We start from the raw sequence: 144,179 nt of genomic DNA, 5'->3' as shown, positions 1-144,179 counted from the left end.
TTAAGCTTATCTCTTTTTCAATTTACTGGAAGATACAGAAGAGATAGAAAAACTGTGATTTTGGAATCATGTTAGTCATGAGGATGTGTACTGAGGCTATTGATTTCAGAGTAATAAGAAAAAATAATTTTGAAATATGCATTCATCAACCACTGTAGTACTTCGCAATTTCTATGATCTACGCTGTGCTTTCCAATATGGTATGAACAAACATTGCTTTCCATGGAGACATATGTGAAAGCCGTTTAGGAAACAAATACCATCTTTACAAACTATCTGCTCAGTTTCTGTAATGAAGACTTTACAGACTTTCAACTTTGTTGAAATTACATTGTGTTTGCGTAGTGCATCATGCCTTCAAAAGTCTAATTACGCCAACTGCAAAGTTGTGCAACTATTCATATACACTAGGATCGCATAGTTATCATATGTTCATTTCATTGTTCAGTGCAGAGAAACAAGAGTATGTTCAATATTTTCTTTTCTTTTTATTATTCAAAGCATAGCCCTACACTTAGAATACATTTCTCACGTCCTTTATTGCATTAAAAAAGGTTAATTGCCTCATGAACATTTCTATGCCATTTACCAGCTTATTCAAAGAATGTAAATAAACTCCAACGTGAAGTGTTATATTTGCTCTAATTTCTTCAGTCTTTCTCACACTGTGTGCAGTCACTCAGTGGAAGAAAAGATTAAGGATACTGTATACAACTAATAGGAAGAATACGAGTCATTGGCACTTGGTTGTGCAGCAGAACAGATAAGAGACAGGATGGTTGGGGCTGAAAATAGTATATGTTTAGTTCTGGAAAGACAACTTGTGCTGTCCTTGTGAAGCAGTTGCACAGGGGAATGAAGTTGTCCAAGCAGCATAGAGCACCAGCTGGAGATCACATATCCAGATGTAACTTCAAATCTTCACTTCATGACTTGGGACTCCACTGAATCTGTGCTGTACTCAGAATAGGCTTGAGGAGCCTAAAAGTTACTGTATGTACTTCTCCTGCTAGTAAAATTTTAGTGGTGGAGAAGCTCATTTTCCTGCTTTTTTTTTTCTTGTGGCAACTAGTTCAGAGACCTTGTATTGTGGCATCCAGACTTATTCTGCAGATCTGAAAGACTCCATAATGCTCATCCAGTGGGTGGCCAGGCAAAAGCAGAGAGGGTAACTCAAAAGGATTTTACTTGCAGAGCAGTAAATAAATAAATAAACCATGACAATTTTTTTTGGTCAAATATTATCTTAACAGTCTGCTGATAGTATGGAAAAAGAAAAATTACTTGTATCTTAATGACTGAGCATCCTTTTCTTCAGTTCTAGCTGTGCATGCTAGAAGTTCAGCACAGTGCAGGCCATGTGTATAAACTTTAGTGCTACTGTAAATCATTATGTGCTATATCTGAATAAGATTAAGCGTCCTACTGGCAGCAACTGACCTGTCAGTTCAGTTTGGGATACAATATCTAACATAAGATGTTTAAGAAATTTGGGAGAGGCACAGGAAACTGCCTAGACCAGAGAAATAGACTCGATGCCATTGCTAGTGCTATCAGGGTCAGTATAGATTTCTTTTATCTAAATTTGTGTGGAAATTGGAAGAAAATAATAAAAATCAGTTGAAAATACAGTGGCCACCTAAAGACATTTAGAAGGAGCATCTAAGAATAGGTTCAGACATTAGCTAAAGTCTTTTGCAAATATGCCTATTGTGAGCATTCCATTTTTGAAGAAACAGATACCAAAGGGTGAACCTCTCTGGTTAGCCAGACGGCTTTTGTGAGAAGAGGTTTTCCAGATATGATTTCAGAATCAAAAAAACCAGAGCAGCCACAGGATTGTGATGCTAACTCCAAACCTGACTGGTTACCTCTTAAAGTGAGAATGAGCAAGTGCCTTTTTGTTCAGTGCTGCGTGCATGTTGGAAAGCATATAGAGAAGGAACAGTGCTGTACTGGCCAGTTTGCTGGCCCTGAGTTTGAGGATATACACGTGGAAGTTCAAAGCATTTGATTACTTGCGTATGCAGACAGCTCAATGGGCCTCCCTGAGTTGTCTGAAGAACAAAGAAAGCATGAGAATAAACTTGATGCACCTTTCTCTCAACTCCCTGGTTTAAAATATGCTTCTCCCTGCTGAGACCTCTTCTAAACTCTGTAACTTCTGATGAACAAAGGCAATTATTCAAGGAGATCCAGTATGGCAAAAGTGGTGGTGAGAAAGGAAGGTTTCAGCTTTTCTTCACTACTTTTATCACTTTTCTTTTTCAATGGAGACGGGCAATGGCAGAATCATCTCAAGGGAAGATTTTCTGTTGCTGACTGCTTGGGTTATGTTTGTAGAAGACAGAATAGTAAAAAGAGAGAAGATGTCTTGAAAAGGTATGCTTCCCTGCTCCAGAGGCACATACAACTTCGGAAGCAAACACAGAAATTATCTTTTGTGTGCAGCAAAAGGCACTCAGGATCTGAAAAAGGCTGGCCTTGAGTGAAAAATGTATTTCCTTGTGATCACAGAATGACAAAGTAGACAGAGAGTACAGCATAATTTTTTTAGAGGTCATATTTTTCAAACATATTTTATTGGACATAATATCTAAGGCAAATGGCTTTGGACTTGCACCATGAACAGAATCAGCCTGCAAAGGTGGCAGTGATATAAAACTGGCATTTTAAGATATGTTCTCATAAGTGATTCAATTCTGTTTACAAGATAAATCTTATTTTCATGCAAACAAATCTGCAGAGAACCCTATTTGTTCTAAGGCTAAAATGATGCAAGGGAAAAATATATGTCATATTGGTAACTCTGTGCTGTCTTAAAAGACTATAAAATATTCAACTAAATGCAGCTGGAAAGTGGCTTGAAAAATGTCACCCCAGATGCAATTCTTTGGTTTCTCTAGGAACTTGTAAAGTAGTTTGTTGTGGACAAAGAACATTGGGAAGGTATACTGACAGCATCAAATTCATCTGGAAATACTTGTGCTAGCATAAAGAATCCCCTGTCCTCCCCCCAGCAACATGTCTGCCTCCTCAACTTGGCCTCTTAAAAGATGGGTGCAATTGTATTTGGTGCATTGCACCTTTTGGAATTACACAAGTCTAAAGAAAACTACTCCAGCATCTGTCTTCTTTCAAGCAGATTGTCAACAAGAGGAGGGGGCAAGGGAAGAAGGGGAAACTTTGAAAGGATGTTTTAAAGCCTGCAGATAAACTGTCGCTTTGAGCCTTGACAGCTCAAGAACTTGACACATACGGCTGCTCCCTGGAGGCTGTGCCCTGCATGCTTGGCAAGCTGATCACGGCTGCTGAGCTGTGACGCCACAGCGCTCGCCTGACCTGACATAATGGGCAGCTATTTACTGCAAACAAGGTAGATGGAAAAACATAGACTTAAATGATGCTCTGGTGTAAGAAGGAATCCACTAGGGCCCCCAGTCAATCTTCAGGGCTTTTTTTTTTTTTTCTTCCCCTTCTTTTTCTGGGATTGTTTATTCTTTCCCCAAGGAACAGGTGACTGTGGCACAGTTCTAAGCTTCCCCTCCCTGGATCAATAGAAAGAGCTGAAGAATTTATTGCAGGACAATAAACAGAAAGACAAAATTAGCTTTGGATTGCCATACCAACAATTTGCTTTGTTAGTTTTTCATCTATTACTGCGTAAAGTAAAAACACAAGCCCCTGCAGGGCCTTCAAGAATGCTGTCAGATTCATCCCAATGTGGAAGCATGATCATACTTGACATGTGAAGAGCGGGTGTTGAAAGCTAGAGTGAACCTTTACAAATATTGTGTGTATTACATGAGTCCAAATGCATCTTGTGTCAAGTATTTTTTGCAAACCACACTTTCATTCAGCTATGAATGTGTTCAGGCAGATGTACCCTATATTTCTACTTGCCACTGTGGCAAGAAAGGTAGAGAGCTGAAGAAAACCCTAGCTCTTTCCTTTTAGCATGCCAGCTGCATAGTACAGGCAGCATTCTCCACTGATGTAAAACACTAATAGCATTGATCCAATATGCTGGTTTAAATCAGATGAAAAAGTCATCCTTCTTGGCAAATGCAAGTATACACATGAACATGGTGATTAAACAAAGTTTAGACTTGCATTACGTTGGCATAGCTTCAGCAAAAACTGAAAGGTAAGACAAGACACTGAAAGCCTCAAATTCATTGTATATGTCCTGACCTTTGTCTGGTTTTGTGATGTTGCTAAATTTCATTTTTCTGCACAAATGACTTTGTTTTTTAGAATAAGTTTAGCAAGAAAGTGTCAAGGTATCTATACAAAATCTGTTCTTTCATTTACTTACTAAAGAAGGTTCTGGTTTTACAGTGGATTTTGGCAACTGCCAGCATTCATATAAGCCACATTAACATATTTGCATATACGTCCAAGCACCTGCCTCATGTAGGAGTGAAAAAGCAGAAAGTAAATGTTTTGATGGATTTCAGTCTTTAAAATCTACAAAACACTGGATTTTATACTGCATATGTGGTTATTTCAGAATATTTCATCCAAGATTTTATGAAAAGTAATGCACTTCCATTATATTGTCCATGTGCACATAGTGTTTTATACATGCTTCTCTTTAAAATAATGATATACTTCCTTGATGCACTCTCCAGACCTAGATACTTTGAAGCCTTATCAAAATGTTGAGCTAATAGACACAACACAAATGCTAATTATGAAGTAGGGAAGGGCACTGCTTACTGACAAACTCTATTAAAAAAGCCTAATTACAGAGGCATTTCAGTAGTGGGTATATTTAAAAAGCCAGCTCCCATAACATTTACTGCAGGATTGTTGAGTCTAGGACCACATTCAGCTACCAATGGGAAACTGAAGAAGTGATGCAATGGTGGCTTCATACAAACACCTGGGTAAGCAACAAGGTGTTAATGGTCCAGTCTTCTCTATTTTGACATAAAGTGTTGGTTTGCATCCACAATTTCAGTGGACATTTGTCTGGATCACATGGTATCTGAAGACAAAATTTACCCATTGAAGACCTAAAAGAAGAAGTACAAAATTTTCATTTCACATGTGCATATAGATTAGGTTCACCTCAGCCCATTGAGGAGCCGCTCTCTGCATACATCACAGACAGTACAACACCAAATTTGTCTAAAAGAAAACTACAGCTTTCCCATTCCTGAAAGTGTGACTAGAGAGTAAATGGACAAAATTGGCTTGGCACAACCACCAAACACAGATTTGCACAGATTTGCACTTACTCACAGATAAAGTGACACTTAAATACAGTTGTAGAGAGATTTATAATTATCTGGCATGCATTATTACCCACCTGCACGTTGGTTTGGCATACTTATTATATGCATCCAAAAGATACTATCAAGGAATATGCAAATGATGATTTGGAGATTAAAAAAATGTTGTTGATCAGAAACTGTGACATATATGGTTAAGCATGGAGAGACTCACAGCAGCATGAGACTTCATTCCTCAGTACTTCCATGAAGAACCACATATTGGGTTTTTTATACTGGAATACATCCGCTGTAGCCTCTGTTTTTCCCACTATTACTGTGATACTGCTGAAGAACATACTGAAAAGCCCATGAATAAATAGCATATTTTTCCATGTCTTCTGTGAAGCAATCAGTATACATCAAGAAGAATAATAAATATAATAACAAGGCATAGATTTTTTCAATGTGTAGTGAATCGAATGATGATGGGTTGTGCTATGCATTAGTGGGCTTTCCTAATGGCATCACAGTTTCCACAAATGACCGCTTATGGAATACTTTAGGAAACATTTTGCTTTGAATTAATTCCATCTTCCTTACAATTTTTAGTATAATGATTTCTACTTATCATTTTTCTTATGGACTTAACTAATTACTCTGCAGACAAGCAAAGAATAACTGAAAAAATTGTCATAATGAAGTTAAGAAGTTCACTATCTCAAGAAGAAATACAACAAATTACCTTTTCTGTTTTCTTGCATTTTGACTGAAAGTAGAATCCATTCCACTATGAAGGTATAGCAAATTCTAGAGCCTCGGTTCCCAAGCTCTACTGAATTCTATCTTCCTAGTACAGAGGAGTATTCCAATGTCATAAGGAAACACAGAAAATATGTTGGCTACATGCTCACACATTGTTGCCAATGTTTTGCATGCTGCTATAATTACATTGGGAGAATAAATGAGAAAAGAACCTCTGCACATCTGCAGGGAGAAGCCTCTACACATTTGTTTCACACTGTTTATATGAAGTCTGTGGAGTTATTTCAATTTTGGAAATGTCTGAAAATAACTAACTCTCTGTTCCTATGAGGGCTGTATAGGCTAAAAATCTCCTCCTGAAATGGAATAAAACATTCACAGACAAATTTTTTCAGTGATTCCAAGCCATGCTTCTACTTCATATAATGATGCACAACATATGACTGAAACATAAATCAATACATACATGATCAAACTTCTGAAGGATTAAGATCATCTCCAGTGTGACATCTGTCCTTTCTGAAGTATCTGAAAGTGATGTAAAGGGGAAAAATTAGTGATAATAGAAATTTTTCTAAACCCTGTTTCACCTGTGTGTGATCAAATCATCCTTTCTGTGTAGGTCCTCGTCTTTGACAGACCTGTATTGATGGACCTGCATTGATAGACCTGCAGGGGGCTTCACAGCACAGATCACCAGTTTCATGGCATCTTGCAAAAAAACCACAGTTCCCCAGTTTCAGCTATGTGGTGCTTTCTCTGGTGCCAGAAAATGGCTGGTTCCATTTACACATTCTGGAAGATACCTGATAAATTACAAGCATAATAATAACTAAAATGCAAGGACTATTTCCCTGGTAGGATAAGTAACTTGAAATAACAGTACCTTTCAAAGAACACTTGTTTCAGAAGAACTGCATCCCATATGTGATTCAGCAGTTTGCTGCATATGTTGTCCCTGGGAAATCACCTCTATGTGTCATACTGCACATGAGTGTGGAGGATGTTTTACATTCCTAAGTATTATAGGGATGTGATTGAAAGTTTATTGAAATTAATGGAATTTGAATATTTTATATGAACTCGACATCAAAATTGAACGTATCCTCTTCTGTTTAATCAGAAGAATATTTTAATTTCATTCCTTCTTCCAAGATAGTGAGTTTTTGCTCGCTCATAATTTTACAAGTTCCTTGTATGAGCAGGAATCTTCTCATCTTCTCAAATGTGATTATGATAATGCAGTTTACATACTGAAACAACTCCAGAGCTGATGTCCTTCAGGAAACTGATTTTGATGTCTGTGTTAGCTCAGATCAAGCATCTGTCTTCAAAGGCAAGGCTATGCTTTTGTTACCACAATTTTGTTGTCTCTACACTCAGTCACATGCACATGGGGGCATCTCCTTCATACTGGAACTATAGTGTCCTCTGTGGAAAGCTGTGAGGTAGAATAATAAATGCGCATGTGATTTTGTCAGAACTCCCCAGCAAGGCACAGGATAGTTACTACATGGTACCTTGAATTCAGGGACCATCTGTACTTCTATTCTGTGCAGAGCTGGAAGGCAGAATCTAGCTGTAGTGACTAACTGTGGAAACCTGACCTCCTCTACCACCTCAGGCAGGCACTTAGGTTTCCAACCTGAGTTTGGAGATATTTAAGGAAGAGCCATATTAATTTTAATTAAATATATCCCTTGAACTGATGTAAGGAAAAGGTAAATCTTGAAGGTTCCAATGCAAGGAAAAAACATGGAACAGAAAAATCAGGGCAGGAACATGAGTGTCCAGCGTAAAAACCTGTCCCAAAGCAACATCCATTTCTCAGTCTGTAGTAATATCCAGCTGTGATTTTTGAGTTCTATAAACTTGGTCTGCAGGTGCTTAAACCTTTATCTTACATTCTTACTGGCTACATTCCTAGCGCTTACACAAAGGCAGAGTTTATGTTAATGTCCTGATACTTTAAAAAAAAAAAAAAAGTGTAGTGATCAGTATCCATCATCTTTCCAACTGCCTTGTCACTACATCAATTAATACAATTGAGCAAAAAATGTCACAAGCCCAGTGGAAAAACCTTTACACAGCCTTTCAGGGGGAAGTTTACTCCCAGCTTTTTTTCCCTTGCATTAGCTCCTGTCATCCACAAAACAACAGAACCCAGTGGTGTCAATTATATTTGATTGACTGAGTAAAGCACACACACAAATAAGCAAAAACAATGGACACAAAAATCTATATATGACTCCCCTTGTCAGTGAGAATGCCTGTCTTCTCCATTTTCATGCTGCACGGTGTCCTGCTGCTACACGCTTAAATGTTTCCTTCAGCCCCCAAACTATCACCAATTAAGTTAGCAGGGTCTTCAAAGGTGTCAAATGACTCCCTGGGCAATTGGCTGTAACTGCTGTTCAATAAATGAGGTCTAATTTATCAGTTTAACTTCACTTTTAAAAACCTAATGTCTCCTGGTACCATGTGCCATTTGCCCAGGGTGTGAAGAGATGCCTACCACGTCGCATTTTGAAAGTTGTATGAGCTCGTGTTAGCAATCACGTGTTTTGTCTCTCATACCTTTTCTCCCAGTTTGAAAGATGTACTTAAATAAAATATACTTGACCGGACTTGTGCAGTATGAAACCCCAATAAACTATGACTAGAAAAACAAATAAAAGGAATAGACACAGTTCATTTCTGGTTTTGGTATAGGAGGGGTTTGATTGCACCTTAAATAACAGCCTCTTCTTACTTTTCCTGCAATTCTTTTACAATGACCCTGCATGGAAACAATGGAAGCTGTGTTAGAAATGCAGGAATTCTGTGGCCAGCATAGGAGATGCTCTTTCAGAGGATACATTTATCAAGGCATAAGGTGCAGGGTATGATTACGGCCTACCACCAGCACTCTAAAAGTGTCAAGCGTTACAGAAAAGTAATGCTTTTCTGATATTAAAGAGTAAAATGTGTTTTCACTACAGACAAAGGATCACAGTACCGAGCCTGGCAGAGTTCAAGAGACACATGGACAATACTCTCTGGCACGTGGTGTGACTCTTGGGGATGGTGCTGTACAGGGCTAGGAGTTGGACTCAGTGATAGTCCAGCTTGGCATGTCCTGTGATTCTGTGATTCTGTGATTCTGCGAAAGCTTGTGCTAGGAACAAAACTATTGCTTTCGCATGTGTCAGCAATAATATACATCCGTAGTAATGGAAATTCTGACAACACAAGGCAGCTTTAATTACATATTTGAGTAATACTGAAGTGCAACTTTTATGTGTTTTGGATTTTTCTTTATTTAAATGCCAAAGTTGCTCAGTAAGGCAAACACATTATTATGTGAGTTACTGCTTCAATGCGACTTTTTAAAATCTATCTGACCTAATACAGGATTTGAAATCTATGGAAAAGATGTCTTGTACCTGAAATAAAAACCCCACCTACGCTGCATGCTAGTTACACCATGGGATGATTGTAATATGGTTTCTGTGCAACCTTCTTAACTTACCAGCTTCTGTTTTAATTCAAAGGTATTTGCAATACACCTACTCCTAACCTGTAGCCCTTCTCTCATATAACATAAGAACCTTAATTTAACATCGAGGCTCATTATACGATTGATATTAGTGTGACACATGAGAAACATTTTAGACTCTAAGCTTATAAACATGACAATAAGAACCAGTCTGGTAAAAGCAAGAAGGCACTTCATACCCACATTCAGAAAGAAGATACTAGTGGAACTGGGCTTTGAAAGACTTAATGATAATCACAAATTCACATAAAAAGAGTCATCTGCTATAACATTAGAATGAGTCAAAAGAGTATAGGATTTCCCTTCACCCTAAAGACACATTGAAGGGACACGAATAGAGCAGAATAACTTTGTAATCTACCCATTTTAGCTGAACATCTTTCTCAACACCTGCAGACTTCATTTATCTTTAAAAGACACTAAAATTTTCTGTACTACAGACATCCTCATGAGGTCTCAGCAAGTTTTTGTGCAACGTTGCTGTACAGTATTTCTCTTCTCTTATATCATCATTGCTTTTTTTTCTTGTTCATGACTGAGGACTACATTGCAAACCATGATTGTTACTGTTTCTCTCCCTCTCTCATTTCCAAACACAAAGCCTCTCACTCTGAAGCAGAGTTTTTTACCAATACCAGTGTTATTAACCTGGCTATTTTTATGATGAAGTTTCCTTTTTTTTTCTGTTACTGTAGTCCTCACTGTTATTTGATTGTTCCTATAAGACACTCAGATCCCCTTCTGCTGACAGTTCCTCTCCACTCTACACCTTGGAAAACTGCAAAGGCTACTAATATCCATAGTGACTTCTCAGAAACTTCACCTGTAACCTTAGAGCAGGTGTTTAATCACCTGTTCAAAACCAAACTGCTACCACCTCATTTTTAGCTGATTACCACCAGCTTTACAGTTGTTATGTTAATCTCAACCTTAACTGATAATTTTTCATGTTAGAAAGGATCTGATATCAGATCCTTTAATAAAGTCCAGCCAGCTTTGTTTCATCTTCTTCACAAAATCAATTACTGAATAATGATATTGAACTTTGGAAGAGTAAGTTGCTTGGATCTCAGCTATAAACTGCTAATTATGAACCTGTAAAGTTTTCTTATAAACCCTGCCTGACTTGTGAATTTATAAACCAGAACCTACAGAATAGTCAGACACAGATTATTTGCTCCCTCTAATTAAAATTCCCATTGAGCTCAAAGAATTAAATGCAAATTTAGTTTTATTCCATCTTGGACATGATCCCTTTTGTCAATGTCCCTTTGTATTGTGTCAGTAATTGTATCTTAAATTTTCTTCTTATCAATAAGAAAGAACTTGTGCTGCTGCTCCAGTTAATGGTTCAAGAAAGGAAACAGTAAAGTTGAGGTGTTTTAAAAAGAATGCAAAAATAAACCCAACTAGAGGAAGACAAAGTCCAAACCGAGATTTGTCTCAAATTTACCCGTAGTCAATCTGAACCAGACATCCTCAAAGTGTTCATTGAGCAGCTGTGACGGTGCTATTTACATTACAGGTAGGTAATAGGTCTTATACCCATGCTGCCCCTGTAAAACTATAACAAAATGCAGCCATACAGTATCCACTCTGAAAACTAGTGTGGGAAGGGAAACCCCAGAAAGCCCAAAAAAATAAAGCCAGGTAGCCAATTATTTTTACAACATAAACGAATAGCTACAGGAGCAGAAGCATTTGGCCATAATATCCATTTTGGGAAAAGATTATATTTAGAACTATCTGTGTGTAGTGATTTTTCATCTCTCACTTCTCTGAACACCAGGTAGGTGGCTGACTAATTTCCTGCTTCTTCCTACAAACTTTTCTTCCCCAGCAAAACCTTGGCAGGCAGTTGTAGCATTTCCTTGACCTCAGGGAGAGAAGCGGTACCAGCATGCAACATCAAACAGTGCATAGTCTTTATCCAAAAAAAAACTCATAGAGGTACAAAAGAATGACAGACAAATAGACAATTTCAGTTTCCTTTTTTTCCCCCCCAAATCTGCTTTCTGTCTATTCAAGTTTTGTTTGCAGCCCATTTCATTTGCTGATCCTGTGATTAAAATGATAATAGCGTCAGATGAAGTTACCTCTGCTCAGGGCTGGAGCAGGACTAGGAAACCTACTCTGCATGATGGCAGAAGAGGCACAGTGCCAGCAGTGACTGGGTAGGCAGCAAACGTCTTCGTGAGGGATTAAAACAACTCATGGGCTCCAGGTAGTAGTAAGATCCACTGCAGTAGTGACCTTCTGAGAGAAGCTTGGGAGTGCTTTCTGATATTACCAGTGACAGTCAGAGTGGGAGAAATTTACTTGAAAAACATAGGCCCTATCAAGTGCATCTTTCAAAAAACAATGATAACATTAAAGAATTGAATGATATTAAGATATTTTTGTTCCTAGTTTAGAGTCAAACAGTGTATTGCATTAACTAAGCTGTTCAAGGGTGTTTGCAGCTTGGATTATGTTTGCAAGAATTCCTGTGTTCCTAAAATGTGAAAAGTGTCATTTTTTTAAAAACTAAAATCAGAATGGTCATGTTTTTATACACTTGCCACATTTATCTTAAAGCTGTTAATAAACACCCATGAAGACTTATTCAAATTACACGACCCTTCTGACCTGCTTTCACAACCTACCTTTTCCTCACTTATATTCTATCCTGCTTGTCCTGTAGCCTGACACTGAATTCCCATTTGACTCTTTTCAGACTCTTTTCAGCACTTCTTTTTTTTCAGAATAGACCCATATTCTGTTACCAGGTGCTCTTCTGGCAGCCCTGGCTGTACATTCCTGCTGGAAGCATCAAGACAGCTATTGAAAATGGCCCTTTTTTTTTTTTTTTTTAAATGAATACCTACATACCCATCGTGCTGTGGACTATTGCCCTCTGGAGTTCAGAGCTAGGATGAGCGTTTTCTCAACATATCTTTCAGACAGAAGACTTTGCCCTATTTGCCTCTTTTCCCTTCGTTGAATAAGTTTACAGCTATGAAGGAATTTTTCTGGCTTTAGCTCAACCTGGTCTACATGCATAGAGAGATCTGAAATATTTGCTCCTTGCAATTATATATTTTTCTTTAGGGCTAAGCCAGCAGTGGTGCTAATCTTGGTTCATTACATAATTAATGCTTATCTTAGCTGTAGAAAAAATTCAAAGTTTAGAAGTCTTTGACGTTTTTGGGCATGAGTGGTTTCTTGTTCCCACACATTGGTACTGTTCCAGCCCTAATAGCCAATCTCAGCTATCACAACAAGTGTGTGTGCGTGTGTGTGTGTGTGTGTGTGTGTGTGTGTGTGTGTGTGTGTGTGTGTGTGTGTGTGTGAAGATAAGAAATTCACCCATCCTTTTGAAGTATGTTTTTTAAGAAATGGTATATGAAAATCAAATTGAAAAAAAAAAAGCAAGAACTCCTGTGGTGCTATTGTATTCTGTGGAAATTTGACTGTAAGGAGCCAGATGTTTTTGTTTGTGCTCAGAATTGGTCACACAACTTAATTAGCAAAAACTCTGGTTTAGAAACACAGATTCAAGAAAGAATGGAGGTTTAGTCACTTGGCTTTTCCTACATCTTATGGAATCATGCTCCATAAATATGTCAGGTTCATCTGTGTAGTCCCTCATAACAACATTTGAACCCTTGATTACACAGTTATGGGAGATGCAGGGCAAGTGGTCTGAAAGACAGTTAAACACCTTAGGGTTTCATGAATACAGGTGTCAAGATAGGTCATAAAGAGTATATATAATCTGACAAAGGTGATGGATATGCCAGACACTTTCCTTCTTGAACTACTAATTAAATCAACCAGGAGGTACATACCCATAGGAAATCAGACTCCTGAAGTTCTGGTCATCCTGAAATTAGCTATTTTTAAATTAGGATTTGGTAGCAAAGTGCCATCTCTAGCCCAGGTTTAGAAATGCTTTCAGAATATTTAGAATATGCTTAACCAGACTTAGCTGCAGACTGCCCTCTAAGACCTGGAGACATGTTTCCTCTCCTCAATTTCATTTTATCTTTCATTTGCTTTGGTTTTGGTAGGGTTGTCTGGTGGTGAAATTACGCAGTGCACAGCCTCTACCATCAGGGGTCTGTGGGAGTGTGGGCATGAGGCAGGCAAAATCTCTGATGGGATTTCCTTTGGGGCAACAATTGAGGCAGCGACCCTGCTGCCATCACCACATACAAGCAGCTCCACTGAGTCGGATGAGACCACTCACAAACAGGCAAGTAGGCAGGACATAAATATCTAAATGGCATTGGAATATCCATTCCTTAAAATCACTGATAAGGAATACTTCACTTGAGAAGAGCAACATAAAATAATCCTTGCTTTACTATGGCTTCTGAATAAAATTGCAGCTGGACAGTGTTGTTAGCATAGTTCCTAATGAAGATATACAGGGCTCTATTTTTGGAGAGTTTATAACAGGTCTTGTGACAGCCCACGGAGATTTATACTGCAGAATGTCTTCAGATATCTACTGGCTTCCCTCACACAAAGGTATTCCATGGTCCTACAGACTTCATTCTGATGCATCTCAGGAGAGAAGGCTGCTTATTAACTCGTCTAGTGTGAAGTATTAACTGATGGCCTTGCACTATGTTTTGTCATGCATTAAGCTTTATACAGTCACTTAAAAAATCAAATCCATGCCCATGTATTCTGAATTCTTAATAGATATTTTAGCAATAGTAACAGGAACATTTCTTGGCTTAACACCAAAAAAATCAGATTTTAAAGAAGCTGAAATACTAATCAATGTTTCTTTAGTCTGGCTTGGTTTTGTACTACATTAAAAAAGTTCTGAAAATGCTTGAATCCCCCAAAGTCTGTTAAAAAAAATGAAATCTTCTTCTCCCAGACCACAGTTTGGTGAAATAAATTAGTATAATGATTTATGTTTACGGTTTTAGTCAATTCTGATAGAGATTATAGAGACAAAATGACAAACTGCCTTAGAGGTAAACTTAAATCATGTCAGCCAATCTTTAGTTTTTCCTTACTCTAATTGCTCCTCTTGTTCATTTATCTTCCTAGGCAATCTTTAGAAGAAATACTAGTTTAATCAGTGCATGTGCAAACCACCAGAGATAAAAAGTTTAGCCTAATTTGTCTCACTAAATTGTAATACCTCTAGTAAACAAATGTTGGCTTGAAAGGAAACCAAGAAAATCTAAATAAACACCCTCCACAAAATGTTTCTCTAGTCTTTGTTACACATAGCATTGCTGATTTTTTAAAAAACTTTTCCTTTTGATGCAAGCAAAAAAAAAAACATATGCATTGTATGTTTTTGCTATTTCCTAGGTAGCTCTTAAGCATAAGTAATTTCATATTATTACAGAAAAGTACTGCAAATAATTAAATGCAGAATAAAATATTATAACAACTTTGCAGTATATGATCAAAAGAGATTAATTTTAATTTCTCTTTTTATGGTTTTGAGGCCAGTATAATTTTTCTACTCACAGCATGCAGTATTTGTTAACTTGGTATAGCTTTATTGCTGTTAATCTTATCTTCCTCTCACTCAAGTGAACAGTTTTGCCACTCACTTTGAGAGAAGTAGGTTCCGTCCATTAAGCTCTGCTTCCACAAATGCATATCCTTTTTCAGTGGAAGTGCTTGGCATGGAAAAGCATGTAAATGTGTGAATCTTTGCAGAGTAGAGACATAAGACAATAAACAATCACTGGATCGAAAGTGTCCCTGGTATAAATTAATTCAGACCACTCATTTCATTTCTGCAAAGTTAAGATCCCTTAATGCAGACTACACTTCCTTAAAAAATCCACAGCTTTAATTCCCCAACAATGTGCAGTGGCTCAATTTTAGAGGTTACATTTTGGTTGTTTTTCTGAAGCAAAAGTCCTATCAATGGGAGAAATCTCATTAAAGGGAATTTTGCCCTTATAAGGCTTCCAGGATCCAGACTTTCTGGGCATCTCAGATTAGAATCTGATCTCAATAGCTAGGTTTTTTCAAAATACATGTGTGTGTCATTACTCATAAAACTAATCCCAGCAACTGAGACCATATATGTGAGAAAATGAGCATGTATTTTCAAATGGTTGCTGGGACCCTAATAATTCTTTTATTTTTTCCTCCTAATCATCAGGATCCCATCAGATTTTATATCTAGAAATTTTTGTTATATATCACTGTATAAACCTTAATCCTGTTGCTCATGTTCTACAGGGAGGAGAGACACTTTTAAGCAAAAAAAGTACAACAGCATCTATAATAAGGTTACTGGCTGAGATACCTTTTTATTAGACAGCATCCTTGGCAAATATTTATGCACTGGGTGGAAAATATGCTTTCTTCCTAATTAAGAAATTAGAAAGTAAAGATAAAAGTAGAGCATCTCCATTTCTGGACAACAGAGACATAACTCATGTCAGTTGCTACAATTCTTATCACTTTCTCATTATGCACATTTATCATGGTCATTCATCTACTTATCAGGTCCACATGATGCTACAAACATCAAAAAAGCACAAACAGCCAAAAGACCTCTAAAGGAGCATGAGTTTGTGCCTGACCTTTGAAAATATATCAAAAACACTTAATGTTCTGTCTCACAGTCAGCAAATTATGTAAATTTTAAAGATGAAACACAAGCCTGCAGAATATATATGTGCATGTGTGAATATCTATATCTATATCTATATCTATATATATCTCAGACTGTATTATCAACATATTTTTAATGCTCCATGTCTCTTTTTTCATTGCTCTGTTTGGTGAGCCAGTGTCTGAAATGTTTTAAATTGCCATAGTTCCTTACTAAAGCAAGTTGCAGCTGTGCCAGTTTACACAAACTGAGGATCAAACCCACGCTCATTTCTGAGAAATAGTTGATCTGGTCTGGTCTGGATTCTGTTGTTCCAGGGCATGAAAAGGACCTAACTACACTCTGGGAACAGTACAACTACAACAGAGAGAAATTAGAAGCAGGTCCTCTCCACGTCGCCTCAATACTAGTGGAAGCACAACAGCCCTTTTTTGTGTGTCTCGCAGAGTCTTTACACAGAGGCTCATAGCCTGACTACATGGATGACCGGATAAAAGAAATGGTTCTCTCTGTTAACTTTGTCAAGTGATCAGCAGGTTCAATCAATCAGAACAATATTCTCTAAGAAAACCTAACTCCACTCCCAGAGCACATTGACAAGCTGATTTTTATAGCTCTTCTTTGTAAGGATGGCTGTCAGAAGAGCAATATATAGAGTATAATTAGGAAATACCAGTCTGAGACCTGTTGGTTGCTGTTACTGAAAGCTGGTGGAAAATGGAGAAAATGGCTCAGCTCCAGCAAGCTGGTGTCCTTGCATCCATCTCATACATCCTTTGATCAGCTCCTGGGGGAAAGAGAGGTGAGTAAGGGCATCCTGTCTCCTTAGCTCGTAAGGCACGGGAAAGTAACACAGCATGGAAGAAATTACTGTAGCAGACAGCTGTCCATCCTCTCTGGATTACTCTTCACATCTCCTCAGGATCTCATCTTGGTAGTTGTCTGCCAAGGGAATATGCTAGGTATGGGTAGTTCAGGTGGGCACCCAGAAACTTTATGACTGCTTCTGAGTACCTTTGTACAAGTTTATCTGAATGAGAAAGAAGAAACAAAATACTGTTCAAGCATTCCCCTTTCAATGAAATTTAACAAATATGAGCAAGACACTTGACATGCAGCTCATTTCTATTTTCAGGACAAAGTCAAACAGTGATTATGAGACCTCAGACATCGTTTTAGCTTTCTAGGTGTGAATTACAGAGAATTGAACTGTGTTGAAAACAATCTGGCAAATGTAGCCTTTTTGTGAGATACTTAAGAATAGATCACAACTTTACAAAATAGTAAATAATTTCAATTGTATGATGAATTATTATTTTAGTTGATTTTTAAAAAAATGTGTCTACCTGCTTACTGCTCTTGCTGTAAATGTCATATTACTTGACATGCTGTGTCACAGCCTTGATGAATGGTTTCAGCATCATACTCATAGGGAGTACCTGAAAAATCATAAGGAGTTGAAGGATGGTTAGACAAGAGCAGGTAAGATCTCTTTTCTTAAGCACTGCTTTAATTTCCAGGTAGCGTAGAAATACAGGTACTCTGGCAGCTTAATGGATGTTGTGCTACAAGTTGTGCCACCTAGCTAAATGGACAGTGGTGTTTGTGGTCCTAAAAATCATAATTCCAGATGGGAATAATGTCACTGGGAGCTCCAGCTCAGACCCCTTTGATGTGGTCTCTTGAAGATGTGACACCAAACATGCAGCTGTTCTCAGCAGTTCCCCAGTGAGGGTCATAAAATTATATGGGATGTCTGACCCACAACGGAGAGATGAGATTGAAACAATAAACATGAAGAAAGAAAGATGGTAAAGTGATGGTCTTGGAAATCACCAAAGAAGGGTAGAGAAATCCTTTCCCATTGGTCTGAGATTCACAGAATGTGACTTGTCAACCTCTTCAGTTTAACAATGCTGCCCTGCGGGAACTGCCTTTATGAGAAAGGCTGTATTAACAATTTGTAGTTATTAAAATGCAGACTTTATTTTCCTGAGAGTGACACCAAAAGTCTAAATAACAGTGGTCATACTTTTGTTATAGAGATGTTTTACTGTTGCAATCAGGATGCAATTATAATACCACGTAAAACAGGCCACCAAAGACCTACTCTAGCAAAAGACTGTCAGTGGCAAGAGAAAGCACACCACAAAAACTGTGTTTCTGTTACTGATCCCTTGAGATTGCACAGCCCATTGTTCCTGTTTTCAGTGAATTCTTGCTGGGGATCTGCAAGGATTTACAACTTTAGCACAGGATAATCAATTCAAATACTGAAGCACAGCTCTGAAACTATCCAATCAAAACCAAACTGACAGTGAAAAAGAGATAAAGCGTGTGTTTGGAAGCTGCACACCACATTACAAGAACTAGACAGAACAGTGACATTGCAGCACCAGGTAGAATCAAAATGTATGGGCAGAAGACAGACTACTAATATGCACAGCAGAAACCGATTAAAACTGAAAGATGACAGGCTAAACACCACTGTTTTACAGAATAAAGGCTGAGTAGATGGTTAACAATGCTGGTCCTCTTGCACTATTTCCCACATGTATATAATAATTCCTGAAGCCTAAGGAGGAAAAAGACACTCCTACTTTGCTGAGATTATAATATAACAATAAGTTTTCCTCTTTGCCCATGTTTGCTAGGTTTTGGTTATATTGCCAGAGCATATTACACACAACCTATTGCATTTTACAGGAAACACTGAACAGGTTAACCTAAAGGCCCAATAAATTATACACAGAATATTCTGAGGAGGTTTAATGAAGAAAAATATACTTTAAAGTTTAATTCACAGCAGCTTGTTGCTGTTGTGGTTTGTTGGTTTTTTTTTTTTTTGAGAGAGACTTGCAGTCTCAAATGCCTATAAACAGATTGTTCAAGCCCCGGTATGGAAAATACCACGCAGTATAATTGCATAATCTGACTTCAGTGATGATATTAAGATGACCTACTGGTATTAAATATGAAATCTTTTGTGAATCCCAAACCTAATTTTGGAGAACTCATTTACTGCTATTTTTGCACTGATGTAAGACATGGGCTGCATTTCTTAGTTTTCTGCTCCTGAAATGTTTACCTTTCTGGAAGGTTAGCTCTCAGGATAAGCTAACTTGCAATTAAGGAGGTAGTCTCAAAAGTAATAAATTTAAAAAGGAAGGGATTGAAAACTGTTGTGTAACAGACCTGCTTCAGAGATAAACAAAAAGGAACAATTTAAATAAACTAATAACTTCTGCAGCTTTGTACAACAATTAAACTATTAGAAGATGCACATACTGAGAGAACATTCAGAATACCTCTAGCAGATCATTGACAACATTTAATCAATCAGAGCAAGATCTGTTTGAGTATGAAATTTTAAACACACAAAATTAACACCTAGAGATCACTATAGGAATATATAAAACACAGAGTTTAAAAATAAATGCTATCTTGGTCAGTGACAGAAACCCTCAGTTGTATTGCGAGCCGCAAAATGGTATAAGCAATATAGACAAAGCATGATGGGGCAATAGATCACAGTAATAACATTTGCAATAAACAATAACAGAACAAAGCAGACATCTATAAAAATCCCATGAGGAATTTGCCTTATCCATAATTTTTTTTACATTTGAGAAACTGTGTCAGGAAAGGCCATTACAGCCAATGGCACCAATTAATTTCTGCAACTTTTAATGACATGTTTCTGGGTAAAAACCTCAGATAATACCCCAGGCTCATGATTGATAGAAGCCTGTGTTTGATTTGTACCAGACTGTTGATTTTTTAGCATTTTTAAAGAGTCCCAGTGCAGCCAATCAAGCAATCAACATGAAATACTCAGATCTTTGCTTGTAAAGTACAAGAAAACAGAAAGACAATGGGACTTTCTTCATGGTGTTGACAGAATATCGGTGATTTTATTTCAGTAGCTCTCCAACTGATGGATTACCTAAATTTTTATTCCAGAAGCAAATGGTAACCAAAAAGAAATGTCTGATTCTCACGTCATTCTGAATATTATTTTACCTTTAGAAGGGCTGTTGAAATGCAGAGGAGATAAAAATAATTGATTTTGAGAGGTGAAACACCAAAATAAACTGATTTCATATTTGGTTTTCTGGTCTTCAGCTAACCAGTAGGTTCAAGGATATAAAAAAAATCAAGCCTGGGGTTCTCTCATAATAAATACATGGAGAATTTAAAAAATGCAAACACAATTCCCTATTATTTTCCAGAAGTGTTTACCAACATTTCTTTTATAGTTTGAGATCAATTGCAGAATTAAACCTCCTGAGAACAGAGGTAGGTATATCTTTACTCTCTAGTGATCTTCTCACACCCATTGCAATAGATCCTGATGTCTCCATCTCTGTAACAGTAAGACAAAAGTAACCATTGTGATATTCAAATAGATAAATAAAAGCTCTCAGTGTAAACATGGAAAATCATGTGTTTGTGGATTCATTCTACAGGGCAGCTGAGCATGCAGGAAAAGTGTTCATACATGTAACTTTTTCTATGTGTGTGAGTGCTCGGGGGTGGTCCCTGGACACCAGAGCTTTTAGCACAAACAAAAACAGCAGCAGAGAAAGTGACAGGGGGCTGGTTTTCTCAGCTACCTGCTTAGCATATGAGTGCTATGATCACCTCATGCTGGTCTCATGGATAGCCAGGCAGGCCTACAAGCAGCAAAAAGATATCGTGGACAGTCCTGTGAACTCTGGTTTGTTGCACCGACGTAATCGTGTAAGCTGGCAAAGGGGCATGGGGAGAAGCAAGCCACATAGCTACAAAACTCTTAGGCTTGTGAGAGTGCCTGTGGAAATTAGACTACCAATGTCCAAGACTTCTGGTGGAGGCTTGGATGTGTGTCCTGCACAACTGCTCAGCCACTTTCCTGTTTCTCTGTGGTGACCTGTCTGTAACTGTTGGTGCCTGCCTCCACATGCCTTCTTAATTGCTGTAGATGGGATACGTGTCCTCATGGAGCATACACCACAGGATGATTTCTCTGAGGCTTAGCTCTCAGGATAGTCTAACAAGAACTTTCCTAGTTATGAACACAAATTAATTTCTGAGATCTGGGGCTTTGACATTTGACGACTGTTAACTGTATGTAAATATGCAGTGGGAGCAAGGATCTCATTCATTAAACAGCCTTGAAGGGTTCTAATAACTCATATTTAATTGATTTATTTAAAATATTTTCTGAATATTAGAAAGTTTTGAAATACTATGAGTGAGAAGACATGTAGCATGGGCAACAAATAACAGATCTCAGTGGCGCGTTGTACTTCTCACGGTAAGTACTGGTACTGGTACCTCACTACTGAGCTAATAGTTACTTTATTCCCTTCTTACTGCCGATTAAGAACTCAAACTGCAGGTACAAATGGTAATAAACAGTCTAGCTAAGCCCTCTCACCTGGACTGCCAGGAAAGATTGTACCAACTCATGGAAACGGGCTAATCTTACTCAATTTAGTACATTAGTGGGGAGTTCAGAACTGTAAATCCTATGAAACAAATAGACCTCATTCCTAACAAGATTTGTATGCACACTATTAGAATTACTCCTTTTTGAAAGACCCCTCTGTCACATTAAACTGATTTTATTCACTACTCCCAAGCTCTTGAAAATGAAAATACCTCTCCCTAAAATGCCTAATTTTCTTTTACTGTCCTGGTCATATGAAAAAAAAAATAAATTCTGGTCTTTCAGTCCCTCCCTGCCTTAAAAGCTACAGTCCGTCCACAAACAAGCAAAGACTTCCTTATTTCCTTTGGACAAAATCATTTTCCACTACAATTTTTTAGTTAATGCTTCTTTCATTACAGGAAATTCTTGTTATATTATCCATTATAGGGGTCAGATGTGCTATCATTGCCTATAATATAGCTGTCCTATAACTATGAGTGCACTAGAGGTTAAAATTTGACTCTTATCATAAGTATTCTGCAAGAATCTTCAAGTTCTTCTTGTCCCAAGCATTGCCCCTCTCAAGTCTTTTGAATTGATTAGTACTTTCTCTTTGAAGAATAATTATCTACCATAGAAAAATAGTGTTTGCTTTCATGTATATCAGGTATGACAAATTCGAAGGCTACAAATATTAACAATTGTTTACTTTTATTGGCAGAGTAACAGCAGTGCAGATATTAATTATTATGTAAAGATCAGGAAAGAGATTTTGGAAAAAATGCCACCAGATTTTGGAAACAAGTACTGTGTTTTTCTTTCGTGTTGTCTTTGTGACAACTACTGGAAATACTCAAACTAAAAAGTGAAATATGTCACAGATGACTCAAGTAAACATGCAGTTTGTTTTGTAAAAAGACGGGTGTTTCATCCCAGAGCCTAATTCAGTAGATTTATCTGCTACAATTACTGTGCTTTGATCACTCCAGAATAGGTGGTGTAGTGTGGGGTGTAGCTGTCCTTTTCCAATTCACTCTCCTTATCAGGATACATGTCTGTTGATTTGTGGGAAGCTGGCTGTTTTTCGTTCCTGACAAACTCCAGTGATTAAAATGTAGTGGCTTGCTCTTGTTCCCCTGATAAAGGTGACAGCTGCAGAGTTTCCAGTGTTAGTGGATATGGTCCATGCAGATTGCTTTTTAATGAAAGCAATATATTATCTTACCTAGAGACCCTGCAGCCTTACCTTGTTAATGTATTCTAGCTTGGCACCACATTCATCTATAAATTAGTTGTATTAAACATGCTTCTTACTATTTATCCAGTCTCTAAAGAGTTGTGGTTGTTTTGTTTGTTTGTTGGTTGGTTTTTGTTTGTTTGTTTGTTTTACTTTTTTTGTTTGTTTTGTCTGCAACTTTGCTTCATACCTCCTCCAGCAACACTATGATACACACAATGAACAGTGGTGTAGAGTTTTCAGAAAAATATCTAACATTAAATAATATAGTCACAGACACCTCTGTACTTGATGACTTGATAATCCTTTGCGTTTAGCCATTAAAATATGCAGTAAAGGATGTCAAATCAACTACACTTGATTATATATGTCATAGCTGCAAAGATTTTTCCCTTTAATTTTAAAATCAAGATGACTGAAGTAATTTAAAAAACAAAACAAAACCCAGGTTTCATCTAAACAAATTTGTCCTTCAGTTTTGTAGTCATATCTCTTTCAAATTATCTGAAACATATCAGACTGAAAATTCCAGTTGCATTGTATCCTTTAAGAAAATTTTGCAGGTCTCTGGAACACTCAAATGCCAAATTCATTATCACCAACAATAGTCTGTTCTTCAGATATAAGCACTGCATTCACTGTCAATAATTTATACTATTTCCAGCAACCTCCATCTTGAACTAAATTTCATAAAAGGACTGGAATATCGCTTAGGGACCAACTTCTTCTTCTATTAGAAGTATTTTTCTAACAAAAGAGAAATATTTAAAATTAATTTGTCTCATAAAATACACATAAAATATAACAGTTAAATTACATTCCTGTTATTTATTCCTAAGTTATAATGAGAATTTAGTACACTGGTATAATATAATTCAGATGTGATCTTTCCATTATCTTTACAAATCTCTTGTATCTATCATAATAAAAAAATAAGAAGTTGTTCAATAATTCAGAAATATGTGAGCTGCTAACTACTGTGAGAATGTTTTACAAATCTTACAATTTAACTATGCCACGGTCAGTACAAAGACTTTTTCAGTGGTGGGTGCATTTTGTACTTGAAATATTGGAATTTAACTTCTTTAGAGTGCCTGCGTGTTTTTGCTCTGTTTGTATCTTTGCTAAAAATGCATGTACAGTAAGAGAGATAAGTAAGGGATTAGTAAGGGCTTAAAGGAAAGCCTTTGGTTTATATACACTTTGAACACTGCCTCCACAGTTAATTTTTTGAATTTTTTCATTTTGTTGGAAAGATAACAAAATACTGTACCTGTTTATTTCCTCCATCTAAACCAGAACACTTATCTCCTGGTTTCCTTAAAATGCTCTTTGTCTTTCTAGATATTTTATAAAAATAAGGGTACTCTTGAATTTCTTTTAGCAGCAGCTTTGATGCTAAAGAATTATATTAATTCCTTTTCTGTCTCGCTTTTGTTTATGTTATAAATTTTAAAGTCAACCAGACCTGGTATGTTTTCTTGTTTCAAGTGAATAAATTGCCATCTTTTGGTTAAATACCTAGCATCCATTGAGCCTGTGAATGCAGAGATAAAGACAGAGAAAGAAAGCATGTAAACCTGTAATTCTGAGAAGGGCCATAAAGCCTTCTGGTCACTTAACCCGGAAATACCAGTTCGCAGCTGGGGTGGGAACTGCGCTTTCTCATGCTCCCTTTTCTCTGGCAAGGTTGCTTTCTAAAAATAGTTTCACTTTTTCTCCATGACAAATATGTGAGATGTATTAAAGGTACAAGTACACCTCATGCAATATTGCAATCCTTTACATTCCCTCCAAATCTCTTTAAAATCAACAAAAAGTCCCCAGATTCCTAAGTCACTTCAGACACGTGTTTGCTCCTTGTCAATACAGATAATTTATTTTTTTTCTTTATAAACATCTAAAGTCCTGATTATACTCTGCTGACATCTGAATCATGTGTATACTAAATAACTGAGGTCATAGTCAGAGATTTAATGCTTTAACTGGTAAATTAATGTCATGGGTGAATTTGAGTCTCTAGAGAAGACAGTTTGATTTTTGCTATCATGAATTCATAAAGATCCAAAACTGAACAGCACCAATTTAATGCTGTTTATTACCTCTGTAGCGATCTAAAGAGCTGCTTGCATGTACTGTACATCATCATTCAACTGCTTGGTACTCAAGTTGATTATCTGAAAGGGTGCCTGTCTTAGCAGAATTGGTTCTAATAAAATGGAAAACACTTTAGATAAAATTTTCTTTTAAGCACTGGGGATGCACTTGTAGATTGTTCTTTCTATTTTGTATGATAGTATTGGCACTGATGTTACTCCATTGCCATATTTTGAAGAGAGGCCATATTTTATTTCATTTCAGCAAATTCTTGCATTTTGCTTCTCATAAATAAAGAATTCAATAAACTATCCATGAAAGAGCTTGTAAAACTACGTATTATGAACTAAAAAATTTGATAATCATGTAGAAAGCAATTGAATGAACCACTGACATTCTCATCTCACTAGGAGATATTAAGGACCACAGTTAATGTATTTTTCTACATTTTGTCTTTGGCATGCATACATAGCCCCATGAACACACAGCCTTGCCTGCTTAGGATATATTCCACCCCCTTTTTGTTCATCAGTTGTGACTCAAGGGCACACAGCCACCAAATCAGACAACAACCTCTGTACCTCCCCATCCTTCAGCAGTAGCCTGTGTAGCTGGGAAAGGCAACAGCCAGGCCTTGTACCATTTCTGTGCCTGGTCCCAGAAAAGGCTAGGAAGGGGGAGAGCAGATGTGGTGCATCAAAGACAGAGATGACTCTACAATCAGGAAAGAAAAGGGAAAAGTACAAAGGCTCAAGAGTAAAAAAAGAGTTTTCATTTTGTCCCCATTAATCACTGAGACAACTGTACACGTCTACAAAACATACACAAGCAAACCCAGAGAGTGCTGATTGCAGCATTTGTTCTTTACATATAGCCAACCATTGCTTTGCAAATTGGTTCCTCTGATATATTTTCCCATAAATAATCTGTTTAGAGCAAGCATTAGATACACTGTATGGGTTGTTCTCCACTATCTTTTTTGTATATTGCTGTTGCGCAAAGAGATTTTGATTGACAAAATAACACACTGGTATAAAACAAGCAGAAATGTCATGTCATAAATCACAACAGAAAGAAAAGAGATTATCAAACAACTAAATAATGCAACCCACAGCAAAACATACCAGTAAATCATACAAAGCAGGGTAAATTAGATAACACCATCCATATACAATTACACTGGTTGGCTCCCACGACAGCCTTTAAATGTGACATGTTATTTGACATATATGCAATTAGGGCTTAAAATCAATTTTTTTATATTCCATTTAAAATAAAAAATGTACTATTTCGAAATCAAATACTACCTTTTTAGTCAAGATGGACAAGAAGTAGTATCAGGTAGCAGCAGCATCTCAGCTGCATAATGCAAGCTAGAAAAGGATGGTTTTCCTGAATACTGTGAAAGATCGTATTTCAGATAATTATTCACACACAGTTATTTATGCTTATTTATCGTTCCAAATTCACCCCCCTCCGCACATAGGACTTATTGTAAAACCAGGATCCATTGAGAAGTAAAAACTCTAAAGCACAATTATATAGATGACACTTTAACTATCAAAGAGGGGTTAGCTGTTTCTTGGTAGATAAACAGAGCCGCAACATCTCTAGTGTTCAGTCCCATGGGAAAGTGACAAAAGGGACACCCTGGTACAACACTGAGCACAGAGCTGCGAGAAGGAACACGGCTGATGGGATGTTTTAAGGCTGTCAGATTCACATAACTACTCTGCCACTCTTCTTTCATCAGAATACTCAGAGCAGCAGTGCTTTGCTTCCTTACACAACTTAAAGAAGCATTAGAAGGATTGACTGGTTTCAGTGAAAGTTTGAGAATGAAAGTCAGCACAAACATGCTCAATGCTCAGCATCATTCGATGATAGTTGCCAGCCAGAGTCCCAGCCTCCTTGTGCTTTTTTGGCTATCCACTGGCACCTGGGTATCAAATGCCTCCAAGGCTCTAGGCTGACAGATAGGTGACATGAAGTGGTCCAAAGGTCAGAGAGACATACCAGTGCAAGCAAACGATCTGTGTTTCTGTCTTTTCCTTACTTTCACTTGTTCTCACTCTCCAGCCAGAGGGAGAACCTTGCTATACCCAGGTTCACAGCCTGCTTACATGTCTCTTCCAAAAGGACTCCATCCACTTCGCATTAGCTGCTCCCTCTTTCAGATCCCGACATCTGTGGAGTTCATGTTGTAGGGCCACACATGTGTATTCATGCTCTGCTGTGAGGTGCAGCCTACTCATGTCCCAGCTGATCTTAAGCTAGTTCACCTTGATGCTACCTTGTAATGCCCTCCCAGAGAGGGATTTGGTGCATAGCTTTGGAGAAAATAGGTAACTTTGATTTCAAATTCTTAATTTGTATTTTTCTTCATTTTTACCTGCCTACCAGTCATCAAAAGCTAACATCTTCCTGTGGCTTCTCACTGTTGATCCAAAGGAGGTTGTGCTGAGAAAAGGTCAGTTTTGATGGTTTGAAAACTCCATTTGTATCATTAGTGCAAAGCCATCATCATTCTCTCTGTCCTCCCTGTGTTTTGGCAAAGAAAAGAAACCTCTCTGATCCCTCAAAGAGAAGATGACAAAATTAATCACATAAAAAAGTATTTTAAAAATATACAGGTATTTCCCTTCTACTTGGGAAGTTATATTCCATGAAGGTCAACTGTGCAGTAACTTTGACATTTCTTGTAAATTTTCAGAAATGCATGCTATACATAGCTTTTAAATGATCAGATGACTACTTCAAAAGTATGAAAAACCATATTAGCTCCTTTATATAAAACTAATACTAAAATAAGCTTATGTATACCCTGGTGCTTTTGTCTCTTTTTTCCCCTTGCAGTCTATTTGTTATACAGACAATTTTAAAAAAAGTAATAGGGAAGTACTTTACCATTTCCATAGAAATTATTTTCCAGGTCATCACAAAAACTTTGAATCATTTGAGGAATCAAATATAATACGTTGCACCTGAAGACAGCTCCTAAAAGTGAGGCAACTGCACTAGGTAGAAACCCAGAGAAAGGTTAAACAGCACAAGTAAATGGGTTTTGTTGCCATTCATTGTTCCTTTCCTTTCTATTTCTGTCTTGTCTTGAATCATAAGGCTGTTGCATCAGGAATTGATTGTGCTTTATGCTAAGGTAAATAGTCTTGCTTATTAAATACAAATGGAACAAGTATGAATGATACATAAAAACTCTTCACTCTTTTATTTCCATAGAAACATGAAGCCTTAGGAAATAGTAATTACTAAAGCAAACTGTTCTGCAGTGATAGCTGTAATCATGGTTGTACTTTATGACAGGGTATTGAAATGAAGTTCTCTCTAATACTTCTGTGCACTGTCCTGTTGGCATTAATGCTGTGCTGTTGAATCAGACCCACAGATAAAATTAATTCTGGTGATGAGCGCTAAATCAATTTTTCATTACCTTTCCTTTGATTCTATGTGTGATTAAAAAAATACCACCTTGTTGGTGAAAACTCATTCTGTATATTTTTTAGCATTTTCATCCAATACACTTGATGAGCAAAGGTCAAATATTCTGGAGTGCCCTCATTCCAGACTCTTGGTTCATGATGATGGCAAAATAGTGCTGTTCTAAATTACTTTCCTGGAAAAACAGGCAGGATTGAGGGAATGACACCCTTTGAGGCTGGTTTTCCTGAATACAGAGAAAGCAATTAGATCTCACTGGATTTCTCTTCGAGACCCGCCCATACTGAAAACATGCAAGATCAGACTGTTCCTTGATAAACGGAGCAAAAGCATCAGATGTGCTTGTACTAGTCACCAGGGCGTGATGGGGCAAAACATATTCTCAAATTGCCTGCTGCGGGGAAGGAGGATTTAGGCGGGGAGCGGGAAGAGGAGACAGCTGCCCAAGTAAGGCGTCCCCTGGGTTGCTAACTTTAATTTTAGTTTTGCAGAGGGCGCGCACGCGATCTCCCACGCCACAGGAAAGGTCCAGCACAGCCTTTAACTCAGGGGCAGCACTTGGCGAACCTTATTTTGTTCCTCCGCTTCGCTCCCTCCCCACTGGCGGACAGCAAAAGCAGCCGGAGAGGGAGAAGGGTGCGGGGGTAGCGCATTCCGGCCGGCGAGCGGGCGGGTGGGTTTCCTGACCCCTCCTGCCTCTTAGAGGGCGCAGGACGCTTCCCATGAGATGGAGACATCCCTGCCAGCCGCCTGTCCCTCTCTCGCTCCGGCCCCTGAGTAGGGGGAGAGGACGGCGACGGCGTCTCGCCGCCTCTCACCGCGGGACGAGGGCCCCCTCTGCTGCCTTCCTCGAGGAAATGACCTTCCAGGGAAAACAGCGCTCCTGCACGCGACCGGCGGCGTTCTTTTAGGGTGGACGCTAAAGCCTCGCGTCTCACCTGCTAGAGGGGTGACGGAGGGTTTGGCATCTCTTCTTTCCCGCGTGGTGAGTGAGAAGAAAGAGGTGATTAGATCACTTCACAGAGTATTTTCTCCACCTGTGCCCTCGGCTACCTGACCGTGCCCCAGTCTGGTGCTCTTTCATATGAGATAAGCGGGCACTTTTCTCCCCCTTGCTGCTGCTACAAATGCCTGGATAGGAAAACATGGTAGGGCACTCTTCCTGGGTAGGCAATCCCTTATCTTAGCTATGAAAAAGTGAACAGATTTACCGTCCTTATTTATGATGTTATCTGTAAGCCAATATACCATGCAATCAATACACAATCAATTTTCATAACTGGAGTCAGACAGAAGGACAGAACTCAGCAGTCATCTTCCCAGCCCTACAGTGACAAATGACTGTGTGGCAGTTCTGCTTATGAAACACTTCCGGTGGATCACGTAAAAGATCAGGTCACCTACTTCATGCACAAGAAGGGACACTGATCTTACTACAGTAAGGCAATTCTGGGGCAGTCTGCCTCAACTGCTGTGATTGCAGCTGTATTTACTCTGCGAGTAACACAGCTTCTTATTGAAGCTCCTTATTTTGTTACTGCCCTTTGACAAGATTATCTTCTTCCAGTCTCTGCCTGGGAGTCTCATTGCTCATAGCTACAGCCAAGAAACCCATAGAAAATAGTGTAACAGTTTAGATAAGGTCTTACCAAGTATTGGAAATGCATCCACTTCTCACTTTTTCGCCTGTCAGCCTGATTGGCAGCTGCAGACAGCCTCTGCTATAGGAAAGGGTTGATCTCAGAGACTGATGGGAATCATAAGTTCATTATTCCAAGCAACAAAAGACCAAAAGCAGAGTGAATCCAAACTTGGGCAAAGTAAAAACCATCACACTACAGAATACCTTCACCTTTCTGTCTCCTAGAGTCTACTTGAGGTGTTCTCTGGGTTTAACCAAATGTTTAATTTAAGCTTGATGTATTCATAAAACTACAGCAAGTGTAACTGGAGTAACAGCCTCAACTGACTAAAGGTATGACAAGCAAGCTTGTGAAGACTCGCGGTCAGTGCACAAGCAGTAGCAGAGCTGAGGCCCTGTTGTGAGAGAAATTGTTACTACTTCTGTGTCTTTTTTAGGTAGCAGTGAAAGAGAAAAGGTGTTGTAGACTGGATCAGTTGTAGTAAATGCTTGGGTTGTCATGTGCTAGTGTAAAAAACAGCCTTAGGAATACCATGGTCCTCCAAGTTGATTCATCTGTAACAAGTGGACATGAACTGATTCTTCTGGCTGGCAGAAGAAATCAAACCAGGACACTCCCTTTTCCTCTACATGGTTAAAAAGGCTGCCATGCTGTCTGAGAGAGAACAGGTCTTTTCCAAAATGTGAGGTTTTTCTTCTGTCATAGAAAAAGAAACAGTCTGCTCCTACTGAGATCTTCTGTAGCTGTCATTTTGTAACAGGTTTGGTTCTATGTTTTAATGTGCTCTGATAAAGCTCTGACACTTGGGTGTCATTAGTCTCTAAAAAGACTGAAAACAGAAAAGCAAGAGCATCTCCAGCAGAGGCCAGTGCATATTTCAAAATAAAACATCCTGCCAAATGCTGTTTCGGAGATGAGTATAGGCATGTTTCTAGAAGTGCAAGTTTCTCAGCACTCACTTGCACCAGGCACAGGTATTCACATGGGGTATCACCCCTTGGTGACTTGTTCATCATTTCACAGTCTTCTTTGCCAATTTCTTTCTTTTCCTGCAGTTCTGCTTCACACTTTCTTTTCTGACACCAAGTTTTGTATTTGTCAGTGCATAAATAGAACCAGGATTGTAAAAATATTCTGTTTGGCAGCCAAGCTTGGCAGTTCCAATCAATTAGGACCATAAGTCATGATGGGATGGAGAAGGCAGCCCAGGCTCAGGGTGTATAAATGTTCTCATGGCCCAAAAATTCTCCTGGCAAAACCAGCCCCAAGCAATTCAGCCTGCTTAAATTACTGTGTTTTCCAGTGTGCCTGTGCTGTTTTAGTGTGGTTTGCTTCACACTTCTAAGGTAAGCGGTACTTCAGGAATTGTTTCTGTGATGCTGACAAAGCATCTTCTTATCTTGGGTCCTGAGGGTGAGCAGCATGGGTAAGGGAGGTGGTTGACAGGCCTTTGGTGAACAGTCCCTGTGGATGTTCTGAAGGACAGCCTGAAGCATATGATAGGAGAGGAGCCGCAAAAGTGCCCAGCTTTCTGGACATCTTTCTGTGGTTATGGTCAGTCTTCACAAATGTGATGAAGATGGCACTTCTAGCTCAGCTTCACCTGCAAACCTGTTCAGCTTCTATAGTGAAGTATGGCCCATCCCAGACAAGCCATGGAGAAAAGATCAGTAAGATATACAGTAAAAGAAAGAAACGGTGAGGGCAGTCCACCCAACAGCTCACCCTTCCTCTCTGACTAATCACTGAACAATTCTTAGCACTGATTTTAGGGGTATGTAGTGCAAGGCTTGGTAAATTAATATTAGCTATTCCTCAGAATTGTGCTGACATCCACAACACAAGTGAATTACAACCAAGATAACTTAGTTACATGTTTACTTACGTGCACATACATATTCAGCTACAGGGATAAAAGGTGTTTCCAACAGCTACCTGTCTGTCCACAGCTGGGTACATGCATTGCAACACTGTGTTCTGTTAGTTCATCTCAGCTGTTGGGCAGAGCACTGGGAGAAGCCAGGACCAAAAATAACTCCATTACCACTGCAGCTATGGATTCGGTTGTTTCACTTGGCAGCATATGCACCTTGTGAAACATAGGTTCAACTTCTCCCATGTGGGCTGCCTGATCTAATACCAGCTTTAACTGGGTACAGCAGAGTGTAGTAGTGATTAAGGAAATGACAGAACACAAATTCTTCAGCTGGCTCAACACAGAGTTTAGTTTTGAATTTAACATGGTCTATAGTCAACAAGATAAACAAAGCATTCCTTGTCACAGCTCCATCTGTACTACTGTCAGGGAGTACTTGTGTACAGCACTCACTGTACACTGTACACACAGAGTTGTGTGTATTATATACCTGTGGTAGTAGCTGCTTCTTTCTATCAGATCATAAAATGTTAGTTTTGGAAAACCATTCTGCTGGAAATGGTTCTCTGGTTTCAGAGCTGAATTGATGAATTGATGGTTTAGACACTGTTCTTGTGGGCAGATTAGTCTCAAGTTACCAGAACAGCCAGACATGACTGCATCCTGATCTTCTCTGCTCCCTTTCTCAATCCAGTAGTTTCAGACAGCTGTTCTCCAGTTGTCAATATATTTCCTAGAGTTTCCATGTCCAAACAAGCCCAAAATCAGAATTATAATCACAGGATCTAGGCAACAGATTCAGATAATCTCTCAGATTAACCTAAATGGAAGTTCAACCTCTTGGTTGCTAACTGCAGGCTACTTTATAACGATCTCTTGTTAAAATTCATAACAGACTTATTCATTGGACTGAGGTATTTCCCCAGTTTTGCTTCTTGCCCAAAAAAAGCACACTTGAAATGAGCTTTTTTTTTTTTTTTTCTGGCACCGTAAGACCTATTAGACCTACTCTTACTTCTTTTTTCTTGTCAAGAAAGTCTACTTTGTGTCCACTCTGCTGTCCTCTACTTTTAGCCCCTGTACTGTGAGTATTTGTGTTCTCTGTTAGGCCTGGTTCAGGCTTCACTAATCCCTAGATTGCTTACTTGCTCAACAAATATACAGGTCTCATTTACCTTTTACAGTAACCCAAACTGAAATTATTGATTTTTTGTTTCCTTCAGGACATGGTGTTAAACTGCTTCACTTCCAAACCAGAGAAACTGCACACAGCAGAAAATCCCCCTGAAAATGTAAAAAGGTCAGTGGTGCATTTGATGACATGAGTGCTTATGAAGCCATATAATTCATCATTTGTTACTACAGAACTTGTTCCTAAGGGGATTAGCATTTGCCAATAAATATACCATATGCTGGATTCTGTATGGAGATTTTTTAAGCTACCTTACTAAGTCATTAAGGATCTCCCATGACAACTATGACTAAAATGGGCCAAACCCACCAGGGTTCCCTAGACCAATGAAGCATGTAGGTTAAAGGATGAAGTCATGTCTCATTCGTGTACCAATTCTTCAGTGAGACGTTTACAATTAAATAGTTTGGTTGTGACTTGTCTTTTGGGGAGAACTATTACTCCTCCGTGAGGATGTGGGCTTAACCCTTTCTTCTCTCCAGAAAAAGAAAGGAAAAAGAACACAGATGAAAGTAAAGTAGAATTAGTGGCTAGTGAGGTTTAGATTCCAACAAGAACTGTGGAATTGAAGAAAGGTAATTAGTACTTTCCAATTACTATTACATTGTAACTAATTTTTTAAGTCAAAGGACCAAATAAAAGGCATAAAACTAGTTTTCCGAAGTTGACCATTCATAGGAAGGGCTTATGTGTTTCACCTTCATTTTGTCATGGTCCTTCATTAGCAAAGTTGCATGAAACTGCAGAGAGAGAAAATGGGCTTTCCAGCAACTGCAGCAGGAAGCTCTGTGAGACAGACACAGGCATGAGCTCACTCACGGTCTGTAGCTTCCTGTACCAACCAAATGAGAAAAATCTTTTTGCAGATGGTAAGAAAGGATCAAATTGCTTCTTTGGATCTCAACTATCTTCCTGACTCTTGTGCCAAAATAGTTAATATTTCCGTTGCCGCCAGTCATCCTCTCCCGTGTTACGCTCTGCCAGTAAATGAAACAATCGCTCTTTAAAACACACAACCTGCCTTTGTGCATGTTCAGACTTAAGCACTCACAAAAAACCGTGTTTGCTTTTGATATAAAAACATTATATATACACTCTCAACACTGCATGTGCTGAACTAAAACCTAAATCCCATCACTGGAGCCAAATTCTTTGAAGAACTAAGACTGACTGGGGGCAGATCCGCAGCATGTGAGAAACTCTGAGGATCTCTGGAGATGAAAGACATTACTTAATTGTAAACACTGGGAAAAATTCCCAGTATAGCCGAAAATTAATGACAAAATTCCCAAGAAACTTCATTAGAAGGAATATTTGTGACATAGAACAGATGGCTAAATTTATCATGATGGATACAGTGTAAATGATTAAATAAAGGAGGAAAAGACAGGAAATAAAAACAATAGTACTGTATGTTTTCTCAAACGATCTTAAAATGGATGCTCAAAATCTACATAATGTTAGGATTTTGCGTTCTTGAAAATTTTTTTGCCCTGTTTTAAGTTTGCACTAACAGGGTGATTTCCTGAAGCAAATCATGTTACACTAGCAGAGAAAGTTCCAGTTCAGGTAATATTCAAGTGAATGTGTGTCCTACCTACAGAAATATATACGGCTTATTTACTTTGCCCACCATCTAGAATTCACATGAGAACCAACCAGCACAAATTTAGCAAATCTGAGAGGAAATAGAATAAGAGAAGAAAAGTATGTGTCTGCTTATCTGTTTAAACTTACTCTTAAATGTAAACAACTTTCAATAAAGCCAAACCCAAGCAATTAACAACCAGGTAATCCTGTTAACCTCACCAACCCAATAATCACTTTATTTCAGTGCTACAAAAGAAATGGTTCATACTGGCATATGGGACACTTTTTCCACACTAAATTTAAAACAGCTGCAATAGCCAAAATGAACCAAGGCCAGAACCATACACGAAGGTGCTATTTTGAACAGAACAAAATGAGCCACCTGATTAACAGAATTTTTATTTGCCTTGCCATGCTTTGGGAGCTGCTGTGTCTTTCTTTCTTCTCCAGTATACTTTAAATAATTGTTGATGTCACAGTGTTTAAACACATGAAAGCTGTATGTACCTGGTAAATTAAAATGAGTGCTGTGCAAGTGATCCATTCCTCCTGCAATCATGGGGGGCACACAGAAGAAATGATAGATTTTCTGTGTATGTTTTGGAATACAGAGTACTTGAGAGTTCACATTATCCTGACCATCACAGAATGGTTCTGCTCCAAGACATGTCAGGGAAATGACACTGAATGGGCTTTAAGGGAAAAACTGTCTGACAGCCTGACTACTTGCAAATCATTAAGTTGCCAGTTTTTCCTTTCCTATCAATAAAATAAGATAGAAAGCAGAATGAAGTCATTTAGCCAGATAGGCAAATACAAGTTCTTGAGAGCAGAGGATGTTGATTAGCTGTGGGATCTGTGAGAAGCCATCTCATCCAGGTAATTATGAGGCCTCTGAGACCTGCAGGTCTATTTCCTAGAGCAGTACCATGATTTTTGGCTCCTAGATTTTTTTTCCAGCAGTCATTGCTACAGCCACTGTAGACTTCTAAATCATTATTTTGGGTGATGAAACAGTAAAGGCTTGAGTTCATCATCCACGGGCTGATCTCACTGCTCTGCGGGTGTCAGGCCCTGACATCCAGGCAGAGACAGTCTTTGCTGTCTTTTCAGCCATGTTGTAACACAGGTTAATGAAAAGCACTGTGGTTATAAAAGAGAATGTACTTTTACTCCCAGTATTCTCGCCACCAAAATTTACATCATCATTAAGAAGTTTTGAAACAATTAAATATCCTTGTAGACATAGCCTTTTAAGCAACAACAGGTTCTGTCAGGCTTGAGGATTGGGTCTCAAATACACTTTCAGTTCTCTCTCAAAAAGGCTGTACCCCAAAAAGCACACACGCATGTGCTTCTGTGTTGATTTGGTCAAACCGTTTGTGTTTACATATTTCATTAACTTAAAAGAAATAAAAAAAAGATTTCTAGTGAGTCTGCCTTTATTTAGGAATAATACTCTGCTAGTATGAAGTTACTAATTTCTCTCCTGTCATGTGCATGTCCACTGTAATGAAAACAGAGTAAAGCAGTGAAGTCTCATTATTAAGCATATCTGTCACCGTTTTGGAAAACTGCATAATCTTGTGCTACCTTTACCCTGAGCCTTGCTTGCCACTTTCAGCGCTACCCTGAAATGTTACACGCTCTGTCTCCCTCTGGTGATCAACAAGGCCACATGGCAGTGAGCATCTCCATGATGCCATGACTTGTCTGCCACTGCTTCTCTGTATCACTTGCGTTCTACACGCAGGGTACCCCTCAATTGCCACTCAAAATCCAGATGATTGTATGCAAACAATATTTGCATTCTCACCCCCATATCTTATATTTAAACAGCTTACACCCTGCAATACTGCGAACAGTTTGATGAAAAATGTTCCTGTAATACTTTAGTGACAGAAGCTAGAGATTACATTAAAGACCTGTGCTTTAAAACCTGGAGTACACTGCACTTAAAGTGGCACAAAAAAACCCATCTGGAATACAGACAGTAATACTCTCAGTATAGTTGCTTGGATGGTCACACTACTGATTTATGATTTTGCAGTTAGTGAGATTCAAATAGCATTTCAATGCACATGGTCTGAATTTATCTTCTAAAATATTTGTCTGTAAAATCCTTCCAAGTTATGTTGAATTAAGTTCTAAATATGTCAGTCATTAGGAAAATTTTAGCCCCTGAAAAGGCTTTTATGTGAAATATTTTTTAAATAGCTCCCTACTGCCTTGCACATCGTACTTCCAGTGCTTTGAATAATGGTAGCTGCTGAGTTATATCTCATACCTGTTTGACATCTTAAATTCTATTGATATATATCTATGCATTTACATATACATATAAAAGAATATCTATCTATCCACATCCAAACACATATCTCAAGGACAAGGGTAGAAGTGAAAAATCAGTCTCCATTAGAAATGGATTTCTCCTGTTTCTGGAATCCTCTACTCTCTTTACTTTCAGAATAAATTAAATCTGTTCCATACTTGACTTAAAAGTCCTAAAGATGGTGACTTCCAACAGCTTCAAAAGATGCAGTTGCAGAAGCATGAAGTGACCTCTTGACTGCCAAGCACTTCTCTAAGAGACAGCAATGGAAATCTCCAGTGGCTTAGCTGCTTTGGTTTTATTTAACACCAAACTTTCTTCCCCTTACTCTCTGCTGGATATGATCTGGTCCTTTTTTTAAAGGCTCTTCAGAACAGATAATAGACATGTTAAATACACAGACTCTGGTCTAAAAATTTTATGTTGAAATACAGATATCTCCTGTCTTTCCGTTGAGAAAGTCTGGAAAGGGATGAATAAGAGCTCCCTATAGATGCCTACTTGTCATGTGGCAAATTTCTTTACTCAAAGAAACCAGAAATACCAAAAGAGTGAGTTCACTACTTTTCCAGTAGTGGACTTTCGTAAATAAAACCTCAAAATAAATTGGAACATCCAAATGCATTTAACACCCAGATGCAATAAGGTTATGTTATGTTTATTGTAAAAGTGTAATAAAAAGCAAACTAGGAGAATGCCTGTTGTTTGCATTTTTTTAATTGCTACAGCATAAAAAGGATTTCTCCTTGTTTCTTTTACTGCGGTTTCTGTTTCAGCATTTGTTTAGCTTGTTCCTATGAAGACAGCAAAAGCTTTCAGTGTGGAATGGGATTTCTTTATGAATAATCTTAGTTCATAATTTCTTTTAATGCTTTGAAGCATACTTTAAAGCACTTACCTTCAGGACCATCAGGTTTATGAAGACACAGCACAACTCTACTGAAAACAGTCAAAAATTATCTCCAGTCCTGACACTGGATGTCACTGGATGGCAATTTTCCACCACAGAATTACAGTCGTTGTGGATATGGTTGACTGGTTTTTAACTACTTCATACTATAGAGGGAAAACAGCTTCAGAAAAACAACTTAGGAGAGTAAGCCCAGGAACATATCAGGCAAACACATTTAAGACAGTGAGACATCCAAGTGATTTTTAGGTGAGAACAGTCAGCACTTTGTACACAGCAATGCTTTTTTTTTTTTTAAAGCAATGCATTTAAAATGGTCTCTTAAAAATGTATTCCCAGGGGATCAAGAAATTATAGGCAATAGATTTTGAGGATATTTCCTTCTCCTGTTAGGATTTTATGAGGTCAAAGTATAATTTTGATCTGTAACATCATCTGTAAGGAGTGCTCAAAGGGTTTTCAAGTGTCTCAGAAAGTAGTTCACACAAATGCATGGTTTTGGGATGTAAATTTTCATGCCAAAGAACTCAGCCTTTATCACTGGAATGGCAAAGGTAACTTCTTCCTGTGCTGTTAGGAGAAGCCACATTTATCTTGTTGATATCACTAAGATGCTTTTTTATGCCTGTCTCCAGCAAGGGAAAGACAGAATTCACATTTGAGCAACAAGAAAGGGAACTGAATGCTAAGTACAGCACAGGATCACTCCTAGGATTGCCACTGGGCAGTGGCAGCTTCTCTTCACCAAAATGGGCACCTTTAATTGCTGCTCAAGATCCTTCCTTTTAATTAAAGCTGGACTGTTCAACTGTCCTTAGTGAGTAATCACAGAATCACAGAATCAGACAATGTTTGTTTAAGGCTGGAAGGAATCACTGAAGGTCACCTAGTCCAACATCCCTACTCAAATAGGGATCCTTAGAGCATGTTACTGAGGATTGTGTCCAGGTGTGTTTTGAATATATCCATGGAGGAGACTCCACAGCCTCTCTGGGCAGTCTGTTCAGTGCTCAGTCACTGTCACAGTAGATATTCCACATAATTCCAATGGAACTTCCTGTGTTCCAGTTTCTGCCTGTCGCCTCTTATCCTATTGCTTGGCACCACCGAGAAGAGCCTGGCTCCATCCTCCTGATACCCTTCCTTCAGATACTTATAGACATTGATAAGAATCCCTCTCAGTCATGTCACCAGCTCCCTCAGCCTTTCCTCAGAAGAGAAGAGCTTCAGTTCCCCTCTGTAGCTCTCCACTAGACTTGTCCCAGGAGCTCCATGTCTCTTGTACAAAGGAGCCCAGAACTGGACACAGCACTCCAGGTGAGGCCTCACCAGCGTAGAGCAGTGGCAGAATCAACTCCTTCAACCTACTAGCAACGCTTCTCCTGATGCAGCTCAGGATGCCACTGGCCTCCTCAGCAACAAGGGCACTCTGCTGGTTCTCTTCTCCTGTACTGCATGTATAGTGAAGCCTGAGGATCCTGTAAACAAACCTTTTCTTATAGCTCTGATACCTCGTGGCTACAGGAAAATAACATTGCACTGAGCAAAAAGACTTTATCTGGTTTCTTAAAAGACCAGAAGTATATTTTAGAAGCTGTCACAATTTGGGTAGACATTTTCAAGGAAGCCTGAAGTTAAGCCACCTGTTTGATTCCTTAGCAAACCTGTACATGGATATTATTTGATCAGTGTTCTCAGCTAATAAATGCCATATCATGGACCTCTGGCAGAATTGTTGGTTGACTTGACAGTGCTGTAAAAGCCACAACGTGTTAAGACCTCACAGTTTTCCCTCTTAAGCTGATTCTGTCACAATTGCATCACAGACCCATTAAAAGAGAATTGCCTGAAAGGGATCTCAGGAGGTCATCCAAGTCCAACTGCCTGCTCTGTGGCATTTCTGATGGTTGCTGCTGGCATATAATTTCTGACAGCTGTTTCACCAACCTGTTCTTAAAATCCTCCAATTATAGCTCTCTCACATCTTCCCCCAGCTATTGTTTCCAGTGCTACCATTACTTGTGGAAAATTCTGCTAACACATAACCTCCATCCCCTTTGCTACAGCTTTATATTCACTGCCTCTTATTCTATCCATAGTAGGCAATGTGCAGAGCAAAAAGGGAAGGCATTTATTCCTGTCCTCCTTTTTAGCTGTGTACTGGGAGACAGTTGTCTTACCTTTAACATCTGCATGCATACACAGACACATAGGTATATAGCCAAGACACAGCTTTCTAAACTGCAAACCCCCTGAATTGGTCCCTATACTGCAGTTTTCCTGGATTTTACACATATCTATACACCATCTACATGCAAGTTTATGTTCATGTCTACACAGGAAAGAGGGCAAACTTCCAGACCCACATGATTTTATTTTTTCTCTTAGAGCAGTATTTCTAATTGGCAAAAGAGATAAGACGCTAGCTCTCTGTTCTAACAGTGTCAGGATTTCTTATCAGTTTTCCAAATATACCCTGAATAATTATTTTCCTTCCTCCTGTACACTGTTTGCCAGTAAGCACACTGGCAAAACACCTAGCAGCTTGAGTAGGAAAGGAAGTGACTCTGCAGATGTCAAAAAGTAACATGTTCTTCAGGAAACAGATGGCTTGAGCTATTATTTATAGCTGACCATATATATTAAAAAAAGCAGTCCATGTTACAAAATCTGGAGTATCTGGAAAATCAGTGATGCATTATTAAATGTGTGCAAGGAGGATGGGTGGATTATGCTGTGTATGTAGCCCCTTTATTTGGAAGAGGTTGTGTGGCACACTAATAAACCACCTGATTTGTCCTGGCTGAATTCTCTGTTACTTGGGTCAAAGTTACATACCGAGTGGTCAGTATAATGAAGAAAAGATGGGTACAAATAGTGCGTAGTATGTCTGGTGTATGCAAGAAGGTAATAGGGCAGGATAATGTGCAGAGACAGAGGATGACTGCAGGTTATGCAGTGCTTGGACTTTTACATTTGGGCAACTGAAATTCGGTGTAGTTCAGTGTCTGAAAGACATTTTGGTTACAGGGCATGTGCTGGACTTCTCCTGCACAATTATGTACTTACTTGCAACCTCAATCTGCATTTATAAACAGAGAAACAAGGTTATACGAGAAGCTAATTATGTAACAGGCTATACTTGGGTACAGCTGATGTACAGTTGGGAAGACATTTCTGAATAGGAAATGTAATATAATTTGAGAAATCATTCCTATTAGGTCATTGAAAACCATTTCATGACAGATAATTAAGCCTTGCAGTTTGATGCTACAAATACAGGGACTGTATTTTTCACAAATATTTCTGTTGATTTTTCACCAAGTGGATTTTTAAAAGGCTAAGAAATATTTCAAGGGTGTGAGGAGGTGAATCTTAGAGTCTACATGCAGACAAAAGTTGTCTTATCATGAAATCTGTTCACTAATCCATTACTTCATACCTATGATAGGATGTGCTGACATTTTTATTTTACTTTTAACTGTGTTACGTGACCCTATTCTGACATTGCTTGTGATGGTAGGTGATGAAACATGCAATAAATCAGCTCTCAGAGAACATGTTTCTGAGACAGTTACCATTTTGTTGTAAATAAGTGGATGTTAGAGTGTTTTTTACTGTTTTGATGTGAATCATATTTTGTTATGCCATTGATCTTATGTCAGCTTGATGTTACAAAAAGGTTTCTGAATGACAGTTACAATGAAATGAATATTAAATCTGTTTGTCTAACTTGTCTCTTTCATCTCCTTCACACATCAACTATGCTGACTGTAGTTATTTTATTAATTAGTAACTTAGTAAATCGATGTATTCACTCTCTAATATGGAGACTGAAAGGCAAATAAATGAAATATTACTAAAATGCTGCTCTACTGATGCAGGACAAAGCATAGCCCACCATTTTGATGATGAAATAAAGCACCATTCTTGCAGTTTTGATGCTTGCTGCTTATCTCAAGTACCAGAAACAAATGAATTGGTGAGTCATGAAAAAAACCGAGGCTCTTAGCAAATTATTTTCATTCTTCAAAAAGGAGAGTCAGAGATTACCTGAACTTGGGAATTCACTACTGCTCTCTGGCATCATGTTTATTACAGAACTGCAGAACAAACACAGAGAAGTCTTATTCTGACATTTTTTTGCAGTAACAGAACATGAATGGTTATTCATTTTACCTGTGGTGTCCACAGATGCAACTTTATTAGGACACACATTGGTTCACTAGTAAATCACTGCCTTCTTTGATCAAAAATTTTTAAGTGGACAGAGGAGGACCTTTTCTGCAAGAGCTGTAATAATAAGGGATTTGTGTTCCTGTTAAAAACTTTGGTTAACTGATATTTCTGAAGACGTTTGCTGGAAATTCCCTGATCATCTCTTTTGCCTCCAGGAAATGCTTATGCTTTGCTGACAGAAGCCTGACTTAGACTCATGCCAGTAGGGATATGCCTGGAGGATTACAAACTAAACAGAAAGAGTTATGGTACCTGGATTCTATACCTACTAAGGACACAAATATGCAGAGCACACACACATCTGCCAGCTGAAGATCACAGAATCAGCATTTCTCTAATAGGCATGACATTAGAATGTGCCATGTGCAGGCTTTGGGGTAGGAAAGAAACTACAAATTAGGAATAATAAAATCAGCAGTTTATACAACATGAGCTCACCTTAAACCTTCCAGACACTACTTTTCATGCTTAGATCTAATTGGCCTCTCTTCTGCACTAGCTACCCTGAAATAGCTTTCTGTCACAATGTGTTCAGGAGCCATGGATATCTCTAACCACAGACTCCAAACATTTTCTGGTAATCCCAATCCTATCTTCTGTAGTAACCTCTATTGCCCTAGGATTCTTGCATAATTTGATTCTTTATGTGTTGTACAAGAATATACTCTAGAAATTGCTACTCTGCAGAAAGCAGATAACTTTTAAATCCTCAGTCTCCAGAATAGGCCATTTCTTTCTTCCAGGACTTGACAATACTTACATCCTGATCTGCTTCAAATCCCTTCACTGAAATTCAGTTTTATCTCCTGCTTCAGATAGATACTATAGATAGCTGTGGCAGACTTTACACATCTCCAGTCTGTCAGGATCACTCAGCAGGATTGCTTCTTCTGCCATTCGCACGACCATAGCCAACCCTCTTCACACTCTCAAAAATGCAAACTGCCTGTTTGTTTTAGGCCCACCTACCAGACACAGAATCTCTCCTTTTTAGCTCTCTTTCAGCACACTGGCAATTGCAGCACATGTGTCTCTTCTCATTTTGCATTCAGGCTTTTCATATGCACAAAGACAACAGGAGGCCCAGTCAGAGCTATTGCTTTTCCTGGCTCACAGATATTGTTAGAGGTTTGGTTGTTTCTTTAAACAACACAGCACAGGTCAGCTAGAGTGCTAAGTTTATCACTTCAGTTCAAAAATCAGAGTGTTGCCAAGTGATAGATAAGAACTGTGGAAAGAATTTCTGAATTTCATTTCTGTAAGTACATTAATTTTATTTCTATTTGTGTGGGTTGTTTTTGTTTTGGGTGGGGTTTTTTGTTGAGTTTTTGTTTGGGTTTTTTTGTTTTGGTTTGTTTGGTTGTTTTTTTTGGTGTATGTAGGTATTTTTTCATTTTCTTTTTTGTTTTTCTGAGGTCTCAACTGGCCCCATTTTATCCAGTAGTACTCTGCACTTATCCAAAGCCTAAAACCAAGGTGCCTGGGGCATTCAGTCATCTTAGTCCATGGCAGCTGTATGGCCAAATGTGACATCACTCTGAAGACTGACACAAAGAAAGACATTTATCTCACTTAGCTAAAGGCATTCAAATACTATAACTCTTCCAAGAGCTTTACTATCTCATTTCCCTGTAGTAAGTAGGAAGGGACTAGCTGGTACTCCTGGTAAACGAGATATCTCTAATAGGTAGAATGAATCCCATTCAGGAAGTTTCTCTCTCCTCACAGAGAGAGAAACAAAGCCCAATGGTCAAGATAGACACAGCAAAAAAAGAGCCACGAGAAACTGCATAGAAAGCAATTCCATTGTATTTAATTAAAATCCTCACCTGCCCACATTTTTTAGTTACTAGTTCTGCAACTGCAGGAATTTAATTTTCATAATATCATAACTTTTTATGTCCCTGCCCACTGCAGGGATGTTGGAACTCAATGGTCTTTAAAGGTCCCTTCCAACCCAAACCACCACTTCATGATTCTATGACTATCTTTTTGACAAATACAAAATTTCTTTGGCAAACTTCTTTTGACTTCCCTATGTTCTGTTAGAACAGTTAGTAAAATAAGTCCCCATGTATTTGGATCTTTCTCAGCAAACCGTAGCAGTCTTCAAATGGAAATAAATCAATATAATCAAAATAAAGCAAACATATATACACATATTTGATATAAATAAATGTGACAAGTAAAGATTGCCTAGTATAGTACTCTGCTTTGGATGCTGTGCCATATGACACATTTGAAGAATCTACTCATAGTTTACTAGAAACAAAATGAAATCATTCATTTTCTCTGAAAAGTTCAAAGAACAGTCAATAAAAGGATCATGACAGCTTTGAGAGAATGTGGACTAGAGTTTCATCAGATTATTCACTCATTTGAACAAAGCTGAGTACACTGCTGGTGTTTTGCAAGTAACAGTATTTGGTAACTTAAAATTGCATTTATACTTTCTTTTTATTTCTACACATTTTAAAGCTGATAAATGACCACTAAAGCAATTCTTGACTCGATTGACTGAACTGAAATACAGGTACTGGACATTCTCTAATTATCAAATGAACACCAAAAAGAAGAATAAAAAACTTAAAGCTCAAAAGAGGAAATGAAGTATGAGAGGTATCTGCACTCATTGTGTCCTATTAGCACCATCTTTATTTCCTTTTTACAAAAAATAGAAATAACAACAGACAAATATACTCAGGAAAAAAAAATCAATGCTTTTGCCTTGGTCTCACTGAGGAGCTGTGCAGGCAGAGTCCTGGCTGAAACTTTGACAGTATATGCCATTGACAAAGGGAAATAAAGATATATGCAATATATCCATGCAAGACACAAAGTACAAAATGTGTTCTGTGGCCCAACAAACATTTTGGAGGTTGCCTGTGTCATAACAATTTTCAAATTACTGTTGCTCACCCATGCCTTTACACAGCACAGCTTACAAACAAGTTACATATACACATATATCATAAAAAAGATTTGTTTATGAACTAACTGCTACAGATTAAGGCATCCTAACAGCTGCTGTTTTGCTGGTGAGGGGTATGTCTCATATTAGTGTTTTAAAAGGCTATATTTCAGGAATTTCAAATGAAGTAAGACATCATCACGTGGTTTACAGGAAGAATTCCTGCAGCTCTGGCTCTTCAGTACTCTTTTGACTGACAGATTTCTGGCTGTTACAGTTGATGTCATCATGCCTGGAAAAAAAAGAAAGTTATTCATGGTAACACTAACAATATAGAGGTATTTGCATTGTGCTTATTTATCCTGTTTTATTCCATTTGCATGTACTGAAGTCTGAATTAATCTTTCTCTCTGAGCTTATTTTTCTAGACATGTACTACACAAAATACTTTTTAATACTGTGTATTTCTACTGAGTTGTAGCTTTCATTCTGAAATCAAACCTGGAAACCATTGGGATGATGAGGAGCTTTTTTAGTCATGGCATTAATTAGTGTGCTGTTGTAATGTCCTGGTAATAATAAACAGAACACCAAAAAATTTCTTGCCCTTTAGTGAAAAGTATCACAGTGACAAACAGATCCACTACAATAAACATTAGACATATCCTATTGGTTTCTGACTCTGCCTGTAATGGAATCAGCTTGTCCCCATTAATAATCATCAGAGAGAAATGAACACTTTCAGAAGGTAATTCATGGTATTTATTCTATGTGTCTGCTTTAGGTAGAAGAGGGAGGCAAACACCACAGCAAAAACGGAAAGCAGTAATTATCTTTCTGACATGGGCCTGTATCTGTTTTAACATTGTAATTTATGTAAAAACTCAATTCTAGTCATTAGGATTTTATTAGACACAGAGTTGAGGATAATTTCTCCATAGTGTGTTTTCATTTCCCCACTAGGTAAACTTAAATTAAAAAAAATAATTTAAAAATCTGTCTATCGTGTATGAGATTCAAATGATAGCTTGCCTATTAGGGTGAAAAAATTAATAACTACATATTTGTAACACTAGTTTTCTTAATTTCCTTTGATATGTCATTGTTCTGAATTCCCAGCATGTTCCCCCTCTCTTCAATTAACCTTCCAACTATTTGAAGTCCACAGCAACTTGCAAATCAGTTAAAAATCTCACTTTTAGTTATACTACTGAACAGCAAAGGAGCAAAACTCCTACAATACAATAATGACTACCTGGTTTGCTGCTGCAAAGGACAGATATTACAGTGAAGGCAAGAGTATATGTACAAAAAAGTTTGTCTTAAACTCACATATTTGTGAGCCTGATTCTTATAAACTGGAATCAATTTATTTCATTCTGCAATCATCACAAAGAACCAAATACCCCCAATAACCTTGTTGTTACTTCAGGATTTAACAGATGTTGACCTTCTCATGGATCACAGTTGTGGGTCTTAGTAAGAGGTAAGAGGCTATCAGGGATCATTTTATTTTAAAATCTCCTTCATTCATCTAAATTACTATTGTCACATACCCAAAGCAAGAGCAAAAGACACAAAATTGAGGCAGACTTTGTAGGAATGGGATTGAGGTAAAAGAGGATCATTTAACTTTTTGCCATATCTACTTTTTGGCACTTAACATGCATTGCTGCTATCAACAATATGTTTAGTGTTACTCACATAGCTTTATTAAAGGCTGCTTTCTAAGGCTAAGATATTTAACTACTGCATGAGCTTAGACTTGCAGTGCTGAAAGTCCCTGTTGGTGAATCCTCCATGTAGAGTCTCACTAGGCACTCTAAAGAACCCAGTTTGTAGCTCTACAGTTGCAATGTGACCTCAAAGAACATCATTTTTAGCTAATGCAGACGTCTCTAGATGACAATACTGTGACCTGGAGAAAATGTATTACCGATTCTACTAATTAGTAACCAAATTCCTAATTAATTTTCTCACATCTTCTGGTGCCTGTATAGCCCCAGAAATACTAAAAATCCCCTCATGCAGCAAGCAGTGATGCATGATCATAGCAGTTCACAACAGAACAAACGTAAATTTTCTGAGACAAGGTTTAAATTACTTTCATATTGATGTTATACTGTACTAGTTTGAATTGCTACTATTTTATGAGACATACTTTTTCTGGAGTATATATTTGAAGTTTTAATTTATCTAGCACTAAGTCTGGCAGTGGGATTAGGTTAGACCCACTTAACCGTTTTAGAAACATGCCCAGTTTACTATCTGACAGAAATCTGACAGTGGATTCTGCTGATTGCCCCAATGTATGAAGCAATTTTTGCTGTTGATAGTTGTAGCAAATACAGGAGTTTGTATTGATATGGTGAGTTAGTGCTTACTTTAACGTAAAGCAGGTCTCAGATAATTTAAAGTGTGGGAAAGAGCTGTTCATTGGCATACATGTAAGATGGAAAAAAACCTACAGCTATTTGCTTGGAATTGTAATTTGCCAAAAACTAGCTAATCCTTCCAAAAGGGGAAAAATTATCCCAAACCATCCTGTACATCTGAAATTTCCTTCAAGGCTTTCAGAAAAATAGGGTGTATAAAATTTAAAAAGGCCATTAAAAATTCTAGCACAGTCCTCTGCTATTAATCTGTGACCAATTTGAAAAAACAAACTACAGAGCCTTGATGTATTTGGGTATTTTGAATGAAAATTAAAAAACCAACCAACCAAACAAAAAAGACCAAAAAAAAAATGAAATAGAAGCTGAAGAAAAAGAAAACAGGAAACTGGTGGAGAGGAATTTCATCTCTCTGAAGGCAGATTTTGTATAATGACTTCATATTTCAGAAGATGATAATAAAATCCCCTATATAAGGGGCTAGAGTTAAAATGGGTTTGCAACTGTGTCCAGCAATGTAATTCCCCAACATAACAATCTTCAAAGGTTTAAAACACCGAAGATTATACTCTTTTCCAGAAAGGTGCTTTTTTCAAAATAGTTCTGAAACAGTATTACATAGTCTCTCCAGGCCACCCAGGGGAAAATCAGATAATGATTGTAGTCCACACCATGGATGTTCTATTATTTAAATTTCACAGCTACTGGGCATCATGCAGTGGACTAACAACAGGCACCCATTTTTCCCATTCAAAAATCACAGGAGATACTAAAAGGTCACAAGGCTGGCTTAGAAGCTCTGACAGCCTTTGGGTCTGTGTTCTGATTTCTGAAAAGCACAACAAAACTTCCATTCTTGGAGATGGATTTTTGGAGATCTCATGCCACAGACTCTGGCACACAATTTGCCCACTTCTGTCCTAATTTGTGAGTACCATAACAGTCTCTTCAAACTGTGCCCCTCATGCACTCTGCTCCTTGTTTCCTGCTCTCTGGTTCTCCATGTGTCCACTACCATGGGGGCAACTTCAGGACATGGTGCCTGGACCATTAGTGCCTGGAGGTGTAATCAGGAGCTCAGGCCCAGCCATCACCCTCCCAGCAGGTGACTTCACATCTCTGCAGTGGCAGCCAGACCTTCCCTATCTCTCACTGTTTCTGGGAAATACCATGTTGTCAGAGATTTCTCACACAAGAACAGTTACACAAGGCAATGCCAAATTACAACAAATGGCTACATCTGGGAGACAGCTCCAACATAAGGATGAGCTTAATGGTTTTGTATTCCTCTATGGCCTGGAGAGGCAGCTGGATGTTTTGACTGGAGGTTGACCACTGATGCTCCCTCAAACTACTGCTGTGAAGTTTTGTGCACAGGAGTTTCCCCTCTTTGTTTTCTGGAGAGAATGAAACCTCTTGGAAATCTTATAGTTCTGTTTCTGGTTTCACATATGCTGTGCCAATGATTTCAGAACAAAACTCCCATTTCCATTACAGAAATTCAGTTTTCAAGTATGGGAAGGTCCTGGCAATAGCAAATAAGTGAACAAAAAAATAAATGTATTAGATATAGAAAATACTAATCTGAAAGTAATTTAGGCTCCTGAACTGCAGAATAACTAACGTCAGATTAACTTTACATCTCAGTTTAACAGAAAAAGAAAAAGGAATTTGTGAGTGTTAAGAGTTGAGTAAAAATGGCAGACAATTTTTAGAAAGTATTTGCTTACAAAATAAACATTGGTCATCGAGTCCAACTCCTGGCCCTGCACAGGACTATCCCCAAGAGTCACACCATGTGCCCGAGAGCACTGTCCAAATACTTTTTGAACTCTGTCAGCCTGTTCCAGTGTCCAACCACTCTCCAACCCAAACCTCCCCAGACGCAACTTCAGGCCATTCCCTTGGGTCCTGTCACTGCTCACCACAGAGAAGAGATCAGTCCCTGCCCCTCCTCTTCTCCTCACAAGGAAGTTGTAGACTGCAATGAGGTCTCCCTTCAGTCTGCTCCAGGCTGAACAGACTAAGCGACCTCAGCAGCTCCTCATATGGCTTCCCCTCAAGGCCCTTCATCCTTTTTGCTGCCCTCATTTAGACACTCTCTAATGGCTTAAATGTTCTTTTCCCAACATGTCTTTATGGACATTGGGGGACTGATCTTTACTTGCCCCAAAATAAGGAGTTTGAACACAGTCATAGTTAATCAGATTTTTACAAAACAGATTTAAGTTCAAAACCTAAGGGAGAGTAAGAAAAATGCAAAAATAAAAGACCACTACTTGAAGCACTACTACTTAAAGTAGAGCATTCTGCCTCATGTTCTCTGTACTCTATTTAGAGATGAACTGTGGTCTTTTTTGCTCTCCTCATGAGAGGAAATTTAATTTCCATTCTCATCTGGTTCTTGACTTTCATTCAACAGAGGCAGAATACTCAGCCAAAGTCTGCTATACACCCTGCTGGATTTATGAGTATGAATACTTTCTGTACTTGCTTGGAACTGAATCCTGTAGCCAGTTCAATGGTGACATCAGCAGAAATCCATCATAAATTTCTGCTTTTCTAGGAATTTAAATGTTCATCTACTTCCCTTTTTGTGAATCAATAGATTCCAGTATTTCAGTTACAAATAACATTAGCAAACACAATTTGAGAAAACAAAGCAACAGAGATGCTAAACATTAGCATGCATAAGCACATACCAAGCATAGTTAGACAGAAGTTCTTCATTCAACGTGCTAGAGGAAAGACTGGTGTAGCTGAGGAAAGGATCCTAAGGAAGTACAACATCATATCAGTTAAAAGCATGCACTGTGCTCACCACATGCATAACATGGAAATCTACCAAAACATGCAGTCAGACAGCCACAGTAATGTTTCAACAGATTTCTTTTTATGCCTGAATCTGTTACCTCTTTGAGATGTGTGCTGTGGTCCTTTGGGTTGGTATGAAAAGTTATTCTTTCCACAGTTTTGATGTTGACAAGAGTGACATGCAAACATGGCCTTTTCACAGACGTTTTACAGTGCAAGCATCAATCCTGTTAGAATTACCACACACAATTCTTCAAATTTCTTAGGGAACTACAAATCTGACTACTGTGACCTTACAATCTATCAGAACATCTTTGAAGATAGACTGTCTTTTCGTTTGTCACTATGAAATCTGAATCACTCACTTGAAAAAAGAAGCCACTGTGTTATATAAATACTTCCATATTAAACTGGCTGTTCAAGTACATGGTTCAGGTCTTCAAAGACTCAGACCAGTAGTTCATATTGTGATTCTCAGTAAACTTTAAGAAATGCAGTCCCACTTCAATTTAGCCTGCTTCCTCTCCTTTGAATTTTTAATTTAATTTCATTTAATTTCATTTAATTTCATTTTACAGTATGCTATACACTACCGTTCTAGCAGCACCCACTAAAATGGACTGCTCACTGTTTCCAAATTCTCTCTTTCCACTGTTTCTTTTCCATACCCATTTTGCCTCCTCTTTGCCTAAGATTTTCCTGTGTTTTTCTCCTATTACCTTGTCATACTTTTTACAGTATATAATTCACCAATTCTTCTCCTCCTGCTATTGGCCTGCTTTAAGTTTTTTTTTTCATCTTGAATTTATTTTTCCACCTCATGTCTTTCCATCCACCCCTTCCCTCCCAGTGTGACTTCCACAGAGAATAAAATCATCTACCATTCCCTCTCAACTGTATTTTATCTCCAGATGCTCATACTGCTCTCCACTCTACAAACACACTGCGCCCACAGTATTTCCTCCGTCTCTTTCATTCAATACCTCTTTCTCTTGAAAGATACATTTGTTCAAAGTATTTTCTCCTTCCTTTAAACAAGAGGGACCCTCCTCTTTCTGTTGGGATCCCAGAAAGAACATTGTGTTGACTGCAAAGAGGGGATGATCTGGATCCAGTACATTTTGCTACAGACCAACCATATGCTCTGACACAAGAAGACTCTGCTATGAGGAGAAGGTGGGCAAATAACACTGTAACTCACACAGAAGCCAGAAGGACCATTTCTGCAATTTTTCCTGGTTGTATTTCTCATCAAGTCTTGGCTATAGGACAGGCCAGGGCTAGTCCTTCAGTTATTTACTCCTCAGATATCCCATGGTTTCAAGAGTGACATTCTCATTGTAAGTTTTGTCACTCGGTGCAATATCAAACATCATTTCCATGTGAATCACATTTCAGTAGAAAGCTTTAAACACAGAATATGTGAACCACATGCTCTAAAGTACAGACTGCACAGTCTTGTACAGACAAGCAACACCTGCCACTCCTTAGAAAAGCCTTCCAAAATTAAAAGGGATTTACACAGGTCAAATACAATAAAGTATTTGTGTGCATCCTTTTGCTGTAGAAAGGCAAGAGGAAGAAGCTGTCAAATTTATTCATTACTTAAAGAGACTAGAAAAAAAAAGGCCCTTCCTTCTTTCAGTGCACTCACAGGCTTGTTTCTTCCTTTTGAGAGAACTGCTGGATTTCCCTTGCTGTCTGTTGTCTTCCTTCCGGATGAGGTAAAAGGCAGCGTCGATGAGGTTTTGACCTGGTTTGCTGTTTGACAGTTGTTATTGTTATTTTGGTTGCCACTCAGTGTCTCCATTATGGACCGAAAGGTTCCAAAAGGCCTTTTCAGCTGATCCCCTACATGCTCCCCAGAGCTGGGTGGAGCCCGCATGAGTCCTTTGCTCTGGTCTTTCTCCTTTTCCTCATTTAGTTCTGACTCTGCTAGCTCTACCTGCACCACAGGCTCCTCAAAAGTTACACGAAGTTTCAAATTTTGAGACGTTCTGCGCTTTGAAGATGGAGACTTGAGAGCACTCTTAGGGCTTGTGGCAACCTTTTGAGCAGTGGCACTATCCGAGCTGGACGGAGAGTTGTCTCCACAAAACTGGTTCTGAGGTACCGTACCAGACTGATACGGGGCTTCGTTATCAGGATCACTGCTCTCTGAAGTAGGGGAAGGACTGTGGCCATCCACAGACTTAGAGACCCTGATACCAAAGGGGAAGCGGCGTCCTGCCACAGAAGTGTGTTTCTTAAGCATCAGGTTCAAACTCTCTGTGCTCTCAACACTCTCCACTATAGGTTGAGGTCTTGGTTTGTCAGTTCTTTTCACAGGGGTGTTCTTGTGGTCCTCAAAATTAGGTGAATCTGTATCAGACTCGCTGAGAGACCGCTGCATCAGTTGCCTCAGTCGGGCTAACTTCAACTCTCTTTTCTCTGGCAAAATCTTCTTCACGTTCTTGGAGGATGCATGAGCATCCTGAAATTCCAAAGTCAGCTTTTCCTGCATACAGACATTTTCAGATATTTCCTTCCCCAACAACTGACGCAAGATTTTATCTGAGTCCTCATCTTTTATCTTGGCTCGAGTGCGACTAGAAGTTCCCAAGCTGCCAAGAATCTGAATCCCATCTTGGGTGTTCAATTTACTTTTTGGTGGAGACAATTCATCTGCTTCAGATGGTTTCCACTGGGGTTTGCCAGAAGCAGGAGATGATGGCAAGCTTAAAGAAAAAAAAGAAGAAACACCACAGTGAAATTAATGCATATTTAAAATGTGAAATTGCCATTTCCCGCGTATTTGTCTGTCTCAGCTTCTTGTTACGTATCCTCTTCATTGTTACTCACATGGAATTTATTACTATGATGCCACAGCGAAGATTACATAAAGAAGGATGTAACCCTGTTTCCACTCCTATTCAGGATCTGAGGACCTTCACTTTCTCTTACAAAGAAAACTCCTTATAAACAAAACTTAGAATTTAAGTTTAAACACCAAATATGACTTTATGAGGAAAACTCTAGAGAAACTACTGTTTCCTATTTATGGGAATTGTTTCATACTTTGTCATGTTTTAAAAGGCAAAGAAACCTGCACAAGGTCAAATGCCTCCTTCTCCAAGTCACATCATAATACAAAAGTAGCTTATTCTAAGTACTGTGAAAGGACCAGCTCTCTTTATCGCAATGATTTCATATATCTACACTTCATCTGGTACTAATAGCCGTATAAGACCTCATAAAAAGTCAGGGCCATTTGCACTCAAAACCTTTTCAGATATGAAATACTGAAAAGTAAGAGAAAGGTGACAAGAATGTATTTCAACACTATTAGAATAATAAATTAAATTTAGAACACCAAATGTTTTATAGCAAGGAAACAGCAATTTGACATAAGCCCAGTTTGCAAAGAATGTAAATTACAGAGACCTTTTCTTTCCCTGTGACATATGCTAGAGCTCATAATACTTATATACATTCTTATTTTAAACCAATTTTCCACTATGCAAGGACAAGATGACAAAATTAAAGTTAGTGTGAGGCAGGCAAGCAGCTTCTGCTCTGCTGAGTCCATATTCTCACAGTGTAAAAAATTCACATGCCTGTACTACCCACTTCATTTTCAATTCCCTTTGTGCTTTTTTCCTATGCTAACCAAAACAGACACTAAAGAATACGCATTTGTCTATAGTAGACATTCCCAGCAAAAGGGATAGGTTCTTTCAGATCTACTAATGACTCCTTGGATGATGATGATATCCACAAGCGAGTTCTAACTGGAAGGAAAAATAGTAGCCTACCATGAAATAAAATAAATAGAGTACAATTTTCAGACTTGCTCACTTAACTAAAATAATATTGAAACCTATCCTTTTACAGAAATAGTGAATGCTGAGAGATCTGCTCTCACCTTATCTTACCTGACATTGAAAGTAAAACAGTCCTGGTGTTCAGCAGTACTCAGATGTGAGACCACTTGGAAAGACCAGCCAGCAAAAATCACAGAAACCAAATGAGCTGGAAGACAACATTTGGTCCCATTGTACCTACTGAGCTGGCAGACAGGGAAGACAAAGATTCCTAAAAAAAGGACAAAAAAACCCTCTTTCCAGTGTGGTTTTCTACTTCAGCAGGAGTTTGGAGTTTACAGTCCTTTCCTAGCTGAAGTTCCTTTACACAAATGGATCTGCAACCCCAATGTCTTTGTTATCTACTATTGTAACTATCTGCACTTGCCTGAAACAATGACACATGAAATCCAGGGACGTGAAGCATTTGTACAGAAAAATGCTTGAGATTCTGTGAGAATCAAAAAAAAGCAGTCACTGTTCCTCTGAGTTCATACTTGATAACCCAAAGCCGTGATCATCAATGCCTGCAGAAGCTTTTATGCTGGCTACTTAAACACAGATGTAGCTTCCTAACAACTCCGAAACAAGGAGAACCACTGTGTATGTCTTCCAGAGAGGAAAATGTATTAGAAGGTAATGATAAACTGAGTTCTCTTTGCATGTGAGTTACTTCTTTTCAAAGTAATCTTCAGATTGCTGTGAGTGAGAAGCTGGGCTTGCTTGACTTCCATGCATCACACTGTCAGAGATCCAGTCCTCAGTCTTCACCTTCCTCTTCTTTAATGTTTGAAAAGTCATTTGAGTTTCTTTCTCCAATTTCTGACATGATACATAAACAATACATAAAATTTCTAGAGTTTTCACTTTTTATTCAAGCTACTGCAGGTAAAAGATTTAATGAGCGTAAGGAGCCTTATTAATCTGAAAGCAGGATTTGTTAGTAACTGGCTTTATAACTTACTGCTAGCAGTAATGTACAGTGGATCAACACGAGGTCAAACTTTACAACTTTCCTACAGATTTCTAGGATCCTCTGCTGTTCATCTAATTCAAAATATAGTATATTTCACTGTAAAACTGGTTTTCACTCTTAGGAAACAGGGACTATTTAGTATATACTCAAAAATTCCAATATTTATCAACATTACACACTGCCAAATTCCAGAAGCTCAGCTTTGAGCCCACAAGGTAAAACCCCCACATTTTCTTTACAGAACACATTTACTATTTAGCCACATCACAGCTTCTCCTGATAACAGATATACCAGGAAAATGTGCAAATCCGGACTGCAGCACAATTCCCCCACCTCACCTTGGGGATGTGGGCAGTGACTTGCCCTCCAACCGCTGGGCTTCTAAAAGCTGCTGGAGTTGGTTCTGTAATGTCACACGTTCCACCGTCTGCCTGCAAGAAAATTTAAGACCGTTTACCTCAAATTGTAAAACTGTCTGCATTAGTAATCTGTGGGGTAACAGATACTATCCTTTCAACTCTGTATTAAAGGAAGAAGTCCTCTTCATCTGTACTTTATGCAGTAAGTAAATAGAGAACTCATAAATAAGAAAATACAGAGTTTGTACTTTTTTCTGAATCTCTGTTGGCATTTTATAATCACTGCATAAGAACAGCTGAGAATCTCACTTGTCAGATTATTTGTTATACTTCATATAAGAAAAAGTGTGTGATCATAAGCAGCAGAGAATTGGAACTGAGTGACTCACAGATACAAAGATCTGGCAGAGCAAACTTAGGGCCCTTTAGTTCTTACTTGTTTGTAGAAAGGAATAGAAAATGGACACATTTAACAGTCACTTCCCATGTTTGGTGGATGACTTTTATTCAGCTAAGCAATAGCTGAGACAACTGTTCTCTCCTCTTCTCTCTGCAAATGAACTCAGAGAGGAGCCTTTGCCCACTGGAAAGGACTGGTCCAATCTTCAGCTGCAGGATGGAGTTAGGTATGACCTCTGTGCCACATCTGCTTGCTGACCAACCTTACTGAAGGTCCTACTTGTGCTCTGTATCCATCTTATAGCACCCAGTAGTGCTATACCTAATGCCGTTTATCACTTTCAGTGTGGTGTTGTGATTGTTTTGTAAATAGCTTTAGAAACCAACACTCAAAAAAATGGTAATAGTACCTAAAAATTGTTAGTAATATGAAAGTGATGTCCATTCTAGAAACAACATTTAACATTTATCATGTGGAATCACTATATCTCTTGTCCTGCAATATACTTATTTCCATAGGAAGGACTCAGTTGAACAATATAACCTACAAACCCTCAAGTAGTTTTACAAGAATGATAGAATAGAACAATTTGGCACAAAAAGGTCTTCTCCCTTTCCCTGCTCCCACACAATTCAGACTTTCCATTCTAACATCAAAACACCTCTTCAGCTTGTTGACGACCACAGACAACATTCAATCTTGTTTAGTGACCTGTAATTTCCAGTGCTTCTAAACACTGCACAGACAGAATTATTGGTAACTACTGGAAAACAAAAGACTTAGAGCTTTTTATTACTGTACATATGCTATCAAACAGAATTGGTATATTGTGTTTTATTCCCTGGTCCTGATGAAATGACCATGGGAAAATGACTTTTTATCTGCTTCTCCCAGGCTTTGCTTCTTTTGCTGTAAAAGTAATATGTTTTTAGGACTTTTATTCTTGTTGGATCTGCAGAACTAAGACAGTTCTCAAACAGTGAGCTGGACACCTTCCTAGCTTGCATGCCATCAGCAGAAGATTTAGTGGAGTTCCAAATGAAGCCTTTATAACTGGCAATGTCAAAGCCAGAAAGAATCCAGATGACTTTTTAAACTAAAGGTTGTACTTGCAGGGCTGGCAGAAAACAAATGTTTTACTTTTAATATATCAAAGTGGATTTGAAAAGTGCTACAGAAATAAAGGTGTGACCTTGACATACTGCCTTGCCATCGCATTTTACAATACAGCCATGCTTTATGTAGATCCTTTCTTCCTTTAATTTTCCATCTTCCTTCTTCTAGCCTACACACTTCCTTAGACTATTATAAGATTACTCCTACCATCTGTCAACATTGGCTTATATTGTGGATCCCAAGATACTCTCTTTTAAGAACCAGGGAAATTTTCATTCAAAATTAGATTGTGATGCAATTTCTCTGTTTTTTTTTGTCTTTTATCTTTCTTTTAATTTCTTTTTTAAAATACCTAAATAATGCAGCTAACAGTTTTTAATGTTTTCAGCTTTAGTGGAAATTTCTGATATGTCTTCTTCTGAGATAATATTCTCATTCCACTTAAACATTTCAATTTTAAAAGAATTGGAAGTCTCCTCCATTTTCACAGTTCTAGTTAGTGTATAACTCACAGAAACTAACACATCTTGCCAGCACTATCCCTAAGATATATAACATACACATATATATCTAAGACAATATTGGAAACAAGGGATCACAGCTTCTTGTAATAGCAACACTGCAAAGTATTAAAACCAGACTGATTTAGGAGATAAGATCACAGTAGCTTCTGGGCTAAGAGAGTCTACTTACTTTATTATACTTAATGGACAAATTCTGGGTCTTACCTCAGACAATGTTCCCACTGAGTAATATGTAAGGACTCCTCTGCGTCTACTTAGACAGCTGTGGACCCCAACTACCTCCTAATGAAATCAGGGAGCTCAGTAACTCAGCAGGGAATAGGCTGAGGCACTGGGCACTACTGAAGTATCTTTCATAATATGTTTTCTTATTTCTCCATTTTTTTCAAATAAAACAAGAATGGCCACTATACAAAGTAGAAAATAGAATGGCTTAACTAAGTTAGAAAAAGATGAACATTGTAAAGTTTACCTTGAGTTTCCTACCACGCGTCTATATAATACACAATACCACAAAAAACTCCCCATACCAGCCAAAAACCCAGCAACTTGCACACATTTCACCATAGCAGTACACACACAAAAAAAAAATTAGCTATTTTTACAGCTATTCCTGTGAGGTTCCAGGAAAATCATGGAATTCTTTTACAGAACATAGAAAAGTGATAGTAACAGAAGATATTAAATTATTTTCTCAACTTCATTTTTTGACTCCTGGTTTGTTTTGATCTTTGCCTTGCCAGAGATTTTGTCTTGATAGCATATCAAGAATTTGTAAGTGTCTCATTGTTAAACTGATATATACATCCAGGTCCATAAATGTGGGACAGTGAAACCATTTCAGAATGCAGGTCCATCAGCAAGTAGCATTGTAAAATAAGTCTATGGAAGCATTCATTTTATGTCATTAATTTTGACATGGTCTCTTCAGATCAGGAAAACCCAAACAGTAGAAGTCATACTGTAGGCAGGAATTTTCCACACTTGCAACTAAGGATTTTTTAGGTAGATAAAATCAGTGAATTTTGTTTAGTTCAGAAAGTTGTACTGGATTGACCAAACTTCTGCAATTATGAAGAGATGTAAAGCAAAGCTTGCATTTTGAAGACAGTAACAGCAAGATTTTGTGGGCCACATTCCTTTCTACCTATGGAAAGATTTGCTTAGTTCTTTCCCTCTGTTGGGAAAAATCCTCAGTTAATCCTCTTGTGAAGATCTGATGGAACATCAGTACTAACTGCTTATTTCCTTCTTTCTTTTTTTTTTTAATTAAAAAATAAAACTAAAAAAAAAGGCTTTTCTCTCTGAACGGATACTCAGACCCAGCTCAGAACATTTTGTTATACTCCTCTGTATTTGTCAGCTGATCTGCTTTGGTTCAAAGAGCTGAAAGATGTGAAGACTCTGGAAAAATGTGATTTTATTGTTTTTGTTTTGTGCCTTTCTTTCAGGAATGGCTTCAAATAGTGTGATGGATTGGAATAACTTCTCTCCAGAACTGCTCTGTGTTGCCTTCATGATTGGAAAAGCTCATAAAAAGAGAATGAAAGATGGTACATCCTTCTTTGGGTTAAGACCTTTGAAGATAGGTGTTTGTCTAAGTTTCTTTGCTGCTTTTCTTCTTGCACGATATCAACCATTCCAGTCTTCCTGTGGTTGGAGACATTCTGTTATCTGAGAGAGACTCTTATGCCTTATTAACAACCCACTCAGAATCATGAAATCACAGAATCACAGAATATGCCACGTTGAAAGGGACCCACAAGGAGCATCGAGTCCAATTCCTAGACCTGCACAGGACCATCCCCAAGAGTCACACCATGTGCCCAAGAGTATCATCTAAATGCTTTTTGAACTATGTCAGGCTTGATGCTGTGACCACTTCCCTGGGGAGCCTGTTCCAGTGCCCAACCATCCTCTGGGTGGGGAACCTCTTTTTAATATCCAACCTAAACCTATCCTGGCACAACTTTATGCAGTTCCCTCGGGTCCTGTCACTGATCACTACAGAGAAGAGATCAGTGCCTGTCCCTCCTGTCCCCTTACAAGGAAGTGGTAAACTGAATGAGATCTCCCCTCAGTCTCCTCCAGGCTGAACAGACCAAGCGACCTCAGACCTCAGCAGCTCCTCCTACAGCTTCCCCTCAAGGTCCTTCAGCATCTTGCATGATCAGCTCATGTTTACAGCAGCTGAGGAAAGGCTAGAAAGCACATAAGGGCTTTCAGTGTTGATACTGATTGCTCAGGTAATCCATCATGATACAATCATATCTCTTTTGTCTCTAGAACAGTGTTCATTGACACTTGCAAAAGTAGTGGAGAAAATACAAGAAAGCTAGTTCAGCTGCCCAAGTTGTAGCTATTCCTACATAACAACCATTTGAACTGACTTAGACTGTAAACTGGACTTCTATCTGTTGCCATCTGATGTTTTCAGGATCTTCAGTGGTGCTGCAGCCAATGGATTCTCATGCTATGCTAGAGGTCCCTTTGAGAAGCTGCTGCAGACAGGTACTTCATACCATCCTTGGATTTTTAAGAAGAATGAGCATTGCAAACAGGGCAAGAGTCTTTTTCCATCATCCTCTCTGCCTCCTGAGCATGAGCCTCTGAACATGGTCCATTGCTTCTATCAAAACCACTCACAGCCTGGGGCCTGCAGCCCAAATAGCCATGCAGAAGCTGCTCTTTCAAGCAGAAAACAGAATATTTCACTGCCTCAGTAAACTGCAACAAGGTTGCACAAGAGACTTACATCTCTCTGTAGAAGAGGAAGAAAAGGCTGCTGCTGCACTTACTGAAACTAATCTGAATCCTGAAAAATAGACTGATGAAGGGAAGCAGATTTAATTCCAGCTGAAACAAGCAAAGAAACACATCAGGGATCAAATAAGAATCATTTAAATTACTTCCTATGGACATAATCTATGAGATGACAGTGGGGAGACCTGGAAAAGTGTTAATACTTTTGTCATAAAAGTCACAACTAGACTATTCCTGTCGGGGTGAGCAGCCTGCTGACTGACATAAGAAGTCTTTCTCTTGTATAAGAGAAGTAACACTTATATCAAGTACTGGGTGAGGACTGAAGAGAACTGAAACATGGAGACTCTGTGGTTGCCATTTCTACCTCCTCGTGTGTGTTTCTTTTTTTTTTCTACTGAACAATGGGGAAAATAAATTTCATTATACATTGTGTCAGATGCAAATGCAGCCTACTTAGGAAATGCCCTAGATTCTATTTTTTTTTCCTTTATGTCAGCTGATTTTATTTTTCAGCAAATGAACCAAATCACAGGTACTTTAAAATACCCAGGGAACAGTGTCAGACTGTGAAATTATGAAAATTGAAAATTATAATAATTCTCAGTTTACTGTTTGTATTTTTGACAGTATCAATGTTAAAGAAGAATGAAGATATCACAAAGAGAAAACATCAATGTAAAGACACGGAGATCATTTGCCAGCTAGTGTCATGGGCAAAAGAGACTTGACTTGGGGAATTTAACTTAATTCATTGTCAATTAGCATAAATATTTCATTATTGCTTCAGGTTTGCGGAAACAAAAAAGGACAGACATTTAAAACATCTATCCTCCCCTTTTGCAAGCTCAAATTTATCTGCACTGCTAGATTCAACTCTCCCCAGTTCTCAGGCTTTACTCCAGACACCTCTCTTCCCCTCTTGTCACTGCTGCAGGTTACACCCAGTCTCTTCAGTGAGCCAACATGCAGCACAGGTCAGGGTTCATGTGTAGCAGTTTTTCACTGCTGCTCCCTTTTTCTCCACTTTCCCCTGTGCTCTAGTGTGGGTCTTTCACAGGCTGCAGTCCATTCAGGAAATCACCAGTGTGGACTTATCCATGGGCTGTAGTCCTTTCGAGGGATGTCCCTGTTCTACCATGGTACTCTATGGGCCACAGTCCCTTTGGGGATATGCCTTCTCCAACATAGTGTGCCTCCAGCTCCTCTGACCTTGCTGTCCCCTCTGTTTGTCATTATTCTGTTCTCTTCTCTTCTCTCTGGCATTTTCTGCCCTTTCTTAAATATATTTTCACAGAGGTGCTTCAAGACTGATCTATAGTTGTAGCTGTGTCCTGAAGTGGACCTGTTGCAGAGAGTTGTGTCCAGCAAAGAGTAACCCCTCATCTGTTCTCACTGAGGCCACTCTACAGCTTCCCTACTAGCAGAGTATTATAATTTATACCCAGTAAAATTAGCTACATGCCGCTTGCATAAAATGATAGGGTCTTCTCTAAACATGGGATTATCAGAAGTCAGTTTCATGGACTGTGATAGCTGACAAGGTCTTGATCACATATCTAAATTGGAACAATGTTACATCAGTGTTGATGGTTTCTAAGAGTCTTATGAGCCTACTGACATGGTAAGTCATAGTAACTGCATCTACAACTAAAGAAAGCAATTGCAAAAATTTGTGTTTTGAAATAACAGGTTCTTTAAAGAATGTTTAATAAAAATCATACTAAAATATTAAAACCAGTTCATATGAAGGACAAACAGAACAGAGGATATTTCCTCAGTAGCCATTGTGGGCTTTGGTGACCTTCCAAGTCTGAAAAAACCCCTCCAACTACTATTTCTACTATTCCTCCCAACATCAACACCCAGCACTGTAAGTGGGAAGACCCACTCACTGTATACAAAAGCATGCTATATGAACAGAAACCATGACCAGTAATGATGTGATCCCAAGGTATGCAAAGGGAAAGGAACTGGATTGTTTCATATATACCTTTTTCATTTCCCGCTCCTTTCATCTATGTTCACAGCAAACTGCCACAAAGAAAACAGCTGAAAAATTGAGCTGCTAAAGGTGAAAGGGCAAATACTTGAGAGTAGGAAAGAGCAGAGAAATAAAGTAGAAATATGACTTGAAAATGTCATATATATGAAGCAGAAAACAGACACTGCAAATAAATTGAATATGAAGCAGGGTATTGTTTTAAGATCAATCACTCTGCTAACAATGAAACACTTACTCCTTCAGCTGCTTAGTTAGCTTGACAACCTGAGAGGCCAATGACATACAGGTCTCCACAACTACTAAGTAGCGGGAACACATGGTATGCCCCTGTCGCTCAGCGCTTTGTGAGGGTTTCTCTCCCACGTGGTTTTGCATGGTGACATTTGCTCCATATTCAACCAATGTCTGTAAAAACATAAAAGGGAACAGTGACATCTCTAAGTATAAGTCTCTGCTGTGACTTCTAATCATCACAAGAATGGCTGGATGCAAAACACTCCTGAATAAAATGCCTGAAAATGTTAGTCTGAGCTAGTAATTTTTAAAATTCAGTCACTGACAAGTCTGTATGCAGCTTGAACTCAAACCACATACCACTAAAATCTACCCCTTAGTGCAACAATAACATAGAAGAGCAAGCTGTGGTTCAGAAGAGCTATAAAAATATCATATTATTTCTTCCTCTCCCCTTGTACTTTACTCAATTAATTTGTTTTCTGCTCATTTGTTTACGCAGCATAATACCACTTGTAGCATTCATAAAGTGAGTGGGATCATCAAATGAAAACAGAGGACTTTCATTAGGTCACCTATTAATTCTCTCCTGCACCACAGTAATAATGCATTACAGAAAATGGTGGTAACTTTACACATAGCAGACCTAGAAAAGAAGACACAGGCAAGTGCAATTCAAAGGACATCAGTTCTAGATAACATCAGGGTCCAGAGCAGTGTGCCAGTCAGTTTATAGTGGGTGGTGATGAGTGTAATGGCTTACCAGGTCTAGTAGCTGTTCTTGGGATCTCCACACCCTTAGAATCTTTTGGGAATGTCACTGCTACAGTATTTGCTGACTCCTTTTGTGGTTTACCTCTCAGTTTCTTACCACAGCAGAATCCCTACATTTAAAACACTCAGTAGAGCAGTCTCAGTGTCCTGATTCCTTAGCTAAGTGATGTTTGGATATGAAAGACAGGGTAGATACTTTAGGTCAGACAGGCACAAATTTCTTACTGCAGAAAAAGATCTGCACAATGATTTTATCAATCTGGTGGGAGTTTTGGTTTCTTAATGACGAAAGAAGTCTCACTGCTTTGCACTTGCTTGGCTAATCCCTATTTTCTCTTGAAGACATACTGAAATATGGGTCAGTTTTTAGTCCGTAAGAAAAATTATGCCTTATATTCTGATGTACATCCCTGTGTTACTCACAGTACCATCAGAGAAGATTAGCTTGTTGCTGGAGAACCATCCGGGTTGTGAGCATGACATTTGAGTTACTTTGAGACTTGAATACAGAGCATTCTAAGAGCATAAGAAGTTCTGTCAGGTTGACTCAAGACACATAATAACTGAAGCAAGAATTGAGGCCAAGTCTTCACTCTTTATAATCTGTTTGTGATAATCAGTGTTACACAGTATTTGGATTACTGAAGAACACAGAATAGGACCTAAATGTTCTCAGCAATGATCTGACACACATTGATCACAGAACTCAGGAAAATTTCTGAGCAACATCATAATACACCCCAAAACTACAGCTTATTAACATTATACATACACATGCAGAAGAGTTGAGCTCTTGCTTGAGTTATCCAAGCAGAGCTGGTAAGCCACTGATGATTAGAGTGACCTTCTGACCACAAACAGCAGGCACAGAGATCTGAGAAAGAAGAATGCTGGTCTGCCTGGTCTGCTAAAACCACACAGAAAGGAAAGTTATGAACACTCTTGCACTGTATCTCATGGGTTTAATTTATCAAGAAAGAAAATAAGGGAGGGAGAGTTATGACCTTGCAGAAAGTAATCTTATAGTTAGGAATATGATAGCAGTGTCATTTGCTCATAAACACGGTGAATGAGAGCTCCAGGGAATCACTGAAAGACTGTGACTCTCCATTTTTATGCTGCTGCTTATAATTTCCTTGTCTCTTCATTGACTTCTTTCTTCTTACCAGATTATTCACTGTACATTGTTTTAAATTAAAGTATAAGCTTATTGAGCAGAGGGCTTATTTTGTTTCACAGCACAACAAAATATCAACTACACTTAAGACTGTGAGGTGTTAGTGAAGTGACATTACTAACATTGTGTATTTTTATCATCATTAAATATTTTCATGACTTATTTCTCATGGCTTCAACACAAAGCACTTGCTGATTTGTATATTTATCTAAAATATAATAATCCTAAGAATTCTAAGGCATTTATTAAGGTTCATTCCTCACAGGAAAAAAAAGGGTTAGTCCGTTTTTGGTTTATTTTTATTCATGAGAACAGCCTGTAGATGTCACCACTCTGTTCAAAATCATCTACACTCACTTCTTTTTCAAATGCATTGTACATCTCAGTGAGGCACTGTTGAGATAGCAACCCTAAACACACACTGCATAGCAACTCTAAGTACACCCTCTACCACAATGGTGCTCCCTGATAGTAAATCATAAACATTTCTTCTATCCATTTTTTTCCTATCTGATCACAGTCATTGTCTACAGTACAATAATAAAACCACTAGATGCAGAATGGATGTGATGATTTGTTTACGTTATTCTCATACAAGTTTCTACAATGTCTATTCCTCTCACCTTAAAAAAAAAAAAAAAGACACACTCCCTTAATGAGAAAATGCAGAGATGGTCATGTCCTCCAAATCTATTTCATTGTCTTCTTTTCAAGTCTATTCATTCAGCTCAGCTATGACATGTTTTTCTTTTTTATTATGTGAGACTCTCAAACTGGCTTTTATGGAGTTATGTCTTCTCTGTGTCCAGATCTATAAATAGATTGCTATAATAATAATAATAATAATCAGCTCTGCAGCTTATTACAGACTAGTGTTATTTCTTTTAGGGTTGGACTAATACAAATCTTCTGTACTTGCAGTGGCCTAAAATGTTATGTGGATCAGTTCATATGTGGTAACAGGACTAGTATGTTTACTGATATATATCTGAGTCTTTTGATTCTGAGAATTACTGCTCCTTTTTAGACACGTCCTCCTCCCTAATGTGGGAGAGAACTTTAATTTTTATTTCTTGCCTTTCTGCCAAGTGGTTATTTACTCTTTTATCTGTTCTTCTCCAGTGAGTAATTTGTTTATCAAATACCTTTCTGCAATTTCCTGGAATAATTTTATTATTATTTCTTCTCCAAATAGTTTTCACCTAAAGTGGCTACAACACAAACATGGAAATGTACTCCTGTGACTAGTGGCTCTAGCAAATCTGATGGACAGGGAGTATGTCTGCAATTCAATACAAAGTTAAGTTGCTTCAGCTTCAACCATTTACCAGCAGTCCTGATCAGCAAGGGAGGTCCCTATGACTGGAAGTTGCCAAATGTGGCACCCATCTATAAGAAGGGTGGGAAACAGGATCCAGGGAACCATAGGCCTGTCAGCGCAACCTCAGTGCCAAGGAAGTTCACGGAGTAGATTGTCTTGACTGTCATCATGCAACAAGTACGGGACAACCAGGGGATCTTGCCCAGTCAATATGAGCTTATGAAAGCAGGTCCTACTTGACAGACCTGATCTTCTGTGACAAAGGGATGAGTAAAAGGTTGTGCATGACATCTACCCAGACTTTAGTAAAACATTTGACACTGTTTTCCAGAGCATTCTCCTGGAGAAACTGGCTTCCCATGGTATGAGTGGGTGTACTGTTCACGGGGTGAAAAACTGGCTGGATGGCAGAGCCCTGAGCACGGTGGTGAATGGAGTTACCACCAGTTACCAGCTGGTGGCTGGTCACTAGTGGGGCTCCTCAGGGCTCAGTATTGGGGCCAGTCCTGTTTCATATAACTGACAACATGGACAAGGAGATCGAGTGCACCTTCAGTAACCTCACAGATGACACCAGGTTGAGTGGGAGTGTTGATCTTCTTGAGGGCAGGAAGGTTCTGCAGAGGAATCTGGACAGGTTGGATTGAAGGGATGAGGCCAGTTGTATGAGATTCAACAAGGCCAAATGTCAGGTCCTTCACTTGGGCCCCAACAACCCCATGCAGTGCGACAGGATTGGAGAGGAGTGTCTGGAAAGCTGCCTAGGGTGCTGGTTGACAGCTGTCTGAACATCAGCCAGCACTATGCCCAGGTGGCCAAGAAGGCCAACGGTATTCTGGCTTGTATGAGCAATACTGTGGCCAGCAGGACTGGGGAAGTGACAGTCCCTTTGTACTGGGCACTAGTGAGGCTGTACCTTAAATCCTGTGTTCAGTTTTGGGCCCTTCACTACAAGAAAGACATCGAGGTGCTGGAGCGAGTCCAGAGAAGGGGAACAGAGCCGTGGAAGCCTCATGAGGAGCATCAGAGGGAGCTGAGACTGTTTAGCCTGGAGAAAAGGAGACTGAGGAGAGACCTATCACTCTTCACAACTATCTGAAAGGCAGCTGTTGTGAGATGGGGGTTGGCCTCTTTTCCCAGGTAACAAGTAACAGGACAAGAGGAAATTGCCACAAGTTGCACCAGGGGAGGTTTAGATTAGATACTAGGGGGAAAAAAATCACAAAAAGGGTTGTTAAGCATTGGAACAGACTGCTCAGGGAAGTGGTGGAGCCACCATCCCTAGAAATGTTCCAAAACTGTGTGGATATGGCACTTGAACACATGGTTTAATGGTGAACATGGTGGTGGTGCCAGTTTGAAGGTTGGACTTGAGGATCTTAAAGGTCTTTTCCAACCTTAATGATTTTCTGCTTCTATGATTCTATGACCTAGCCATCCAGTTAAACCCTATGACTATTTTTGGTATGTCTGCATTGAACATGGGTACTGGACAGAGGTATCCAAACTGGTTTATTCAGATCTGGCTCCCAGAAGTATTGTAGATGTGTAAGCCTTTTCAGCCAGATAAATTACCATTTTTAGCACCTCTATGAAACAGAACTATATTGCTTTCAGTGGCCAAGATGATTCCCTGAGAATTAGTCAGAAATTAGCATCACTCTACATTGTTTAGCACAGATTCATCCAAAGATGACAAATCTGAAAAGGATGGCTTACTCAAGGTGTAAATCCTTCAACAAACTTATTTGTTACACTTCTCCTAAGCTGGAGAGCTACAACTACTCAATGAGAAAAGAAACAGAAGGAAAATATCAGAACAGTAAGAACAGTACACACACCTGCACTGTCTGCCCTTTTGTAACACAAAAACATACACACTAGATGCTTATGTATAAATAATATAATCATGCTTTCATCTTGCAATACAACATTTATTTTAGACTTGCAACAGCATAATTGAAAATAGAATAAAAAACTTGGAGCATTTCAGTATTCCAGGCTGACTCCTACTGGTCTAAAATTCATCCTTCTAGTACATTTTAACATACCAATAATTATTCCCACTTAGATCTCCCATAATAAGTTTTGGTTGCTGTCATTCAAGCTTGATGTTTAGAGGTGTCTGATATAACTATCACTCTACCTGTATGCATCCTAGATAGCCATGTTGAGCAGCTATGTGAACAGCAGTATTTCCATCCTGGTCAACTTCATCCAGTGAAATCCCTTGTTCTTGCATAAACTGAAGAAGCCATAGAAGGATTTTCTCCTAGGGGAAGGAGGAAAGAAATGTCACAAAAGATAAGAAATAACAGAAAGCTAAATTATATACTAGAGGAATACTGCTATTGCCATCTGTTACTATTACTATCCATTAATTCCTTGTTTTCAGTGTCTCTTAACTTTGTAGGACTTAGCGCATCATGGGTCTCTAGTTTGGGGGTTTTTTGTTGGTGGGTTCTTTTCCCCAAAGGAAATAAGCTGAAATACTTTATTTTATAAAAAGATATAATAGGAAAAATATGAGTGCTGTAACACATTCTGAGAAATTGTACACAAAGAGCATGCCTGCCTCTGAAATATGGGGCAGAACAACCCACATATCAATCTGAAAATCAGTTTGTGAAATTTGGTCAAAGTTCACAAGCCTCTTTGGAAAATTAAAACAGCAGTATGCTTAGATCACAGAGCTGAGCAGTTGGATTCTTCAAATCTCTAGCCGCTTCGCAGCTCTGGGTGGTTGTGCTAGAGGAGAAGCAACACAACTAAACACAGGAAATCTTGCTACCTAAGATCTCAGTGTATTGACTAATGGGTCATTTGTATGTCCTGCATGTTGGGAAAGATGGGGAGACTTGGACTCTAAAAACTTGCAAGTGAAAGTCTGGAAGTCAAAACTGAGGTACGAACTTAATTTTGTACAAATGTCACTATTTCTGTGTGTGTATATAGTTGTAGTACACATTTATCTGGATATCCTTTTCTAACAATGGATAGCTCATAAAAGTGCACAAAGCTTATTTCATATCTTATTTTCCCCAGCAGGTTTATTTGGAAAAAATTTCTTCTCTCTAGGAACTTTCCATGCCTCTCCAGATTAAATTTCATTTTGCCTTACCGAATATGAATCATATTGAAAATCTAGAATAAATCTATAGATTATATAGAAAAGTGAGATCCATTAAAGGATAGCTGACTACAGCTTTATTCCCAGTTTTTGCACCTGAATAGCTGAAAGAACAAATTACCTCCTAGCTTGAAATTCTTTTCTGTAAACATGTATTTTTTAGTATCTTCCATTTATATCAGTCGTGTAATACTGACACAAGCTGTAGATCAAAAGGGCTGTGTGGATTGTAGTGTTGTTGAGGCAAGTGCAGACTTAACCTGCAGCACCTCAGTAGCTTCAGTGACGCATAAGTACATAACCACCCACAGTTAGATATGTGGGTCTATAAAAGCAAAGTGTATCTAAATAAAACAGTATTGGAAGCATGTAGAGGACTCTGAGTAGGAAAGAGGTACAAAAGAAAAAGAATAAAAACGAGGAAAGAAAATTCTAGAAAGGCTGGGTATAAAACAATTTTTTTTGTATAAAACTACCATATCGTCTGTACGTACGACTACCTGTGCATCAAGAGACCACAGGCACAAAGTCACAGTCCTACTCGAACTGATTGTGTTTCTCTCAAATGAGTACATTTCTTAGCAAATTTATCCTTGACCAAAAAAACCCCAAGCAAACAAATATTTTTTTCACATACAACTAGGGAAAATGAAAACATCATACATAAAAATATACCACATATCACTATACTAACACTCAGGCTGCAAGAAAAGTGTTCCCCGGAGAAGGTTCAGAGTCATCAATGCAATTTATTCAGGCAAAATGAAGGATAACAAGGAAATTGTTGAGATGAAGACAATGGAAAATAATAACTTTTTTGTTATTTTACAACAGCAATTGACAAATACTAATGAATTATTCAGTATACCTGGTATTTTTAATTCCTACTATGATCTTATGTTGTAGCAGTCACTAACATCCCTCTGGCATATTCTAGACCTACAATAATTCAAACATGCCTGTAAAAAGATCCTGGGAAAATTTGGGACAGGTTTCAGCAACTGGTTTTTGGAGAAGAAAGTACAACTAACAAAGACCATTTAAATCATTACATGGTCAACAAAGGCAAGGATTAGCGTGGTGAAGAGAACTGACTCTACAGCTACCCTAGCCCCATCACTTGATATTAATTAAATAAGCTGTCCTTCCAGTACCCGTTCACAGCAGAAGAGTGGGAGTCAGTGAAAACAACATATTACCCCTGGAAAAATGACATTAGACAGGCAGGCAAACATCCTGAGGTGTAAAATAAGGTATTTTTTTAGGCATCTGTGTATCTGAATGTCATATACTGCTTTCCACTGTGCTCTCCAGCACTGTATTAGCATCAACTTGTGCATGAGATCCCTTCTAGGTCCTCAGTCATGCTTTAGGTTGTTTCCCCAGTGTCCCCCTAGATTCTCTGGAGCTCAGAAGCCACAAAACTCTGGCATTTTCCACCCTCCACCTCTTACCTTTGCAGTTCATACTACCACAACACCCCTGTTGGAAAGAAACTGGAGCCTGTGAAACCCTTAGAACTAGGACAGTAGGTACCTAGGACTGCACCACCATCTTCCTGTGACATGGTGATTGTGCCAGGCACGTCGTACGCTGTGTACCCATGACTTATGCCCAGCATGAAGAGGCCTGTCAACAATCATGGTTTCTTCTTGCATAATCTCATGCTTAAAGAAACCCTTGCTAAGAGGTGTGCTGACTAGGCTACACGTTGACTTTAAGCTTTTGTGCTCTTCCGTCAGATTGACTTATGTAGTCCCTCTCTCACTGGAAAAATATAAGACTGCTGACATGTCTTTGGAGTCAGGCCATGACACCAAAACCATGTGGTCTGATGACCTTTAACACAGGAGCTTTGCTATCAACTCCGCTTTGCTGCCCATTCTAAATCATAATTGTTGAAGAAAATATAGTGTGCCTAAAATGCCTGGGGAAACAATGGATGGACTGACTCTTTTAAAAATGATTCAATAGCAGGTCTTCCTTGTAAAGCTATTATTGTTGTAACTCTGCCAAGACCAGTGTTTACATGGATTATCTCCTGTGTAAGTAATGGTAAAATAAATTAAAGCTTCAAGGATAGTGCCAACTAAGCATTTAAATTTCTCAAAGTTTTTTTCTTCTTAACACAGTTGGTTAATATAGTCTGGCATTCCTTCAGCTCCAACATTCCCTCATGTTTGCAGATTGTTTACGGAATATGAAAAAAAAGATAACTGACATTACATGTGAACTTTTTTTGGCATTCAGCTAACTAAAAATTTGGCAGCAATTTATATATCACCTTTTCAAATTTCATTGGTGGTTGACTGTAGCTGGTGTTTCTCAACCAGCAGAGCTTCCGTTCTGCTTTGAAAAGAATCTAGATAAAGTGTGTCAGATCTGTTTCTGGCAGTAGACAGCATAGCTCACTGAAAAAACCCAAAGCTTCAATGGATTTAGTTTATATAAATATCTTTAGAGATGAAGATAAAATTAGGCTAATCAAGTGAAGATATGGATTTAAGTTCACATGCAACTTTCTCTTTCGAACTTTTTCTTCCCAGTAGCAAGCACGCTTTTCTTGAATCAGTTCTGATCTGGCTCACAGCTTCCCTATATTCAGTGCTGCGTTTACAGGCCAAACTTGGAAAGCAGGACACCATCAATTTGTATATCTGGCAGGGTCCTAACTTGCACCAGTAACATCTGCATAGTAGGTGAGCGGAGAAAAGGCAAAGGAAGTCTTTGCATAGCATGAAAACAAGGGAGTCTGTGTGCTTATGGAAACAGCAGGAGAAAGGGTAGACTTCCAGCTCCATAGCCTTACAAACCTGCTTCTTTCTTTCCCCTACAGTAAATTCGTGTTTGGAGAGTAGCAGTTAACAGCAGAAATAGCCACAATAATTGTATGGCATTGAATAAGACAATCACACTTGCACAGGAAAGAATGATTTTCTTAGCAGTTATATTTTGCTTGTTCTCTCTCAATAAGATTAAAACACATTAGCACAAAACCAGTGGGATTTGGTGTCCCTGCCCATGGCAGGAGTGTTGGAACCAGATGATTTTTAAGGTTCCCACTATTCCATGATTCTGTGATTTATCTTTAATGTCTGTTGAAGAAAGTCTGGGACAAAGTTGTCCATCTGTCAAAGACATTAAAGAAGAATAATCAATCATTATTCCTTGCACAGTAGATCCTGGAGAAGGTCCTTTGAAGAGGGGTTATTGCATGGTCTACTTAGGAAAAAACAGACTTTGTGGGAAGAGAATGTAGTATAATTAAGTGACATATATGTTCCTCCAGACGTTAGCAAAGCACTAGAATGCTGTACTTCAGTGGTTTCCTTTTTATTATATTTATAGATAAGTTAGGTGTGAAACAGGATTGATTTACAACATATTTATGTACGTAGTGCTCAATAAAAGTGGCTAGAGCCAGACAGATGATGTTCAAGTTTCACCACACTTCACTTCCAATATGCTGAATTCCTAAATTACCAAAATTTGCAAAGTTTTTTTGAGAACAGTTTCTCCTGAAAAGATAATATGAACTATCCAAATATATTTGTTGCTTAGCTAATCTTCCTAGATGCTCTTGGTTGGCCTAATATGCCAGTTAATCTTCTCCTAGCCATCAGTCAAAGCTAAAACAAACAAACAAACAAACAAAAAACTTAAGAGAGAAAACACTGAAAAACATTACACAGATTAAGTAAGGAAAGATTTTGCTATATTTGATCTAATTCAGAACACCTGCAATTAAAAGCCACAGAATGATACACATGCTTTAAATTAAAATTATTACATGAGCATCTAAATAATCTCTTTGAAAAAGTAAATGAAAGTCATACCTGGCCATAGCAACCTGCATAATGAATAAGGCTTGGGTGGTCTTTTGAGCAACTGAGTTCTGCAATAGCTTCTGTTTCGCTCACCATCCATCGAACACACTCCAGCTGACCATTCTAAACAAGTAAAAAAAAATTTCAATTCCAGCTGTTTCCATCCTAAACACATCTATTAAACAGGGAAAAGCTTATCAAAATTATTAAAAAGTTATGAATTTCCCGTTCGCTTAAAGACATGTTCTTTCGTCGGCTTTTACATTACGCGCTTTGGTCTGGCTGTCCCGGACCAAGTACAGTTTGGCAATAGATTATAGTGGAAGGGGCAACGTGAAAGTGTCAGTCTAATAGAATTGTGGTACCACAATAGGTACCACAATCTGGTACCTACTCTCAGATTGTTCAGAGAGAAACCATAGTTCTGTTTCCATCACTTGTACAGCAAGGTTCAATGACAAAATGAGATTATTTGCTGGAGTAGAATGAAGAATCTACCTAGAAACTCAAGTTTTCATTGAACACCAATTAAATGCATGCTTCTTAAATTATTCTTACATATGTAGTAGCTGAATGCCTAAATCTCATGGATTAGGACCTCTGCCCAACAGGCACTCTACAAACACAAATTAAGGAGATAGTTCTTCACCTGAACACCTTTTACAGCCTTGTCTCAAGATTCTCAAGCTGCTATGCACACTCCTAGTAGTTTGCAAGTTACTACAAAGTAGGATGTAGATACTGTGGACACATTAACATTTTCTTCACAGCACGCTCGCAGCCCAGTGTAAAGGCAAGAATTTTGTCAGCTGCTCTTCCTGCAGCCCCTTTTCAGCACTAGTATGTTGGTAAATGCAGTTTGGCATGACATATGTTGTGGCCTGCTCTTACTGAAGTTTTTCAACTCATATGTTCATAAAGGTTTATATTCTAAAAGATAGCTGAGACAAGAATTTCAGTTGCTCAGTCAAAACCTCACAAAGGTCAACACACATAACAGAAAAAAGTGGTTTGTGCGCATAAGATAGATAAAGCAATGAACAGAAAGAAATAAATATTCAAGTTTCAATTTTATTTTATAAAAGCACAGAAAAGAATGTAGCGCATGTTCACCTATATAAAATTATGGGAAAAATAAATACTGAAATAAAATTAATTTTATATCTCTTATTCCTTCCATATGTAATGTATGCACACAAATACAAAAATACACACTATTTTACTTTACTTATTTTATTTGTCTCAATTTCAGCAATGAAGTAAAACTATGAAGCTACTTGTATTCTTTTTATCACATTAGAAAAAGCCTCCTCCTCATATCTGGGTTCAAATATTAGTAAGTATGAATAACTAATAATTTTTTATTTTGTTTTCCTTTGTATCACAACTGAATAAAATATTGTTGCATTTTTAAAATTAAAGAATTAATAAAATTAAGTACCTGCTAAAGTAACATAATTTTGCTAATGTGGAAAGGATTTCTCCAGAGTTAGTTAAAACAAACTATCAGTATCAAATTTGACATCCACAAGTCCACGGGCCCTGATGGGATGCACCCACAAGTGCTGAGAGAGCTGGCAGACACCATAGTGATAATCCAAAAACTGGGGAGATCAGGAGAGGTGCCTGAGGACTGTAAGAAACCAAATGTCATCCAGTCATCAAAAACAGCAAGAGGGAAGACCTAGGGTACTACCGTCCAGTCGGCTTCACCTCAATCCCTGGAAAGGTGATGGAATTACTCATACTGGAGGCCATGTGAAAGACAAAAATTTGATCAGAAGTAGTCCGTTTGGATTCACTAAGGGAAAATCATTCTTGACCAACCGGATTGCCTTCTACAATGGGACAAATGGATGGACAGATGAAGAGAGGGCAGTGGATGTTGTCTACCTCAACTTCAGCAAGGCTTTCGACACTGTCTCTCACAACATCCTCACACGCAAACTCAGAAAGCACAGGCTGGATGAGTGGATGGTGAGGTGAATTAAGAACTGGCTCATAGTGGGTCTCAGAGGGTTCTGATGTAACTACCAGTGTCACTGTGGAGCCCAGTATTGTTTAACATATCCCTCAATGACCTGGATGAAGGGGTAGATGCCTCCTCAGCAAGTTTGCTGATGACACAAAGCTAGAAGGAGTGCCCGATACCCCAGAGAGCTGTGCAGCCCTTCAGGAGGACCTGGATAGGTTAGAGATGTGGGCAGTGCAGAACCTTCTGAAATTCAGTGAAGGCACATGCAGGTCCTGCACCTGGGGAAGAATAACCCCACCATATAGGCTGGTAGCCGATCTCTGGGAAAGCAACTCTGCGGAGAAGTACCTGGGGGTCCTGGTGGACAACAAGCTGTCCATGAGCCAACAGTGTGTCCTCATGGCCAGGAAGGCCAATACTATCCTGGGATGCAATAGGAAGGGCAATGCCAGCAGATGGAGGGAGGTGATCCTGCCCCTCTACTCAGCCCTAGTGAGGCCACGTCTGGAGTGCTGTGTCCAGTTCTGGACTCCTCTGTACAAGAGAGAATGGAGCTCCTGGGGTGGGTCCAGCAGAGAGCTATGATGATTATTAGGCGGTGATTAGGGGACTGGAGCCCCTCTCATAGGAGGACAGGATGAGGGAGCAGGGCCTGTTTAGCCAGAAGAAAAAAGAACTTCATAAATGTCTCTTAAGTATCTGCAGGGAGGGTGCCGACAGGATGGAGCCAGGCTCTTCTCAGTAGTGCCAAGCAATAGGATGAGAAGCAACGGGCAAAAACTGGAACACAGAAAGTTCCACCTGAACCATGTGGAATATCTTTGCTGTGAGGGTGACGGAGCACTGGAACAGGCTGCCCAGAGAGAGGTTATGGAGTCTCCTCTGTGGATATATTCAAAACACAGGAGCAGGGAAGTTGGATTAGGTGACCTCCAGTGGTCCCTTGTAACCTTAAACATTCTCTGATTCAGTGATTCTGTAATATAACAGTGTGATTGGCCACAACATTCCACTCCATTTTCTGGCTCTAGCTCATAGTTAGAGGTCAGAAAGAGGTCTAGAAGCAAAATAATTAGTTTTCATTAATTCATTCCTTATTGGGATAAGTTATCATCAGTAAATTGTTGAAATTCTCTTCCATGTAAGTTTATGTTTTCTTCCATTCTGATAGTCATCACTCCTGTGGAAAACAGGTTACACCCCGCATAGTATAACATTATGGGAGTTACAATGGCAAGAAGAATAAATCCCATTTTATCAGTGTTGAAAACCACTCTGGAAGAAAGGATCAAGAGCTATAAAGTTTAGTTATGCCAGATTACTTAAAGGTTCTTACAAAACTTTGTAATGACTCAGGACAAGCCCAGTCATGCAGGACATCATTAGAAATACTTGGGCCTGAACAGTAGAAATACTTAGTTAGTCACTTAAGTGAAGAACTCCATCACATTTACACAATTTTCTGTTAATGTCAAAGTATGTTCAAGTATTACTGAAAGTAAAGGAACCAATTATTCAATAAGCCAACCTCTCTAGAGAAACAGACAAAAGGTTTTATTGGCTTATAAACATACTATATACCTACTATATGCCTAGCTTGAAAAAAAAAACAAGAAAGAGAACAATTTTCAACTAAAAATTTGGACTTTAGATTGGCAGACTGTAACTATTCAGTTTGACATGGGTCAAGATATAACAGCATCTCATTAGCACAACTAGACATCAGTTTAATTTTCTATTCATATGGCTTGATCCATAAAAATAAAAAAAAAACAACCCTGAAACCTGGACCAGATCATTGAAATGCCACCTCAAATATGCAAAACTGCAGGTAGGAATCCACCAGTCATTTCTCAGTTTCCAAATTTTTCCCAAGAAGCAAATAATAATAAAACACCCAAAGAAACAGATACTCTCGTATTATATTTCATCCCTTTCCTTCTTTATTCTCAAGACTAAATGGAATGACATTCAACCATTCAGTCTCACTTACTAAAGAACCAGAAGTACTATGGTTAAATCATCAGTCGTTCTGAACATGATCGTGTTTTATTTTAGTATAGTAACAGCATGAATTTTCATATTTTTCTATATAATGGGTTTTCCTGTAAACTTTGACATTACTTTTTGCAGATTTTAACAGATCATTCTGTAACATGCACATTTTAACTTTGATGCAATTGTTCTAGACAGCCAAGAATTGTCATCTCCAGATGTTTTTATGCTTTGTAAACATGTTTTCACACTTGTTTTACAGGATTGTACCAGTATTTTTAAAAAATCAAGAAACTGCTATGCTCCCTAAAGAAACACCTGAATCTGAGTTAAATGAAAGCTGCTTAAAATGTGACAAATATTCTTTAAAGTCAGTTGACTTACTTAAAAATTAATGTATATGCGTTGACAACAACGTATAAATTTTCAATGTTAGACATTGGATATTGCATCCCGTATAGTAACCATTTTAATTTGCTTATGCAGTACCAGCCAATGGCTTTTTTTGTTCTCACTTAAAATGCTTGAAAAATAACACCCTGCTGGATGCCTTTCCTACTGCCATCACAGGAGTAAACTAAATGACCTTTATGTCTCATTACAGTAGAGAAAGAGACTGTTACCTTTATTGCTAATCCAGCTGGAGTTAGCTGTTCAATGTTTCTCTCGTTCAAACAGTCTTCACCCATCAAAGAAGTGAGATGCTGCAGGCATTCTGCATGTCCCTTTGATGCAGCTACATGCAACAGATTGTTGTCACATTCATCATGGATCTTATCCAGATTATCAGCTGCTAAATGAGGCTGTTAAAAAAAGTAGTATGTTAGTTACAACTAAGGATAAAATGATACATTTAGCCTCACAGCCCTAGACAGAAGTAAAATACAAAGAGGTTTCCCTATAGGCAAGTTCTTTTTTAAGTCACAATACAGAGGTTTTCATTTCACTATACAGAACATGGCTACTATTAGCAACAGGAGAGAGGTGGGACTCTGACTGGCTTGACTGACTGTGTAGTTTCTCTCTTTCTCATGCAAATGTCATACAACGGTGTAAGATCTTAAATGGCATTAAGTCTTTGCACTAGTTTGGTCAATGAGGTAGTTGAAAAAATACCCACATTTTCATAATTTCTGGTTTTTTTTATAGCACTATATTGATGAGTAATTAAACAGAAAACATCCATGATTTCTGAAAAAAAAGTGGTAGCCTGTGTTAAGGACAATGTAAAATGTAGTCAAAACGTGTGACAGAAGATTTTCATGTGATAGCTTCTTTCCATGAAAAAAAGAGTTGGAATATTTACTCGAAGTTCTACACAATCATGATGTAAGACATTATTTCAACTAATTTTAATTTAGGGACAAAACATTTGGATTGAGAAACTCCAAAAGCAAAACAAAAGATGGAAGACATAGTTAAGGAGTAGCAATAACTAAGTCCCTAGAGTTGTGCAGACTTGCCAGAGTATTATTCAATGAGTCTACTTCATTCAGAGGTTTTGACCTGTTTGGAAAAAATATATATTTTCTTTCCATCTACCTATTTAAAATGACCTCTTTTTTTTTTCCCCACCCTATTTCAGGGTGAATTTAACTTGCTTTTATTTCTTAATGAGCAATCTAATAGTCTCTTCTGCCTCTGTCTAGTTTTGAATATCTTCCTTTGTTCTTGCTTCTTTGTTAAAAGCATGCCTTTGTGCTTGAGCTAGACTGGTAAACAGAGAAGCTAAACAAAAATCTAACAAAAACAGTTCTTACACATACACTGTTCCTCCACCAGCTGTTCTGTGTGGAGATCACATGCTCTGCACCATTGTGCTAGCTTGCAACTAGTTACTTTGGAAACCACCATTGACAGTGCCTGATCACAGCACTAGAATTTACTAAAAAAACTTCATATGGGTCAGAGGCAAACAAAGCTTTAGAGAAAGCTCCTGCGTGAGAATGCTGCTGCAACAAGACAGTGTAAACACTCCTGAATAATAATCAGAATACAATAGAAGCCCCTCTGTTCCCATCATCAACCTCTAAATAACAACCAAGGTAAATCAGCAATAACTGAGCAAAGTGATCCACAAATGTTGTGAAAGCAAAACTCAAGTAGGAATTCAATTTGATGTTTTAGTGATCTCACTAGTTAAAATGTCGGCCTTCTATATGATTTCAGTGTAGTGCATAAAATAGTAATCTTGAGCATGTTTACATAAAATTAGTATTTTGGTTTTGCTACATATTTTATTTAAATATTAAGACTTTCCATTTGGAAGACTATATGCTCAATTTCGAAGGAGTGTACAAGATAAAAAGGGCAGTGGTTCAAAACATTCACTTCATCAGCTTAGCTGGCTTAATAAACCACATCACAGATCCCTTTTATTCTACATTTTTTATGAAAAAGATTATACTTACCAGTAAAGATATTTGGCCTTCCTTTACAATGTTTAAGATGCTCTTAATTTTTTTCACTTCTTCGCTCCTCTCTTCTGGGGCCCCCGCATTGTTCCAGCTCATACTCAGTTCCTCCAGCTGCTTGCTTTCTGCCATTGCTGTCTGCAGGTGGAAAGTCCTCCGGTGGCAGTTTGGCATGGTCTTCTCAGTTTTGTGAGCATGAGGATCAACAAATGTCCTGCTGAGGAAGCCCTTGCCTTGGCCTTCAGAGTCATGGACCGAGCTACACTTAACTAAAGGCTGGGAAAGCTCTAATTCTTCTGCTGAATGTTTATGCTGATCAAGGGCAGTGGGCTGTGTTTTTCTCAGCTGAGAGCCTTTCACAGGAGACAGCACACAGAACTGTGTCCCGCCAGAAGGCATGCTCTCTGTGTTCCCTGCAGAGCAAGTCTTGCCACTAAGACCATTCGCTGTTGAACACACACCCAAAAGTTTTTTCTCAGGAGCTATTTTTGTAAAAGGAACATGTTGCTGGCTTGATTTAATATAAGGCACATCCAAAATTTCATCCATGTCCAGGTCATAGTGCTCCAGCTCTCCAAGCAGAACAGCAGGCTCAATGGTTTTGCTTTTAAGGCACTCTCCTTCTCCAGGACTCTGGTCATCATTCGGAGGTGCAGACTGAGAATCACTGCCTTTCTGGTATTCTCCCTTCTGGTTCTTCTGGTCATCACTTTCATTGTTCTCAGAGCTTTCTGGCTGGTGCTTTAATGGGGAAACTCTCTTCACAGGTCTGAATTTATTGCACACATCTGCAATTCCTGTTGGTTTCTGTGCATTTCCGAGAAGAGTTGACACTCCACAATTCCAGCTGCTGCTGGAAACTTTAGAAACAGAGGAATTTGATTTAGAAGTGACTGCTATCATGTGGCATGATATAAAGATACATGCATGCTGCGCACATATAAAGCTGTGCACGCTTTAAAGATATACCTGGCCAAACACTGGAAACAAGAATTATATGATAACATGCCACATTCATATCTAAGCAGATTTAATGGCACCTCTATCAAAATAGTTGAAGAATTTAACACTCCAGAAAAGAAACTTTCTTCAATACATTGTAATAATTACATACATTGTAATAATTACAAATAAAGTAGTTTTTATCAAGTAATGGAGGACCACAATCACAAGTTGTCCATGAGCCAGCAATGTGAGATTGTGGCCAAAAGGGACAATGGTATCCTGGGGTGCAGTAGGAAAAGCATTGCCAGCAGATCAACAGAGGTGATCCCGCCCCTCTACTCAGCCATAGTGAGGACACATCTGGAGTGCTGGTCCAGTTCTGGGCTCCTGAGAGAGACATAGAGCTCCTGAAGCAGGTCCAGTGGAGGCTGACAAAGATTATTAAAGTACTGGAGCATCTCTCCTAGAAGGAAAGGCTGAGGGAGTTGGAACTGTTCAGCCTCAAGAAGAGATGACTGAGAGGGAACTTTATAAATGTATATAAGTATCTGAAGGGAGGGTGTCAGGAAGATGGAGCCAGGCTCTTCTCAGTGGTGTCAAGCAATAGGGCAAGAGACGATGGGCAGAAACTGATGCACAGGAAGTTCCACCTGAACATGAGGAAGAACTGCTTTACTGTGAGGGTGACTGAGCACTGGAACAGATTGCCCAGAGAGGTTGTGGAGTCTCTCTCACTGGAGTTATTCAAGAATCATCTGGACACAATTTTGTGGGCAATGCTCTAGGATGGCCCTGCTTGAGCCGGGAGGTTGGACCAGATGACTCACTGTAGTCCCTTCCAAATTTAACATATTCTGTGAATAATAGCCTAGCAGCATTTACAGCAGTCCTGTCCAACTACGCTAGTTCTCATTGTACCCTGCATGAAGATACATCACAAGAGTAGGATGATTTTTTGGGAGGGCAACAACAGAGTTAGTAAAAAATTTTTATTGGATTTGTTTTAAGAACAGTAACAACAATTCAATTTCTAAGGCCTATTTTCTCTGGAAGATGTATTTTTCACATAAGAACTGAAAATTCATATGAACAGCAACTCCGAGCTGGGACTGTTCAGCTTGAGGAAGAGAAAGGTCAGGAGGAATGTTATCATTAAGAAGCATGAGCAAGGCCTTTCTCCATGGTGCCTACCGGCAGGACAAGAGGCAATGTAAAACACATGAAAAGTAAACCACATGAAATTCTATCTGAACACAAGAAGACACTTTTTTATTGTGAGGTTAGTTAAACGCTGGCACAGTTTCCCAGAGACTTTGTGAAGTCTACATCCTTGGAGATACTGAAAATTCAACTGGACACAATCCTGGGTTTCCCGGGTTTAACTTGCTCTAGCTGGCCCTGCTTAAGCATTGGACTAGATGATCTCAAGTGGACACTGCCAACCTAAACAATTTTGTGATTCTCTGATTTAAAAGTTAAGCCTACTTATTTATGATGTTTCCTTTTCCACTTCTCCTCTCTATGTTGAGTTTCTCTGTCAAACTTTCCATCCCTTATATGTACAACCTGTATACACACACATACCCCCCCATAGCTCTGGACCTTCCAGACAATTATTTCAGTGCACTGCAGGATACAGAGTTTGACCAGTGAATCTGACTTATGAGAAGGAAGGGAGCTCAAGTCAACTGAACTCTTAATCCTACTGAACTTGAACTGAATCCTACTGAATTTGCACTCTTTCACACAGTCTCAGCTGGTGATATTTATGATCTTCATAATCAGTGGAACTCTGGCAAAGAGTTTTCTTTCTTTTTTTATTTTCAGTTAAGGGACAGCAGTAAAACCTCTAAAGCCTTTAGGCAGGTATTATGACCCTTTCAATGTACACTAAGAGTTAATGCATTCTGAAAGTCAGGAATACTGTTTAAACAAAGCAGATTTATAACATGTGCTAACTGCATATCAGTGGGATCTAATCTGTGGTCAAAACACACAATTTGCCATGAACACCTTCCTAAGGAAACAGATATATACACTTTCAGTGCAACATTAATATCTGAAGTGAAAGATTAGTATGTCTCAGTAGTTACGGATGTCTGAAAATTACATTAATACTTTTGGAAGTTCTTAAGAAAACATTTCCGAAGAAGAAATAAAAATAATAATAATCAAAAGGCATGTAACTTAGTGGGCCAATACAAAGAATGCACTGTACTGACTTATTTATGTATTGTATAAGATTCTAGGTTCAAAGGCCTACACTTTTATGTTGGTTTTATTTACATGAGAAATTTTTTCCAAGTGATACAGGGAAATGGATACCATATGTTTCCCAGCTGTTTTGTTCTGACAGGAACTATTAAGCACTCAGTATGGAAATGAATTCTGTCTGAGTTTTATGAAAACACTGCTTTCAACACAGGGGTCTAGACAGAGGAAAAGGCATCAACATTTTGTTTGTCGTCACTTTATGTAAGTTTACATTTATTTTGTTGCTTCACTTTCTCCACTTTTTAACTTTAATAACTTGCATTTACATAAACCACTGATGACAAAATTGTAAAATCAGACACTGCAAAGAAGCAATGACCTTTGTTACAGATTTGTCTCGGCTCATTGTGAAGTCATGTATTTCTCTTTCATCAGCCTTAGAGCAGAGTAAGGTTCTTCCAGTTTTCACTGTTTTTCTTTCCAACATCTCTTTACAAACACTGTTTTTCCAGAAAACAAACTGGAACACCAAGAACAGTTAACAATATTTTTACTGTCTTAAAAACATACTCTTCACTTAACAAAGATGATGGATTTACACTGCTTTTAATAAAGGATTAGCATACAGCATTTAAAAACAGAGCAGTAGGGAACAAAGAAAGTCAGACTGGTTGACACAGTATTTCTCTGTGCTATTTATTACTTGGGCGCTGTAAAGGCTGCACCAGTCCTCAGGCAGTTACAGCACAGCTTCCCTCTACACCCCACGAGGTCAGAGTGGACCAGGGCACAGCTTGAATCTCCTTCATTCTGCTTTCACATGACTGTTCCCTGAAGAAGCAAAAGCAAGTGTTGCCTATGGCCTCAGAAGCACCAGCACAGCAGGAATTTTGTGAACAGTCTTAAACAGCTGCTCCAGAGGAGAAGCCTCTTGCTCATCTTTCCATACTTATGAACTCAGGTAGGGGCCACTAAAAGTCTGGGTCAAACAAATATGGTTTGATTCTTTTTTAAACAACAGTAAAAGATTGTCTGAGCTTAAGGCAGGAGAATGTAGAGCAGCTAGCTTGATTCCAGAATCTAACAAATATTTCTGGTATACTCCTAAAAGGTGACAACAACGATTTTTTTTACCAACTATGTTGTCAAAATTATTTCCTTAACTTTTATTCATTAATATAAGAGATTTGGATAATCCCATTGTTGTGTTGCTCAAGCAGAAAGAGACAGGAACACAAAAATTGCAGATTTCATTCGCATCAGTGAAAAAGTGTCGTTCTACCCGATAGACCTGAGGTGTCAAAGCATTGCCTTGGTACAAAAGAAAGCTCTGTGATGAAAACCTGCAAAGGTCAAATTTGCAGTATTTCTCCATCATATATTGCGCTCTGTGTTCTTCTTGAGTAGAGAAAATGCAAAACGTAAATCAAGAGGCCTGTAGTTTTATTTACTTATTTACTTACTTACTTACAGATGTCCTAGAACTACTGGGGACAAGTAATCACAAAAGGGGTCATGTCTAGAACATGGGGATGTGAAAGGGGGAGTTTTATCTGGTATACAAGCGTCTGTAGCATTACAGGGTAACTCTTTGGGTTTTCTCCAACTATCACGACTACCTCATGCACAGATGAAATTTTACCCTGTTGTGTTACAGGCAGTTTCTGTGATACTTACAAACTAGTGCCAAACATCAGAATACCTTTAAATTGTCCTGAGTATCATGAAAATAACACTGGCAAGTTTTTCATTAAGAAAATATGGGAATAGCATTGACAACTGCCCATATTTTTTTAAATGCAGTATTTTAACATTTTGCTCATGTAATACTGGGAGGAGGCCTGCAACAAGTCTATACAAAGTTTTGTGTTTGGAGTTTTACTGTCATATGAAAGAAATGCCTGAGCTTCTTCCTTGTGATATGACTTCAGCAGAGACTCTTGAATCAATTAAGACTTGTATTAATTCCAGGTCCATTTAAAGCACTGTGATTCTGACTTTGAATACAGATGCTGAGGTGTTGACTACACTAGGGAAACTTTCAGAAAAGTCCTCGTTGTTAACACAAATGTTTCTCTCACACTGGCAGCAGTACTTGGGCTCCAAGTGATAGAGGAAGAGATGTCCCAAGTCAATGGATAATCAAAACCAGTTCTGAATATCTATTTACTGTTTTATTAATATAACTGAATTCATATTTAACAATTTTAACTGAAGGTGGCACTGTTTTATAGTTTTAATATATCAATAACTTGTACAAGAAGTTCTTTAGAGTTCTTTACTGTAAGTTGTACATCATGAGAACCTGAAATAAAGAACAATTCTGCACAGGTAAGAACAAAGAGGGTTTGTTTCCATTAAGTGGAATTTGAAGTCACTCTAAAGAAGAAAGAAAGAGTATACAGGGTAAATAATAATTAATGCTTTTAAATAACAATGCATCTTTTCCAGGTAATTCAAACACAGTTACAAGCCTCAAGGAATGAATAATTTTTCTTATCTTGGCTTGAGGAAGAACAGTACCAAAGCTGTCATTCTAAAGTAGAGAATATAGGAGATGCAAAGAAAATTTTGAAATTAATAAATTGGGTTTACCCTTGTTCAGATTAATCTATGGATGTAAAAGGTAGGAGCAAAGTTCTAATGAAAAATCAGAAGAGGTCATTTTGGCACAAAATGTGTAAAACAAGAAGAGGGAGGATGTGAAAATGAGTTAGAAAAAGACTTTATATGCAGCTAGCACAAGTATTGCTTTATTGTAAGAGATAATTCTTCAGTATTCTACCAAGGAATGATCCAAACAATATTGTATTGTTTCAGGTATATTTACCCGGGAGATATCTGGAGCACAACAGGCTGTCAAATTGATGCCATGTAACACTGCTTCCAAATTAAATTTTACTTTACTTTCTCATACAATTCAAAAACTATCAGGAGCTTGAGACAGAAACTGTCTGCACTTTTATGTTCTTTGATTTACTTCTTTTTCTCAAATAGGCAACTAATCTTTTAAATAATTTTGTGAATGGCAGTTACTCTGGGAATGAAGTATTGCAGAACAATACCTGCTGAACATGAAAGGTGAATTTGTTTTTATCATTCTGTGAATAAAGATCTAGAGTAGTATATTGCCTTCATTTGAAACATTCATTTAATGGCAACCAAAAGTCGTCACAGATGACAGAATTTACTTCAACAATGACATGGCTCAGTGAAGCTTGTTGAACACAGATGTCTTGAGCCATTTGCTCAAGTGGCCTCAGAAAATTTGTCCAGAAAGAACGTAACCAATTCCATGCTTAATAAGAAAAGCATAAAGGACTGATTTCTGTTTCAGTTCATCATTCTATATTAAACAATGCTGGAAATCAATGGGCACGCTGGCTAACACTAACTAGATCCATTTTTAAACTACATTTTTCAATTTTCTATCTTTGAAGATGAACAATCACAGAATCACAGAATATTCTGAATTAGAAGGGACCCCAAGGACCACTGAGTCCAACTTTTAAGGGAATGGCCTGTACAGGCCACAGTCTTGGTGTTATTAGCACTTTGCTCTAACCAAGGGAACTAATGTCCATCCTAGTGGTTATTATGCTAGTTACAAAGATTGTTCTCTTGAAGCATGATGGCGGAGAAAACAATTACCCTTAATCGTGCTTTACTGCAGATAAACTGTGATTTGCCCTGCATTTTTTTGCCAATTTCATATATCTTTCACTGTGTAATCTGGGGGTACTGGCACACATGTTTTGGCTCCAAGGATCCCTTGGAATTTTTCTGAGTCAGAATTCCCTAAATCCAAGAAGGACACTGAGGCATCACAAATGACTTGGATGCAGGACTTGAAGGGATACTAAGCAAGTTTGCAGCTGATAGAAAATTGGGAGGAGTTGTTAACTCCCTTGAAGACAGACAGGCCCTGGAGAGAGACCTTGACAAATCTGAGGACTGGGCAATCACCAACCAGAAGAAGTTCAACTAGGGGAAGTGCCAGAATCTTAACCTGGGATGGGGCAACTCTGGTTGTGTGTATAGACAAGGGAATAAGAGCCTGGAGAGCAGCGCCATGGAAAGGGACCTGGGGGTCCTGACTGATGGCAAGTTGAATATGAGTTAGCAGTGCCCTGGCAGCCAGGAGGGCCAACTGTGTCCAGGGGGGCATCAGGCAAAGCATCGCCAGCCAGCCGATGGAGGGGATTGTCCCACTCTGCTCTGCAGTGGGGCAGCCTCACCTTGAATATTGTGGCAGTTTTGGGCACTGCAATATAGGAAAGACATTAACCTATCAAAAAGCATCCAAAGGAGGGCAATGAGGATGGTGAAGGGCTTTGAGGAGAAGCCGTACGAGGAGTGGCTGAGGTCACTTGGTCTGTTGAGCCTGGAGAAGAGGAGACTGAGGGGAGACCTCATTGTAGTCTGCAACCTCCTCATGAGGGGAAGAGGAGGGAGAAACATTGATCTTTTTTCTCTGGTGACCAATGACAGAACACAAGGGAATGGCAGGAAGCTATGTTTGGAGAGGTTTAGGTTGGATATTAGGACAAGGTTCTTCATCCAGAGGACTGCTGGGCAGTGAAACACGCTCCCCAGGGAAGTGGTCACAGCACCAATTCTGCCAGAATCCAAGAAGCATCTGGACAATATTCTCAGACGTGGTGTGATACTTGGGATTGTCCTGGGAAGGGCCAGAAGTTGGACTTTAAAGACCCTTGTGGGTATCTTACAACTCAAAATATTCTGTGATTCTGAGTGAGGACTGAGACTGCTCTGACTGCATGGTTTTCATGCACATCTGGTAAAAGGGTGAAGAAGGAACCACAGGATTTTCCTACCAGTACATATCACTGGCCAGTGATGTCCAATAAGGAGAAGTGACAGTGGGAGTTCAAGCAGGAAAAACTACATGATGAGAAAACCTTTCTCAGACTTTCTAATACCTCCTTTTTCAAAAGAACAAGTAATTCTGAGAAAACATTACAGACAGGCAGAAATAGTTAGAAAAAAATCAGAAATCTACGTGAAATGCTTGATAAAGTCGTAAACATTGATATTTACCTAGGATTAAAAGTATTTAGAGTAATTAAAAAACAATGTAATCAAACACTTTCATCTGTTACTAACTTATTATTCAATGTTTACATGAAATAGGGAAACAAAAAGGGATTTAGGGGCTATTCACCAGATTTATCAGCAAACAATAAGACTTCCATATTATTAGCCCTAAAAGTAAAAAATGTAATTTCACAATGAGAAACTGTCTAGTTCAAATCTGTTCTAACCATCCTGCTGGTGAAAATGGCTGCCACAGATAAAGTTGAATCTTATTTTCTCTATAATTTTGTCTTAACTATCTTAGTGAACTAAATATTTTTCTGAGACAAAGCTGACATTGTTTTTTAGACTATGATAGTCCTGCCATATCTAATCTGTGGTCAACTTATGCTTAACTTTTAATTCTTCTAAAAAAATTGGACAGTTCTGCTTCCAAAGTCCTTTGTTTTAAAGAAGAAATGCAACCCCCAGCTAAGCAGAGTCAGTATGAGGTAGACAGCTGGATCAGCTCTTTGTAAAACCTCTGTGTTTTTCTAGGTGTAACTACTTGAATTGACAGTGGAGTACAGATACAAAATAGCATGAATGCCATACATACTAAAGATTTATGATACGGTGTATCTTCATCAAAAATAGCAGGTACCAACAATAATTTGGCAACATTATTTTAATTGTCTACAATATGAGGAAGGCAAGAAACTGCATCAAAAGCAACTATGAAAAGTCAGCAAATGAGGCCTTACACAATGTCGACTGATGCAGTTCTTGATATTGATATTTCAAGATGCTTCAGATACTGAAGTCTGTACAGAAATGTAAAGTGATATCCTCCTGTCCAGAACCACATGATTACTCAGTAACCAAGTAAAGTAAAACCAAAAGGATTTTAGTACTATTTCCTATTCACCAAAGCTCATAATTGATAAGTGGAGAGAAAAAACAGAATTTAGTAGTTTCCACTTTGCCAATACTATCATCAGTGCTAAAGACCTCTTTTTTACTCAAGGCTTTTAACCAAGCTGTGAATTAACTTCCACTGGCAGACTACTGTAGTAGCAGCCAGAGCTACTACTGTCTTCCAGCAATGCCTCTATTTGCTCCTGTCAACCCTTTTTCAAGGAAATAGATGAATGCTGATGTAATTAAAATCATAATTAAAAAATGTCCAACTGCAGAAGCAACCATAGAACAACAGAACTACACAATAAGTGTCAGCATCCCCCAATCTAAAGGAAGGGCTCATAGCCTGTACTTCATCCTTGCTATTGGTCCACATTTTACTTTGTGACTACTATCTGAATTTTAGAAAGAATATACTTTTCTTTCTGTGGTGAAGCGGTCCCCACGAACAGATCAGTCACTGCAATTTGTCTTAGGGGCTATTCTTGCTCTCCATCTCTGGTTCACCTTTCTCTTGGAGTAGCTGAGTGAATGAGTAGCTTTAATTCTCTTGTATGACAAGATTAGATAAAGCTCCTCTGCCACATGATCAGCTGCTTATACTGATAGGCAGAGGAGGGGTGGGAATGTCAGTAGTGAGAAAGTAGAGAGGAGGGAGACATGGAAGAGATGAGGGAGATACTGGGTGGGGAATGAAGGGGGTAACAATGAGGAACATTAATAATAGGGAGGAGAACGGTGAGAGGAACTGGGTAAAGAAAGGTCTAGGAGAATGGTGGGAAGAATATTGGAAAATACTTGGGGGGATGACTGAAGGGAAAAACAGAGGAAAGACTTGTGGGGAAGAATGGTGGGAAAAACTGGGGAGGGAAGAATGTGGGGAAAGCAAAATTAAGATCTGGGGAAATGGGGGAAAATAGCAGGGTGAACACTGGAAAGAAGGGGAGTGAAGAATGGTGGGGAGGAATGACAGGGAGAACAGATGGGAAAACAGTGGGGAGAATGGTGGGGAGAATGGGGAAAGAAGAATGGGAGGAGGAATGAGGGGAGTATGGTGGGAGCAATGTAGGGAGGAATGAGGGGATGAATGCTAAGGAGAATGGTAGGGAAGAATGAGGAGCAGAAGGGGGAAGAGTGGGTGAGAAAGAAGATAGGAGGAGAAAAAGTAGGAGGAATGAGAGAAGAATGGGGGGAGAATAGTGTGGAGAAATTGTGTAAGAATAGGAGAATGGGAAAACAATGGGGAGAATGGAGGTAAGAACGGGCAAGAAGAAGGGAAGGAGAGGTGAAGAAGACAGAAGGAGAAGGGACAAAAGGGGAAGACAGGAGGATGCAAGGGATGAAGAAGGGGGGAAGAACTAGTAAGAAGGCAGGAAGAAGAGAGAAAAAAGAGATAGGGGTGAGGCAAGGGAAGGAGAGAAAGGTGCAATAGCAGAGGATGTGAAGAATGAGGGGAATATGGAGGGGAGGATGGAGGAGGATGCAGGGAGATTGGGGTAGAGTGAGATAGGGCAAATTGACGGCAGTGAATAAGAGGTCTTCTCCCTTTACACTTCTTCCCTGCTTTTACTTGCAACAAGTAATGTGTGTGCAATCACTGCTGTGCCCTGTATGGGCAATAACATGGCAAGCAAGTGTGGTAAGGAGACCTTTGCTTTTCTTTATTGCCATGAACAGTGGCATGTGATGACCTGGCCTTTAATGATTCTGGCAGAAGAAGTAGCTATCAGAAAGTTTTGACTTAGTTACATATATTAGAAATTTAAAACAGTCTGTAAGGAAATACATAAACAAAAGTTGTGCAAGTATAGCACAGTTCTGAAAGCCTTCTATCATCCCATGAATTCCAGGTCTCCCATTTCTTTTATAAAAGTACTTGATGAAACAACATTCACAAAGTTCAATTAAAATGCCAGAAAGCACAATAAACTTTTCATAGCTCAACAAAAATGCTTCTCTCACCAATTCATTTATCCTCCATCAGGAAGAGAAAAATAAAAGCGGATTAATCTGATTTACAGAGTGAAAAACAACACTGAATACACTTTTTGTCAGGGAGGCAGGGAGAAGGTCTCCAGCTGGTTCTCATCTATATGCCATGATTCTTCATTTAGTTTACACTATTAAATAAAAAACTCAGCTTTAATCTTAACTGTTACAGTATGTCTTAGAACAGATTCTATCATGTAGCATCCTTGATACAGTTTCAGACTCTGGCAAAACATCATCCCTCAAACTGGTCGTGACCATATGGGCAATAAATATATCCAACATTTTTTCATTGGCGCCTACATTATTACGTCTTGTCACCAATGGTTTCTCGGGTTTTCAAGTAAATTGTTGCATATACTGTGGTTTGGAGCTGCTGAGATGAAGCCCTACATTTATCTGTATACAGCCAATCCTTTTTTGGAACTTTTTTCCCTTCTAATGAACTAACATCTGTTGAAAAAAAAACAAAGAAAGTCATGTTTCCAGAAAGCCGTACAGAAATGAGAGAAAATAAAACAACAGGACACTGCCAAGAAGCTATTATTGCCAAGTTGTACATGAGAAAAAAAAAAAAAAGCCTAGAAAATGATGGGTGGACAGAAGCAGACATCATACCTGATCTGTCTTCATTTTGTGAATCACACCTTCTACATAATTCTGGGATGGTCTTGAGAGAAGTTACAGAATACTGTAAAAAAGGAAAAAAAATGTATGGAAGTAATAATTTAAAAAGATAAAAAGTAGGACTTTCAAGAGGTCCAAATCTCATGGACACTAACTAAATCTACCAGTCAAGGGTACTTCTGGCAGTCTGATGGTCTTCTCACGAGAAAAGTAGATAGCACCTGCTTGCTTTTGTGTCCCACATTGAGGCATATGAAAAAGACATTCAAAGTAACAGCAAAACATCTCCCCACCTCAGATTTCTCCTTCCTGCATATCACCATTATTTAAGTCAAAACCAGAATGCAACAAAATGCAAGATACATCAAAGGACAGAATACATCCGGGCTTCACAGTAAACATCAAGGGTCTCACTTTGCCCACCTGTGCATCTGTTATGGTGACTGCATTGCAACATATGCCATGCTTAAAAATTAGAATTCAAGCTTTCACAAACCAGTATGTAAAAGTGAATATTTGCACTGTACAGATCTGATTTCAGAGATGGATATGTGTAACATACGCATATGAGACGACAGGCTCATTTCTCTAACCTAGGCTTTATTAAAGTAAACTTGCATTATTATTTTTATGTGACAAATACATCTGATATTAATCAATAAGTCATTTTCTGAATTCAGCATTAGAAAAGGAAATATAACAGGGATGACCTACTTATTTTACTAAATACAATTTTTTTCCTTATAAACTTGTGGAATACCCTTGGAAAGAGATATGATTCAGTATTATAAATCCATACATTCTGATATACAGTTACTTAATAGCAAGTCTTCCTTAATCAAATGCCTAAATGTTACAGAAATCTTCACTTAAACAAATGAAAATCATTATGTCTGTGAGAGAAAGATCAATGACTTTGCTTATACAAAAAAACCCAAACTATAAAAAACTGTATTTTGGAAACTAAAACAGAAAAAAGCATTTAGGATTAGCACAACTGAAATTTTTTAAAGAATACATAAACACCATATGTTTTCAAAGAAACAGATATTTTAGCTGGTGTGCTGTTGACCAATGAAGCAAAACAACTACACATAAAACCACATGAACTTTCCACACAAAAAAGAAACAGTCATACATTGTCCTGGTTTTTGCTGACAGTTTGTCATTCAATGTTTGACATGTTTCTAATGCACAGCTGGCAATCTACTTCAAAATAGTCTAAAGTCAAGCTCATGAGACCAAATGCAGGAGTAATTTGCTTTTTCTGGTGCAAGTTTAAGATTGTTACTCAAACAACTGTAGTTACTTTATTAAGTCTCAAAAACCTCCCATGCTTTACTTTTTCTCTTGCTGACCTGATTCACGGATGTATTGAGAAACCTCAACCACAAGAAGAAGTTCTTACAAGTATTTCCAGGATCAAGACTGAACTTATCAATTAAAGTGTGTAGCAGTACTCCACAGAACTACCCAGTGATTCCAACCCCCATCAAACAAGGGGTTTCCTATAAGGCTGTGAGTGCTCCAGGATGTGACAGCCTAAAGTAACAAAGAACAGAAGAGAGACAGGGAAAAAGATGCTACTAAATACAAATTAATACAAGTTAAACACTGACATGGACAAACACTATGTGCTGTGCTTCACTTTAGTTGTTGTTTAATAAAGCCTGAGCTGTTAAGCTATACATCTTGCTATTTCAGCACAAAGCCTCAAAATGCGATGCTGAACTGGTCCAATAAGATTATTAAGAGAATCCAAGGAACACGTCTCCAAGGAACATGGTAGCTTCATAAGACCAGCTGGTGCAGTTTAAACTATTATACAGCTTGTAATTGAATTAGAAAGAGGCCTTTGGTATTCCATTGCTATGTGTTTTTTCAGGCAACCTCAAAAACAGAAAGTCACCTTTTTTTTTATCTTTTTTCCTGTTGTTTCCTGGAAGAACAGATATTTTTCTGTTTCTACATTGCACTGGAATGTATTCAGTTACCTCATCCTACCACCAAAAATCTATTCAGTGTTATAAATTTGATTATACATTTTAATCATATTGGTTTGATTTCATCAACAGATTTCCTCCCACTCACTTCTGTCCTCAAAAAAGTTTCTGCACATTTACATTTCTGCCTTCTGTATTTTGTGGGTAAAATGTGAAGAACCAGCTTTTGATCCAGGAAGAAACTAAAGTTACACTCTAAAGTGGACTTTCCCAATCATAAAAACAATCCATTCCCAGCTCTTCCCACTAGAACTACTTTTTCTCATACTCTAGCTACAGTTTTAATCATCAGTAATGTTTTTTAGCTTTTCTTCGACTGTAAATTTCCAGGTTGCACAGAGGGACAGCAAAAGACGTTGAGATTGCAACCCTTCCTTAGAACAGAATTTTAGACTTAATGCTTATTCAACATCATTTGAAATTAATTATTTCCAACTCTTCAATAATTTCAATTTTTTTGCATACAAAATTAAACACCACTTCTCACATTTCACCATTAGAGTGATACAGAGTTGAGGGCCATGCCCAAATGCATAACTGACAATATAAGAGCTAAGCACATCGTGTCACTTTGTTAATCACTGCTTAGTCTGATCTTTGGCATTTAACTAAAGTCTGGAGGGTGAAATTCAGTAACAAAACTAAGGGCTTATTCCCAATATAATGCACATAATGGAATTTTTGATTACTGTTTGAAGTCTGAGTTCTTTTTCTGCATTTAGTCAAACCCTTAAGAACTCTATAAGATGGAAGAACAGTAACAAGAGCAAACAAGACATAAGAAGTAGCAAGTATTCCATATTCCCAACTTTCTCCAACAGACACTGTTAATTCAGGGGAAAACGGAACCTCCCTTATAATGCAAAACATTTATTCATTCTACACTAGAGAATCTAAATTAATGCAAATGTTAACCTTTTAAATTTCATAGGGTTCTCAGATTTTAATGCAATGAATTTTAAACCTAACACATGAAAAAAAAATCTTTAATATGGCTATTCTGTGTTTTGCCACTTGTCTACCACTTGCACTCACTTGCATCTAAGAAGTGTTAGAAAAAATAACTAACTGATCTTGTGTAAAGCAAAGAAATGTATATATAAAATAGTAAAAAAATGCAAATTAAGAAGCAAAAGTTACTTTGCAAATTCTGTTGTGGAGAATACTTTCAATAACTGGAGTTAAAGTACAAAGTTGGATGCAGTGTGACTTTCAGACCATGTTATCATAACCATTACACCCTCAAAACATGAAGGACCGTGTCCAACTCCAACTGTTTGCAATATCAAAACTCAAATAATTTACCTCCACTCGATCAAGACACCAGTGACTCTGTCCTGCTCTTAAATGCACACCTCTTTGTTTCCATTTAGATACTGAAAACAGGAACTTTCCTTCATTACAGCTATTTTTTCAGGTGTTATTATTACTGCAAACTAATTAACAGTCTACTTTCAGTTTATTTGCTACAGTGGAAAACTGTCTCATTAATATTAAAATTCCATTAAAATGAATAACTTTATAATATATTTTCTTAATCATTTATAACTGTGCAACACCACCCTTTTCCCTAGTCATTTATTTGGGAGTAGCAAGCTACACTGAGAAAAAGTAAATCAACAATACTTGGCCTGATGTTGCAGGAAGATTTTTCTCAACAGTAGTGTCAACTTAAGCAGCTTCAGAACAACAAAACAGGGGAGGAAAGAGACTAGGCTGGCACAGTGCTGGGTGATCCAGCTCTTCCTATGGCAAGGGAAGGGTGACAGCAGGCTCAGGAGGTGCCTTGTGTTGAATAAATGGGAGGCGAGTAGATTGGACACCCTACTGACTATACATATTCTACGTCTTCAGGTGAGGATTCACATGAAGTTTTTCAAGCTGTTTCAAAATCCCTGACAATTCAACAGCTGTTTAATTATATTTGAATTCAATTACTGCACTTGCATTTCACAAACCTTTAAATTAGGCCCGGTCCCACACTGGTACCACTGAGCCATGGGTTTTATTAATTCAGAGCTGTTTGAGTGATCAGATCAATAATCTAGACAGTCAATCCTTAAGTGTTTACAAATATCTTAGCATCAGGAGCTCTGGTTATGATGAGGTTATCCCATATTATTTCCGTAAACAAAGAAATAAAATAGTTTCAATTTGCACAATTTCCCAGTGCAATAGAAATCCCACATTTCAATCAAAGGATTAGGAAACCTCCAAGTAGACATACCATTAGCGTAAAACTTATAAGCAGGAATAAATCAGGAGAAATGGGAAAAAAGCAGAAGCTTAAAACATACATTTCATAATGTATCTATGATTTAATGCAACTTCGAGATCCTTTTTCTTCTTACTTTCTGGGAATAGTTATTAAAGACAAAATAAATGAAAATATTCAACTAGACTGCTTAATGTCACTGCAGACAGAATATTATTTTTGTTTACTGTAAACAAGAGCCCCAGAAACCTATTCTGCTGTCTAAACTACAGTCAAATATACTATACTATTTGGATCTGGAATGGAACCATTTTAGTTTGTAAAATAAGCATCATATATGGACCCCAGAGCTCTCACAGACTTGGTAGATGTAGCTGTTAAGCCACTGTCAATCCTATTTTAAAAGTCATAGAAGTCAGTCTCCAGTGACTGGATAAAAGTGAATAGCTCATTAATTTTTAACAGGGATAAAAAGAAGAGCCCTGGGAACTACAAACAGGTCAGTCATACCTCAGCACCCAGTAAGACCATGAAACAGATCCTCCTGGAAGTTGTGCTGAAATGTGTGGATGACAGAGGCAATCAGAGACAGCCAGCATAGTTTCAAAAAGGGCAAACTCTGTCTGACTAATATAGTGGCCTTCTACAATGGAGTGTCAAGAGCTACAGATGTCATCTACCCGAATCTGAACTGTAAGGCCTTTGGTACACTACCTCCAAACACAACATCCTTGCTGCTACTTTGGACAAAAAATGGGCCACATCCAACAAGTTACAGTCAATGGCTCAATATCCAAGTGAAAATCAACAATCAGTGGTGTCCCCCAAGGAAGCACACTGCAACCAATACCAGTTAGTATCTTTATCAATGACATAGATGAAGGGATGGAGTGCACGCTCAGGAATCCTTCACAGGACACCAAGCTGAGTGGTGTGTTTGATTTGCTGGAGGGAAGGAAGCCATACAGAGGGACCTTGAGAAGGCTTGAGGTGTGGGTCCATTTGAACCTCATGAGGTTCAACAAAGTTCCTGCATGTGTGTCAAGGCAACCCCCAGTGTCCATACAGACTTGGGTATTGACAGCAGTCCTGCAGAGAAGGACCTGGATATACTGATGGATGAAAAATTTGACTTAAACTGGCAGTCTTCACTTGCAGACCAGAAAGCCAATCATATCCTAGGTTGCACAAAAAGTATGGCCAGCACAGTGAGGGAGGTGATCTTTCCCCTTGACTTCATTCTTGGCAGAGTCCATCTGGAGTACTGCCTCAGGTTCAGGGGCCTCTGGGACAAAGAAGACATAGACCTCTTCAGTGGGTCAAGAAGGTGACCATGAAAAGAGTCAGAGGCCTGGGACACCTCTGTTGTGAAGCAAAGTTGAGAGAGCTGGGGTTCTTCATCCTGGAGAACGGAAGGCTGCAGGGAGACCTTCTTATGGCCTTTCAATATATAAAGGAGCCTTATAAGAAAAATAGAGAAAGACTGTTTGCCAGGGCCTGTAGTGAGAGGACAAGGGGCAAATGAAAGAACATCAATTTAGATTGGATATATCAAAAGACACTTTTTACAATTAGGGTAGTGAGACACTGCAACAGGTTGCCCAGGGAAGTTGTAGATGCCCATTATTCACGACTGTGTTTGGTTTATGTGGCAAACTAACAGGAGGACCTGCCTCCATGTAGGTCAGAAGCAACTGGCTCCATTATGGACTGGCTGCTGGCAAAGGCTGATCCCATCACAGATGTTGGCAGCTCTGGGATAACAGATTTATGAAAGGGTGAAAAACACTGCAAAATAGTAGCTGGGAGAGAGGAGCAGACACCAAGCTCAGCAGACACCAAGGTCAGTGAAGAAGAAGTGCTCCGGGTGCTGGAGCAGAGATTCTCCTACAGTCCAGAGAGAAGACTATGGTGGAGCAGATACTTAGTCTGCAGCACACAGAGGACCTCACACTGAAGCAGGTGGATGTGCCCTGAAGAAACCTGCATCCTGTGGGCAGACAGTGCTGGAACAGGCTCCTGGCAAGAACTAAGGCCCGTGGAGAGGAGACCATAGAGGAGCAGGTTTTCTGGCAGGAACTGTGACTCCCTGTGAGACCCACACTGGAGCAATCTGTTCCTGAAGGCCTGTACCTTATAGAAAGGGTGCACATTGGTGCAGTCCATACAGAACTGTGGCCCCTGGGAAGGACTCACACTGGAGAAGTTCATAGAGGACTGTCTTCAGTGGGTTGGACTCCATGCTGCTGCAGGCAAAGGGCACGAGAAGGAAGGAATGGCAGAGACAACATGTGATGAATCAAATGCAAACCCTATCCCCCCTTATCCCCCTGCACTTGTTGAGGTGGCAACGTAGAGCACTCAGGAGTAAAGCTGAGACTGTGAAGAAGGGAGGGGTGGGGAAAAGGTGTTTTTAGATTTACCCTTGTTTCTCATTATCCTATGCTATTTGATTAGCAATAAATTAAATTAATATCCCCAAGATGAGCCTTTTTGGACCACAACGGTAATTGGTGGGTGATGTCCCTCTGCTCAAAGTACAGTTTTTTTGTCATATTTTTTTCCCCATCTTGTTAATGAAGGGGGAGTGACAGAGTGGCTTGGTAGGCCCCTGGTGACCAGGCAAGGTCAACCTATCACAATGAGGCTTTGAGCACCTGACTTAGTGGAAGGTGTCCCTTCATATTACAGGGGGAGTGGAAATGAATGACCTTTGAAGGTCCCTTTTAACCAAATTCATTTTATGATTCTGTGATCTTGGAAAAAAAGTAGTTTCCTTTTTCTTTATGTACAAAAGCAACATAAAAACCCAAAACAAAGTAAACCAAACCAAACCAAACCAATCAACCAACCAACCAAACTCCAAATGAACTTATATATCTATTTGCCTTTTAAAACAAATTCCTGTCTTCCTATCTACTTTTTTTTTGTCTATTTAATTTTGATCATTTTTGATGAAATGGACTACAAAGGTATGGACTATACACAGTAGCTTTCTAACTCAGGTACATTTGTAAGAGCATAATTTTAACAGACTTTTTGCTGCCATTATTTTTAGTCACTCCTCTGCACTGGATTAGAACCACAGGGCTAACAGGAACAATATAATTGGCTAACACTGATGCTGTTCAGCTGCTCTCACCAGAACAGGCTAATGATAAAATGTGAGGGTTAGGCATCTCTAAGTGGTATACAGTAAGACATGAGTAGAGCACTGCAATAACCATGAATGCTCTTCTTAATCTGGATTCTGATAACAAATCCTTTGTCCTCTTAATTGCTAAAGCAGGGAGTAAAACTGCTACCTCAATAATCTGTGCTGGTTTTTTATTTAATGTTCAGCATCCAATGAAAGAACAGGCTATTAAAGCAGGCAGCCTGAGCTGTTCAGCAGAAAAGTGAGTAACCTAACCCACCAGTATGCAGCAACAGCCACAATGGGAGAGGCATGGAGAGGTTACATCTATTATGTTTTACAGTTTTACAAAACTGAGTATAGAAACAGATACCAGGACATAATCTAGCACATAACAGTAATAAAAAGAAAGTTGCCCATAATAAGGTATTCACTCAAGATTGGTTCATTGTCTTGTAATATTTTGGGCATTTGCCATATTCTGCTTTAATAAAAATTTAATAGTACAATAGGTACAAAAAAAAAATCCTCTTCAAAAGGAATCTATCTGTGAATAAAGCATCTGGAATGTTTTAAAATGAATCAAGAGTCCCAAATGCTAAAGGGAAAACCAGGCCCTTTGTAAAAAAAATAAAAAAAATTAAACAATAAAACTATGAAACGTGGAAGGAGACAGTGGCACACTTTCCTCTGAAAATTTTATTAATAAATTTTCTTATAGGAGACTTGATTTATGTACTCAAGTCCATTGTTTATCAGACATTAAACACAGAACAATTCTATTGCACAAAAAGCAGAAACACTGGCAGTAGGAGTAGTGTTATGAGTAATAGACAACTATACTGTATCAGTGCTTCCTGCAAGAACACTAACAATGTACATGAACAATACTTTTGCTTGCCACTATACCTGCAGTTGTTTTAGTTGTGACGCTAAGGATGAGAGCTGCCTACAAATCCCTGGAAGTCTTTCTATCCCTTCCTGTACTCTACGAACTCCCAGGTAGCTACAACACACCAACTGATGATGTATTTGGAGACAGTTACTGGTCGAAAGGGCAGAAGTGAGAGAAGCAGAAGTTTTTTGACAACTGAAATACATTTAATTAAAAAAGGTAAACTTACAATTTTCATGTCTAAGGCTAGCACTACAGCACATAAATCATTCAGGACAAAAATGGATACAAGCAACTCAGAAATAAAACTAATTTATTAATATGATTTGCAAGTAGTTTTTACTACCTGAAGGAATCAAGTTTTCCTTCCCAGCTTATCAGAGATTTCCTTTACAAAACATCTTATTTTATTCTAGATTCAACCTATTTAAACATTCCTATATATGCAGTAAAAAGTGTGGCTTCTAACAAGTCTTGTTTGTTATACCAGGACTAAGACATCTAAGATTGTCTCAACACGAATAAAATAGAATTTGTACTTACCGATATGTCATCACTAAAATCTATTTCATCCAAATCAAGGTATTCAGGAGCTTCTATGGACATTTTGGGTGAGTCAGCACATAAGTAAAGACCTAATTAAGACAAAAGAAATTGATTGTCTTTAAATAAAGAGTCAAAACCACATAGAAATGGTTCATACAGTTGGTATACATAGCAGTATGCTATACTTGCTATCAGCAGATTACTGAAAACACTTAACTTGAATACTAAACTCTATCCTAACTTAATCCTAAAAGCTAAACATGATTTGCCACATCTACTCCACATATCATGAAGCAGATATTTCAATCTTTAGGATGAATAGCTAAGCAGTACTTAAAATGGAAGTCAAAAATGCTTGATTCAGCATTATTCAGTCCCTCCAGAAGCTCAATACAGGTGTAAAGATCTAAGCTGTTGAACACCCTCGTAACCTTGCAATCGTACCTGTGTTAAAGATGTATCTTCTCTTAAGGATGTAACTTCTGTTACTACAATTTTCCTCTCTCCAAGATGGCAGAAGAGAGAATCGTGTTGCGCACAGAAAACAAAATCCTATCACACTTTTTCTCTGCTTACAAGCAGAGTAACACCTAGCCCAGCCAGTGCTTTACAGATGAATGGTGTACCACCACTCAGCCTGTGAGTGCATATATCACAAAACAGTAACGAAGGCAAAGCCAGAATTATATCAGTGTGCACATATTATCAGGGGCCTTAACCAGTTTCTCACAGCAAGAGAAAAAGAAAATTCTCTTGCAAAGCAAGAAATTTGGCTGCAAAAGTCATTATGTAGATTTGAATAAACTGTAGCTCAAACAATCAGAAGATCAAAAACAATAACCCCTCATCCTTAATTCTAACTAGAATGAAGGCGTGTGTTATCACTACACACAAGTGCAACAGAAGTAAAAGTAGAAAAGGAAGGTATTTTAAAGGAAGCTGAACAAGGAAAATGTAATGCATTTTTAAATACTATGAGGCATTACATAAGTGTTAAGTATTATTAGGAAAGAAAATAAAACCCTTCTAGTACTTGTACACAACAAAAGGAAATGCCTGAAGGAAAAAAATAACACAAGCCCAGTTTATTCATATGACAACTGCCAAGAAATATGTCAATGAATAATGAAGTCAGCTGTGTAGGTCTAAATAAAATCACTGTGTGAAATATTCATATGCATTTAAGAATTTCCTAGGGTCAAGGGTCTGAAAAAAATGCTTTTTTGCAGGTGTCATTGGCAAACAAACCTCAGTCATTAATCTCCCTAATAACAGACTATCCAAGCACAAAGCTGGCCTTAAGACACCTGTTTTTGAGAAGTTAGAAAGCAAACCATGAGGCATCTACAGCTTTAAGCTGAAATAGATTGAAAAGCAAATTTTTGTTTCTCACCAAGTTACTGAAGATAAAGCACTATCAGCATCATTTTCTCATTAAATGAATTTACTGGTTCTGGTAGGATGGAGTTAATCTTCTTCACAGTAGCTAGTATGGGGCTGGGTTTTGGATTTGTGCTGAAAATATTATTGATAATTCAGGTGTGCTTTCATTACTGCTGAGCAGGGCTTGTGCAGAAACAGGGCCTTTTCTGCTCCTCACCCCACCCCACCTGTGATAAAAATCAATGGAAGAGATAAATAAAGCTGCTCTAAACATGCCATGCAAGAAATAATCAAGAAGTGACACAGTACTTTTATTTTTCAATTAAAACTGATTTATTCGGTTAATAAAAATTCCAGTTAAAAAAACTTCATAGCTTTAGTAAAAGGATTACTGTTCCCGATTACCACATATCTCAAGATTTTACAACAAAAAATTCTTAACCCTTCAAGAAGCTATTGAGGCAAAAAAAATTGCTGTATCCATGTACAGCTGACAAAAGGACTGCATTTTACCTAGTGATGTACACAACCCATGAAGTCAATCCACAGTCTTGTATAATTACTTCTCCAAAATGTTATGTTCTGTCTTTTTAAAAAGATAAAGACTATGAAACACACAAAGGCCGAAGAGAAAGTTGGCAACCAAAACAAACACATTTTCTCTACAGAAAACTTTCTGAAGATAGTGTTCAGTTATATGAAAAGAAAGGGCAAGAGATTAATGTATTCTGTTCGTTACAAGATTTAAATTTTTTTTGTGATAAGGTACAACTGGACAGCAACTAAGTCACATACTACAACTAATAAGATTTCCCATGGCTATACTTGGAGTTTTAGTCAAAAGATGTACTTTTTTGATACAATTTAATGCAGTAGGACTACAATATGTATAATGCCAACCATATGGTAAGGATAGTCACAGAGTTGTGACTATTTTGAAAGCTTTGCAATGGCTGAATCCAGCACATTACCAGAAGCATAAACAATCTGAATAGCATTCACAAAATCATAAGCACAACTGGTCAAATTCAAGGTAAAAATAATTGCCACCAAAATTGCAACTGCCCGTAATGGAGGACATGAGATGAATAATGTCTTTCCAGTACCAACATCAAAGCACACAGATGACTGTCTCTAGCCTGTCAGCGGAAATGTTTGACATTTAACCTAAAAATTTTCCTAACTGTGTTTTGGAAGCTGGTAATTTAATATTCCACAAAATTTTAACCCAAAAAAGGGCATTTCCTTTTCTGGTAATTTGACTTGCAGAGAGACACATGCATACACATGTATGTTTTTTACATGTAAAAGAAATCTGGTCTGCTTTCAGAATTCACATCTAAAAGAAGAAAACCACACAAACATCACTCATATGTACTCAAGAAAAATTGGCTTTTTATAGTTTTGTGAAGCAGTTCACTGGGAGAAATCATCAAGCTAACAATTACCACACAGAAACATAGTAATAATAGTATCAGTACAGTAACACACTGCATATGTTGCATTGCAACAGATAATAAACAGAGTCCAAAACCAAACTCATCCTTCTCCTTTTCCAACACAAGCAACACAGATTTCCTCTGCTGCTGTCCTTCTCAGCCAGAACTAGACCTCTGAGTTCAAATCCTGTTGCTAACAAACATGCAACACAATCAGGTGAATGAGGAAAAAAGGGATCAAAAAACATTTCCAGTATAATACTAATATTATACATTTCCAGTATAATACTGATATTACTAATAGTAGCAGTGGAGTATTAGATGCAGGGAACCAAATCATCAAGCTCTGCAAACACTAACACTTCACTCTGGATTGATTACCTGCATACGAAACACTTAAAATTGTTCACAGATTTAATTTTTAAGGTGGATCAAGCCTTGGATTTTTCTACCCACTGTGTCTCAAACAAACAGTCACACCATCAGCAATCCCTAGGGGCCGATGTGCCTTTTGAGGATGAAGAATGTGGGAACAGCAGTAATGTTTTAAAAGTCAGTTCAACTGCCATGAGCTAACCCATACTAGTGCACATCAGGTAAGAACAAGGCCATTACAGGTGAGCATTTGCTGTCTGGCAATTAACTGAGTGAATGAAAATGCTGATGTGACGGGCAGGATATAAGCAAATATCATGTTCAGTTTCTTGTTCTGATTGCTAAATGCAAAACTCTGAAACAAAAAAGCATAACTGATCTTCAGTGACTCCTTTGCAAAAAGGAGTGAATTCAGCAGCTTCAAAAGGAAATTGATCCAGGACCTCAGACAAAAGCAGTCTCAGTGCAGCATGTGAAAGACTAAATCAAAGAGGGAGCACAGGGAAAATGTCCTTTATTGAGCCAAAACAAAACAAGTAATTGAGAAAGCATAACTTTAGTTATTTACGGATACATAAATAACAAGAACAAGTAACAATAAAAGATCTGCTGTCAATTAAATGTTTTTTTCAGTTGTAACTCAAAGAAATCCTGCTAAACGTCTCATGGGATTTTATTTGCCACATCTCAGAACTACTATAACAATATATTTGGGGATTTACTTAAAGTTTCAATAAAATATAAAGTGAATCAGATGTAAAATACTTCTAAGTATTTGCAGAAAAAGGTTGTTTTCTTACAAACAGTTAATATTAAAGATTTAGGCTTTAAATGCCAGCATGCCAAGACAGTTGCTTTTTAATGAGGGGATAAAGTTACAATTTTCAATTATAGGTCTAAGACAACAAAATAAACATACGGTCCTTTCCTAAGCATCAGGAGTTATAGTAGCTCAAGATGAACAAGATTGTGGGCAGAAAGGAAAGACTTTACATCTTTAATTTAAGCACACAGTATGTGTTTCAACTAATGCTTGAAATCTGGTAAGCATTTGAATTTTATTCCCTAACATTAGGAAATACCAAGATCATAAGCCCAAATTTCTTCACTTTCAAACAAATAGAAGAGTGTAATGTTACATTATGTTAAATCTATCTAGCATGCAATGAAAAGCCCAGCACCCAACTAAAATCTACAGCTCAGGAAGGCACATCATCTTGTCAGCACTAGGAAATATCTAAAACTGAATTCAATTCCTCCATCCTCAAATTCTGCTGTAACAGTGAAGTTCTACCAAAAGTTAATTTAGTCTTTCAACCTTATTTAATACACAGTCTGAGGAAAGCACTACAGCATGTTCAGGAGGTCTGCCATAATTTATGGATGTGAGAATGGGACTGTTGAATGAAAGCAAGTAGGCTCCTAACAGAGTTAGTCTGGGCTAGCACTACCATCTCTGTAGCTATCATATCTCTTACTGCTTCTTATGCTTCCTGGTGCCTAGCTGTGTTTTGTCTCGTACTAAAGACTACATGTTCTTTTAGACAGGTATTGTGTGGTCACTCTACATTTGTCTGGCTTTTCATATAGCTGGTGTCCAAACAGAGCTTTGTGGTGCAAGAGTGATTCAATTAAACGACAAACATGATACAAATACGCCGCAGTGGGCTCTAGAAGAGGTCACATTTGAAGGTTTGTAGCAGATCCCCAGGACAACTGAAAATCTTTATTTGCTAAATACAAATGGTGCCTTTGCAGGTGATAAATGCAGAAGTCAAGGAGGAAGCATCAAAAACATAAAAAGCATGCAGTTCCATTAGAATAGAATAGAACAGTTCAGCTGAAAGACACCTGCAGTGGTCATCTAGTTATGAGTAATACATTAAATTTAACACTATACATACATGCACTCTTAGAAGACCCCAGCTTCTCATTAGTATTTCTATTATTTTTATTATTTCTAAAGGGGATATAATCCGTAAATTTTCAAGCACATGACTTTGAGACTACAAAGAGCAACAATGAAGCTCAAATGAAGGTTTATATATATTTGCTTTTCAAGCCTAGTACTTTAACTTCACATGTTCAAATAAAATGGCAACATAACGCGATTAGACTATGTTGACATTTTTAAGTCATATATGGGTTTGTGATAAGATAATGCACTCTGAAGTGCATTGTGCAACCGACTTTTGTTACTTCTAGGGCTCCCAAAGTGTTTTTTTCTGGTTACATGATATAATTTTTTTCTTTACTTATCCTTAAAAGTACCTATCCAGTCAAATTTCAAATATAAAAATAAAAAGGGAAGACTCAATAGGAGCAGTAGGAGATATTAAAGAGTTAAGAAGAATTTTAAATAATAATTTATTGTAAAAAAAAAGTTACAGTGAGGCTGAAAAATTAAGTGATTTATTTCAGTGAAGGAATGAATTCTGTGACCAGGATTACCTAATCCCTTATCGCACTTATTCAGCAATATTCCCAAGTTTAAAAGTTCACAACAGCAATTCATAATAGTATGATACCTCTAAAGCAAGTAAAAATAAAAGCACTGCTTTTAATCACCACTCAAGAACTATCAATGCACAGGCTACACTGACAGGACAAGAAGACAGAATTCAGCAAAGCACAAGATAAGAACAAATGTATTTGTTCCCGGCCAAGCACAATCGACCTTCTCCTAGTCCTACACCTGGACTTCAAGAACACATATTCATCCAAATCACTTGCATATAAAGGAGGTGATTGTCCCACTCTACTCTGCACTGGTGGAGCCTCACCTCAAGTCCTCTGTACAGTTTTGGGTGCCACAGTATAGGAAGGATCTAAAGGTATTAGAGAGTGTTCAAAGGAGGGCAACGAAGATGATGAAGGACCTTGAGGGGAAGCCGTATGAGAGTGGCTGAGGTCACTTGGTCTGTTCAGCCTGGAGAAGAGGAGACTGAGGGGAGATCTCATTGCAGTCTACAGTTTTCTTGTGAGTGGAAGAGGAGGGGCAGGCACTGATCTCTTCTCTGTAGTGACCGCTGACAGGACCCAAGGGAACTGCATAAAGCTGTGCCAGGATAGGTTTAGGCTGGATACTAGAAAAAGATTCTTTTGGTGGTTGGGAATTGGAACAGGCTCCCCAGGTCACGGCACCAAGCCTGGTAGAGCTAAAGAAGCGCTTGGGCAACACTCTCAGACACGTGGTGTGATTCTTGGGGCTGTCCTGTGCAAGGCCACAAGTTGGACTTCAATGATTCTTGTGTTTCCCTTCCAACTCAGGATATTCTACGATTCTATGATTCCTACGGAGTCTTAGGGGAGATGCACAGATAATGTGTGCTCACAGTCCAGAAAACCAGTCATATTCTGGGCTGCATCAAAAGCAGTGTGGCCAGCAGGGTGAGGGAAATGATTCTGCCCCTCTGCTCCCCTCTGATGAGACCCCACCTGTACTACTGTGTCCAGCTCTGGAGTCCTCAGCACAGGAAGGACATGGACCTGTTGGAGTGGGTCTGCAGGAGGGTCACAAAAACAATCAGAGGGATGGAACACCTCTCTTGTAAGGAAAGGTTGAGTGAGTCAGAGATGTTCAGACTGCAGAAGAAAAGGGTCCAGGGAGACCTTATTGCAGTTTTTCAATACGTCAGAGGGGGCTTACAAGAAAGATGGGACAGACTTTCTAGTAGGTCCTGTAGTGGTAGAACAAGGGTTAATAGTTATAAACTTAAAGAGGATAGTTTAGGCTAGATACAAGAATAAATTTTTTACAGTGTGGGTGGTAAAACACTGGAACAAGTTGATGAAGAGGTGGTAGATGCCCTTTCCCTCAAAACATTCAAGATCAGGTTGGACCAGGCTCTGAGCAATCTGATCTAGTTGTTGTCCCTGCTCATTGCACGGGAGCTGAACTAGCTGACCTTTAAAGGTACCTTCAAACACAAACCACTCTATGATTCTATGATTTCCAACAAGTCATATGGAAGTAGGTAATAGTATGGTTCACCTACTCTATCTTCTACTTCCACGAATTTAATGGAACTGATACTATGTAAGCAAAATGTATGTCAGCAGGCACAGAGTGAAGATAGAGTGTGCTTATTAAGACAGCTCCTTGTAGTTGTTAGGTTTGTTGGGTTTTTTAGCACACATATCTTACGGCAAGTATTACCCTGAGGATGACATCTGTAACTAACGTACAAGCAACTTTGCCATTAATATCTGCATGACTAAGATGTTAGCCACCTTACGGCAAGGAGTGTCTATCTGGCAATTAGAAAGCATCTCCTTCTTGCTTTTCTAAATACTAGTCCATTTAGTTGTCACGTGAATAACCATTACATTTAATATTAAAAGACAGTGATTCTACTCCTTCATTTCCAAAAGAACACAGCAACATAACGAAACTAATATTCAGGCTACTGAGTGGTCTGACTAACTGAAGAGTTCTTTTTACTGTTTTTACTGTAACACAACCTGAAAGACATCTCCTCACTGCAAACTACCTCAGATTTCTTATAATAAACCCATCATTTCCACCCTCTAGCTTTATATTTCCTTCAACATTCAACATTCATGCATGAAAAAAAACTGGACTACAAGCATTCAGCCAGAAATACAGACTTGAGCATTTTGGAATAAGGCCTAGAAAAATAAAGTTGTTTGTTTCAATTAGCCTTGAAGGAGAAACCTTTGGAGTTGGAAATTAATAGCTGTTATTTCAAAACTGAAACAGCACACATGATTCAAGCACTGCACAAAAGCTGATGCACTGCCTGCTTAACTTTAATGATAGGATCAAAACTAAGAGGTCAACTGATGTGCTGAAAAAATTTCTCTGGCTTTGATTAATCTATAATTTTATTCCCTTTGAACTACTACAAGGTTATTTGTTCTTAATATGAAATATCCACAGTCATGCAAAATTAATATGCTTACTTCAGAGCAATCTAACTTATATGGCAAGTGTTCCAGTTCTTTCATTACAGCTAAATCTTTCTGTATGCGTTAGGACTCCTCAACATGCAGATCAAAACCAGATCAAACAACCTCCCTTTGTAAATGACATATGTACATATATGTATAAAAGGAGGGGAAAACCAGGTAGAAACCTCACTAGAACACAGAGCAAGAATACACACTGCTCCATTGTCATAACTTATTTATATAATGCCACTGTCTGTAGTGATCTGTTGTCAACAGAGGCCAGACTAGGACAGCAGCCTTACTGGACACTCAGTATGCATTTGGAGTAAACATAGAGCTGCTGCCTTGGATGCAATCCACTGACAAGCTGTAAGAAAAGCAGGTGGTGGGATTTACTAACATTTTAGCTTTTGCACAGAAGTGGAATCTTGTCTGGCTTTGCCACTTACCCAGTTGTCAACTCATGCTAGTAGGAAAAGCAGTGCTTTAACCACTCAGCTTCTCCTGAGTGCACTGCAGCACTCCTCTCCTCTTGAACATGCTGCTGTATGCGCACACAGGCTCCACAGAGTAACTATAACCATTAATGTCTATAAGCTCATTCCTTATTTAGTAATTTTCTGTATAAAAAAAAGAGATTCTACCTGTGAGGGGAGATTAAATGAAACAATGCACTCTTCATTCTTAGCCATTTTTTGTTAAAGGCCATTAAACTAGTCAAGCATAGAAAATATTCTGTAGTCCTACTTATTTCCACTGCTGCTTTCATGCCACTTACCTAAACTGTGGTGTACTACTTCCTGCCAGCCACTGACTCTATTTGGGCATGAGGCCTGCTCCTTCCACTTGTTTAAAGAGGGTCTTTAAATGGTAATGAACTTCTGCTTCTTCCTTTAAACTGCTCTATGAATATGTGTCTAATATCATGACTAAGCTTGGTTACCATTTGTTCCAAAATCAATTTTTTCAGTATTCCCACTAAACACATTTGTGACATCATGACTCTAAAATAACAAAGTGTTTCTCCTCAATGTAGAGAATAACAGTTCTCACATCTGTGTTAGAAGAAAAATACTAATGTCCATTTGAAATTACCTTTCGTGAATTTAAAACCCAGCCACCTAGAGGCATAAGAAACAGTCACAAAATAAAGCAAGCTACTTAAAGTGTGACGTTCTTAGCATTCATGTATGAAATGGTCATTTCTCACAAAAAAGATCAGCATCATCCCCATGAAATATAATTTATTTTCTCAAATGAAATGTTCCAATGGTTTCAAAAAGGATACTTCAGGCAAACAGTGCACTTACAAGCAGAAATTTTAACAGCAAAGACTGAATTTAAAAAAATTATTTTCCATCAATAAAAATAAATTTTCAGAAAAGTAAAATCCATTTCCTCAATGGAAAAAGTGAGCAAAGATATTTTTAACAGCTTTATATATACTTAGAAATAACTCATCAATTGATCAACATTATCCCCCAAAACAGCAGAGAGCCGCTGAGGATAAAGCCCAGAATGGCTGGAAGGGTCCACCTCACATCATTTAGTTCAAACCCTCTGCTCACACAGGGTCAGATAGCGCAGGTTAAATTCAGGACTGCTTCCAGCTGGTTTCTGCATACATCCAAAATGTCTCCGGGCAACTGTGCCAGCGTTTGATCAGCCTCACAGCAAAAAAAGTGTTTTCTTTTGTTCAGACAGAATTTCATGTGTTTCACTTTGTGCGCATTGCCTCTTGTTCTGTCAGTGGACACCACAGAGAAGAGCTTCAGTCCCTCTTCATTCTGTCTCATCAGGTATTTATATACATTGATAAGATTCTCCTGAACCTTCTATTCTCCTGGCTCAACAGCCCCAGCTCTTTCAGCCTCTGTTTATATTAAAGAGAATCCTCTGCCTTAATCATCTTTGTGTATCTGTGCTGGACTTGCTCCAGTAGGTCCATATCTGTCTTGTACTGAGGAGCCCAGAACTGGACCCAGTGCTCCAAGTGTGGAGTCATCAGGGCCACCCCTCTTGATTTGCTGGCAACACTCCAGAAGGCTGTTGGTGTGGGAAAAGAAAGGGCTTAGGGATGACCTTATTGCAGCCTTCCAGTTCCCGAAGGGAGCCTACAGGAAAGATGGAGAGGGACTATTTACAATTTAGAGACCGGACAAGAAGCAATGAGTTCCAACTGCAAAAGAGTATGCTTAGATTAGATATTACGAAGAAATTCTTTACTGTGAGGTTGGTGAAGCACTGGAACAGGTTACACCAAGAAATGGTAGATGACCCAACCGTTGAATGTTCAAAGTCAGGTTGGATGGGACTCTGAGGAATCTGGTCTAGTGAAAGGTATCCCTGCCTATACCTAGATCATAGAATCATCAAGGTTGGAAGGGACCTTTAAGATCATCAAGTCCAACCATCAACCCAGCACTGCTACTGTAACCCCTGAAACACTAAACCACATCACCCAGCACCAGATCTAGACACTTCTTAAACACCTCCAAGGATGGTGACTCCACCACCTCCCTCAGCAACCTATTCCAAAACCTGACCACTCTAGCAGCACAAAAATTTTTCTAATATCTGAGCTGAATCTCCCCTGTCTCAGCTTAAGGCCATTTCCCTTAGTCCTCTCACTGCAGGTACAGTAGAAGACACTGGCCCCCACCTCACCACAACCTCCTTTCAGGTCACTGTAGAGAGCGGTGAGGTCTTCCCTGAGCCTCCTCTTCTCCAGGCTAAACAATCCAGCTCTCTCAGCTGTTCCTCACAAGACAAGTTTTCTACACCTCTCGTGAGCCTTGTTGTCATTTGCTGGACACACTCCAGCTCCTCAAGGTTCTTTCTGAAGTGAGGGGCCCAGAACTGAATGCAAACTCCAGGTGTGGCCTCACCAGTGCCGAGTACAGGGTGGATGATCACTGCCCTGGTCCTGCTGGCTACATTACTCTTGATGCAGGCCAAGAGGCCATTAGCCTTCCTGGCCACCTGGGCACACTGCTGACTCATATCCAGCTGGCTGTCAACCACACCCCCAAGGCCCTTTCTGATGAGCAGCTCTCAAGCCACTCCTCCACAAGCCTGTAGTGCTGCAGGGGGTTGCTGCGACCCAAGTGCAGGGCCCAGCACTTCACCTCGTTGAACCTCATGCAGTTGTGCTTAGCCCATTGATCCAGTTCTCTCTGCAGAACCTTCCTGCCCTCAAGCAGATCAACACTCCCACCCGATTAGTGTCATCTGCAAATTTACTGAGGGTGCACTCAATCCCCACATCCAGATCACCAATAAAGATGTTAAGCAGGACCATCCCCAAAACTGAGCCCTGGGGAACGCTGCTAGTGACCGGCCACCAACTGGATTTAGCTCCATTCTCCACAACTCTCTGGGCCCAGTCATTCAGTCAGTTTTTTACCCATCAAAGAGTCCACCCATCCAAGCCATGAGCAGCCAGTTTTTCTAGGATGCTGTCAGAGGTGTCAAATGCTTTACTGAAGTCTAGACAGGCTATATCCACAGCCTTCCCCTTACCTACTAAGTGTGTTACTTTGTCATAGAAGGAGATCAGGTTGGTTAAGCAGGACCTTCCTTTTGTAAATCCATGTTGGTTGGGCTTGATCCATGTTGGTTGGACTTGATCCCCTGGTTGTCCTGCATGTACCATGTAATGGCACTCAGGATGATCTCTTCCATAACCTTGCCCAGAACCGAGGTCAGGCTGACAGGCCTGTAGTTCCTCGGATCATCCTTCCGACTCTTCTTGTACATGGGCATTACATTCATTAATTCCCAGTAAACCAGGACTGCTGGTAGATAATTGAGAGTGGTTTGGCAAGTGTTTTTGCCAGTTCCCTCATTACTCTGGGGTAGATTCCATCAGGACCCATGATCCTTAAGGTCCCTTCCAACTCAAGCTATTATATGATCCTATGATCAATAAGTGTTTGCAGACTCTTCTTTCCAGGGCTGTAACACATGGGATTCTTTCAAGTAGATCTCTGAAAAGATTTACGGACTATTATTTATGGTGGCTATCATATTAACAATGAATTCTTCCTCTAAGCATTTATTATCTATTATTTTTGTAGTTTGTAAATGTGTGTGATAACAGAAAATTTCAAACATATATTATAAGATACCCAACTTTGAAAACTAAACCCAAGGTAGAGATGAAGACTAATTTTGCATTTTATATGAATTTTTTCAAAAGTTGGCATGGTTTCAATTATTTTTCATTTTAGTGTTCTTTTTATATATTGAAGAATTCAACAGAGATAAGAACAAAAAAGAGAAAATCCTGTTTAAAGGCTTCTTAGGGTATGTAGAAACAGAAATACCTATCAAAATAATTGTTTGCATAATCATGACATAAACAAGCTGCAATTAGGCTGTACTTATCATTTCATTATGCTGCTCATTATGACCAAGATATCCTGTTTGTTCTGCCTGTTCAAACAGAAAAAAAACAACTCTCTTCATGAAAGCAATTCTTTAACAGTGTTTCAAAAGGAAGCTGGAGCTGGTAAACACATGTTCTTATGGGAAATTGCCATAATCCTGACTATATCCCAGTAGGCTTTGAAAATATTTCTCACAAACTCTCTTACATAAAATCTAGAACATATGTATGACAAACGATGCTTCACATCCTTTTAAGGAACTTGCTAGATTAATGAAGAGGACTTTACTCTTGCTTTTCCTTTCAAATGTCTACCTTTTGCTACAGGTATTCTGCAGTATTTGTTTTCCCTCCTATTTTCATGATTTCTGCAGTTTCATGAATCTGCAAAAGAGACTATGGAAGTTTACATCTAGACCCCCTACTGACAGCATCTTACTGCAGGTTTCTAAAGAAGTACACCCAACACAGTCTATTGATAAATGCATTTCATTATGTTTGTACCACTATGCTCCTACCATTCTGCCAGGGCAATTATCAGAGAAATCAATACAGTTGTTATTTTTTATGTGGTTGCTAAGAGGATTTGAAACTGATCTCACTTTTTTTTTTTTATTACCATCGACTGATATGCCAGAAAAAACACAAACAGATCAACACAGCTCCCTTACTAATTGTCATTCAGCTGAATATCTATAAGCCATTAGGGACAAATAAAAGTCACAAATTTCTGGATGGGGAACACTAACATCGATGAAAATTTTAAAAAACTTCACCACTTGGAAAACATAGATTACTCTTTAGATTCTAAAATGGACAGCATGGTTTTCTCAGCTATGTTTTCTTCACTTCTTCTTAACTGAGTTTTTGCCTTCTTGCATCAAACAAGGCAATTCAGTTAAAGGAAACCAGACCATACTAGACATGGAAGCATTCTGAATGCAACCAGACAAAAATGCAAGAAATATCTTGAACTTTTTTTTCCAAATATAGTTCTTTGATATTCCAAATCAGAAACCTAGCAATTAGTCTTTCTGAAGAGCTCTGTGATCCAATATCACCTACTGTAATTATCTATTTTTACCAAAACCAAAATCAGTAGCAATCAGAACTCTGCCAGCACTACTGTGCATGTTGTCTCACACATCATCTTCTTTCTCAATTGTTATTTTTTCCAGAATTGTTTTCCAGACAGATAAACAGCAATGCCTCATTGTCTTCTACTCATTGGAACAATCCTGACCTTTACGATTTGTGCAACTTGAAATTATGTATTTAAAAGACAGCATAGATTAGAAAAGACAACACTTCTGCCCTGTGTAATTTAGTAAATTTTTAAAAAGTGGATTTAGAACTCCTCTACTCTGATTTACCAGCATTTTGCTCACACATATGCTGCATTTGTAGAAATAGCTGCAGAAAATACAGGAGAGAAAAAGAAAAAAATCAGACCTTTAGTGAATATACAGAAACTTATAACTGATGCCCTCCATGTTGAAATATCACAGATGGTAAGATTAATTTTTAAATGAGTGTTCCTTCTTTACCACATGCAAAAATATTGCAGTAGTATTTTTAACTTTTTGGATGTCAGTTGGCCACAATGACTTGCTACTACAGTTGGAAACCAGACCACAAATGTTCTACCACTGAAGTTTAAATCTATCTCTTGGTTTTGACTCCATGCTATAAATTACTAAAACAAACAGAAAAACTTTTCATTTGAATTTCTGTTACTTTCTATCCAGGAGTCTACTCTCCAGACAACTATTCAGACTTCCCTGCTCTGTTACATGTGACTCTCTTAAAGCCCAATATTTTCAGTGTTCTGCCTAGAGGATTCAAGCTACTTCTGTGGGTGTCACTGTTAATTAAGGACACATGGAAAGGAAATGAAGGAGCCAAAAAGCAGCCTTGTTGTCTGGAAAAACACCAGAATACATGGACATGGGTGACAACAGTAGGAAAAATCAGAGCTGGATAACAGGAAATGTTTGCAGCTGACAGAAACAGTTTAGTTAGTGCCTCCTTTTCAAGCATATGAAGAAGCTGAACGAAGAAAAAAATCACCCTCAAATGAAAAACTGGGGCAATGACCTCAAAACTTCAAATGTAATTAAAAAAACCACAGAAATGATAACAAGGATGAGCCTATCCCAACAGTTAAAATATATTTTATTTTCTTTTTATATATTCTACTCAAACTTCACTAAACATGTAGTCATTCATAACTCTATCCAGATCATGTAGTTAGCAAGACAGAGAGAACCCCGGTGATAAATCAGTAGGTAACAACAGAGATACACTTACTTATCGACTAATTTGAAATTAAGCTTTTTACTCTGTTGTAGCTTCATTTTTGCTACACCAACTCCTTTTCTGTTTGTGGTGACAGAAAAGCATGCCAAAACCAGATAATTCCAATCTCTGGTAACTATTAACTAACACCCAATTCTGATTTCTAGCAGCTAGCCTTCACAAGTGAAATTATACAATCATATCACTTAGGATGACCACTGAGAAGGACTTTAATTTAAGACACATGAACTGCATGCCTGAGCCTCTTATCATACAAAGAGAAGAACCCAACTCCCTCCACTGAGCTATCATCATCATTTCCAGACCTCCTAACTCCTCTACCTCTGTTCAGATAGCCTGAACTCCACACACAAACTCTTCTCTAGTGATGACTCTTGGGCCCACCAGGAACAGCTGTTACATTTAGTACAACATGTTGACAGGGATTTGAAAGAATGTATGGCCAAATGTATGACCACAGTCCCTTATTTTTTCACTAAAAATTATACCAACCAACATTTCTACTTCTAGTTCTGGAAGGGTATAAAAGAACAAAATTAGAAACGCAGAATAGATCTATTAACTGAAGAGGAAAAAAATCAACAACAACTGAAACTGAGAATATTTGGCAGACAGTAGCTTAGCATGACAAGCAAGTATGTAGTTGTCCACAACTGACAAGTAAGCAGAAACAGTGATTGGCTAGATTTGGTTTAAAATCTACGCAAGCAATTTAGTATCAATGCTATAATGTTTAGTTTTTAAGTAAACCATATTGTCATAGGAAAGCTTGTGCTTATGGATAGTAGCACTATAATTTGTAGTTTTATTAACATAATTTTCTGTATCTATAAAGCAAATCATCAGTCTTGGCATGTGACCAAGGTACAAGGGTAGTCACTTCACTGGGAATAAATGCAGTTGGCTAGGCAGTGTTGTAAGACTGTTATTCCATTTTTCCAACAAAGGAGTATTTCTTTTACTGCCTCTTTTTCACATACACTGAAACACGCAACAACACTCCAGTTAGGGTCTGTCCCAGTTTTAGGGAAAAAAGACAGCTTTAATCCTACTCAGAACACATCAGCACCAGTTGCAACTGTTTAAGAGATTATTCCTTTTAAACCAGATCCAACCTTTTCCATTCACTTGTTACAAGGTAAAGGGGCAATACATCTGCTGAGCACGGAGGAACAAGGATTTCCTGGTTTGTATATCCCACTACACAGCAAAAAGCATTGTCAATCCCAGAAGCTGAATTTTGGAATACTGTCAAAATTGTGAACCTTATGTGGCCCAGGATGTTCATGTGGTATTTCAATTATAGATGATTCCCTGATATTTATCACAGCCATATAGCCTGAGCAGAAACTCTGGAATGCTATGTCAGTTCACCACTCAGCTGCTGCTGCGTACAATCTTAAGTCGCTTGTTATCCAGCAAATCTGTCTTTCAAAAAGTATGTTCTTGCTACTCAAAAATCAGTTGTAACTCTCAAAAATGCTCTTAGGAGATGACACATGTCTTACAATTCCAAGGAGAACCCTGTCTGGGCAAAGAAAAGAGTGTACTGTCTGCAGCTGTCAGAGTTCTCTGTGAGTTGGTGATTGAGGCTCATGTAAAATATGAATGTCCCTTATGTCATCACCATCAGTTCTTTTTTGTGAATAGTTGGGATATCATATTAAAACCTTACATAAACTATAGTACAGATACTGTCCTGAATAGGCATTTATTCAGACACACAAATTTTGCAACTTAAGCCCAATACTGAGTTTGGAGAAGGCAGAATAACTAGGGCAAGCGAATCCTGAATTTGTCTGAAATCCTAAATCCAATAGTCTCCAGCCCTCATAGCCAAGTTTTCAAAGATCTGACCAGTAATGAAGAATTTCACCCACTTTGGCTTTTCAAACACTCACAGATGCAGCACCGGCACAAGTCCTGATGAGCTACTGAATTTTGTAGCAGTACAGTTCTTTGAGGATTTGCAGAAATACATGCAGAGCCATAAAGTGCTGGAGAGTCACACAAAGAAACTAAGCAGCTTATGGAAGAGTTTCTGACAAGAGATTAAGCATATCTGTAGAACTGTAAGTGGTAAAGACACTAATCTCTCCTTCAACTCACAGATTCAAAGAGCCCATCATCAAAATACTTATGAAGCCACATTCTTCCCTGCAAGATGACTCAGCTTCCCATTTGCCTGCAAGTTAGTTAATGCTTTTACAAATTTTATAAAAATCTAGCAGGACCTTTTAGTATGGAATGCTTAATCCTTTAATGCCAAGGAAAGTGGATCTTTCCTTAAGGAAAGTCAGGTCTAAGGAAGATCTTTCAGAATCAGCTGGAAGTCTCAATAGGACAGAAAATACTGTTGCATGCTTGTATGTATATAGAAACCAGGACTGAATATAATAAGCAATTCTATAGAATATCCCACTCCACCTAATCTACAACAAAACCTTAAATTCAGATTTACACTGAACAACCACACAGGATTTATTGCTAATGTAACTGAGATTCACCTACCCTTCTGAAATCCAGGGTTGCTACTTCAGCTAGTCTCCCAAAGTGAACTCAGGTGAAGCTACTGTAACCCTGAGAGGTTATGACATACGTGTACCTTTCAATTCAGATATATGAAAAGCTCCCTTTAAGTCTAGAAAAGAGCAAGTATTGATTATCGTCCCACTTTCAGCCATGAATGTAATAGTACTCCACAGGGTTTAACTAAGGGATGCAAAAAATTATTACTATCTCTTTTTTAATGTACACTAAATTTAGTTTCCAAAGCAAGAAAGAGAATGACTTCTTTCACTCTGCAGAATTATGTAAATACCAGCATTAGTGACTTTTTCACTTTCTTAATTTTATGGAAGCAATTTCCCTCAAAGCACGTTACTTATTACATTCATCCTGAGGGCTCAAGTCTAGAAAAATTGTAATCTGCAAATATTTTAAAAAGATTTTCCAAGTGGTACAATTTTTCAAGCATCCTGATTCATTTAAACCACTCCATTTATGGGAAAAGAATATTCGTTTCTGTTGATCCTGGTGAAACTCATATTTTTCGTGTTGCAGTTGGAAATCTAAAATACACTTATGGAACACTGCTACACTATATCTGTAGTTAAAACATGGTTTTCGCTTTCTCCCCCATCACAGCCATCAGCCTTAGCATGTTTTAATAAATAATTAATTAAATAAATAAATAAAGCCTTTTTTTTTTTTTTTTATTTGGATTCCAAACTGTTTCAAGAACCAAAATTACAGCACTGGATTGATACTGTAATATTTTCTTATGGAGATTCTAGTAAGACTGAAATTATAATTAATCATGCTTCACTATCCCTATAATCAACACAGTCTCTGAAATTGCAACATTTCAGCAACATGTAAAAAGTGGTTCTGTTAAGAAGGTCTACAGAAGGGCTTTTTCCCTTGCTTACTGAATGGTGAAAAAACATAAAGGATATAATATCAATGAATGGACTAAACCAAAATAAAACCAACTGTACCAAAGGGGAAAAAAATACATATCCTACCAAGATATGAATAACATTTAATTAGACCAGAAGCACAACCTGGAACAATTTGTAACAAAACAAAACATGCACAACAGTGGGGAACCTGCCATTGATATACTCTGTAACACTGAAGTACAAAGGCTCAACTTTAAACTGTGCAGCTAGTAACCAGCTCACTGTATTTCCTCTGAGCTTTAAAAATATTTTCTTAAGCAGAACTAGCCAAAGATGCCTTCAAATACATTTGTTTTGAGTACTGGTAATTCAATGCTAACACCAAACCCAGGTTAAAATAATACATTCACATATAGATCAGGAGATTGCATATGACATAATTTTCCATGGAAAGTTATGATTGAGCAGAAACATCAGGAATTAACAATTCTGTTCTTCAATCATTTTAGAAGTGTGAAATCTGACCAGAAAAGCTTTCCTAACAAACTATGCTTAAAAGATACTCATCTTTTTTCTCTAGTTCCTGCAAAATTTTAGGAAAAAAAGCTGCTGCTACTCCCAAGTGTGACTCCCTGGAGAAAATGTACATACAATGTTTGCAATTACTAGGAAAAGTCCACTGCAAATTGAATTTATTACTTTACTAGTAAAAATACAGCAGCTGCACTAACAAAATCAGCTTGAGTGTTGATTTTTTTAATAACTGCCTTTTATATCAGCAAATGCTATGGCAGAAATAGATTTTATTTCATGTTACCTATCTGTTCTACTTTTAATACCAATGGCAATACAGGAAGTCCATAAATGTGAATCCTCAGGAGGCTTACACACATCACTGAGAACAGTAAAATGAATGGTTACACATCTGCAGTCTGAACTTTGAGATGAATACAAGCAGATTGCAAATGCGCATTTTTCAAATGATTGCACCCATTATTTTCCACTGACTCATGATTGTTGGCAGAAATGAATAATACATTTTAATACAGTATAGAGATTCAACAATCATAAATACAGAGAGTATGTATGAATATATCCATCTTCTCTGCATATATAATATTAAAGCTATAGGTTTTCATCTGTTTTTAATACTAAAACATCAAATAATTTACAATGCAGAACTGTAATATATATATAGAACACTGCATCAATCATATACAAGTACAAGTGCCATTCAACATGTCTACAAATCCTCCATTAAACCTAGATTTGAGACTGAACCAAAGACTTACATGGATCAAGTCATGGTCACTTGGAACACTGAGAGACATAAAATGCTGTATTATTTCATGTCAAGATTATTTGCAGCTCACTTCATTATTTCTAAGAATATCAGTGACTGAAATACAGTGCATTCTACAGCAAAACCAGTGCTTATTCCCTCTAATTCAGGAGGCAATTGCTAAATGATGATTGCAAGATCAACTGACCAGACTTCTGAGGTATTTTTCACAACCAGTACATTGCTAATGAAAAGAAAGAAAGTAGAGCCTTGTGTAGCTATTCAGTAACATTGTTAGAGGAAAGAATTAACTATTTGAATACCAAGAATGCCTTGCTTTGAATTTCTACATCCCCCTTGTAACATACGATAAGCCATTTGTCAAGACAACAACCACTACTCATCCTGTACAGAAAATGCACAGAAAAAAAAAAATTCGACCGCTATATCCTAAATGGAGCCTAAAAGTGTTAAGCCCATGCGTCATCTGAACAGCACTCCAAAGTAACATAAAACTTTACCAACATAAAGAAACACTACAGGACAAAGAATGTGTAAGTGTACACACTGCTCTTGTACTTACTTAAGCAAGACTTGGAGATGTGCTTTTTTAGGATAATTAAGCAGAATGTGCAGGAAACCAATGATTGCACACAATTCATAATCAACTTGAGAAGAAAGTGATACATAAAAATATTCATGATAGTTTGATTTAACAGCAGTTTACTCCAGGTATAATTTGAAAAGTACTGTGCCATAAAAGCATTCACAACTTCTTGTCTTTTGGCAAAGGTAATGAATATTGAACATCTGCAGGGCTGTTGTGAGTTCATGAACTACAGAAATAAAAAACTGCCCTCTTTTGGTAGCCTAGTTCTTATGTAAAAATCCAAAAATAATACACTCTAGTAACAGCATCCACAAGGAATCAGATACTTGGCCTCAAAGTAAGACAGAGCAGCATAGGGCTTATGGTAACTACTGCTGCTAATGTAGGCTCCAACGCTTATGTTAGGATGAAATCAAGCATAGCAAGCTCAGCCTTTCCAAACCATGCATTGGTTTGGGGGGAGAGGAGGAATTCTATGTCAATGTCTTTAATAAAGCAGATGTGACTCATTGCACTCTCATTTAAAATCATTAACTGAGGTTTCTCTTTTTCCTGCTGAATCAACGGCAGCAGCACTGGGGTTAGTATCACTGGGGCAGTGATCCTTCCTAACTTTCTGCTCTCGGTACAGTCACTTAAATGAAATCATACTATTTGATACAGCAGTTTTGTGACACAAAACCTGGCTTTGGTTTCTCCTTAACACCTTGTAACACTCTTATTCACCCTACTTCCGCAGTGGCACTGATCATAGAACAATATGGAATTAATTTAAGCAGTATATCATCCCAATAAATCTTTCTAAAGTACTTTTTTATTAATTGAAGAACACATTTCATTTATATGTGTTGTTTCAATAAACCAAGTAATCTACAATATCTTTGCTTAAAAATTTTTAATGCTGAAAGCATCTGTTAGGTCATGTTGAGGTTTCAAGGGCCTTTTTAATTATTATTTTTAGAATGAGAAAAAGGTACTTTTCAAACACTTTCCTGTATCTTTCCTTTTCTCATTTAAATTACCTAACCCAAATTCAATAATTGCCAAGTATAATTTCAACACCTTGTCGTCCCATTGTGGCCAGTTCCATTATTTCTAGAAATATCCTGGAAAAGAACTAATGCCAAACAGTACTCTCAAGTTTGCAACATCCAAATGCTGTATTTGAAGTCAGAAATTTAGAACTTGCCTCATTTACGTTTCTCTGCCAAAATATATATCCTGCATTCAGTCCCACGATGATTTCTTGCTTCATGTGAGCTTTAATTACAGATTCAAGGGAAAACTTCTATATAAGTAACATTTCCTGCAAGGGTCACAATATATCAAGTGTATCCACCATCTGTGTGAAGTCTATGCACCATCTTGCTCTCTGGTCCAACGCCTGTTTCTCTGCAACAAGGATCAAACCACTTTCCTATTCTGTCTTCCAACTGCACCCTTTTTTATTCTCTCTCTTTTAATATATATGGGTGATCAATTCCACTGTCTCATCCTTTGTGCACTGAAATTCACTAGTATATCCAAAAGCTAAATTCTAACAAAATGCGATACTTCAAATTTCAAACTTCGTGTTTATTCAAAGTACATTCTACTCACAGTCTGGATCTGAGGCACCAGTGTGTGACCAGCAATACACTTCAGTTTGATATGTGAGTCAGCCTTACATAGGGTACATCACAGATGAATTGTATCTGTGCATATGGTGGCCATGGGCCAAAAAAAAAGAAACATTGAACTCAAAAACTCACTCACAAGAACTCATTCTCCTTGTCACTCTGACCAACCCACTTTCGAGATTACTTGAAGAATCACATCAATTTGATAAATACTGTATGAATATATTGCAGGTATTTATTTTTTCAAGTAAAGAAATATTGTTAAAAAAACTTTTAGCAAACTTTTAACTTTTACTGCAAACATGAACTTCCCTCAAAATCAGCAATGACCACTAACATCTATGAAAATATCTTCAGTTTGATAAAATTAAATGAAGACAGGAGAGAAGTTTCACTATTTTTCATACTTTATTCCCAGACACAGCCTGTGAAGTTGTTCGCGAAAATTCTTAAAAGTTAGCAGTGTAAACTATTGTAAATTTAAGCACTGTCAAAAAAGAACCTTTTCTTTCAGTTAAGGTTTGGTGGAAACTGGAAAATTCAGTGAAAACCAGCTAAATTATTCTTCAGAGATCAGAATGCTGTCCTTCAGAAACTGTCATTATTTTTTCATTTGAGTAATGAGAAATAGACTGCAACTCTACTGCTGCAGGTATACAATGCTATTATACATAGAGTATTGCTATCCAATATTAGTTGCTTAAAATATTTAGATATTAAAATATTATGAAGATAAGACCAACACCAGTGCTCAGTTGTACAGCTGTTAGTGCTCCAACAGCAGTGTGGGATGAGGTGGCAGAAGTTCCAACTTTAGAAGTAGTAATATTATTTTAAGCTGTAATTCTGTAGTGTCTTCTTTCAGAGATTCCTAAAACACTTTACCAAGGGAAAAAAATTACATTTTTGAAACTATGTTAAGGAAATGAGCCTCACTACATCAAAAACTACAATGTCACAAAATTTATGCATTGGCACATTCATTTACATGTACTGATTTTGATACAGAGATTAACTGAAGGATCATACTTATATGTTTTGCAAAAGGATACCTACTTTATGCAAAGCACAGCCAAACTACTCAGAAAAATCAGGTGGATATTTTCATTTCTTGTACTTCTCATCCAGCATTTAACTAGAATACATCTTACTAATTTTAAACTCTGTAAGCTCCACAGTGAGTGGAAGATCAGCTTTTTCAAGGATGCTCATCAGTACTGTCCAAGTGTTTCACAAACATTCCTTAATTCATTCACAGTCTCCATTACAGGATGAGAAAGCATTATTATCCCTACCCAGAAATTTGAAACACAGACAAAGGTGCTTACAGGAAGCCACAGAATAACAGCAAAGAGGCCAGGATGAGAAACATGAGAGCACGTGGGATTTCCTGTGTATTTGTCCACATCTCCAGACTGTACTGATCACTGTCAGAAGTGGGAGACAGCTCTCACTGCAGTTCATTTCATGTATGTGTCCAACACCACAAGGCTCAGTGTAGACAACCTAAATATGAAAGCATATGGCTTTCATGGCTATCAGCCATATAATGATTTGGGTTTCATGGTTAGCAACACACAAGGCTACCACCAAAGAGGTAGAGACACAGGCTATTCACTGTTGCCTTGTCTCTTCTTTTCACAGTGTTTCACAGAATCATAAAACAGTTGAGGTTGGAAAGGAGCTCTGGAGGTCATCCGGTCCAAACCCCTGCGCAAGCACCATCAGCTAGAGCCAGTTGCCCAGGACTGCATCTAGATGGATTTCAAGTATCCCCAAGGATGGAGACTCTACAACTGCTCTGTGCAACCTGTGCCAGTGCTTGGTCACTCTGACAGTGAAAAAACGTTTCCTGATATTCAGAAGGGACCTCCTGTGTATCAGTTTGTGTCTGTCGCCCCTTTTTCTCTCTCTGGACATCACTGGGAAGAGCTTGGCTCAGTTCTCCTTGTACCCTACCAGTGGGTACTTTTATATATTGACAGGATTTCTGCCTTGGGTTTCCTTCTCCAAACTGAACAGTCCCAGACCGCTCACCTTTTCCTCACATGAAATGCTTCAATCGCTTATTCATTTTTATGGCCCTTTATTGGACTCTCTCCAGTCTCATGTCACTCATACTGGGAAGCCCAGCACTGGACACAGCACTGCACCTGTTGCCTCTCTTTTCACTCTACTGAATAGAGGGGATGTCTCAGCTTCCTTGACCTGCTGGACATACCCTGTCCAGTGCTGACCAGAATACCATTCACTGCCTTTGCCAAAAGGGTACACTGCCACTCATGTTCAACCTCTTCAACAAATATTGTTAAAAAAACTTTTAGCAATTTTACTGCAAACATTAACTTTCCTCAAAATTAGCACCAGGGTCTTTTCTGCCAAGTTGCTTATCAGCTGGATGGCCTCCAACATATATTGGTGCATGGGGTTGTTCCTCCCCTGATGCAGGGCTTTGCTCTTCAGTGCAGTAACATGAGGTTACTGTCTGTCTGCTTCTCCAGCCCTAACAGGTCCCTCTCACTGGCAGCACAACACTCTGGCCTATGTGCCACTGCTGATGTGCTGAAGGTGCACTGTGCCCCACCATCCAGATCATTAATGGTGATGTTAAACAAGATTTGACCCCTGGGATACACTGCTAGTCACTGGTCTCCAACTAGATTTTGTTTCGTTGCTAACAAGCCTCTGGATTAGGCCATACAGCCCATTTTCAAGCCATCTCACTGTCTGCTTTTCCAGTCTGTATACAGACAGCTTCTCTGTGAGGATCTTCTGGAAGACGGTGTCAAAGGCCTCACTAAAGTCTGGGTAGACACCATTCACCACTCTTCCCTCATGTACCATGCTAGACATTACACCATAAAAGTTTATTGAGTTGATCAAGCATAACTTCCTCACCATGCTGACTATGGCTGATGATTTTCTTGTTTTTCATGTGCCTGGAAATGGTTTCCAGGATTAGCTTCTCCAACCTCTTCTCAGGGATTGAGGTGAGGCTGTCTGGCCTGTAGTTCACTGGGCCCTCCTTCCTGTGTTTCTTGAAGATAGGAATATATTTGCTTTCCTCCAGCCTTCAGGTACTTCTCCCAGTTACCATAATTTATCAAGGGCTATTGAAAGTGGCCTCGCAATGACATCTGACAGCGACAGCTCCCTCAGAACTCACGGATGCATCCCATCAGGGTCTTACTTATGGATTTACTTATGACCAGTTTGCTGAAGTATTCCTTGTCACGATCCTCTTCTACCAAGGGTATATCTTCCTTGCTCCAACCTTTCCACCCTGAAGGCTTGCTAGTAAAGACTGAGGCAAAAAATGCATTCAGTATTTCCACCATATCCGTGTTCTGTGTAACCAGGTCCTCCGTATTGTAGTTGCCAAGCCACCCTCCATGATATCTGAAAGTCATGGCAGTCAGTTGAAGTCCCAGATGACTGGAAAAGGGGAAACATTGTACCCATCTTTAAAATCGGTAGAAAGGAGGACCCTGGGAGCTACTGACCTGCCAGCGTCACCTCTGTGCCTGGGAAGATCATGGAACAGATCCCCCTAGAAGCTTTACTGTGGCATGTGGAAGACACAGGGAGGTGATTCTAGATGGCCAGCACACCTTCACCAAGGGCAAGTCCTGCCTGACCAACCCAGTGGCTTTTACGACGGAGTGATTCCATCAGTGGACAACGAAAGAACTGAGGATGTAATTTATCTGGACTTCATGGTCCCCCACAACATCCTTTTCTCTAAACTGGAGAGATAGGGATAGACTGTCTGGTGAACGGGTCAGATAATCAAATCCAGAGAGTGGTGGTCAACGGCTTAGCGTCCAGATGGATGCTGGTGACAAGTGGTGCCCTCAGTGGTCTGTATTGGGACCAATGTTATATCTTCATTAATGACATACATAAAGGGATCTAGTACACCCTCAGCAAGGCTGCAGATGACACCAAGCTGACTGGTGCTTTTGACACACCTGAAAGTCAGGATGCCATCCAGAGGGACCTGGACAAGCTCAAGTGGATCCATGGGACCTTCATGAGGTTCAAAGAGGCCAAGTGCAAGGTGCTGCACCTGAGCTGGGGCAACCCCTGGTACCAATACAGGGTGAGGGATGGAGGGATTACAAGCAGCACCAAGAAGAAGGACTTGGGATTGCTGGTGGATGAGTCACTGGATGTGACCCTGCAGTGTGTACCTGACAGCCCAGAAAGCCTATCACATCCTGGGCTGCATCAAAAGGAGAGTGGGCAGAAGGTCGAGGGACGTAATTTTGCCCCTCTATTCCACACTCGTGAGACCTCACCTGAGCTGCTGCACCCAGCTCTGGGGTCCTCAAAACAGAAAAGAAGACATGGACCTGTAGGATCAAATCCATAAGAAGGTTACAAAGATGATTGGAGGGATGGAGCATGTCTTGTAAAAGAACTGGGATTGTTCAGTTTGCAGAGGAGAAGGCTCCAGGGAGACCTCACTGTGGCCTTCCAGTACCTGAAGGCCTACAAGAAAGCTGGAGAGGGATTTTAAAGAAGGGCTTATAGAGATAAAACAAGGAACAAGAGTTTTAAACTAAAAGACAGCAGGTTTAGATTGGATACTAGGAAGAATTCTTCACTGTGAGGGTGGTGAGGCACTGAAACAGGTTGCCTAGTGCATTAGCGGATGTCCCATCCCTGGAAGTGTTCAAGGCCAGGTTGGATGGGGCTTTAGGCAACCTGGTCTAGTGGAAGGTGTCCCTGTCCATGGCAGAGGGGCTGAAACTAGATGGTATTTAAGGCTCCTTCCAGCACCCACCACTTTGTGATGATTGTTTCTTTCCCCTGTTGTCTATGTGTATTCCAGCTCCACTAGTAAATGAGCCAAGGATGTCTACTAAACATTCTTGACCACCATACAACTTGCCAAAAAGGGGAAGTGCAAGGACATCATGAAGCAGTTCTCACATTTTTTACCTTATAAGCACCTGACTTTGTAACCATCGCAAATCTGCTAACTATTCATGTAATTTCCAATTATGGTTTGGTTTTGGGTTTTTTTCCAAGGAGGTTTAACCAGAAGACACAGAGTTCTTTGCTTCCAGCATACAGTGTGTGTAGAGAACAGTCCTGTGGGACTACATGATGTCCCCAGCATTATGCAGGATTATGGAGGGGTCTGAGAAGGACTAAGTACACCATGGTAGATACACTGAGTCTCATAGTTTGAAGATGCTGGAGCTGTTCAACACAAACAATGAATCTCAAACCAAAAAACTGTTAGATCTCCATGGTACAAAAAGATGTTGCTATTGACAATTTGTGGTTCCCTATTATATTTTCTTCCAATTTTATAGGTGAAAAGAGTTAAGCCATTTATTCAAGACCATGTGGTGCTAGAACCAGGCTTAGCTTGCATTCTTGCACAGCATCCAGTGAACTAACACCATTCTTTTTCCTCAGAAAGGTGTCAAGAACAGGCCTAAGAAGTACTTCTTTTAAAGAAGTGTTTAATAAAAGATAAGAGAAGATTTTATTTATTTCAGTTTAAGCATTTATCTAGAAACAACATATTTTCTTGGCAGACAAGTAAGTTGCAGCATTCCACCAGGCTAAAAAGCTCAGCTTCATGCTACTCCTCTAAAGCATGTCTCATGTCACATAACACATGCTTTATTAGAGTCTATTTTGTATTCCACTCTGTTTGACAGTATTCACTCTTATGTGAAATATTTTTGTGCCATGAAAAAAATTTGCATGAATTAATCCTTTTATATCCTAACTTCAATTTTCAAACCATGTTTTCTCCCTTGTCTTTGTTAAATAGCATGAAAATTGTCCAGTAAAAGAACTGGATGTTCAACAGGTATTTTCAGAATATATCCTTCGATATAGATCAGTTTTGCAGTTTTCTGCAGGGTTTTTTTGTTTGGTTGTTTGGTTCTTAAGAAGGAGAGGAGAGGCTATTTCTGAATTAAAAAATACTAAAATCTGATATGCAAGTATACTCGTCGTCAAACTTTACTCATACAACGTGCTACCTTAATTGGAAGCACACTTCATTGACAAGCATGTAGCATAATTTAACAACTAATCTGTCAAACTAAAAATAATGCTTACTACATAAATTAAAAAAGTAAAAACTGAAAATGCCCTACCAATGAAACAAACAAACCAATAAAAGAACCCCACAAACCAAAACAACAAGAAACTCTTGGTAGTGCTGGCATCTTCTTTGAAATGTTCAAAACCCATACACATTACTTCTCTTAAAAAAGCACATTCAAAGCCTTTTTAACAGAGTTGGATTGTGTTTTATATATTATAGTAATCTTACTGTTATTGCTGACATTTTTCATATAATTTCACTTCTTTTTTTCCCTGTGGCCTAGATTCAGTGCTTTGATAAAGGACATTTTAAAATGCTCACTTTCTAACACCACTTCTTCAACCTGGTCTCTCATCTGGATTTTAACTCTTGCAAAAATGTGTGGCCTGGATCTGAAGGTTCTTTAAGGTTGAACTTAACAATCAAATTTAGAATAGGGACTCTAAAATTAATTTTTGGAGTGCAAAATTGCCAGAAGTCTCTCCTACACTCCACTGCCCGTTCTATAATTCCTTACAGAGAGGAATTATATAGTGAATTAGCCAATTAAACTCAGTGGAAAAGAAATGAAGACTGTGTCAGTACAAAGAAAAAGAAACACAAGTCCAGATGCAGAGCATCCACCAACAAGGTTGCGGCAAAGCAGTGGGCATGCAGTTGTGAATTATGTCACCGTGTGTAGGAGTATCCACGATAGTGCAAATCGAGAGAGCACAGTTAAAAATAGCAGTGGAGACAGATGAAAGTAGACTTCAGCATGGTTTAACAATCTGTCCAGAAGGCTTGCAAAGCCCTCCTTTAAGTCTAGGCTGGCATGTCTTGATATCACATATAGATCAAAGCTATTACAGAGCTGTCTGCATGTCCTGCAATCACACTACTCGATTGCAGTGTAGACACATCCAAAAACAGAGCTACTGTAGATACGTTCATCTAAAAACTGCATTTGCAAAAAGAAAAGTCTGGAAGTCTACTGTAAAGCGTATGGGACCTGATGAGGAACACATGCTAGAGAGAGTGTCCATTTTATTAAATTCTATTAGCTGTGCTAATTCTGTCCTCTGCAGAACCTCCTTCCCTTGTACTCCTGAGTACACTGTAACACACGTTGGTTGGCCTTTCCTGTGGGGATTTGCAAAGTCAGGCCAGGTTAACCTGAACCTTCATGTTCAGCAACTCACTGAGCTTTACCTCTGAGGAAGAGACACTGTTACACTCTACAGGCAGATGGAGACAATCGTGTTACCTGTAAACAGCACTCATTCCTATTCATGTATTACTAATGCTGGATTCTGAACCCCTAACTGAAGCAGGCATATTAGTTACACAATCACAGAATATGTCTAGTTGGAAGGGACCCACAGGGATCATCAAGTCCAACTTCTGGCCCTGCACAGGACCATTCCCAAGAGTCACACCACATGCCTGAGAGTATTGTCGAAATGCTTCTTGAAACTCTATCAAGCTTGGTGCTGTGACCACTTTCCTGGGGAGCCTGTTCCAGTATCCAACTACCCTCTGGGTGAAGAACCTTTTCCTAGTACCCATCCTAAACCTCCCTTAACACAACTTCAGGCCATTCCATCAGATTCTGTCACTGGTCACCGCAGAGAAGAGATCCCTGCCTGCATGCTTCTTCCTCTCACAAGGAAGTTGTACACTGCAATGAGGTCTCCCCTCAGTTATCTACTGGTTCAAGGCCAGTGATTTCAGAAGAACATCAAGATACCAACAACGCCTCTACCAGGGGCAGAACTTACTGTGAGGCAAAAAGCCAGGAGCTGATAAAGTCCTACGAATTCAGGACCTTCTCTCCCCAAACACTGGTTTGCTGCACAGCTCCACCACTACATCCTCTACTAGCTACAGACTACTACAGACACTGCATTCTCTCAAGAACGGCTTACTACCATTTGTCCAGCAAGTGACCAAAGGGATCTACATATGTTCTTAAACTAACTGTGTAATAAATGGTTCACTCTGGGGAGATTTTGTGTGCATTTTGCTAAATGACAACCAGAAGACAAGTTAGGAAGGAATGCAGTTATTCAGCATGCTTAGCTGCCTTACCAGAGAGTATAAAGACACACAAGCTAGTGTTGACTCAGACAATTAAAGCTCTGGTAGGAATTGGATCGCAGCAGCAGGGATTACTCATGGGTTAATTTATCATGGGAAGAAGCAAGTTAGTGAAATACAGAAAGTTTTGGGTGCAGGGATAAAAATCCTTTGTTGCTGCCTGTCTCTCTGGAAACTGTAAGCACATGCAAAGTTGTGCTTCAGTTAGCTGTCTGGACTCGGGCACCTCAGCACTTAATCATAGTGAAATTTCCAGTCGCCAAGCAGTTTCCACCAAACCGGGAGAAGCTGCTGACTCCTTTGAAAGGACACCCCGACAAATTAGAGGGCTGGGCAATCACCAAGCAGATGAAATTTAACAAGGGCAAGTGTCAGATTCTGCACCTGAGACAGGGCAACCCCAGATGTAGGGACACACTGGGGAACAAGCGGCTGGAGAAGGAACAAGAGGCACTGTGGAACAGGACCTGAGGGTTCTGCTTGATGGTAACTTCACTATGAGTCAGCAATGTGTCCTGGCAATCAAAAAAGGATCAATTATATCCTGGGGTGCAACAAGCACAGGGAAGCATTCCTCTACCTTAAAAATGTCAATTTAATACCTACATAAGCACTACTATCAGTTCTTATCATCAAAAGAACAATACCCAGTGTCCTGAGGTACATCAGCTGCAGCATCGCCAGCCAGCCAAGGGTGGTGATTTTCCCACTCTGCTCTGTGCTGGTGAAGCCTCACCTTGAGTACTGCGCAGTTTTGGGCACCACAATACAAGAAGGATCTAAAGCTATTAAAGGGTGTCCAAAGAAGGGGTAGGAAGCTGGTGAAGGGCCTAGAGGGGAAGCCGTAGGAGGAGCGGCTGAGGTCACTTGGTCTGTTCAGCCTGTAGAAGAGGAGACTGAGGGGAGATCTCATTGCAGTCCACAACTTCCTCATGAAGGGAAGAGGAGGGACAGGCACTGATCTCCTCTCTATGGTGACCAGTGACAGGACCCAAGAGAACTGCATAGAGCTGTGTCAGGGAAGCTTTCTTTAGACTGGATATCAGAAAAAGGTTCATCAATCAGAGGGTGAAGGTTCTTCACCCAGGAAGTGGTCACAGCACCAAGCCTGTCAGAATTTCAACATTAATGAAAAGCAAGTAATTAATGACGTAAGTATAACTCCATTTCCTGGTGATTCCATTCTACAACTCAAGGTAAGTTTTTGCCCATGTCCTAGCAACAAGCATAAATATTGTACTTTATCCAGTATTCAACATATGAGTTTGCAAAATGATAATATCTCAGAAATTAACATAATTCAAACACATACCTTAAGACTCTTTGCATGTACAAAGAGGAAAAACGAGTACACTTAGACTTAGAACAATAGAAGTGTGGGTCAGGGAACGTGACACAGCTCATTTACCCTACTAGCACTCTTCTGCTTCTGTGTACACTATTTCCCAAATATATTCTGCTTCATTTTGTTTGGTGCTTTTTGTTTGCTTTTAAAAACATCTTGGAGATAGCTTTTACAAATATTCAATAAGTGTCTTCAATATTTAGAATCTTGAGCCAATTCAAAAGCAACTTGGCCTCTTCATATATTTACTGCTGGGACTCAACTGGAACTGACAGTATAGCATATAAAGGGAAGGATATTTAGGGCTGTATTTTAGTAAACAAGAACATGAGGTAGGTACATTCGCATATAAGCATGGCAGCAGTTATATGTTGTTAGTCTGGACAGTTAAAAGCATTTCTTAATTCTTAAAAAAAAAAAAAAAAAAAAAAAAAAAAGCCAGTCAGTGTGGCCAGACCCTGCAAAAGAACTAAATGGATGGATAACCAGCAGAGCAGTGTAGCTTCAAATCACAATCATGTGCATGCCCCTGTTATGAATCACAGAATAGCTGGGTTTGAAAGGGACCTTCGGAGATCATCAAATCCAATCCCCCTAATAAAGCAGGTTCACCCAGAGCAGATTGCACAGGATCATGTCCAGGCTGGTTTTGAATATTCCCAGGAAGGAGACTTCACAACCTCTTTGGGCAGCCTGTTCCAAGAAAGCTATGTAGCACAGCTTGATTTTTACTCTAAGATGTAAACAAGTTGACTAAAATGGGGGGGTTGAAGGGAAGTGCTAAGTTCCTGATTAGAATTACATTTTAAATGGAATGTTCCAGACTGATACAGTAACAATAAAGCAGAAGGGGAAAGGGAGGGAGGATTTATATATAAGGAGAGGTCATATAATACACTGTATTGAGTTTAAAAGATAAGTAAAACAATGCTTTTTTCTCTGGTATAAACAAAAATAATGCCAGCAGTTTGACTGCAAACAAGAACTGAGGAAGAAACAGAACTGAAAAGGAAATGCTTATAGCAAACCTTACAAACCTAATGCTATGCTTTAATGAGGAAAAACACATTTTCAAGCATCGCTCAATAATTCTTTATAAAGTGCAAATCAACCCCATTCATGTTCAAAGTAAGCTTTTGCAAACACCCCTTAACATACAACAAAATATACATAATGGAGGATTGCCCTGACTGCCAAACTATGGTGGCTCAATTGTACTTCTCTTTGATAACTCTAAGATCTTCAGACCCCTGAATCATTTAGAGCTTTATCTTAGAGGATGAAATCACAGTACCACCTTAGACAGGGAAGTGGCAGATGATATTTCTACCAAAATAATGAATTATTTTCCCCACTCACTTTAAAGCTCTCTTAGGATCTTAAATCAATAAAGTATCTGATGCATATGTTCTATTTTCTTGTTTCCAATGGTTCCACGGTGCATATAAATCTATTGTAGAACCATATTTGCATTTAAAGAGAAATTCTCTAGTGTTTTCTCTGCACCTGCTCCATGTAAGTCTATCTTCTCTGCCTCCTTCGAGAAAAAGAGATCTGCCAGAAAAAGAGGGAGCACAGACACAATGCTACTCCAAGTCCTCTTGCCAATAATCTAAGCACTATTTCCTTTAGTTTAGTTATGACCCTATTCTGACAACAGTCGAGAAGAACTATTTGACCCTCCAAAATCCAACACTTCTCAACTTTTTCTAGCATATTTTTAATCTTGACAAGGAACATATATATTTCAACTCCAGAAAATTACTGTATTTTCTAAGCAATACACAGTAAAGCATTGGCAAGTGGATTCCTTACAAAGACTTTCACCTGAAAAATACAAACTTTTGTTTATTTTACTTGGCATTAACTATAATTATCATGGCTGCACAAGGAAGGATAAGCATATGCTTCTCCTGACATTTTACTTTCAACTGTAGCCTGAAAGAGATGTAGGTTTATCCTAATAAAACTGAAACAAAAAGGGTAATTGTTCCCTTCTCTTCCCCTCTTTGCTCATGATTCATGGGTTGCTTCTGGAGCTTCATGTAGGTAATCAGAGACAGGCAAGGCTGGAAATAAAGCTGTGCTGCACATCTCATCTAGTCCGCTGAAACATTTAAAAGCCAGATGAGGGAAATAACTTGCTGCATCCCACAAAGGCTGCTGGAACTACTGGTCTTTGTGCTCATGAGATGCGGCATCACCACTCCATGCATACTGAAGGATGTCACAACTACTGCCAATTTAAATTTTGTGCTGCTGGCCATGACAGCTGAATAACCCCCATAAGCCTGCTTCTGGCTGTGTGTTCCTCCTTTCTTGCTGGCATCTTGTCACATGTGGAGGCAACGCTACATGCATGTCTCCACTTCAGAGTACAGAAACTATAGTGGCAACAGCAGGGCCATCCCACTTGCCCCTCCCTGTTTCTAATCAGACAAGGGTCCAAGAAGAACAGAGTTGCTGTGGGTGTAGATACAACAGGGGTCTGGGACATCCAGGAGACTGTGTGAGGAAGAGAGCTGCACCAGTGTGGGTGGTATCCCTTCTCATTCATGTGTGGGATGAAGACTTCTTACACCTATGGAGTCTGCATAGGAACAAGTATTGGCTCCCAGGAAGATCGCACAATTGTGAAGCAGAGGGGCACTTCCTAGTTTTTCAAGTTCTGCTGATGTCTGGACAAAAAGTGGTTACAAAATACATAATATTTGGGATCACAGTTTCTCATTCATGAAAAAAAAAATTACCTATCACTTATTCACAGTACTTCATGAAGGGACAGAATCTCCCAAAGTATTGCATAGTCACCTTTGTCCAAGAAGTCTACTTTTTTTTACATGCAGCACTTTGTAAACTCAGAAGCTGGCCCAAAGAACTCATGTCATACTTACTTGCCATGTTGCTGTCACTAGAGAAAAAAACATTAAGAAGAGGAGCAGCTTCTATCTAATATGATTTACTATCTTCTATACAACTTTTACTACCTTCTGTAGAACTTCTATAGAACCTGAAACACTGTCCATCTCCTTATGCCAAAATGCCACTTAAAGCATTTTGAGTAGCCCACACCAGACTGCTCACTCCAGAAAAAGGAGAGTTTTTTTAATAGGCTCCTCGGATTTGGAGTAACTCTTCACTGGGCCAGTCCTCTGATGTAATTCTATTTTACCCATTTTTTCAACAAGCCACAAGCCACATATGCTTTCTGCAGCATGCTGAATCAATGACACAGACCAGAAACCACAAAGACCTGAAAAATCACTGAATTGTCAGTTTAAGACAGTGTCAGTGCCTGTGATAAGCGGAACAGTCAGTTTGCATAAGCTGGTCTTGACACACGAAAACATGCAGAAATTAGACGTACCACACCTTACAAAGGGAGCCTTTTCACACTAGGCATGGGCAGTATGTCTCTGCGCTAACTAATGGAACACCAAAAGCAAAAGTTACAATTTTCCAATTGTAACTACAGTGATGAGGCAAATGTCTTCTTGACAACTGCACAGGTCAAATTCTAACTGTTTTATATACATGAAAAGTGCTTCTTACTGTGTTTAACATCTCACTCTGTCTTGAGCAACTCCCCAAGCCTGCTCTCGAAAACAGGTTTCCAGCTTACCTGCAAAATCTTCGAACTACGGTTCCAGTATCACACGAGGCATACTTGCAGGCTTAGCAGTACAAAGAGAGAAGTGGCTTACCAAGTTCAACAGGCATGAGCTCACCCATGAGCTAGTTGCAGAGGATTTTAGGCTGAAGAAGCTCATGTTTATGGGTGGTAGTTAGGCAAAAGGTCATGCTTTTTATGGCTCATTGGAAGTACATGCAGTACATATAACTCCTAAATTCACTAAGGGCAGGACACCATGAAAGTCTGCTACAGCATGCTGCACAAGGCTAAAATACACGCACATCATTCTACATTACTTCTTGCTGCGGAACCAGTGATATTTGCACAAGACATAAAGTGATTTTGATTTTCCAGTGCTATGATTGTATAACTTTCTTCAGCCATTTAAATAACACAAAAGGGTCCAATAGTCAAGTGATTTGCTTAAGCATAATTTTTTAAAACTTCTTTTCAGTTACCTTTTGCTGTTGGATTGCTGAGGTGTAAAACGAGGCTATGCTTCCAAGATTTTCCATGGAAGCGCAGGCACTAGCAGTTCTTTGGTGGGTTTTCGGTTGGGGAGACTTTTTGAAAAGCAGTTGTGACTGACTAATATCTCTGTAAGAGATGTGGCTTTAAGCCAATCGGCACCTGAAAGTGCCGTCAGGTGATGACACTGACAATGAAGAGAGACTGTTTGGGAGCTGGTCTTTATCCAGTACCATCAGACCTGATCCTCGAGCTCTTCTTCATATAAACTGCATTTGCTCACACAAAAATGCTCACTGATACGAGCGTGAAAAAGGTTTGGTCTCTGGTGCTGCAAAAACACGATCTTGGGCTCACCCAAGTATAAGCCTTGGCACAGCTTTTCTACCCGACAACTTGGCACTTATTTCCCCCCCAGTTACAAACATGCAACTCCTACTTGATTTTCTTCCAGATTTCGGCTTGCCCGGCGGGATAGGAGGGTGCTGACAGCCGGGTCCCCGCCCGGGCGCCCGGCTCCGAGCAGAGCAGCAGTGGATCTGGGTCGGCTCCGAGTGTCAGCGCCTTACACCGCGCTACAAGGGCTTCGCGGCGGCACATCGCGGGGCTGACATCACGTATGCGCTCAGCCCCAGCAAAACCCCCCGCGTTCAGCCCTGATTTCATGCGGAAAGCACTTCCCCGGGGCGGGCTGGCAGGGGCTGGGGCTCGGCCCCCGCTCGCCGCTCCCGCCCCCCCGGCCGCGTCCGCCGCCGCCCGGGCAGCGCCGCTCCCGCACTCCCCGAGGGACGGCAATACCCGCACCCCCCGCGGGACCCCCCGGGCTCGGCTCCGCGCCCCCCTCCCGCCGCCCCGAGGGACAGCGCTGTCGGCGGCAACAAAGCCCCTCGTCCGAACGGCTCCGCTGCCCTCGCCTCACCTCAGCCCTGAGCTCCGCTCGGCCGCGGCCGCTCCACGGCAGCCGCGGGGTGATGGAGACAGGGAAAGACCCAGGTGACGCCTCTCGGCTGCCGCCCCCCCGCCACTCTACGCCGGTGCAGGCAGCGCTCCGCCAGCGGCCCGGCTCCCCCGCCCCGCCCTCCGCCTCTGCCCCGCCACCGGCCAGCGGCCGGGAGAAGGAGGAGGAGGTAAAGAGGAGAAGAAGAAGAAGAAGGAGGGAAGGGGGGGCGGCCCCGCCCGGCCCCGCTGCGTCACAATGCGGGGGGCGCTGCCACGTGACCGGGGGGCGGGGGCTGTGCGGGACCCCCGCGATCCGGGGCGGCCCCGGCGGAGGTGCTGGGAAGTGGGAAGAGGGTTCCCGTCCCGCCGGGAGGTCCCCCGCCCGCCCCGCGTGTCCTGCGCGCGTGTGAAGCGATGCCCGCGGTATCCGAAATCGCTGCGCCGTCGTGACAAATCGTCCGCGCGTGGCACCGTGCTATGCTAAAAAAAACACGAAAATGCAGAGCTCGAACCTGAACATGCCGTGTTCATTCCGCTCACATCTGTTTGAAATAAAATTTAATGGGGTGGGGGGGGCAGTTTTGTTGTTTGTTTGTTTGTTTTATTTTGATCTGCTATAAAACCTGGAAAGTCTCTCTGCTTCCCTCTGGCTCGTGAGGATGGAGGCGGTGGCACGCTCGAACACCTTTCCATCGAGCTAATCCCAACTTCCTTGGCGAGGAACCTGCGTTTTCTCCCACAGTGCTGAGAGCACGCGGAGCTGCCGAGGGTGCTCCTGCACCCAGCCGCTGCAGGTGCCCAGTGAGCCGTGCAGAAACGCGCCGGCTGTCCCTCAGGCGCTGCAGGGACTGCACGAAGAAAGGAGGCCTCCAAACAGAGTAACACCCTGCCACATGGGCACCTGATGGCAGCAGGAGAAGAGCATAAAAGGGAACCTTTGGCTGGTTTTCCTCTTTATGACTTAGTCTGTTTTGTTGAGGGTTTTTTCCTCCCTTACTTTTCATAGGCATATTTTCCATCCTGTCTCTTAAGTGTATCCCTTTACACGCCTTTCCACTTCCCCTCACTTTTATGCACTTTTACCTTTCAAACAGTACATCTTATATTTCATTTTCTCTGATGAGGAAGCACTGAAAAAAGCCCGAGAGATGCATATAGGAAAAATAAGTGAATTTATGCTAGTTTGGCATTTTGGAAAATTATTGCCTGCAGAACACATAGAGCATACTCAGCAGTACCACAAGTACCACATTAGACAGCACGTAGCACTGCTCTGGATAAGTATCTCTGGAAATGGGGAAAACAGTTTAGTCTCCAACTCAGTGGGTCTCTGTTCTTCCTACAGAGATTTCTAGTTAAAGTGCTAATCAAAGTGTGGCTAATGGGCATAAAAAGAAATAACTTATTCTGCTTAATCCTGACACAGAGTCATCAGACGCTACCAACCTTGAGACGCTTGTCATCTGAACCCTGTGACTTGGAGATGAAAGGAAACACAGTCCTCCATAATATGTTACTTGAGCTATCTCAGTGCTGCAGCGTCATGCATTTTCAAATAATTTGCAGCTTATTTAACACTCTTGCCCAGAAGTGGAAAGCTGTTATATTCCTTTCTTATTAAATTACACTTTTAAGACATGTAAAAAAGAAGCTTGAATATGAATTACAGTAACGGATTCTAATGTATATGTGCAACACCAACTATGCGAGGCAATACTATCTTAACCACCTTAAAAATGTCTGTGGGTATTGAAGTGGGGGGGGAAGGTATACTTCGGACAGGTCTTCTGCTTTTATGTCATTTGATTTTATGAAAGGGCATATTTAGACACTGCATGTTTCACACTTCTACATATATGGAGATTAAGTAACCATTTGGGGTATTTGTAATGCATTTGATTAGGTGGTTTTATACAGGAATGTTGGTCAGCTGTGTGTGATTAAATGGTTTGAAAGGAATGCAGGTCAGCTCCAGAACACAATGTCATATAGGAGTATGGCCTACTTGACAAATAGCGTTGATGAAAAACCAAAACCCAAAAAATCTTATTTTAATTTAGAGTCTATAAATACCATTCATATGCAAATATAGTTTGTAAGATAAAAGCTTGCCAAGTGTCTTTGTATGTGTTATATATGATAGTATCTCAGTTAGAACTGATAACCCTGTTTATGTATCTACTTCTGAACTTATCGCTGGAAGTATTGTTTAAATAAGAAGTGCTGATTATGTTACATGACTGTAAAAAACCCCTAAATTATGATATACAACTTCAGTTCTTGCAAGAATTCCTGTATGGATTTTTACTGCCAGCTATATGGCCAGTCATTATTTTTTGTCTAAAACAAAATCACAGAATTAGCTCTCTTCTTGCTGAGTGTGCAGATATGAACATTTGCTGAAGTATGAAAAAACATCTCATTGATAATCCTATTCCCAATGGAATAAAGTAATTCAAAAATGTGTTGCCCACTGCTTTTCCTAGCACATCTCTCCAGGATCATTTAGTGGCTTGTTGAACCTCAGTATTCCTACTTGATGAAGCTGAGGCTGATATTCGTGTCAGAACTGCACAGTGTATGGCTGGATGCACATGAGACAAGACTGATCTGTGGCCTAGCAGCCCTTGGAAAACTGAATTCCGTGGCCCACATCAAGGACCCATGGCAGTCAGCAGCAATCACAGCATTCATCAGTGATCACATCTATTGATTTTAATGAACACAAAAGAAAACCCTCCATTACTTTTGAAATTCCTCTAAGAGATGAACTTGAGACAGATTTAAAAGTGTGGTGCTTGCCAATACTGCTCATGAAGACGTGACCACATTTTACTTTCTGCGCAAAGCCCATGGAGATATGTCCAGCAGGAGATTTTCTATTCCTATGGAGGACCAACTCTGGTGCCCTTACACTTGTTCCTGGAAACGTGCAGCAGTCTTGTGATGGAAAAGGTAGACAGGAACAGAAAGGAGGCAGCAGAAGCCTAGAAGACATGAGTCCAGCAATATACAGTGTGTTGCCATTTTTTTCAGAGCATCAAGGTTGGGAATCAGTGTTGTTCAGGTAACTCAAACAGTTGGTAACACTGTAGGGATTTGAAGTAATTAATATATAAAAGAAGACTGTGAACTTCCTGATGGTGACCTAGGACTGCTGACATATATCTCCACCAAGGGACATCACCAACGGTATCATATTAAGTAAAACCTAGCAATTGCAGTGTAAGTATATCTCCTGAAATAACAGAGAATAAGCTTTAGCTTGGTCAAATGACGAACCGTGATGACTCATTAGTCATTCAAGGCAGTCCTCAGGGCACTTAGATGTTCTCTTTTAAAAAGAGTAAATTAAAAAAGATTGAAAACATTTAGCTTTGAGGATCAGTAAGAATAAGTACCATTTTTTTGAGCGTGACATAATTTATGTACTCATTTCAAAAGAGGGAGTCCAAACCAAGACAAACCTGTTCCTATCTTCACCTTCAGATTCTGAGTAGAGATAAACAGGACACAGTTCAAGTCAATCTGGCATCTAACTTTCAAAAACCATTGTTCCTAATTTTTCCCACCTTCAGTTTGCCCTTCAATATATCAAATATTTTGCTCAAGTTGGAAAAACATTTTAACTCTTAAAAGTATGTATAAATATAACAAATATTGTCATGGGCATAATTCTGTTAGGCTGAGAGAATGATGACAGCATTGCAGAGATTGTTACAAGTAATGACTTACTGTTTTGCCTTGGTTACGACAAACGATGCCCCAGACATTCTGATGAGTAAGTCTATCTTAAATTCATGGAACTGCTACATCTGAAAGACTCTTTAGAGTACATACCTGGGACTGCAGTAAAACAATTGTTTTTCTGCTCTGTTTTTGCATTGTTTTCAGTGTTTGTAATGTTAGCCCACAGTTGGCCAATCTACCATCAGTATAATGCAGAAAGCAAGAGGTTGCCTTGAAAAGAATGCAGATCAGGTCCTCATCCACAAAAAGAGAGGTGGTTACAAAAATCTGAATAATTAGTTCAAGATCATCTTCCAGTACATATAGCTTTGTTTCTGGGATTGGGCAGAACGGTATTTTCTGCAATCTTAAGAGGCCATTTACTTGGCAACATCATGGGGGGATAGGAAACTCGAGCCTGGGTTTTATTAAATGCTTATTTATTTGACCTATTCTGTTGGATAAATCACACAGAGAATTTCACAATGTGACATCCAAGGTCCTGTTCACACATTCAGCACAGCTGTGCAGAAGGACAGAACACAGTATGTACCGTTGGAAAACTAGTACATGGCACTACTGCATCAAAAGGTCAGGGACAATTACCGTAATCAACTATTCTGACTTCTGGCATAAAGACCCACAGAAAAGGGAATATTTTTCAGAAAGTGATCTAATCCTGATCACTACCCTCCAAACAACACTGATGTAGTAGATAATTAGCTTCACTATTAAATTACCCATGCTTGGTCCGTCTTCTCATTCAGCTATTTGAAGCTTGAAATTCTGACCCTAGCTTTAGTTTTGCCTTTGCTTGCTGTAAATAAGACGCTGTCCATGCTTATAGATTTTCTTACCATCCGTGTATTTCCAGTGTATTTTCAAGCCTCCTTTCAAAAGTTTTTTGGATAGATTATAAAAGATTTCTTTGAATTCCCTGGGATTTTGACAACAATACATGCCCACAACTTCGAATTTGTGAATATTTGACATCACAGATCTTCATTCTGAAAATTAATGTTGGCAAATTGGAAAGCTTCTAAGTGTGACCCTCAAAACAAATTACAGAGGGTAATAGATGGTTTGGGCTTTTTTTCATATCTGTTATTCCTCTGCTTTATGTACAAATACCACCTTTGAACAGGTGGTGTATGAATATGGCAACATAAGCAAGTTGCCGCAAGGTAAGACAGACTCTGAAGCAGTGGCTTACATCCTCTGCTCCATAACTGTCTTGGTATAGCTCCTTCTGTCTCTCATGCTGAAGTCAGATCACTTGCTAAGGGAGTGCTCCTGTTTAAGGGGCATGTGAACTTGCACTCTCCATAGGGTGAGACCGTGCACAGAAGCAGATCCCACTAGGCGGCAGAACCCAACTGGTTTTTGCATTATCTTACAGCACTAGAGCATGCTTTTGGGATTACTTGGCTACTGTTTTATACTGGGAATACACATGTAGTTGGCTGTCCAGAGTTACACTCCAATTTTCTCCCATCTTGCATATGTGACCTGCATTCTCTGATGTGATCTCATTAAACAAGAAGAACAAGGAAAAAAGGTATTGTTGGGTTTTTTTGTGTGATTGGAATATATATATATGTTGTATGCTGCCAATTCAGAGATAAGATAAAAAGACAAAAGGCTTGGAGTTTAAGTTCAATGTCGATTTACACATATCCTTTTCAATTCATTAGGAGTATGAATGAGTCATTAGAGGAAATCCTGACTGGGGAACACATTAAATTGGATTAAGACCAAATATTATGTTTCACTTGAACCTCAAGCAAAATCTGTACCACCATAAACTTACTGGAAGAGCTAGAAGTGAATTCTGGTCACAGCAATCCTGTGAATTAATAAAAGACTTTACAGCTATAACCAGAACACCACTACTGATTTGACTGTTTTGAAGGTGCTCCAATTAATAACATTATTTTGAGAAAGTTAAAATCCCTGCTTACTGTCAATCCCTTGGCAGAAGACTCCATTTCCTGGATTAGGTCCACGCAAGACATTTCAAACAATCTCTAAGTAATTGCTAAAATAATGATATAATAAAACCCCCAACAAACAGTCTAGAGCCTGTAAATGAGCTGACTTTGTAATAAAGGCCTAAAAGTAAAGAAAACTCCCATAAAAAAGTTAGAGCAGAAAAGCTTCAGCTTTGGGAGTTGACAAGTGTATTGGGGCCTGTTACTTCTCTGCTGAAATGAAGAGTTCTGCAATAATTCTCAGTGGAGGTAACTTGGGGAACACAGAGACAAGACAAGGTGTTTCTAAGCAGTTAAAGTGGTGGCTGTTTCCGGTTTTCTTGTCTTCCTGGATCTTGGACCTGCAGCTGCACACAGACACAGACATCTATCTCCATATCTATGTGTATGAAAAGAACTTGACAGAACGATGGCTAAAACTAGCTCTGAAATCATTCCTTGAAAGTAAACTCCAGCTCTTTATCCATCTTAATTCTCTGTGAATCACTTAAAAGACAGCATTCATTTGCAGGGTTGAGCTTTCTTCTTATAAAAGTAAGGGTGCTAACGGTGACCACGCTACAGCACGACAGAACCCTCCTATCATGATACCTTCTTGAATAACCTCTCAAAAGAATCCTGTCATGATCAATGGCACTATTTTGGGTAAAAAAAAAATAACAGAGTTTCAATAAATAGAGTCAGATGATAGCAAAGAACATGGCATTTGCATAGAACTTGAGAACATGCAGGTTCTGGGTGAGTGTCAACAGGAGGCTACAGCCACATTCAGTAAAGCTGCTGCTATGTCCTAGAAAAGAAGCCAGTTTGGGAGTCTCATTTCTGTGATCAGATGTGGAGGGTTTTCACCTCCTCAGTGACTGGCAAGATGCTTCTGAATATTAATGTTCACATTCAGAAAAAAAATTCCCATTCATGTGACTCCTTATTTAGCAAATCCATGTTTACCATACCTTACTAAAACCACCTGCCTGCCTGAACATCCACGTGTAAAATCAGAAATAGTGCTGTGAACAAAGAAAAGCACAGGAGAATTGTGCTTTCCTTTACCATAATTAACATTTAAAGATTTTTACCTGTTATTATACATTCCTAGTGGGAACAGGGAATTGTTTTGTGAATCTTCAAGTTGACTTAGCCTGACTGCTTTCAGGTTAAGAAATCAGTTTCAGACTGATTTCTGTTGAATCATACAATCATACAACAGCCTGGGCTGGAAGGGACCTTAAAGATCATTTAGTTCCTCCACTGGTATGGGCACCTTTCACTATACCAGATTCAGGGCCCTATCCAGACTGGCCTTGAACACTTCCTGGGATGGGGCAGCCACAGCTTCTCCAGGAACCTATTCTAGTGCCTCACCACCCTCACAATAAAGAATTTCTTCGTAATATCTAATCTGAACCTATTCTCTTTCGGTTTGAAGCCATTCACCCTTGTTTTGTCACTACATGCACTTGTGAAAAGTCCCCCTCCATCCTTCTTGTAGGCTCCCTTAAGGTAAGAGAAGGATATAATTAGATCACCCTGAAGCGGTCTCTTTTCAGGCTGAACAAACACAATTCTCTCAGCCTTTCCTCATAGGAGAGGTGCTGCATCCCTTGTCCCTCCTCTGGTCTTGCTCCAGCAGGTCCATGTTCTTCCAGTGTTGGAGACCCCAGAGCTGGATGCAGCACTCCAGGTGAGGTCTCACCAGAGTGGAGCAGAGGGGCAGAATCACCGGAAAGCCTGCTTTTCTTACCCTTGTACAGATGCACTTACAAACAAGCTTACTTCAGACAGCTTTTCCTGTGGCTCTGCTATGTTGTATTTCACTGTTGTTTTCTTTCACTGTTGTGATTATCTATCTCTTTCTCATCTCTGATGTCTAGTACACAGCTATTTGAAGTACTGTGAACTAAAAAACAATTTATGTTCTTTTTTTGTACTACTCTGCTGTTGCTACTAAGTAATACATAGTCCTATTTGTCTGCAATAAATAATGCATAAAGGCATTGCAATTATAAAGGCATATTAGACTGTGTAAATATCCTTGACAAGAAGATACTGACTGTGGGTAAAATAGACTGAAACTAAATTAAGGAACAACATGTTGTTCTCCATGAGGAAGAAGGCATATTTTCAAAGCAAAAGCTGAACTGAAATCTAAACTAACTCCCTCTGAACTCAGAATACTCTCTGAACTTGGAATACCAGTTCTCTAGACTTGGTCAATGACACAGAATCAAATTTTCCCTCTCCCAACACTCACATGTGCAATTATGAGCCAGCAATAACACAATTTCATAATTATCATTTGAAGTCATCATCTAGTTGCTCTTATACCAAATAGGGTTTCTGCCAAAAAAACCTGTTAGTTATTTAAATAGCATTGTATTAAGCATTCAAAAGACTTCGAAAACTCGAAACAGCAGTCATGTCCCATGGGATTCACAGCTCATATTGTCAGTCCACCCTCTGTCCCGTGATCATAGCTATGATTTACAAAAGTAAGACCAGAAAAAAACCAAACCTAAAAACCAATATGAGTCAAATAACAGCTGTTCTAAATTGTGTAACTTTTCCAATCAAAGATGAATGATGTTGATTTACAACCATG

At 39.0% G+C, this 144,179-nt stretch overlaps 1 protein-coding gene across 3 annotated transcripts; it reads right to left on the bottom strand.

The window, feature by feature from the left end:
- Positions 1 to 44,739: 44,739 nt before the first annotated feature.
- SNCAIP (synuclein alpha interacting protein) lies at positions 44,740 to 135,950 on the bottom strand. 3 transcript variants are annotated; one of them, XM_032676250.1, is made up of 12 exons: positions 135,841 to 135,950; positions 99,579 to 99,670; positions 90,778 to 90,850; positions 79,051 to 79,913; positions 77,263 to 77,442; positions 72,679 to 72,792; positions 67,859 to 67,984; positions 62,442 to 62,611; positions 55,378 to 55,470; positions 51,875 to 52,937; positions 50,109 to 50,179; positions 44,740 to 45,305 (listed from the first exon to the last, which is right to left on the bottom strand). In XM_032676250.1, the coding sequence occupies exons 2-12, from the start codon at positions 99,639 to 99,641 to the stop codon at positions 45,221 to 45,223; spliced, it is 2,901 nt and encodes a 966-aa protein (XP_032532141.1). In that variant the 5' UTR covers positions 99,642 to 99,670; positions 135,841 to 135,950; the 3' UTR covers positions 44,740 to 45,220. The 3 variants fall into 3 exon arrangements, with proteins under 3 accessions (XP_032532141.1, XP_032532142.1, XP_032532143.1); XM_032676251.1 differs by lacking the exon at positions 67,859 to 67,984; XM_032676252.1 differs by lacking the exon at positions 50,109 to 50,179 and having other exon boundaries at positions 45,202 to 45,305.
- Between the last annotated feature and the right edge of the window lie 8,229 nt (positions 135,951 to 144,179).

Source organism: Chiroxiphia lanceolata, chromosome Z, assembly GCF_009829145.1.
Source record: "Chiroxiphia lanceolata isolate bChiLan1 chromosome Z, bChiLan1.pri, whole genome shotgun sequence".
NCBI classification, from domain to species: domain Eukaryota; kingdom Metazoa; phylum Chordata; class Aves; order Passeriformes; family Pipridae; genus Chiroxiphia; species Chiroxiphia lanceolata.
This window is presented reverse-complemented; position numbering and strand designations above follow the sequence as displayed.

What these genes read in the sequence shown, in the direction of transcription:
- SNCAIP (XM_032676250.1), bottom strand. Translation starts at nt 99,641, where the DNA reads ATGTCCATAGAAGCTCCTGAATACCTTGATTTGGATGAAATAGATTTT. An exon ending in AAGGCCAAATATCTTTACTG is followed by an intron (nt 77,443 to 79,050) that starts GTAAGTATAATC and finishes TTTTTTTAACAG; the next exon opens with CCTCATTTAGCAGCTGATAA. An exon ending in GCTATCTAGGATGCATACAG is followed by an intron (nt 62,612 to 67,858) that starts GTAGAGTGATAG and finishes ATGTTTTTACAG; the next exon opens with ACATTGGTTGAATATGGAGC.